The 144,179-nt window shown below is 40.5% G+C and overlaps 2 protein-coding genes and 1 pseudogene across 3 annotated transcripts in view; 1 reads left to right on the top strand and 2 right to left on the bottom strand.

Moving 5' to 3' along the window:
* The window catches only part of Ccdc141 (coiled-coil domain containing 141), a 156,936-nt gene extending 135,459 nt beyond the window's left edge, over positions 1-21,477 (bottom strand). The window contains exons 1-2 of the mRNA XM_027420097.2: positions 21,255-21,477; positions 19,298-19,420 (exon numbers count right to left, since the gene is read on the bottom strand). Coding sequence (XP_027275898.1) covers positions 19,298-19,420; positions 21,255-21,356 — 225 coding nt within the window. The 5' untranslated portion in view covers positions 21,357-21,477. The remainder of the gene's footprint in view (positions 1-19,297; positions 19,421-21,254) is intronic.
* Positions 21,478-33,724: 12,247 nt separating this feature from the next.
* Positions 33,725-135,565, bottom strand: Sestd1 (SEC14 and spectrin domain containing 1). Of its 2 annotated transcripts, XM_027420094.2 has the most exons (19): positions 135,062-135,565; positions 119,977-120,064; positions 92,842-92,921; positions 89,542-89,650; positions 82,993-83,083; positions 78,224-78,337; positions 73,749-73,862; positions 72,242-72,339; positions 69,514-69,569; positions 66,864-67,075; positions 59,804-59,926; positions 52,245-52,439; positions 51,664-51,778; positions 50,178-50,337; positions 46,158-46,239; positions 45,313-45,435; positions 44,410-44,601; positions 41,645-41,766; positions 33,725-40,325 (listed from the first exon to the last, which is right to left on the bottom strand). In XM_027420094.2, the coding sequence occupies exons 3-19, from the start codon at positions 92,894-92,896 to the stop codon at positions 40,196-40,198; spliced, it is 2,091 nt and encodes a 696-aa protein (XP_027275895.1). In that variant the 5' UTR covers positions 92,897-92,921; positions 119,977-120,064; positions 135,062-135,565; the 3' UTR covers positions 33,725-40,195. The 2 variants fall into 2 exon arrangements, with proteins under 2 accessions (XP_027275895.1, XP_027275896.1); XM_027420095.2 differs by lacking the exon at positions 119,977-120,064.
* LOC118239105 lies at positions 47,583-48,312 on the top strand (annotated as a pseudogene).
* Positions 135,566-144,179: the final 8,614 nt, after the last annotated feature.

Here is a 144,179-nt window from a genome sequence, read left to right as displayed (position 1 = left end):
ACTCAATTATAATGACAATGCTGAAACTTTTATCTTTCAAGGCTTAGACCTTGTATAATTAAATGTAAATAAAATCAGGTACTTTCCTCTCAATTTACTGCATCATAACTGTTATTCAAAAACATTTCTTTTGTGCAGCAAAAGATGGCATTTTAGAAACATTTCAAATGAACCCCAAACCTCTCCGCCATTACGTTCCATAAATGCATTTTCTTAATTTTTTTCTGCCCTGGCATTTGCATATAAATGACTCTCCCAGGTCTGCTCTGTGAATTGAAGTAAATAATGTAATTAGAAATCATCTACAGGTGTATAGCTGAGATGCTTAATAGTGTTTTTGTTGTTTGAGGGAGCTTTCTGTACCCTTGGATTTGTTTAGGTTTTCCTACCTTTCCTCCGGTTCTATTCTCTTTTGTGTGACTGAAAACAACAGACCCCTGGAGACTTATCAAGGACGCCATTGTGCGTTATACTGGGTAACTTGAACTCCTTAGGCTTGATCAAAAACAAAAACAACAATGAAGAGAATGACATATTCTCTGAGACGTGATGAAAGCTAGAACATTAGGAAGTTTTTGTACTGAACAGAAGAATAAATAAACATAAGTAATAAGCTAGCATCTGTTCTTGGGATGAAACCCAGCAAAGCGGAAGCAGCCACTTCAGACCTGAGTGCAGCCCTCTTCCCTCCCAGAAACTTTTCTCTTTTATACACTCACTCTGACAACCCCATTGTTTCAAAGCTGTCCTTAAATGCCACCAGTCTCCATGAAACCATTTCAGCTAAAATAACTTCTTTTCTCCCTCAAACTTGCCTGTGGTGCTTTCACTATCAGCATCTATCATCTGGGGAGTTAATTAATCATCTAGAGCCTTGATGTTGTGATTGCAGTTACTTAATTGCTCCATGGACCTAACAGGGTCATTTTGTCCTTCCATGCATTATACATTATAAACTTCGAGCAGCCAAGAGTGTCTCTTACATTTCTTTCATGTCCTTGGCAGTGCCAAGCACAGAGCAGGCAAACAGAATGGACTCTAGCCTGCTAGACCACAGCCATTCTGTTGCTATGGCAACTTGGTTCCTCTAAATCATATGAGACCCATAACTGTGGCATTGATATTACTGAGTGGTCCTATTGAATCAGGTGAGAAGGAACTCATGTAGCTGTTACAAATTCCCTCAGTGAGTGAGTTCTTACAATGAAGTCAATGATTGAAGGGCTTGCATCTGAGCACTGTGTGGCACAAAGGCAACCATAATGGGCTGGGGTTCCAGGACAAGTTCATCCTAACCAGAACTGGACTAATAACTAGTCTGGAGTATGCATGCGTTTTCTCTTTTGTAAAGTGAGGATTAAAATACTGATAGGGTAGGGACTAGAGAGGTAGTTCAGACATTAAGAGCATCGACTGCACTTCCAGAAGATATGTGTTCAATTTCCAGCACCCAGTGACAGCTTACAATCATCTGTAACTCATAACTACAGTCCCAGAGGATCTGACATCCTCTTAATTCATCTGCAGACACATATGGTACACATCCATACATGCAGGCAAAACACTCATACATATAAAAATGGATGGGGCTATGGGAATAACTTCAGGGTTATTTTGCTGAAGCAGGCATGAGGGCTATAGCTTGGATCCCCAGAACTTCCCTAACCAGGTAAACACAGTTGCCTGTCTGTAATCCTAGCCTCTGAAAATTGAGTCAGGGCATCCTTAGCTAGCAAGAGTAGCTGTATCAGTGAGCTCTGGATTTGCCTGAGAGACTGCCTCACTGATTAATGATTCTGCTCATCATCTTCAGGCCTCCATATGCACCCGTACCACTCGTGGGTGCCCCACACATGTAAATGTTCATATACATACATGCATACACATTATGCACACACATGAAATGAACCACACACACATGAAAATAGAAGAAGAATAAAAGTAAAACAGTGATAGTAACAGTCACTCAACACTCATTATAGGCAGCCCTTGTGCTTTAACTTCTTCAACTCCTACAATCCTCACACCTACCTTATGAATGGGTGTGAAAACCTACAGGCATGGAAACTGAGATAGAGGCTAGCAACTTCCCAAAGGTTATATAACAACATAACACCACTGATCTGTGTCTGGGCAGGAAGATCTAACAGACCCCATCACTAAGGTTCTGTCTCTTATAGACTTAACCTCAAGTGGTTATTTTAAAGATGAACAAATGATAAGTTTAAAACTATCTGAATGTATTTCATCTTTGAACTTAATTTTAATGTGTAAAAGTCAGTTGACACAGAACAATCAATAAATGCCCACTGAGTTATCTTCATCCATAAGTCATGCTGTAAATTCAAAGTTCATAAAACTAATTTAGACAAAAAGTAACCAGATAATAATTTAGTATTACCACACAGTCTCTACCCAGAGGAAAGTTTTCAGTATTATGAAAATATATACATGTATAAAAATTTGAGCAAACCAGTACTAAAAGCAATGTTAAATGTTAGAGCCAAGGGTACCAACTACACACACAACACCTTTCTTTAGGCCAAGTCTTACCCCATATGGGATAAGGAAGTGTGCACAAGGTGATGTGGGTGTAAATACTGTGTAAGCCAGGCTGGCAGCACTGCACACAGCCTAAGCTTACAGGAGTCCAGCATTCAGGTGAGGTGCACTGCACATAACAAGTGTGTGTTGAGAAGCTCCAGTGGAACACTGTGGAAAAAGGCAGGCAAAGAGCAGGGCAGCACTCAGCAAAGACTTCACAAAGGAGGCCGCTTTGGCATTCTAAAATGAGGATATCAATAATTCACTTGGAAATCCATCCTCAAGCTCAGTTAGAAGAATAATGATACAAATCAGAAACACTAATAGTATTAATAATTAATCAGTCCCACCATGTGTTTTAGGAACTAGAATGTTCTATACATTAATAATTGATTCTTCAAACCCTCAGACTGGTGAGTTCAAGAAAAGCAGGTCTGTGAATACCACTTCAATCATCTCTCGGGTATTTCTTTACCTGGACTCGTTTTTGTGTGTGTTTCTATTGCCCAGTTATGGAAAGGATATGTGTTCATTCAGTCCTTCATCCATTCCATAAACATTTATTTAACATATAATCCAAACCCAGGGCTAGGACTCAGAGATGGAGCTGTCCGCAGTCCAACAACCAAGGCAACATGAAACATGTCTGTCTCTCAAGAAATAGATCCTGGAGTGGATTGTAGGGAGATGACCAATTATAAAAGGTACTCAGAAGAGAACATGGTCAATAGCAAGCAAAAGAAAGGAATGTTATAGAGGATTCCAGGAGAGCAAGTCATTTTCTGGCTGTCAAATCTAACACTAGGCTCCTCTGATGCACTACTGTTTCTAATGTTAGTTCATGTTTTTGTCTTGGAACTTCCTTTCCCTCATACTTGTACACACCATCTCTGGATGCTTTGCCTCTGACTTTCCATAGTCTCATCTCTTGTCTTTTCTTCCTTTTCCACATTTATTTTTAAAGAGGATGAATTTTCTTGTGTATTTTCATACACACTTCGCTTTGGCTTACCCTCTCCAACCAAATCCCTGCTCTCCCTAGCTCATCCCCACCCCCCATATTTCCCTTTCCACTTCAAGTCTTAAGTGTTCTGCTAGCCTTCCCCTCCCCCCTCCTTGATACCACTCTTTCCCATCGAATGGTTCTCTATTTAGTTTCTAGACCTCTGCCCATGTTCATTCACACATAACTAAACACATTTTTAAAAGAGTTACAGGCTGGGGCAAGAGAGAAAGCTCCAAGGGTAAAGTGCTTACTGCACAAGCATCAGGACCTGGTTTGATCCCCACAACTGATATAAAACAGCCGAGTATGGGTGGTGTGGTTGTAATCCTTGGGGTGGTTAGGCAAAAACAGGCAGATCGCTGGGTCTTGTGGATCAGCAGACCTACCATGCTTGGAAAAGCTCCAGGCCAATGAAAAACGTCTTCAAAAACGAGGACAGCATCTGAGGAATGACTCCTGGGGTTGATCTCTGACCTCCACAACATACCCATGTACATGTGTACCCATGGACACACACACACACACACACACACACACAGAAGCTAGGATTTACATATGACAAAGAACGTATAGCATTTGTATTTCTGAGCCTGGGTTATCTCAATATTTTCCAGCTCCATCCATTTTTTTTCCTACAAATTTCATGGTTATACCTTTTTTAGGTATAACCTTTTTTTAGGGGGAATAAAATTCCATCATGTATATGCACCACATTTTCACCATCCATTCATCTATTGGTGGATATTTAAGCTGATTCTATTTCCTTGCTGTTGTGAATAGAGCAGTCAGATATCAGGAAATGGCTTACTTTTGCTACCGCTCGTTCTTTTCACTAAGCACTTGCAATTCTGTGTTTGATTAAGCTCAAGACCATCTAACAATTAGTAGCACTGATCTCTACTGCACCACACATACAGGATATTGATGTTAGATGAGCAGTGATATAATGACGTCCATGGGGGGTATCTTTTATTCTTATCCTACAGGCTTAAGGTGTGGGATAATCTTTGACCATTCTCTTGCTCTTTATATAAAATAAATTGCTGCTGAAATATCTTGTCTATATTTCACTGGAAAAATATCATTTCTACTATATAAACATACTGTGCTAACTACTCTATCAAAGACTTTTAAAGTTGATCCATGTTGCTATCTCCCTCAGAACTGTAGTGTAAATCCCAATGCTAATAGCTTCTATCCACATCTGTAAGTCTAAAAGTTTTCCATTCAAGTGCACCCTGTAAATAATTACAAAGCAAAATGACATGAAACTATTTTATGAAATCTACCCCTGCTTGACTGCCACTAAATCCAATCTGTAGCCCACTATACACTGTCTTCTGGCTCTAGCATATCTCCTCTAAGCCATTAGAATCTCATCTCTTGATGTTCCTGACAGGGCTCTTTTGAGGCTTAGTGTGTCTTGCTTGTATCTGTTTCAACAGTATTGCTGATCTTATAACTGACCAGTGTTGCTGATCTCCTAATTGTGACTCAAAATTATTTTTAATTTTAAAATATAGAAGAGGTTTTGCCAAGTATTTGCCTTATGTGTACGTGTAATATTTATAATAATTAACATGCAGAGAATTTGGTTTCATTGTGTTTATTTCAAACAAAATTTGTTTTTGCTCTTCCTCTCTGCCACTCTCCTGTCCCTCTCCTGTCCTCTCCTCTCTTCTGTCTTTCCCACCTCTAGTAGCACCTTTCAATTTTTAATATCCCACGTGACCTTTTGACCTCTCCCACATCTTCCAATACCTCCTGTTTCCTTGCTCCATGGTCTCCTATCTAGTTTAGTATTCTATGCCTGCTCTCACACTACCTTATTTACATACATACAAACATTAAAAGTTATTATCTGCACTTGAGAGATAACATGTGATTTTTGCTTTTTGGAGTCTGGTTCACATAATTTAATATATTCCTGCAAATTTCATAATTTCATTGTTCTTCATGGTTGCTGACTCTCAAACCCTAACATATCTCTTTCTTCCATATCCAAATACTATTATATACTCTCCACTCTTGAGCTGCTGTCTCTTTTATGGAGCCATCCTTCAGCACTTTATAACATACAGTTTTTCATATATTACCTTGCAAGCGCTACATTTTGGATATTAGTAATACCCCCTTACATAAACTGGGGTACCAACAGCCTGATATAACCTGTGTAGGCATCTGTTACATGTGAATATTTCCTATCACAGAAGATTGGCTTAAGCATCAAATACTCAGTGCAGGATGTATAGAATTATTGTCACACAGTAGATGAATACAGGAAACAACCATTATTGTCTCTTAAGCTTTTAAAAGGGGAGCTTTTTACTGAATGTTTCACATCCATAACCCCCTGTATACTAGGTACACACAGAATATCTTATAGGTACACAATGAACTGACACTCTGGTGGACACTCTAGCAACTATGGAAAGTTTTTATTTTCAAGATTAGCTAGGCTTTTAAAAATTATTTGTTTGCTTGCTTTGCTGTGGTTGAACCAAACCTCCTCCGTTGGAAGGAATGGCTAGTGCTAATGACTTGCATAGTGTGGGACAATGAGAGTTGAAAATGTTCCATTCCTCTTTTTGCCAAATTTTCTGTAGACCAGTTATATATCTCAAGTGATGCAGAAAGTGCATTTTCTTTGAAAAACAAGAAAATCCAGAATTAGTTCTCTGACTTCCTTATCACATCACTATGTTCAGGTACATAGCTTGGGCCTGGATCTGAGGACCAGTTCACTTCAGAAACATTTGGGTGATGCTATTGCCAGCCAGGTTGAGAGACTTCACCAAATATTTCAACCTTTACCCTATTTTTTACATGTGATATCCAGAAGGCTCATCTTTTTTCCAAAGCTCAAAATAGTAAATGAAAAAAAATAGAAGGAACACACCAGTTATTAGACACCATAGTTTCCAGTAATATTTGCAGAACTCTTTTATTATTCAGAATTTAGATCATTATCTATGATATGAATGAAAACCAGTCAGATGGGAAATATTCGTAAACGAATTAAGCAATACAAAACACTCCAAGTACATCCTTACTTGGTATTAAATACTCATCACTCATGTAACAAAATCGTTAATGATCTGTTAACCATCATTAAGCATAATATATTTAAGAAATTCTTTCAGTTATTTTTAGTATCTGAATTGCATTTAGTCGCTAACGTTATCATCATTATATAACATAACCATGAGAAATCCACTGAGCAATATCTGAGCCATGAACGAACATCAGACAACAAATTAATTACATGTAAAAGCATTAGTGAGATGTGCAGTGAGGCTTCCAGAAGACAGAACCAGACAATCCGCTACTCAATTACCGTCTTCTGCTGCCGACTTTTCAAACTGTGGTAACACACGGTTCTCACTTCATTATTTCAAACTATTGTTGCTATTTGCTTTAAAATGTAAAATTTTCATTGCATGTATTTGTGATTACCTGTGTGGGGGTCTGTGCAGGTGAGTGCAGATGCCAACAGAGACATTGGATCCCTTGGATGTAGAGTTTGCTGCACTGACGTGAGTGCTAGGAACCTAACTCATCCTCTGAAAGGGTAGTGTCACTTAGCCACTGAGCCATCTCTCCAGTTGTTTTAAAGAAATTACTCTTTAAAGCAAAATCAGTTCCCAACAGTTACCAAACACATGTACAAATGTATCACACACATACATCTTCTCGAAAATATTACATTAGAAACGTATTTTTATTCCTTCCATGACCTTATTTAATAACACTGATAAGCTAGTTATAAAAATTGACCATTGGAAATAATTTAAAAATTTTTAAATTAATTTCCCTGGCAGAACTATCTGGTCAGTATTTCTTTTTCAGTACTTATATGCCCTGACTCATTCAGTAAGATCCCCTTGAGCTAGAAAACAAGGTGAAGAAACCACCAGATATAGATTCTTTTATTCTCCAAATATACCACTGTGTACTAACCATGAATTATTTGCAAGGGGTAGATTAAAATTCCAGTATCTCACTGGATTTTGATGCAATGTTTCATCTGTAGTTTTATAATGATCACTTGCTAAATGGTAATATTTTGTGTATATTGGAGTAAATTAAGCATATTATTAAATTACTTTCACTTGTTTCTTTTTATTTTGCTTTTTGATTAGGTTTGGTAATTTATGCTTTCAAGGACTTGGTTCATTTCATCTAAGCTGCTGGATTCATGTACATACAGATGTTCTTGGCACTTTCTCATTACACATTTAATGACTACGAGATTTACAGTAAGACCTACTTTTCATGTCTAATATTGGTCATTTTTGTCTTCTCTCTTTTTCCTTCTTAGTCTGACTAGAGGTTCATCAATTTAATTGACCTTTTCAGAGAGCTGGCTTTTGGCTTATTGATTTTTCTATTGTGTTTCTGTTTTCAATTGTATCGATCACTGTACTTTGTAGTTTCTTCCATTCTGCTTGCTTTGGTTTTAATATGCTCTTATTTTTTTCTAGTCTCTTAAGTTTAGATCAATTTAGGATATTTATTCTTTCCTAGATAAGCACTTAGCTCCCTAAAATTTACACATGCTGCTTCAACATTTTTGAATTACAAATGAGGCTTGCCCTTGCAGTTTACATTATATATTCCTATTTATCTCTGCTCTAAGAAGTGTGATGCTCTAGCAAAGCATTTTCTTTTCAACACATTAATAAAAGTTTAATGGCTGATGGGACCACTGGACTAAAAACACTCAGGCACTCAGAAAGCAGTAAGCAACAGCCTTGGGTAGTTTAGATTCCTCTAGTTCCAATTATGGAAAACTCAGGGTGTGTTTTAAGTTGACTTGAGGAAAAAATATACTTTATGAAATTGAATTTGAGTAAATTCAGTTCTTCAGTTCTGTGTCTAAGGACAGGGCACTAGGCTTTCTTTTGAGACAATCAGATTGCCATGTGTATGATATGAGCTACGGAGTCACCTTCTTTGATGTCTCACTTTCTTAGCTCAAGTTAGAGGCTGAAATATATCGTGGGAACTGAAAAGCCAGAGTTTTACTTTTCCCACTGGGCCATGCTCTCCCCACCAGTGTCTCCCCAGCAAGTAGAAAGGTCACAGGGAGGGTAAATAGGGGTGTGAAAGAATAGTTACTTGTTTTTTACTGGTTCCAAGTCCAAGCAAGTTAGAAAGAATACACTCCATAATATTTCTACTAATGTGTTTGTAATTCCCTGATAGAATGAACTTTTGCCAAGAAATCTGAGGAGTGAGCAGGTATCTTTAGGGAAGAGATCAGAATTCCACATACCATCATGCTACAGTACAAAGATTAGAAGGCAGGTAATTTGGAAGACAGGTCTAACTATGGAGTCACAAGTTCACCTTAAATCTCCTAATGACTAACCGACTAGATAAAGTTGTAATATGAGTGAGAAAGCCAAGTCACTTTAAGGAACCTTGAGCTTTGTATGTTTATACATTATTACATATTAAAGGCAAAGATGCATTTGAGCTAGCACTAATTAGGTGTTCAATGTAATAAAGTTAAACAAAATAGAACAAAGACTTTCTTCATTTTCAGTTACATAGAATGCATACTGATGTCTTTTCCTAAACAGAAGGATCTGTCCGCTTCTAGGTAGAGTTAGAAAGGTACATTGCTGTCTTATAAGCAATCCAAGCCAGGGTATTGAAGATGCAGAATGGAGATGGTACATCATATCCTACCTCCTGCTCTCTGAGGACTGAAGATGGAGAGTGGAGATGGCATGTCATGTTCTACCCCCTGCTCTCTGAACCACAAATGCATTTCCACTTCCTGAACTGTCAGATCCCATCTTTCCCACCAAATCACAGACCAGCAGCCTCTTTATCATTGTCAATAAGAGATATGGGTTTGACTTTCATCAGTTGAAGATTACATTTTTACAGAGGACTGTCTTTTAAATAAGTACTTTATAGGTCAGAAGCTATAAGGTTATCACCTCAAGAAAGTTAGTTGTGACCAAGGACATGCATAAATAGGTGAAATATTTGTGGGACAAGACTGACAACTTGAGTTGGGAACCCAGAACCTATGAGAAAGCAAGCCAGGTGTGGTAATGCACAGATCTCTCAGCCCCAAGGTCCTACACAAGCATAGGAGGCAAAGAAAGGAAAAATTCCCAGCTACCCTGGCTTACACAGCAGTGAATGACAAGGAATCTGTTTCAAATAAGGTAGAAGGTGAGAAATGACACCCAAGATTATCCTCTGATCTCCACATGCATGCTGTAGCTTGTGTGTCACCACACTCACACACACGAACAGTTATGCACATAAACCATAAATACACCAAGCGCACATGTGCACGCGCACACACAAACCACCATACACACAAAGGGCACATGTGCACACACATACTTTTAACTGTCATGCCACCTTTAACTGCCATGTACACTACAAATATTTTTTTGCCCACTCCATGGTTTGCCCTTTGAATTTGTCTGCAGTATCTGGACCTCTCATACTTACTTCCTAGGCAGTACCAACCACCATCAACTGTTTGTGACTTCCTGGATAGAATTAATTCTTCTTACTTCATATAGCATTGTGTGCATATCTCTGTGTGTAAAGTTACAATTATAAATTTTCCCTTGCTGGACCAGAAGTCGTAGTGGGATGTACACCAACCAGCCAAGCATCAATCACAGATATTATCTTTGGATGCACGCTCATTCATCCATCCTTCAAGAAATGGATGAATTTCTCAGAAGTGCCGTTTACTCTCACTATTACTTACACCGGCTTCCATTTTAGAGAAATCTAGTCCCATTTCTCAACTTTTTCTCCATAAAATTTCTCATTATCTTCTGCCTATGATTGTTCATGCCTGAGTGCTCCCTTCATTGTCCTTGGAAAATGTGACAGTTGCTGGTGCCCTCTGCCCTAGTTCTGTTGCTATGCTGAAAGCCACCCCCAATTCAGGTTGCCTGAAACAGTCATTTATTTTGCCCAGTGAGGGAAGGAGACAGGGAAGGCATTCTGGACTCCATACAGGCATGGTGATGTCTTAACTGAGGCCAGAGAGTCTTCTCCCAAGGTAGCTTCCTCATATGGCTGGCAAGCTGCCTACCTGTTAGCTGAGATATCAGCAGATCTGCTGCCCAGAAGCCCAGTGACATCTCCATTTGTGCCTCCAGTGCTGCTGGGCTTTCTCACCTGTGGAGTATGTGCTAAGTGCTCCAGTTCTAAATCACAAAGGTAGCTAGTCTCTTGAAGCTGGGGCCCACACATCAACCCAGCTACATCTATGCTACATTCTGTATGCCAAAGCGGTATAGAAGTCTGTGTACTCTGGAGAGAAGGGGCATAGACCTTCATTCTTCATCAGAGGAGGGCCAAGTCCTTGAAAGAATCTCTAATCTGCCAGAATCTTGTGTTCTAGATCTTTCCAAAATTCTTAGAAGGGATGTCAGTATGTGCTGCAAGCCAGACATGGTCTGTTCCCTGCAGAAATGAGGTTGCCTCTCTTTCTCCCTGAATCAGTGTCATTAGATTTCTTAGGATATGCAAATATAGAGATATACACAGTATGTGACTCATGTTCCCCATAGGTCCTCCAGCTTTTGCCAAAGAGCACAATGTTCACTCCTGAACTGAGAGCTAAGAATCTTCAACTCTGTGCCTACACAATTGTCTCCATCTATAATCTTTGTACCTCTAAAATTGAGCTCACATCAATATTTAATCATCCACTTTCAGTTTCTGCTTCATGGGAACGAATCACAGACTCTCTAGAATTTACTAAATTAGCATTTCTGCTGTGGCTTGTATGTGCTCCCTCAAATTCAAATTCACCTGTTAGAAGCATAAACCCTCACACAACAGTGTTAAAAACTGGGTCTTCTTAGAAGAGGTGATGTCATGGGGTCTCTGCTCTACACATAGATTAATGCCAATGCCAGTAAGGGAGTTTGAAGGGGAGACAATGTATCCCTGTTTGCCTTCTTCCCCTCTCACTTTGAAGACAACACCCTTGTCCTTTGCATGATGCTGCAATAAGGCACAACCTTGGAAAGAGAACTCAGGCTCTCTTCAACTGTGAAAAATAAATGTCTGTTCTTTATGAAGTACTCTGTCTATGTTATTTTGTTAGAGCAGCACACATGGACTAAGATAACTTCTTACTTCCACTTATAAGAACATAGTTTACCATATTATTCATGCCATTTTCTAGATCGAAAGAACACCATTCAAAATTAGCTTCCTGACTCACTCCATAGCATATACTGTTCACTGGAACTGAATATTTAGGAAAGAAAACAACCTTCAAACTAGAATGCTGTCAGTGACACATGGAAATTTAAATGTTTCATGGTTGCCAGACCTTTTGTTGGTGTTTTTAGTAGAGAAGTTTCTCAATAGCAAAGATTAAGAAAGTTCTACAGAACTTCTGCTTTGTCCCTACCTTATCTCAGTGACCTCATTCAAAATGATCACTGAAAAATGCATCAGATGCCTTCCATGAATAACACACCAAAGCAAAAGTCTACTTTCCATTTCCCTTTAATGTTCCATATTGATTTGGAAATTGACATTAAGATTGGGTATGGATCAAGATACTTACTCTCACTAATGGTAAAGAGGAACCAGGAATTCTGGAACTATGCAAAAGACAGTTCGGGCTTTCTTCCCCCCATCTCCAAAATCTGATCCCCACCTTGATGCGTTCCTGAAAGAAGAACTAGACTGAGTACATGGCTGTAACGGATGGAACTATAGTCTGTATCTACCAGGTGGAGTTATCTGGCCTGCTCAGCAGAGCAGAGGAAAGAAAGAGCTTACAGCCCACAGAGGGCACCAGAAAGAACTCTTCATTCCCCAATGGTGGCCACTCCTTTCTCCCAGTTTCACCCTCCACGCAACACATTCTCCTCGCTTCTGCTAGAACAGAACATAGAAAGCTGGACAGAAGCTTCCCTAATGTCAGAAACAGCTTTTCAGAATTCTAGAGTGGACAGAGAACCAGCAACTCTCTAGGAAATTTCCAGAGCTTTGGCATGAGATTGGGACTGCTGAGGTCCAGGAAAGGCTGATTCTAACATTAGCTAAGGAATCAGAAATGACAGCAACAGGTTAAGTAGATTTTTTATTTTAAGTTTTGTTTATTTATCATGTATACAGTGTTCTGCATACATGTATGCCTGCAGGCCAGAAGAGGGCACCAGATTTCATTATAGATGGTTGTGAGCCACCATGTGGTTGCTGGGAATTGAACTTCTGGAAGAGCAGCCTCTTAACCTCTGAGGCATCTCTCCAGCCCCAGGGTAAGTAGATTTAATGAGAGGTAAAAATCAACTGAGCAAAAACCACCGTCTTTCTTCCATATCTTTTTATCTGGGCTGCTACTAGGAGATGCCTTCCACATTTAGGGTGGGTCTTCCTACACCCAGATTGATTAAGCAGTCAAGGCAATTCCCCACAAACACACCCACAATCCTTGAGTTGAGGTCCCCTGCTCAGGTGATTCTAAGTCGTGGCAAGTTGACATTTAAAACCAACCACTGCACCGCCCAAACTTAACATTTTCTACTAGTGCTTCCTCAAAACCTAAGCATGGAAATGCCATACAACCCAGCAATTGTGTTGCTACATGCTGACCAGAAAGAATGAGAGTTAGATGTAGTGACATTTTGTTTGTACTCTAACAAATAAAGCTTGCCTGAAGATCAGAGTGTAGAGCTAAGTCACTAGTTAGCCACTCACCTAAGCTACTAGTTAACCATGGAGGGCAAGCCGTGGTGGCCACACCTTTTAATCCCAGCACTCTGGAGACAGAGGCAGATGGATCTCCATGAACTCAAGGCCACTCTGGGCTACACAAGACTGAATTAGTCTAAAAGAGAAACAGAGGTCACACCTTTGATCACACACTTGGGATGATACACATTTAATCCCAGAACTAGAGAGGAATATAAGGCAGGAGCTCAGGGCAGTCTGAGGTTTTGGTGGAGAGCATTACAGTCTGCAGTCACTTTGAGAAAAGGATTGCCCCTCTTTAGTCTTAGCCTTGGTAGAAGTAAGAACTCCCTAGTGGCTTGGCTGCTTTGCTTTTTTTGGTCTTCAGATTGAACCCCACACTATCTGTCTCTGGGTTTTAATTATTTGTGCTACAGTTAGATGGCCAAGAAAATAATTGTGTGCCAGTATTGATTGCAGCACAACTTAAAAAAGTCCATAGACAGGTGCCTAAACAAAATGTCTTACAAGTTGGACATCTTTCATCCAAAAATCTAAAATCAAAAGTACTCCAAAATTTTGGGGTGGAGAAAGAGTTCAGTTGGTAAAGTGCCTGCTGAACAAGTATGAAGATCTGAGTTCAAAGCTCCAGTACCCATGTAAAAACTGGACATAGTAACATGTCTGTAGCTCTATTGCTGGGAGGCAGACAAGGTGCATCTCTGGACTTGGCCCATCAGCCTAGGTAAATCAATGAGCTCCAGGTTGAGAGGTCCTGTTCAAATACCAAAACAGAAATGGAGGAAGATAACTGATGCCAACCTCTGGCTTCCACATGCACATCTGGCACATATGTATGAACACACACACACACACACACACACACACACACACACTCCTAGTTTGCTTTCTGTCACTGTGATGAACACCGTGAGCAGCTCTGGAGAAGAAAGGGTGTGTTTGGCTTACTGGTTACAGTCCATCATTGAGGGAAGTCATAGCAAATAATCAAGGCAGAAACCTGGAAGCAGGGACTAATAGGGAGGCCACAGAGGAGTTGCTTACCAAGTGGCTCCTCCTAGCTTGCTCATCCTGTTTTTCTTAGTCATCCAAGGACCACCTTCCAGGAATGGCATTGCCCATAGGCTAGGCCCTCCTATGTCCACCATCAATCAAGAAAATGACCCACAGACTTGCCTACAGGTCAAATGGATGGAGGAGTTTCTTCCAGTTGAAGTTCCCTCTTTCCAGATGACTCTAGTTTGTGTCAAGTTGACAATAAAACCAACCAGTACACACAAAACTCCAAAATCTAAAGATTTTGAGCACAGCCATGCCACAATGATGGAAAATTCCATACCTGAACTCAGGCCATAGGTTATAGCCAAAGTGCAGGCATAATAAAAACACCAACTGACCTTTAGTCTCTATGTATACAGTATATCTGAAATATATGAATTTTGTATGTATAGTAAGGTTCAATGCTCAAGATATCTCATTGTCCATATACAAATATTCCAAAATCCAAAAAAATTGAAAAGTTGGAAAATCTTTGGTCCAAACATTTCAGATAAGGGATATGCAACCCTTACAATGTACTATCATCCATTCATTCTTTGTTATTCATTATTCAAAAAGTGAAATTCTTGTGCAAAATACAAACCAATATTATATAAGAAAACAAGCCAGGCATGAAAAGTCAAATATACTATTCCATTTATATGTAGGGTGTAGAACAGGCAAATATATAGAAAAAACAGACTACACTGGAAGCACAGATAATAATGAGAGTTACTTCTTAAGAGATACCAAGTTTCTGTTTGGTGTGATTAAATTAAAAAAAATACACAGTTGATGATTGCATAATCTGAACGTAATCAATGCTACTGAATTGTACATGCAGAAGTGGTTAAGATGGTAAACTTTGCCGGGCAGTGGTGGCGCACACCTTTAATCCCAGCACTTGGGAGGCAGAGGCAGGTGGATCTCTGTGAGTTCCAGACCAGCCTGCTCTACCAGAGCTCATTCCAGGACAGCCTCCAAAGCCACAGAGAAACCCTGTCTCGAAAAAAAAAAAAAATGGTAAACTTTACGTTGGTTATATTTTGATGCACAAAACATGTTTTAAAATGTATTCTGCACAAATACTGCAGCTTAATTGCAGTCATTCACACTATCCCTTGTTTAAGGCAAATTTTAATCTAAGGATTTTTGGCTTTATTACTCATATGTTCTATCCTTAGCACATCTGTTTCTAAATCAATGATCAGAAATAGGATAAATATTAGCCACACTTGGCCTGAGATTCCATCTGAAGCAGGAAACCACTAGACTTCTGAGAGTCAAGTAAGAGGTAAAGTGGTTGGTGGATTGCAATCACTCTGAAGGGTCATTCTTCTGTGGAGGCTAATGTCACATGTCCATAGCAAGGGACTAATGCCCAAGAGTCTTGGCACACAGAGCCAATTCCTTTGGACACTAGAGATGCAGTTAAAAGATAGATCCCAAGGACAGAAACATCTTAAGCAACATCCCAAAGGTCCCTTTACCTCTTCATTTCTGTCTTCAACCACGCTGCCTACCTGGGGGCACATAGTCGATGGCAGCCACAGGCAGGTCTTCACCTGGGTTAAGTTCTCTTTCCTCCTTCCTGGATGCCTTCTTTCTCATTGGAAAGAAGTTAGCACAGACAGTATGGGAATTCAGAAGCCTCTGGGACTTAAACCTATTTGCACATGATTGTTTTTGCCACTGAAAACAGGGAATGAATGATTTTTCCTCTGGATACTCCAGTGGGACGGCTAAGTACATAGCTGAAGGCAAAATTCAATCCCTAGGGGCACAGACATCACCAGCATTAGAAACACTTAGGAAAATCATGTGTTTCCAACATTTTCCCCTTATTCTTCATTAGGAGGGTTTGAGTTTTTTTGGTGGAAGGCACAAAATAGCTTTTCTATTAAATGTTCACATTAGTCTGATATGTTCACCATTAGCATAATAATTATGCCATTTTCTCCCTTAAAGGCAGCACGTACTTCCATATGGCATTCCATTTGTCTTCTCAAATATTCTTTTTGGAAGTGTGAAGGTAACTGTTATTACCCTAATTTTTCAAATACATACCTTATACTAGAGAGGGTCAGTATTACAATCAACCAGAAAGTACTCCACTCTTGACTCCTACACCCTCCAAGAACACCTTCCAGAATATGTTTCTCTCTAATTGGAACATACTGCAGGGTTCTATAAACCGAGAAAGGACTAGAATGAACACTAAATATTAAATATGATTGACTTCTTGAACTACTAACATCTTTTTCCTTTGAAACCTCATATTACAATTAAATTGAGACCAACAATTTTCTGCCACAGGTTAAATTGTGATGACCCTGGTAACGTAATAAGTGGCAAATTAGTTGGGATCCATGTGAGAGATTCAATTGCCATTATTTTTAAGTTGGCACTTCTGAAATAGACTTCAAACTCCTTCTTTGATAACTGCCCCCCCAACTCTTTTTTTTTTTCACAAACATTAAACAAAACTTTAAATACCGGTATAGTTTGACCAACAGACCTGATAAGTAAAGTACGTGGGGGCTGAGCTGGCTAGGTTATAAGCAAACAGATGGGTATGAGAGATGGCTATTCAGGGACTATAACTAGAATCATAGGTGAAGCCAGTATGTGTTTTAATCTGAGAGCCTATGTTTTAGAACCGTTTGCAGGGAGGCTGGAATGACTCCAGATTCCATGGTGCATGATAAAATCCAGTAGATATGCTCTGTTTATCACGAAGATAAAAAGCCTGAAGTCCAGAAGACTTAAGTAGCTTGCCACAGCCTGAAGTGTAGCTTAAAAGAACCAGGTATTTAGAATCTAGAGTCCTAACTGTCCTGTAAGCAGACAGAACCTGCTAAATGGAAGCCCTCTGTCCAGCTGAGCTCCAGGGTGGACTCAGATGGAGAAGTAAGAGCATGAGCTGGGGAGGGTCACATTGTTCCACCTAAGGAAGAATGCCTTCTAATGTTTTCTCAAAGATATGAGAGAAGGAGAGCCCAATCTGCTGTGAGCCACCATCGGTGATTCATTGGTGAGCCAGAAAATACTGGAAAATACCAGGCAGCATGAGTTAGTGGGAGCTGAGGAAGGAATATGGTTTTAGGTCCAGATTAGCTTCCACAATGGTTGGCAGGTGTATAGAAAGGAGAAGGGGACCCATGGACCAGGAGGAAGCAAACCTCAGGAATGGACATGGAACAGTATTGGGTTTCTGTGGTTTACAGAGTAGCAGGCTCAAGAATGTATTGAAGCTTTTGTTGTAACAGGAAGACTTTGAATTGTTTGTCAAGTTACATTAGTTTGTGACACGACTGAAGCTAAACAAAGGTCTTTTGATTCCTGGTCCAATGCTCTTTCACGTTATAATGGTGCTTTGTTTCGGTGTTGTTTCTTTTCAGTACACACAAGACTTCCTGATGAACAGGGCTTGCTACCTTGAATGACAACTCAGATCCCAGACACTAGAGCAAGAATCTGTCAAACAAGGGAGTAAATTTCAGAGTCTAAAGACTACCCTCTTCAGGGCTGATTCAGCCCTCACTCTATCAGTCAGTTTTACCCACCGGATTATTTTTCCCACAGTCTATATATTAAGACACAGGTTAGACCTGCCTCAGATTTAGAAATCCAGTATGTGTTTCAGCCCAAGAACACTAAGAAACCAATATTGTTTAAGTCTAATATCATGGAACATTCTGACCATTTCAGGACTCAGAACCTTCACCAAGCCTCTTTGATTCTAACAAAGGCATCTATTTGCTTGTGTGTGAGGCTCATGATGAGGAGAGTAGCTGCATCCTACTGCCCTGCTCAGAGGAGGACAGCATGGGATTTCACACTCTGCCTGTCATTGTTTTGGAAATGTTAAGGATGTTTCTCTTTCAGTTTGTGTTCTCTAAGGGATTCCCATAGAACATAAAGCAAATGCTGGGATCTGGAACCTCGTGGTACATAAAGTTCACCCTCTGGGAGAGGGGCACCTTCTGCTCTCTGTCTGCTCTCTTACTCCATACAGTATGTTGCCTGAGTTAAGGGTGATGCTGTGAACACCGCACTCACCCATGTCTGCTACCACACAAAGCAGCCAGCTATTACGTAGAGAATGAAAAGCACAATGTCAGCTTGTTGAACAAGGGGCCTTATGTTTTCGTTTTGCACCAAACCTCACAAACTATTGCCCATACTTGGCAATCTCAATTCAGTATTAATTTTATATTCTAAACTAACCACAATGTGTTGGGTCTGATTTTACTAACAGTCTCATCTGGTTTCAGGAACTCTTAATACTAAGCATAGAATCAGGTGGTTTTTATGATTCCTCTAAATTATTCTTACCAGAAGGTGACATTAGCAACCGAAAGGTTGGCACCAGTGTATACTGGGAACTTAATGCAAACAATACAAAGGTAGGGAGGTTATTTTCACTGAGGCAGACAGGGGAGGGGGGTTATCACTAAATACTCCACAATGAAAATATTGTCCCTCTGTATTTTCTATTGGATCAGGGAAAGTTAAAAATTATAACTTGTTCTTATTTTATTGTATCTGTCTGTCTGTCTGTCTGCCTGCCTGCCTGCCTGTCTGCTTATGTGTGTGTTCTTGTGGAGACCAGAGAACAACTCATGTGTCATCCTCAGAAGTACCATCCACCTCTTTTGAAACAGCATCTCTCAGTGGCAGGTAGCTCACCAACTGGGCTGGGCTGGCTGGTCAGCAAACTTCGGGGATCCTCCCATTTCCTGTGCTACCATGCCTGGCATTTTTCCATGGGCTCTAGGGATCCAACCCAAGTCCTCATGTGTACAAAGCAAGCACTCGACCAACTGAGCTGTTTTTCCAGCCCTTGTTATTTCTTTCCTATGCCAATGCTGAGCCATAACAACATCATATTAAAATGGCCAAAGCTGGTCACAGCAGTGGGAGCCAGAGCAAGGTGAGAAGCAGCATCGTCTTCGTTTGTAGCATTGCCTTTGGCTTCACACCTGAGACTCTTACCTTAAGCTTGGCCAGCAGAAGCTCATGATCACGAAGCAGTTTTTTGGTTTCATCTTGACTGCTGCCGATTTCCAGAAGATTGGGCTGTGATTCAGCCAGTTGGAGTTGTACCCATTTGCCACACTAAAAATAAGATGAGTGGAATGAAGTTTTCTCTCCCTTGCATCTTCTCCTTTCTTCACTTTTAAATTTTAATTTCTAGTTACACCAAGCACATTTTCTCCTTCTGTAGAGATGGCCTAACATGCTGAAACGCGACAGGTTTAATAGAAACCCATGCTTTGTCTTCTTTTATTCTTAGAACAAATCCTCTCATGGATGGAGTGTGGGTTTGAATTCTCTAAATTCTCGAATGAGGAATGTGTGCATTAGATGATACATTCTTCACCATCTCTAAGTCACTGAGCAAATCCACACAGTTCTATCCTCACAAAACAACTCTGGACAATTGACAATTAGTGACAATTCACACAGGAAAAGTGGGATGGGAACTGCGCTACAGGCCAGACCCCAGCAGTTCTCCATTAATACAGGCTTGGCTCTCTGAAGAGGCTGAAGCACGTTTCATTTGGAGATGACAATAAGGAAAGGGAGTTACAGAGAGGACTATGAGTGGGTCATTTTGAGAAATAAAATCCAATTAAAAAGACTCCCATATAACTTTTAAAGTTTGTATGTTCTTTGTACCTCTGACTATCCTATATATTATTCCCTAAGCACTGTGACTCCTCTTCTGGAAAAGTATCTTAAGATTGAGGAAAGTGATGTTGGCTTTCTTTAAAAACATTGTAGACTTGCCTCCTGTCCTTCCCTCCTGGAATCTGTGAGTTGCCCCAAGCACCACTAAATCAGGGGCAATCAATTAGTTTTCCTTGGTGCAGCTTTGATGCTTTGACATTCCCACTCATCTCTGCAGAGGAGAGGGTGGGGAGTTATACATCTGGAGAGGAGGGAGTGGGGAGTCACACCTCTGCAGAGGAGAGGGTGGGGAATCACACCTCTGCAGAGGAGAGGATGGAGAGTCATACCTCTGTAGAGGAGAGGGTGGGGAGTCGCTGAGGTCCTGTGTATTGGTCAGGAGGTTCCTAGCACTGAGAACTTGTCCTTGAACAGAACCCTGCATTCCATTGCTCAATGTGGCGCTCTGTTTCCTCCTACAAATTTTCATACTACTATAAAATTTGCAGCAACTAAATTAAAAAGGTCTCACAGCCAGCTTTTCCTCCTTCTTGGCCAGGTTTGCAGTCACTAAACATGAATTCTTTAGGTGGCAAATCTTCTAAAGACAAGCTTATATTTCAGAGTTTCCACAATTTCAATCAAATGGGACAAAATCATGGAAGTCTTTGACAATCCAAAGATGGGTGGCCATCTTTGCAAACAGCTAGACATAAAACAGACAGTTAAGCTCCAAGTGGCTGCACTTTCCTGTTCTCAAGAGCCAGTTTGATACACAGTGTGTGGTCTCCATCCCCTACAGTGGGAGAAGTAGTTAGTGCTGCCTATACCAGTGGAAACCAGTTCTGGGAGGCACTGCAGGAGTCTCTTAGTGATTCCAGTTCTCCATCAAGCTCAAGACAGTGTCCCCCTCTGATCTGCCTCCTCCATCACATCCATTCAAAAATCACAGGCGTTGCCCTGGCCCTCTGGACTCTTCACCTGACATTCCAGAACCTCTGTCACATGTGCTTTGCCTTTAAGGACCAAACTGAAAGTACACAGTAAAGTTTGTTTTAAGTCTTCGTAGATGCATTGTAAGCTAAAAAGCAAACTGGCAACTTGTTGAAATTTAGCAGTTCTCTGTCACTGGTTTAAGTGACTAAGATCACTTACTATTTATCATCTGTTCTGTGCTGTGTCCTGTGAATGTGTGCATTATCCTTTAGGGCTCTCAGCACACCACAAAGAACCCCCCCCCAACTCCAGCCACACAGAGAAAAGAAAGATGTGAGCTTACCTTGACAATGGCTATCACGATTTTGGAGCTCCCAGCTTGCACAGCTACAGAGCTGACTGTGGTAGTGGAAACACCCACATGGGGACTTTCTTTGCAGGACATGGCACTTTAGCAGGAGGGTTTAAACCTGGGGCAGCCTTGGTAGAGATGCGTGTCTGTTGGTCATGTCAAAAGGCATCCACAGGGCTACCGGGACTCATTCGGGGAAAGCTCTCTGCTCACACTGATTACCCAGCCAAAAGGAAAGAACAGGAAGTTAAAAATAGACAGCCCCATTGAGCTTATCGAGAGGGAGGGGGAGGAGAAAGAGGAGGAGAGAGAGAGAGAGAGAGAGAGAGAGAGAGAGAGAGAGAGAGAGAGAGAGAAGCCAGCCACACCCCTACTATGGTAACAGTAAGTGCCTGTTATTTTTGCCATTATCTGAAACTCGAGGGACAACTTTGAGCTCTTTGCCTATCAGCTGATGTCCGATAGCTAATGGAAAAAAAAATTACATCCTGACAGCCCAAATTAGTTTGGCCACTGAAACTAAACAGTTGTTACTGAGGACTTTGAAACCAGAAAGTTGCTGCCCTGGATATCAATCCTTTCAAGTCTTCTTCATACAAAGAAAACTACCAAAAATGACCTTTATTGTTTCTTATGTTAAGTCACAAAGCTGATCAAAATATCTTTAGGTTAATCTGTTTTTCTAAAACTTAATGGACTTTGCCAAATGAAGTCTGTGGAACCATCACATTCCCCCAGAACTTCCTTTGGGGGGCATTTTAAAATCGTTTCCTTCAGCATTTATCAATGAATACACACACATCTTCCCAGGATTTCTTTGTGGTGGCTTTCTGAGCAGCATTTTCAAACTCAGCTAGCAAACAACTGTTAGAAAGCTCAGTACTTTGTTGTTACCTTTTAACTGCAGCAAGTGATATATTTTTGATTGTTTGTTTGAAGGTGAGCATGTTGTCACTTTTTTTTTTTAAATCCCTATTTCTACCTGGAGCAAAAAAGAAAAAAAAAAATGCAACCATCTTCAAATCAGAGTCAGGCTCACAGATTAATCCTTCACTAGGAGCCCTGCCTGTGTCAGAAGTTGTCTCTGGTATTAAGCAGCAGCTGTTGGATCCCTGTCAAAGAACAGCTGAAAATAACACTGAGGTTTAGGTCAGAGGTCAGAGGCAAACACATCAGAGACACTGACTCCAAAGCTGCTGCAACCACTGAAGATCTCTGGGATGAAAGACAGAATGGAGGACAGAGCCACGAACAGCCAAAGGAACCGGCTCCCTGTGTAAGCCCCTTAGCTCTGTGCTAAAGCATGCTAGACTCAGGGCTGATGCTCAGATGTCTGAGTAAGCGTTGATGCTTTCTTCTGCTAAGGTTTATGGAAATATTCTTGAGCTGAAACGTGTGGGCATATGCATACACATATACATGGTGTCACTGTTCCTTCCAAGAGCACGCCATGGCTGCTCTGCAAACTGGACACCCTTGACCTGGGCCTTCTGCTCTCAACATCTGCCTGCTATTCTGATGAAATGGGATCCACCCCAAGATTCCAGTTCCTAGATGGAACTTGACCTGACCCCACGAAAGGAGCAGCAGGAACAAGCTCTGGAGAGCAGGTGGAAGATACTTAATGGTGTGGAACATATTCAGAGTGGTTTCATCATTTTATAACAGAGCTGAGGAGAAAAAAAAATACTTTGGAGTATTACAGACAGTTCCTTCCACTGAGCAAGTCCATACACACCAATTCAACTGCAGCCAGCATTCAGCCCTAACAACCAAAACCCAAAATGCCCATGTCCTAAACGAAGTACACAGTGGCTATTGCTTCATTCCTTATTCATCTTGCCAACCAGAACGGCAAACATCAACCTGCATGCAAACAGCATACTTTCACCCTAAGTTAACCCCGTGGCTGGAAACTGCATGCCTCACAAGTTTTATAAAGGCCCTCAAGAGTGGAAGGGAATTTGGGGCAGCAGGCTACAAAGACCACAGGCTAAATTAGCTGCTCTGTTCACAAAGCTCCACTTAGGATGGAAGACTGTGTCAAGGGTACAGAGAACAGCACCGGACTTTGAAAAATGGCAATGAGTTAGACAGAAAGGAGAGAGATGGAAAGAAGAGCACACGGCCAAAAGACTAGTTAAATCCAAGGTTTAAGGGCAAGGGGAATTAGAAATAGGACTTTGTTAAAAGATTAATCCAGCTACTCAGCAGCATACTTTGTGTGTGGATGACCTTTTTCTTAATTAGATGGAGCAGGTCCAGGGTATTGCATCAAAAAAAAAAATGTTCTCTGCTTTGGTGGACATGAACATTAAGTCAAATTGCCTGCATGCATGCATTGCTAATTTTTACTCAGATTCTTAGCTTTAAAACTTGCAAAAGAGTCAGGCAGCAGTGGCACATGCCTTTAATCCCAGCACTCAGGAGGCAGAAGCAGACAAATCTCTGAGTTCGAAACAAGCCAGGTCTATAGAGTGAGTTCCAAGATGGTTAGGTCTATCCAAGGAAACACTGTCTTGGAAAAACAAACAAACAAACAAACAAAATCTTGCAAAAGACTTGAATAATTTTTTCCCTTTTTACTTTCTTTCAACTCCACCCCCGCATAGTCCTCTCCATAGAAACCACATTCTCAGACCATACCATCAATGTCTGTTTTCTGCAAAAGTTTGCTGTAGTCTTCATCAAGAATAATGCTTAGTTAATAGACTGTCACTAACTCCAGCATATATTTAGAGAAGTGTTAGTAAGAAATACACTGGGCTAAAAGAAATTTCTACACCACGCTCAGGTGGATTTTATTCATATTAAAGTGGTAAAGGCCTTTGAGTTAGTTTATTTATCCTCCCCATCATCACCAGAAAACAAAACACACAAAAAGTCAAAACCAAAAGAGAACCTCACAGGCATTCTCCTGCCTTTGAAGTTTATAGGCGGCCTGGCAGAAGTTACTACACCGTCTCTGTTCACCCCTCTGGGAAATGGCTGTTTTTACTGAATTTCAGTGAAATGTCCTCTACAGGGAATCATAAAGCTATGACTGAATTTGATAGAGTTTCAAATAGCAGGTTCTTAAAGAAATAGAGAGAGTATTTGAAAACCTTTCTGTGCCGTTGCTTTGAGCTCTATCTATGGGTATGCTGTGTAAACACCATTTCTTTCCTGCAGTATAAACACAAAGAGTGGGCCCCTTTTTCTTCTACATGCTGTTCCAGGCATTTGTCTTGGTACTATTGTTGAGTTTTGACTTTACCAAGACAAATTACATAGACCCATTATAAATATTCCAGAAAGAGTCTATTATGGTCCTGTCATTTGCAGCCTCCTCATCAGCAACTTCTTCTTCCATACGTGTGCTCATGTCTTCATTCATCATGGAGGACTCAATATGTGTCTCTTAGTAGCAAGCACAATTCTAGGCATTAGGCACATAGCAAAAGCAGGACAAGACAAATCCAAGATGGAGTTTGCCCTCTGATGGAGTGGAGACATAACCAAATATATGGCAAACGTACAAGCAGAATGGCTAGATGATAGAAGGATGGATGGACAGATAGATGACAGACAGACAGAGCAACATCATGTCATGAACACTACAAAGGAACACACAGGGTGAAGAGAGAGTAAATAGGGAAAGGGGCTACTGTTTTTAGGAGGGTCATTAAAGGTCTAATAGGTGAGCTTTGTAGATACTTGGGTTAAATAAAAAGAACGAGGCACACAGCTATCTCAGGGAAAGAATATTCCAGGCAGCTGTGGCACGCCTTTATTCTTGAAAAGCATCCAATAGGTTGTCGAGCTAAGTGAGGACAGAGAAGGAGACAGATAGAACATGAGAAGTAGCTGGCTGCTTTTCACAGGTCCTCTGAGTAAGCCGCTGGGTCAGGGGCTTGCTAGGTTGCCCCTAGTTTACACCTGTCCTGTCATAATTAACTCTTAAGATCCCTTTCATGATCAAAAGAGTCCATTTGATTGTGAGCCTAGCCTTTAATGGCTGAGCCATCTCTCCAGCCCCAAAAGAGTCCATTTGAATGATAAATTATGTGCTAACCTTACTGGTAAGCCAATAGTGATGCTTTTTGGTTTGATTCTGAAATGGGAAACTATTGCCTGCCTCTCATCCAAAGAACAGCATCATTTGATTTAATGTTGCTATAGAAACTCTGTGGAAGAGAGGCTGTTGGAGGAAGGCACAAAAGAGGGAGGTTGATGACCACAACACCACCTGGTGCACAAAAGGTCACACAATATGGTGCTAGAATGATTCTTTTTGAACACCTAAGTCATGCTGAAGAAGAAAGATAAGGGCTTCTACTGGCAATTTTATTCTCTGTGTGATTCAACAGATTTAGTTATAAGGAAATCTATTAAGTTCAAATCACAGAGAGAATAATTACAAACAAGCAACTTTGGTACCCAGTGCCTTTCCCATCTATAAGTGACAAAAAAAGCAAAATAAAATTTGGGCAAGTTTAAAGAATACTTAAGTTGGTCAAGAGATCCAAGTGGAACAAAGATTTCCCCTGGTCGGTATGTGTAACGCAATTCACACTTTTCTAATATTACATGCATACACACATACAGTTCTTCTCTCAGGCATCAAAATAATCTAGAAAAGTTCAAAAATTAGCAAAGTTAAAGTGAACAACAACAACAATAAAACCCTAGGGATCTTGTTGATATGAGCAAAATCCTTTCTGAATGAGAAAATCACTTACAATACTTCAAACCAGGGGAAAAAGTATTTTAAAAATCACCAAAAAGCTCCCCCCTCCCCGCAAACTTTTCTGTATGTCACTTCTCACCTGCCCTGACCTACCTACTCAGCCTCCAACATAGTTGGATCCTCTCTGATTCCTCTTCTCATGAAGAAATGTGTGGAGACTTCAACTCCAGAAGATGGCAATTTAAACTAAAAAGCCAAACAAACCACAGAGCTTTGGTGAACATGATTTTGGAAAGCTGCATTTCTTTTGTTTTTCCTTATTGTTGTTAAACTCCGGTTGAGACTGAGATTTTTTCCATCTCAAAGTAATCCCCAGGGAGGTCTCAAGGGTGACAGTCATTCTGGGGAGGCCAGCAGGGACACTCTGTGTGAGCTGTCACTTCTGTATTTTGCCAAGGGGAGACGAATGACCTAATTCAAAGCCCAGTGGCACAAAAATCAGACACCCCAAATGGCATGGCTGTTACCCATGGAGTCCAAGAAGGATGTTAAAAAGAAAAATATGAGGTTTTATTAAGAAACATTAAGACATAATAAAGGAGATTGGTGTATGTGCCGACTATTAAACATGGTGAGACTGGTTTTAGCACCCTGGATTTTTCTTATAAATGGTGGCTTCATGACTCACTGATAGGTTACTCGTGTAAGTTTAACGACAAGGTTCTTTTAATAAGATCTACCATAGATTTCTCTTAAGTTCGCCTCTCTCTCTCTCTCTCTCTCTCTCTCTCTGACTCTCTCTCTCTCTCTGTCTCTCTCTCTCTCTCTCTCTCTCTCTCTGTGTGTGTGTGTGTGTGTGTGTGTGTGTGTGTGTGTGTGTGTGTGTGTGTAGACAGTGGGGTTAGGTTAGGTACTTGCAGAGGTCAGCAGAGGAGGTCAAATTCTCAGGAGCTGGGATTACAGAAGGTTCTGAGTCCTCTGACCTGGGTGCTGGGAACTGAACTCTGGAAGAGCAGCAAGTGCCCTTAACCTCTGATCCAGCCTACAGCTTCAACAACTGCAGATTTGTTTTTAAATGTAGCTAGTTTAAAAAGAATAAACTGGGTTTTGTTTTTTGTTTTTCTTTTAAAGATGCATGTCCTTAGTCCAAGTAAATACGCCTCGCTCCAGTTCACACAGAACTCTTCGCTCTGGGAACGTTTTGTTACTACATTACTGGAGCGGGTGGCTGTCCCAGACCCCACATGAAAGGCAGAGACTGTCCGGAAGAATGAAGTTACTGACACCTGCAGGGAAAAAAGATATTTATATTCACAAGCTTTTAAGAAAAACAGGAAACAAGATGAGAGAACCTCACAGAAAGCTGGAAATCCAAAATTGAAACAAACAAAGTAGCAGGTCATCCGCACCTCACCCCACCTGACTCATGCCACCCAGAGCAAACTGGCTTCCTATCTCAAACACCACCCTCACCAAAGGAAAGACTTCAAACGCAAAGTCAGTCTGTATTCACTAGAGTTCAGATTCTGCTTCTGGCAAAGCTGTGTTTGAGCTCCCAGGGAGAGCAGATATCAGGCGGAGCAGAGAGCCCCACCCACTGTGCACAAAGGCCTCCTTCCCCTTTGTCAGTGCCCTGGTTTCCGTATCCCTTCAGATTTGTGCAGCATATAGTTTTCATGTAACATGGCCTCTCAACACCCCTGAACTCTAGGCTGCTACTGTCAGGAGTTGGAAAGCTGAAGCAAGAAAAGTTATGGGGCTCATCCAAGTTCATGAAGCAAGTGAGCCAGGAGCCCAGCTGCTTCCCTTGGAATTTCTTCAGTTTCAGAGAGAGTAAATTCTCTCCGAACTGTTAAATCAAAAATGGTACCGTCTATGGGTGGATCTCTCTCCGCTGCTGAACAGTTTTGTGGTGGGACATTCTGTGTCAGAGCACACCCGGTAAGAAGTCTTATAAGGAGACAGAAGCAGTCAGGCTGAGATGAAGACAGCTTCCAGTTCAAGGCCAGCCCGAGCTACACAGTGTAATGGGAGCTTCAGTGCCACAGCTGGCTGCCCAGGTGTCCAAGCTCTTCACAGAGGCTAATAGAGCTGAACGCCCAGAGATTAAAAGTCACAGAAAAGGTAAAACCTGACATTTATTGAGGAAAATGCCGGGTTTTACCTTTTCTGTCACCTTTTGGAGAAAGTTGGCTGGTGGACACTGGGCTGGTCTTTTATAGAGTTCTGGGCTCTGTCCTCTTTGAACTTCCTGCTTTCCTTCCTCAATTCCCTCCTCCCCTCTCCCATCACATCATCTCCCTCATCCCAGATGGTTCTTGGTGCAGGAAGATAATGAAGGCAGGTGAGGTGCAGCCCTGCTGCACAGTAGGGTGTTGTCTTTCTCTCCAGTCCAGCTGCTATGTGGGAATGTTGTCCTTCCCACCCACCTCTTCCCTGATTGCCTATTCCCTACAAACGGCCCACAATAGTGAGTGTCAGGCCAGACTGGGTTACAAAGTAGGATTCTGTCTAAACAAAGACAAAAGAAGGAAAGAAAGATTGAAAAGGAATAAAGTACAAAACCCAAAAGCAACAAAGGACTCCACCTCTGTCCTCAGCGGACCCATTAGATAAGGGGTACAGAGTACCCTAATGACAATAGAGCTGCTCAGAGAAGTTCTTCTTTTACCTTTAAATCACTCTGCAGCCTGGTGGACAAATACATGCCCAGTCTATGAGGGTGGCTGGGCTATTGTCCTTAGTCACTCACAAACCCAGACGGATGTGTTAGGCAGATCAACCAGGGCAGGTAAAACAAGGGATGAATCACAAGCTAGCCATGAGGTAAAAGCCCTCCCCATTGGCATCTGCAGACTAAAGTTAGGCCTGAAGAGGTAGGGCTGGTAAAAAGGACTGTTTGTATGGTTTTCCTAACCATTTTTCTTCTGACCCTTAGGAAGGCAGGGGAGAATCATGGCTGAGGCGATGGTTCATTACAGGCAAACCTAAGTATGAATTCAAGCCATTACCTTTTTTGGGGGGGGGACAAACTTTGAAATCAAAGAATTAAAAGCTCTAGATTGAAAATGTATATTCCAGGATAATAACAGTAATGTGTTTTATTTAGAATTTAATCTCAAAACTAGATTTAGATTTTCAAGTTTATAGAATATGATAGAACCAAATCATGGCAAATTGCATGGAAGAATTGTGTCCCCTCCCTTTCCTTCCTGGTCCCCTCCATCAGGACACACTGCCCCTGCCTTGGCCTGTCACTCCTGTCCCTCACTGGCTAAAAACCTGATCTGACATCAGGGCTGCTTTACAGCCGTGCACTGGCTCATGCTGGCAGCCTGAGTGCCAAGGTGAAAGTGCATTAGAGGATCCTGGACACAGGCAGAGCTTCCCTATCAGAGTGGACTCTCTTGCTATTAGCCTTGATATTCCCTAGGGAAAAGCCTCCTAAACAGGGTGGAATCAGCAAGCCCCAAGATGTAACAAAAATGTAATGGCATTTTAAAGTTTATGTAAATGTCCACTTTCCTTAGAAAACAAAACCTCACATTCTTCCTGAGTACTTGTGAGGTAAATCACTGTCCTAAGGTATCAATAAACCTTAAAGAAGAAGGCAACAGGACTCTGTTCTCAGAGACTTCATGTCCAGAAACTCACAAGGAGCTATTAATGTAGGGCCCTGACCATGAACCAGCCACACCCACTAAATACCTTACACCCACCTCCTTTAGTTACCAAGAAAATATTTCTCCTATTGCTCTCCTTTGACCCAGATACACTCAATAGTCGTCTGCAACCATAAGGCACCTAAGGTTTAACCCACATCACCCTGACACCAAAGCAGGAGTCTTACCCCAAGGCTCTAAATCATGGAAACCAAAAGTATGTTTCATTTTGTGTCTTATTGTCTGAAGCAACTCTTATTTTGAATAAGTCTAGAACCATCAGAAATTTATCAAATTGAAAAATTAAAATATTGTCAATTGCAGAAGCATCTAGGTGAACTTGAGAATTCTTTTGATCCAACCATAACTGACAAGTAGCTATGGTGTGCTAGTCTAGAGCCTGGGTCTCTACTTCTGTCATTAAGGCAAGCATGTAATTTTCTTTTTGTGTTTGTTGACTCCATGGGTTTTGAATCCGGTGTGTTTTTCCCTTTACAAGCAAAAATGTAAATATACTTGAAAATATACTGTGGAATTAGCTGTCATTATCACCTTCTTAGAACAAGGCAGTTGTCTCTGCATTTCTTTTTTTCCCTTCCAGTTTTAGCTGGTTCTTTTGCCTGAGCATCCTATAGCCTTCTCCAGATCTGTGTGTGTGTGTGTGTGTGTGTGTGTGTGTGTGTGTGTGTGTGTGTGTGTGTGTGTGTGCGCACTGTGAACTGTGTGGGTAATCCACTCAACAACTAATACTTTTCTCTTTCTTCTGTTGTCTTAGCTGTATGTATCTAAGCATATAATTCTTCATTGCCACAGATTTGCTAGTATCTATATTCACCTATCAACCATTTTCTTCTTTGTTTATACAACCAAAATAAGAACGGTTACTTCAGAAATAAAGTGCTATTTTTGTGCAATGCTACCAAAAATTCAAAGCGGAAACAAAACAGAACAAGCAAACAAACAACAAAACCCTTACCTTCTTTGTTGTTTGCTTTTAAAGCATAGTGGAAAGCCACGTGGTGCTGACACAGGAATAACAAACGGATTAACAGAACGGAATAGCCAGTGTAGATGTGGACCATGGGACTTACAGACTCAACATAATTTCAAGGGACTGCCAGCAATTAATGGGAGGGATAAACTATTCAGTATGTGATGTTTGGAGCATTCGGTATTTGGAAAAAAAAAATCTATCATCTATCACCACCTCATACAATACATCAGAAATGCTGTGGCTTTAAGAGCTAGACAAATAGAAAGAAGAGGAACAAAACTCAGTCTCAAGGATTTTCTAAGCATCAAAGCCATGTAAAAAATCCAAGGTAGTTAATGAACAGAGGTCCTAAGACATGTGAATGCTGTCACTACCTTCACAAAGAGACTGAAGGAGACCCACAAACAGTGTGGGCTTCCTCCTGGAGCCCAGATTAGGCACAGACCACACCCAAACACCTGTTTTCACAGAGAGATCCTTTATTAATTGAGGAAGAAAAGTTAAAGTGGATGCTTTCTGACTCAGCCAGAGAAAAAGCAGCAAATGACCTTGAAAGTGTTGTTTTCGAGAGCAGAAAGAGGGGAGGTCTGTGTTAGAATGGGTTAGGATACAGTGGTAAAGGAGATAGGGGACCAGGGAAAAGGACAAGAGAAAGGGGACAGGGGTATTTGTCCCAAAGGGACAAGGACTGCATCTAGATAGGGAGGAGACAGACTGGCACATAGGCAAATGTTGGTTTATAAGGTAAAGGGGGAAACCCCATGTTAGGATGAGGTATTTAATTTTAATTGGGTATATTAATTAGGTGAGCCAAAAGGGGCTTCTGTGTTGCTGGAGTTTCTTTTCCTCCAGGTCCAGCCTATCTTCAGCCCCAAATAAGCACACAGAGACATACATTAATTGTAAACTGTTGGCCAATGACTAGGGCTTCTTATTGACTAGCTCTGTCTAAATTATTAACCCATTTCTACAAATCTATGTATTTCCACATTGTCTTGGCTTACCAGAGAATGCCTGGACCTGTTACTCCTTTGGTGTCTACATGGCTTCTCTTTACGGCATTCCTCTGCCTGCCTACCTTTCCCAGAATTCTCATCTCCTAGCCCCACCTATCTTCCTGCCTCTATTGGCCAAATAGTGTTTCATTCATCAACCAATAAAAGAAACATATATACAGAAGGTCATCCCCTATCACTTCTGATTTTGGGACCTTGGTAGTCAGTCTCAATAGGAGAAAGTGGCCAAATAGGAGAATAGACCTTAGTGGTTAGCTTTAGTAATGTAATCTAAGGTTTTCAGCAAAGCACAGGGAATGGGCAATAAGGGAAGGCCTGCCAGAGCCACATGCTCAAGTGGGCTAGTGTCCCTACACAAACTAAACAACAAATTGAGGAAAATGCAGGCTGTACATAGGAATTATTACTTTTCTAAAAAATCTTCAAACAAATGAAAATGCTAGGGCCCCAAAGGAGAACAGAAAAAGGATAGTTAAGTCACCAATGGGGAAGTGCAGTTAAAAATGGGAACTCAACTGTTTTTCTCTATGATTTGAATGGCTAAAAAACAAAAACAAACAGCAACAAAAACCCCAAACTTCTATGCTGAAAAAAAAAAAAAAAGTCATGTTGGGTGTTCTAGCTGTTGAAGGGAACATAAACTTGCCTGATCTGTTGGAGAGCAATCTGGCATGCCACATGCCTAAGAATATAGATAACCCTGTGTCAGTGTTTCTACCTACAGAACCCTTAAGATTAGATGCTGTAAAAACAGTAACATCCATTGTTCACTGCAGCATGGCTTAGAACACTGCTAAGGAGTGGGAATAAGACCAAGTTTCAGAAACAGTAGTCTCTATGCATTATCAAATGTTTGCATTGGTGGAATTGTTTGGGAAGGATTTGATGTGGCCTTGTTGGAAGTCAATAGGGGTAGGCTTTAAAAAAAAAAAAAAAAAAAAAAAAAAAAAAAAAAAAAAAAAAAAAAACTAGTGCCATTTCCAGCATGCTGAGTTGCTGGATTCAGGTGGAACAGAAACCTCCACCTTCAATGCTGTCTGCCCACCCACCTTACAATAAAAGATACCAGCTTTCAGCTGATGCTTGGTCACCTGGGGCTCTGCCATCATGGACTCTAACCTCATAAAAGTGTAAGCCCAAAATAAACTATTTCTTCCATTCAATTGCCTTGGTTATGGTGTCTAATCACAGCAACAGACTAACACATCCATGAGTACAGCTGTTTGTGTGTGTGGATAAATGGTCGAACTGGTAGGTATAAGAATACTCTAAAGATAAGGCAGACAGAACTATCAAAGATTAAAATTAAGCTACATATTTTCTCTCTTTATTGTGAACAAATACAGACCACAGGTAACAGCTCTTACTATCAGGGGTTTGAAACAACTTTATGGAGACATCAAGTCTACAGATTTGGACACTGTAATTAAGATGAAAATAACTGTTAATATAAATTCTCTGCATGTTATATTTTGCTTACATCTTCAACTATAATTTAAAGAGACTTCATTGGCAAATTTCCAAATTTTTGAATCAATAATTCATGGTAGCCATTCTGAAGCTGCAATTATTTACAGAAAAAGGAGACTTTGATAGATTTAAAAAGTTGATTTCTGGGGCTGAAGATGTAGATTGGTGTCAGAGTGGTTGCCTAGGACACACAAAGCCCTGGGCTCAATCCCCAGTAACACACACACACACACACACACACACACACACACACCCCGATCCTGGTGGGAAGGGGAAGAGAGAACTTACAAACACTATCTACCTATGACGACATACCCACCCTGGTAATGCAGTTCCTGGCAAGAATGCTGCATCTCTATCCCACTCAGGAAGGATGGTTGGGTTGTTAGAGAGAAATCCCTATCTTCTAACATTTCCAATTATTTCAGAACAAGCTACAATTTCTTATGATTAAATAAAAGATTTTTTAGAAAATACTGGTCATAAATTTTTTAAAATAATTAAAATAAGGTCAAAGATCATCAGCTAATGTTATAGAGACCAGCAATGACTAAATTCTCCCTAGATTTTTATGAACAATCTTAATTTACAGAAATCAAACTTGGCCAATAACAATATAGCAAAGAAATACATATCATAATCTGCTGCCATTGTGTTTTATGATTTTTATTGCATATTTACAACGTGGGCACATTATAAGGATATACAATAGAAGCCAAATTTCCCAGCCCTTAAAAATCCTATCGGAAAGGTTAGATAAATCACGCACTGGTATATTTGAACATGGGTATTGGAAACATATATATGATTATAATTTCACAAGCGAATACTCTGTGTAATAGAACAGGAGGATGGTACACAGTAGAAAAAAGTCACCCACGTATGAAACAAACAAACCTAGGCTGAAAAGATGGAAACTGTGACCTTTAAAGTTAAAAGTCTACAAAACCATACCTATCTGCTATGTAAAACTGTGAGGTAGAGTTCTTGCCATCCTAGTTTCTGCTTTCCTGACCACCACAGGGGCACTTCCTCATTCAGGTATCTTTTTTCATGCTGTGGTACCAGGAACTGACTCTTGTATATGATCTTGTTTATTTTTTTCTGGTCCACTCTACTTTTCTGGTCCATCACAAAATGTTCTTTACTTCTCAACGATGCTTTACGTTCTTTACTGAGAGTGGGTGGTAAATGTAGCATAATGGAGCTAGTGCCATTTCTTCTAGCTAGTAAATTAGCATGCTTAGAGTCTAACCTTTCACAGAGTGGAGCTAATTCTAAAATTTCATGTCTTAGGAACCTCTTGGGGAGCTGTTTTGAGGCAGATGGGCTCCCTTACTTCCCTGAAATGCCAACTAGCACATTCAAACACGAGTGATATCCATTCTACCCCAACTTCCTTACTATTTAAACATGGGAGTCAGAAAAATAGTTTACAACTTTTTACATACTCAAAATATAATAATCAGAGTACAGAACAATCACATTGGAGGAAAGGATGGTGGTTTCTTTAAAAAAAAAAAAAAAAAAACCTCCTATGAGCCAGCAATTTTAAGTATTTACCCACGAGAAAACAAATAACTATATTCACACAGTTGTATTTTAAGAATGATCATTGCAGCTTTGTTCATAATTGCCGCTCCTAAAATAGCTCAGTTAGCCAATAAGAAACTGGAAAAACAAGTGGTCATGTACAATAAATGGAACACTATTCAGCAATACAATAGGGATGAAATAGTAATACCAACTCCATGGATAAATCTCCCAAATATTATGGTAGTGAAGAAGCCTTGTCAAAGAAAGTAGTTGATGTGTGATGCTAATAAAGACAAGCTTTAAACAAAACAAACTTACAGTAGGAAAAAGAGCAGTGCTTGTCATGTGGAGGTCAGTGACTGATGAGAAGGGCCACATGAGAACTTTCTAGAATGGTAGGTTTTCCTCTATATAGTACTCCATGTATTTATGAAAACACAGTGCATGTCAATTTTATACCAAAAGAAAGCTATAAGCAGGTCTGGAACCCTTGCTAGTAAGAGGTATGCTGAAGTATTTAGGTAGAAGCATATAGAGGCTTGCAATTTTAGATGCATCAAAAAAGAATCCGGATGGGTGGACAGATGGCTGGGCATGTGACAAAGCAAGTGTAACTACGTCCACATGGTGAGGACACTATGAAACTTTTTTAAACTTTATAGACTTAAAATTTTTATAATAAAACTTTGGGAAACAGGTTTGACATTTACCCCACCCCCCAGAAGGCGTGGCCTGGTCAGAAATGGTGTCTCACACGTCTTACTTCACACCCTTCACATCTCTGCTCTAAAAGCTTGGCAGTCACTATTTTTAGCCTATGTTTAGAATTCCTGTGTCATGACATATAGGAATTATATACTGCATCTTGCCTCATAAAGAGTTCTCACAAAAATAATCTTGATTCTTTGAAACATTTACTCAGCAGCTTTCATAATATTTAGTTTCAGTGCTGGCTTTCCTGTGCTCTTGAAGATCTTCGTGTCCAAGCACAGGTTCTGCTTTGTCCTGGAGTACACAGACAGACTAGCGTTTGTTCTCAAGTTTGCTTTAAATGACTACTGGGGCATTAAGTCACGCTGAGCATCACCTCCACCAACTGGCGCCACCACGGCACACCCTCACTTTTAAGTGTCTATTACACAACTGGTCTTTCCCCATTACCATCACTACCTGTCTGTCAAATTGCATCTTCTCTAACCAAGACTAGCACTAATGGTGGTCTCAAGCCATGTTTACCTCAGTACTGGAAGATTCTACAAATCTCAGATATACGCTCTTGGTTTTATAGCTCGTTTCCTTCTTAATGCACTCCTCCTGTAACTTTCTTCAGATTGTGTTAATTAATAGAGTTAATGGAGTTGTCTCATGCCCCGTCAAACTCAACATAGATGATACTTGTGTCGTGTCTTCCATCTTAATGTTTTGTTATCTTCCCACAGCAGGGAATCTGTCGGCTTTAAAGCTTTACTCACTGATGAGGGTGCCAGCTCCACCCTCAGTACTTCAGGCTTGTAATCTAAATGTATGTTTCCTTATCCACTGTTAGATGGGGGTGGGGATGAAGGGGCAGGGGTGAAGAAGTAGGGATGACGGGCAGAGGTGAGGGAGTATGGATGACAGGGGTGGGGTGAAGGGGTAGGGACGAAGGGGTCAGGGCTGAAGGGAGTATGGAACAGAGGGGATAAACCGTGTCCTCTCTACCAGTCCATGAATTCCAAGATTAAGGAATACTATTTTCTACTCTGAAGGATCATAGCAATGATGCCTTCCACTGTACATGTCCCTTCAGTTTTAAATACTTCTACAGATTATTATATTTCATTATTGAAATTGATGACTTGTGCATTTCATATTTTAGAGTCTCAGGGATATTCATTGACATCTATTGATTTTGTAAAGTCAAAGAGTGTCAAATGCTATTCATTTTGTTTCTCCAAGATATTTGTTGGCTACATATCAGAAAATACTTTCTGCTCTCAACTGAGACTCTTTACTTTGAGACCTGAAAGTCAGCACTGCCAAGTTTACTAATTCGGTTGACAGTCTGGCTATCTTCACCATCTTTTTAAATTCTGGAGAGCTTTTTCTTTGGGTCCTTAATCTAAGATACTAGCATTGTACAAGTCTTGTAGTGGATGTTATCCTATTTACTGATGCTTATTTCTGCCTGTACCTTCTATACAGACTCAAGATCTACAGAAGTACACCAGCTATAGTAGCTTTAGTTTTTAGCAGCCATCATGTGTTCTTTATGACTCAGTGTTCTTTGGGTAGGGTGTGAGACATCCACAAGAATACCAAATCTCTTCTGGAAAGTTATATAGCATATAAAAGAAGGCTGAATGATCTCTGCCAATGTATACTGTGTAGTGGGATACATACTGTGCAGTGGTATGATTGTTTAGATGAAATAAGATTGTTTAGCACTATCAAAAAAAAGCAACTTGACATGTTCTCAATGGGAAGAATGACAGTAACAATCGTAACAGCATACCACACATCACCTGAAAGTAATGAAGTGACAAGCATATGAAGAGCAGGTAATATTCACAAGCTGATTTAAACCCCAATAAAGTAAGAGATCCACTCAACTCTGCAGTACTGAATCCCAATGCTGAGCAGTTTCACTAATGTCACTAATGAATCCCCCTTGTAAAGTAAGGCCAAAGCAATGAGAACTTGGAATGAAGCCAAACTGATCTAAAGGAAGCTGTCTTCTTTGTACCATAGCTCTGCTGAGTCAGACATGCACTAAGAGAAGACATCAAACTGCCATTGTCTACTGGGTTTACACAGGAACAAAGACACAGGCAAAAAAAAAAAAAAAAAAAAAAAAAAAAAGGAAAGGAAAGGGGGAAAGAAAGGAAGAAGGAAGGAAGAAAGGAAGGAAGGAAGGAGGGAAGGAAAGAGGAAGGCAAACAGACACAACCTAACAAAAGTTGCCCAGCTAAAATGTCAGTCAATACCTCGGAGGGACTAAAGTAATGCAGGGTCTATAGCAATGAACCAGTAATGAAAGAAGACTTTCTTTTTAATTACATTTGTAGGCCAATGTCAGTATCAACATAGCAAAGGCCTGAGATTTCAAACAAATTGAAGCCACATCCTTCATGTGTCCTCTCAGTGAATTGTGGCCATATGAGAAAAGTCAGTTCCGGGCATTGTTGGCTTTTGATTCGTAACTCTTGTGCATCTGTAAAGACACACATACAGAAACAGGGCAACACATTTGCCAATGAAGAGTGACTATGTATCTAATTTCATGTGACTATTCAAATCATACATGGCATTTCCATATTTTGCTTTATCTTTTTTGCAGGAAAGAGAGCTTAATGTATGAAAGTTAACTAATTTGGAATTACATACCCATGTGCTGATGGCATAATTACAAAGTCATAATAAAAACACTGATGACTGAAACTCAGTAAAAGAAACACATTAAATATAAGAAGCAAACATCTAAAAGGAACATGTCTAAGGATCTAACATCATACACATTCCACAGAAGCACATTTATAAGTCATCCCTAACTCTAGAAAATACCACCATTCAAATACACACCAGACTACAGTAGAAGAGGGATTATTACTAATGTTTACAATGGAACACATGTGTAGGACTGAGCATGTTACACACAAGGAAAAGTCTAGGCACAAGACATGTGAGACAACAGTAAGACCCATGAAGGATCTTATGACATTCTAGGAAAGGGCTAGCACCGTCATAAAGACTGAAGAGTCACAGGAGCTCCTCCCACAGGAGGAAAGCCCGGAAGAAGGGTTATCAAGTATAGAAAGAACTTGTGGATGGTCTCAGAGGCAGTGGCAGTGTAAGACATGGGGAGCAATTGAATTTTGCCCTGGACATTGTGGCACCATTGATCAAAAACTACTCCAGGAAGAAAAGGCAAGTATGATACATCCTTCATTTAGGTGGCAATGACAGGCAGGAAGCTGAGAGCCATGTGCTTTAACTCAGACATGTAATGTAGGACACTAGGGATGAGATGCCTAATAAGTCACAGCTGAGGACAGCAGCAGAGTGCACATATGCAACAGACCTAGTCTACATGAGTTCACAACTACACTCACAGTGACGGCAGAAGACAACATCTTTGAGGGATGGATTTGGGAGAGATGCTAGAAATGGAGAGAAAGGGAGGTGATGTGACAGAGAGCAAAAACATTCAATTAAGTAACTGGAAGACTATGGTTAATTTTCAAAAGAACATTTTCCTATAGTGAGGTGTAGTTGCTAACTAAATGGCTCTGCAGAGTGAGTGATGAGGATGAACAGACAAAGAACATAGACTTCTTCAAGGCTGGCAGAGACAAGGCTGGAGAAAACTGGCTTTAGCATAGGAGGGTATGCGAGTATCTCTATAGACCACAAAAAATAAACCAGCATATAATTCTTTGCATAATTCTGTACTGATCATAAGCCTAGTTGTTTTTCACCTTCAAAAAACTGCTAAAATAAAAATTAACACAATGTTAAATTATATACATTTTATAACTTAATACAAACATAAAAGCATTACAATTTTATGACAAATTTTATTTCTAAAGATCTGTACAGTTTTTGTGACTAGACTTCTTCAGGATGATTTTGCCTCTAGCATCATGAGATATTAAATACTATTAACAATTTCTGGTTTAGTTCCAGAGTAATTACTGTGATACAAAAGACTATATTGAAATAGTTAAGCATACCTTTGTTCCTAGCCCTCTTTGCCCAAAGACAAGTATCTTTAGGGTAGTTAACAATTTGGACAGCATTTTCAAGAGAAAAATTAAAAATAGTTTTCTATTATTATGTTCTTAAAGGTCTAATTTTTCACAATAAACATGCTTATTTTTTATTATATACACATGCATACATATGAAATTCCTGCCTAAAATACATGCAGCCACCATCAAAACCAAAAGCCCATCCTCACAACCCAAAGAATGCCCTTTTATTAAGGCACTCATGTTTAGAATTAGGATGTAACTACCAAATTAATAAGATACTTAAAGAAGACTTTTATTAAGCACAAACAACTTTTAATACATTATGAATACAATAGGAAAATGTCTTCCAATGAATATGATATATCAAAGATCTGAAGGGTTTTCTTCATATAGACAATAAAAATAATCAATTTTGAAGAATCACAAAGTAAAATTTTGTATTCACTATCCACTAACAGTTTAACTATGGTCTAAATGGTCTACATCACCTGGGGAGGAGGGGCAACCATGTTTTCATAGAGAATTCCTAAACTCCGATTAGCACCATTCAAAAGCTTGTTTTTAGTTGTTCATCTACAAACTGACAAGTCAGGTAAAGCGTGAAAGCAAGGACTCAGTGCAGTGTTTACAGTTCCTTCTTTAAGACACCTGGAGTCTAGAGCATCTAAGCATGTTACATGATTATGCCTCGGGAGCCAAGAGGTGTTAGCATTTAGAGACGTGTTGTGGGAAGAAAGGAGGCTTATCCTGCTGGGAAATGCATCTTAATGAGCTGTGGCTAGCACAGCAGTATGCCAACGGCGAAGATGTGTGGGCAGCGTATGACCTGCAGATCTGTGGGAGCTGGGGACATTAGCTTTCTGCGGTCACCATTTCCGGATGTCTCAGCTGCTGCCTTTTGAGACTGACCAGTTTCATTCTGTCTCTGATGTGTTCTGCAGTAGAAGCCATGTCACTTGGACTCCCAAAATATTGTTCAGTTCTAAAATCAGAACACACAGAAAAAAACACAAGTTAATACAAATTTGTTTAACTGTGACAGATGCATAAAAGCAAATGTAATCATAAAATGTGATATACCGTATGAGAAGAAACTAGTTCCCCTGGGGCCCTGCACAGTAACTTGCATCTGGAAGCTGGGATTGCTGTCTTTCACTGCAGGTAAATCATATGGCACTAAGCTACTTTTGATAGTTGAAATCTAGGCATCCCTGGAGATTCTTCTCAGTATAAACTATGAGTAATATTATTCCAATGGAGTAAACTGACAATTTTTTTTCAATATGAATTCCAAACACTCCCTGGAAGTCTGTAACACAGCAGTATGCCCTTTGTGTCTCATATCCAAGTTCTTTATATATATTTGATCCAGGAGTCACCCCACCACCACCACCACCACTGTGATCTGAAAAAGCACAATTACTCCACTCTGTAATCAGGCATGGGAACCAAGACACAGAGAGTTGCAGTCACTGCTAGGAAGGAAGAAAAGGAGCTGAGACACTGGGCTGCAAGCCTCTATACTCCCCTCCATCACAGGATCACAAAGCTGGATATCTTACTATTGTTTGATTCAAACTTCCTTTGCACTACCTTTCAGTGACTCACTGACAAGGTGGAGATCTCCAGGAATGAAACTCCTGATTCTTTTCCAGGCTTGTTGATTTTTATAACAGGTCATTTCACATTTGAACAGAAAAGAAGGGACACATCAGGGTCTGATGACCTTCCATAGGAAAAATCTCAGATGCCATAGGGCCTGTGAGAAGACACAGGTCTGGGGCTGGACAAACATGAGATGGTGTCCTAACTCCAACACCTGGAAACTAGGAAACCCTGGTCCTCTTACTGAATCAAGCCTCAGTTCCTTCAGTTCCAAGTCACAAATAACCACACTGGCCTGGACCTATCTGGTATAAGCAAAGAAGGTCAAGAACCAAAGCTGCTTGCTTGGTGCATCTTATGAGCTCAGTCCCTTGGGTCTCAGTCCCTTTGCTAACTCTCCCCATTTTGAATGAGGCCCCAACCTCACAACTCCCTGTGGTCATAGCTCAGGCTAGAAGTCCATGACTCAAACTAATCTGCAATCATCTGCTTACAAGATGTCAAGAGGCAATTTTGATGTCAGCAAACACGAACTGTCACTGCTGCCAACAGCTGAATTTGGACTTCTTTGCAACTTAAACTGATTTATTGTAGGAGTTGGAAATGTGGACCAAAATTAAGATACTTGGCCTTCTAAAGAATAGATTTTCCTCACTTAGTAATTTAGCTTTTAAATGATAAGAACATGCACCATACCCATCTGGGTAAACCACAGGGACAGTGAGTCTATCCAAAAGTGATTTCCCAACTGCTTCTATTTCCTCAAACTGCTCCTCGTCATTAAGCGCTTCAGGCTCTTCTGGGCAGTCCTGCAAAATCTGTAGCAAACAAAAGGGCAGCACCAATCAAAACCATGAAAGAGAATTAATCCTGCATAAATTCTGTAAGCTGAGGAAGGTGCTCTGGTTCCATGCTTAGTGTCTTCATAAGCATCCCAGACTGAGCTATGACAGCTATAAGCATCAATTGTACGAGACTGAGCTACGACAAGTAAAGAAATTCTCATTACAAATGAAGCATATCTTGAGTAACAACATACAATCAGAAACACTAAAAAAAAAAAAAAATCTGGGGTGATTTCTAGGAAAGAAATAATGGAGTACTATTTGGAAAATGAATAGAACTTGTGCTTATGAAATTGTCTCTAGCTTTTTAGACAACCATGTACTGGACACTTGATGGGATGTTTATTTAGCAAAGTGGAGTGTGGGTATCAAGCTCTGTTCTTGAGGAGCTTACAGACTTCAAAACTAAAGAAACTGCAAACTACACCAACATCATGTGCAGAGGTAGCTGACGTGAAGATCTGCCTAGATTCTTTGATCTGCTGATTTAACTGCTTACAATTCTAGTAAAGACATTTCATTCTTTTTTATTAAAAAAAATTCAAGGTTGGGATTCAAATTTGGATATTTCTTTAGTTATTGTGTTATATAATTTGATTACAGTTATAGTTGAGTTTATGCTTGCTTTATAAAATAAAGCAGTCGAGAAGAGAAGTAGTGAATGATGACAAAAAACTTTACATAGCAAGATAAAGGCCAGGGACAAAACAAAACAAAAACAAATCCCCAAACACCAACTTTCTATTTTAAAATCTCATAACTAAAATTATTTTTATATACCTTCTAAAGGGTTATCAATTTAAAAATATTCTCCTATTTAAGAATAGTCTCCAAGGGGTTGGAGAGATGGCTCAGTGGTTAAGAGCATTGGCTGCTCTTCCAGAGGTCCTGAGTCCAATTCTCAGCAACCAAATGGTGGCTCACAACCATTTGTAATGAGATCTGGTGCCCTCTTCTGGCCTGCAGGCATGAATGCAGAACATTTATACATAATAAATAAATAAATCTTAAAAAATATTCTTCTAAAATGTTATCATGTTAGAAACTTGAATCGAGTCTCTTTTGATAGAAGCAGAGTATGGTGAACCAAGATGGGGTGAGGCTTCAGGGCCCTGCACTGGCATGCTCACTGTACAAGTCCATTAAGATGGGGTGAGGCTTCAGGCCCTGCACTAGCATGCTCACCCTGTACACATCCAATAAGAACAACACTGAAGGTCTATACTTTTTCTGGATGAGTAGTGTATTTTATAATAATAAAAAAAAGTTCACTGAAATAATCAGCAGATAAAATAAATCAAGCTATCTTCTATACTTTTTTCATGCTCATTAGGCCTTTGTTTGTCTGTTGCCCGAGGTGAGGTCTCTCTGTATGGCTCAGCTTACCCTTAAACTTGGAATCTTTCTACTTCAGTTTCCAGAGTACTGGGACTACAGGTATGAGCCAACATACTCAATGTCCCATTTTGTGGCCCATTTTACCAAAAACACTAAACTGCAAAGTTCAGTGAGCAGGTGAGAGAATCTGCTATGTCACTTTCAAAAGTGTGCTTCAAACATGAACCCCCTCCCCTGATTCCTGAGGTTCCCTGTGACATCTGTTTCTCCTGAGTTCCTGAGGTTGTCACATCTGTTTGTCTTGGGGTAAGGCTATAACTTACTGCATATTTAAATACCCTGCATATAAACTCAAACTGTTAAGTTTTCAACACAAAATTAACTACCTAATAAAAAACTTCCTTCTTGAATGGGAATGTACTCAGCATCACTACTGTGAAGAGAAATGGATTCTAAAAAAATTTGCCCAAATACTACTTTTATTACTGGCTTCTCTAATTACATAAAACTACGAAGAAATACATTCTAGAATGGATCTTTAAAAATAATCATCAAACAAAGGGTTTTTTTGTTTGTTTGTTTTAGTTTCATTAGTTTACTTGGCCAGTCTATACCCTGAATTATGGAAATACAAAATAACTTTTAAAAACTTTCTGACAATTACTACAAACATAGTTGCCAAAATAGTTTTCTTCCTGACCTAATGAAAGAGCCTGACAAGGTGACAGCAGAGTGCAGAGACTGCACTGGGAGGAGCAGGGAGAGAAGCCAGGCCTCCTGTAGTTTTGGAATCCTCTGGCCAAGCACTCTAGCCCGGGGTCAACTCAGGAGACTGAGTGGAGACATTCTTATGACGATACACATTCAAAGGAACCTTAGCAACAAAATGAACATGAACAGTAACACATAGATTAATCATATAATTACATTATTCCAATTAACATCTTAAACATTTGCAATGAATATTATCAAGGTAACTTGTCTTTTGTTTTTGGTTTTATTAATTGTTGTTTTTGTTTGATTTTAAAAGAGAATACAATGGGGCTAGAGAAGTTTCAATGGTTAAAAAACACTGCTGCTTTTCCAAAGGACTTGCGCTCAACTCCTAGCGCCCACATGATAATGCAACACTGTAGGTCCAGTCCCAGGGGAATCTGTCATCCTCTCTAACCTTTACAGGTACTGCATTGTAAGTGGCACACAGACTTAAATTCCCGAAAACAAACATGAAACACGAATAAATAAAACCTCAAAAAATAGTTTTAAGATCCTGCCTACCTTTTCAGCATTTGAGTGAAAGGCAATAGCCATTTCCAACCTATGCACTCTCTCTTCAGACGCTACTGTAAACTGCTTCCACACTCTGTTCAGTCGAGGAAGTGTGTCCCCTGAAGACCGGGAAGTACAGCGCAAAGATTGGCACAGAACAACCGTTGCCTGCAGCAACTGTCTGCCATAGTCGTACGTACTCTAGGAAGGAAAATAACCACAAAGTTAGAATACAAGCAATTTGTAAGGAGGGAAATGGGGAGCCTTTGTGGCACCACAGTACACCTACACTACATGAACCCAGCATCCTGTCAGCAATCTGCAAACACAATTAACAAATGCAGTAATGTGTCTAGTTAGCTCCCAGGTTTGTTTTTCTTTAGGCTCCTGTCCTTATTCTCTTTAAGCTCACCATCTCAGCCCGCTAAATTGTACTGGTCAAAAGAATGTCAGCTCTCTGATTGCCAAAACAAAGAGATGAAGTTAGCTCCACAGTTTATATTACATAGAGGAAAGTAAATTACATATAGGAAAGTATGAATTCTGCATGAGGGAAAATACACAAACATACTTTCGGTCCCCAAACAATTCTGTATCACTATGCTAATTCTAGTGAAACTAGGAGTTGCTGCTTCTAATCTGCTGTCACTAACAAGTACCTTATGTTAATTGTGTGTCCGATAGTCTAAATGGCATAGCATATAATAAAAAGCAGAGAGAACACAGAGACTCTCTACTCAGGAGCCAAACCCTCTTAAGTTCCTGTAGCCCAGTCTTGGTTTACCAGCTGGCATTTTCTTAACTCTGTGTAACAAAACTGGCCTTCTTAGACTTGGAAGGTTAAGGTACACCATCATCTTGCAGAAAGCTATTCACACACTGCCCTTGTAGAAAAGAAGACAAGTTCTGTACCTGTGCAACATCAACAAATTTTCTATGTTTTTCCAGTAAAACCTTCGTTTCCTGAGCATCATCGCCCAGTCTGATGTGGGTCTTCAGCAGGGCATCCAGAAGTTCACTTAGCCATTCTACTGCCTAATGAATACACAGAATAAAACTGGCTCATAATTCTTTCTTTGTAATGAAACACTAAGTCTGTGCAGAAATTACTTCTGTGTTATTAGTTAGCTCTTTAATTAATACCCTGGTTTTAGCATTCATTTGATGCCATGCCCTATGAACGAACAATCTCTCCTGATCCTCAAACTGCTATTTCAAATGTCAAGGTAGGACCTACTGAAGAGATATGCTCAATGTACAGCTAGCATCACATGATATGAGGCCATGGGTCTCTGTAATATAGTTCTGCTGGAATCCATTACAGATGTGCATTATGACTTGAAATGATATATTCTCTCTGTACTTCAAGATTAAATGATTTTTTTGATACTAAGCACATGATTACATCAAGTTGCTTATGTAGCACGGATAATTCTCTTGTGAAACAGAAAGCAGTGTGCTTCACCACCCTTCATTCCAGGATAGAACAACTTCGTTGACAATAATAATTAATAAATATTCCCAGTCTCTAACTCAACAGAAGATTTCACTGAGGGGGTGAGTGAAATGAGATCAGTAAACTAGCTAAATCCCAAGCTTTATTCTCTACAGGAGAAACAAGGACCTGACATAATAAACTGGCTTTCTTAACACCACAGGAGTCCACTTTGTTCACAGTTAAGAGAACTTAGCCTTCTAAGTTAGCCTACAATGAACTTAGTCTAGGCTAACCTCCTATGTGGTTTGCCGGGCCTTACCTGGGAAGCGTCCTCTTCACATTTAAACAACTGCACCATCTGAAGCATCTTCAGCCTCCGCACGTCTACCATATCCTCACATCTAATGGACCAAACACAAACTCAGCTTAGTACTCTGACCTAGATCTACAACATCATTGTCTGACACGAATGTTTAACAGTACACTAAAATACTTAGTCCTATGCTCTATGGATACTGCAACTATTTTGTACTGACTTGTCAGAGGTTTATGAATATCTAATCTATTATCTATGTTACATCAAGACCTCGAAATACCTGGGATGATACTGAATGACAAACCCTCTCGAGGATAGCATGGATTCTGCAAAATATTGAAGCAAAGCATAAACGCAATGGTTCACCAAAAACCAAATAAACCTCCATCGCCAACTTTATTAAACAAGCTTCAAAGATAAAAGTATAAAAGTTTAGAGGATGATGCTCCATAGAAATTTAATTTATTTTTTCAAATTATATTATCTGGAATAATACTAAATTCTGAATTAAAAATGTACACCTATACTCTTTAAGAAAAAATAATCCACATATCTTCTGAGTTAAGACAACACAATGCAGAGCATTGTTTAAACTCTCTGTGGTCTGCATGGATAATATACAGAATAAATCTCAATAGTGTCTTGGTGTAACTAAGATATGATCCATTTCCTTCATTTCTATGCAGTTCCATGTACCAGAGGCAGGTAGGGGACTCTTGTAAAGCCCACATATCAGAAACAGGTAATCCAACAGACCACAGGCTCCACAGTCAGGGTTCCTGAAGAAAGCCAAATGGTAACACAGAACTAGCTACTAATGGGCGACTTATAAAACAAAGATTTCTCAGTCCCAGCCAAATGTTATAATGTAGCTTATTTAAGGTACATCTACAAGTGACAGAAGGGAAATAACAATGATTATTCCTAAGATCTAAACAATAATATATGTAAGACACCTTAATGATAATGATTGGCCACATGAAGCTCAATACATATTGTATGCCATTGGGAAAATAAGACAGTTGAGCCTAAGTTTAAATTATAACATCTAAACACACAGGAGTCAGATTAGAAAACGTTGATGGGAAATGAATTTTAGTTGGTAAGATGGTAAAAACCGTTACGTATCCGTGTAAAACATTCTGTGGGGGTGGAGAAGGACTCATTTGCCTAGCATAAGCATCCACTAGACAGAAAAAAAAGAGTCATCAATGAATGGCAAACACAACACATTTGAGAAACTAAAAGCAACTGCAATTCTGTAGGAAGCTACAGGATGCTGAGACTGCAGAGCTGAAGGTGGTCTCCTACACTAGCCTAAGAACACAACTCCATCTATGTCCTGAGGAGAGTAGTCCATAGTCAGCTGTCTCTGGCTAGTTTCTCTCACTGAAGTTCATGCATCCATCCCATGGAAGACATAATGACATGAGACCTTTGAGGTCCCACAACCATCCTTTTGGTTGTCAACCAAAGGCTGACAAAGATTATTACTTTAAGATGGATAATGGTGAAAATGAGCACCAGTTATCAAGAAGAGTCAGTTTAGACACTAAGGCTAAAGATGAATTACACATGGTTAAAGCAGAAGTGATGAATCACAGGGCAGTCAAATTAAAGTAATAGTGGCAACTGTGAAAAGATCTATACATCCAACAGCTGGGACCTTCAAATAACACCATCTGTTGTCTTCAGGTTCATGTGTGGCTCAGGGCCTGCACATGTTAGTGGATGGCACCTAGTAGCATGGAGCAAGATATCGAGTCAGAAGATGGAGACAAGCAGCCTGTCTGGGAAGGGATCAGCCTCTGGAAGTAGTAATCAGGTTCCACAGAAAGAAGTAAAGCTTGGTAAAGATGAGAAGGAAATTGAAGCAGCAGCTCTGGTGAAGGAATCTGAATGAGCTCCTCCAGCCAAAAATGCAAAAGAATCAAACCAGAATAGAAAAGACAAAACCATCAACCCTAACATCAAAAGGTCAGGAATCCAAAGAAAACCAACCAACCAAACAATAGGAAAACAAAACAAAACAAAAAAGTATAGAAAAGAAAGGTTCTCCCAAAGTAGAAGACAAGTTCAAAAGCTATATAAGGAATTGCTTCCGGAGGACTAACCAGGAGTTTCTTGAGTGCTCTGGCAGTGGAGGAAGTCTCTTTAAGAAAATAAAATATTCTATCTTACTTCACTGCTGTAGGAGCTGATTATCTGGCTGTCTTTTTTATAATGAGAAGTGAGGGCTTCCCCCTACAGTGTTTGGTAAACGTTGACCAGATTTTACTGCCAAAAATGTGCTGTTTAGATGCCTGTTTCACTTTCAAGAATGGAAATACAGTCTTTACTTGGCTTTAAACATGCATGGAATGTGAGGCCAGGACGTAGTCATAGTGGTGATCAGACATGGAAATGGTGGGGAGACAAAAAGAAAGGTGTGAAAAAAACCCTCATTATTCTAATAATGGAAACAAAAGTCAAGGGCTTCATTCAGTCTTTGTCCTTGTGAAGATTACTCTTGTCTGCAACAGAATTATCAGCAGCAAGACCAAAGGCAGAAAAAAGAAAACCTTTGGCATCTGAGATAGATTTTAAATTTAGAGCTAAATTCTAAATTTGGTAGTTGACAGCAACTTGAACAGGAAACTAAGAGAGAGCAGAGTTTGGGAGAAATGAATCTGATCTAGGCATAGCAGGTTGGATGAGAATGTGGCACATCCAGCTGGAGATCTATCTCCCAGAAGCAACCCAAGGTAGAGAGGTCTTGGTACCTAGTGAGTCACGAGCATGCAGGGCAGACTCTGGGAAGATGTGCAGAGAGAAGGACACCACAGCTCTGGAAGCCTTTAGCAATAGAAAGAGAAACCAGGAGGGACAGAGCCAAGAGGCTGTTTTTAAGGAAGACACAGTTGTACCAACTGTGTCCAATGCTATTTAGAATCAAGCCGGTCAGGTCTAAAATAGGCCCTGATTTTTTCCAAGAATGAGTTTATTACATACAGGGATTAGAAGTTTCTGACACTAGAACAAGCAAACAGAGAGGAATAGGGAGGCAGAAAGGAGAATAAAGAAGGATAGAAAATAACCTAGAGGAAGTAAGGAATACAGGGTTAGACCTGCCAATGACTGAGCTGGAGGAGTAGAGGAGACATCAGAAGGCAGTGGACTGAAGAACAAGTCACTCCTTCTGTGACAATTACACGTGTACAATCATTTATTATACTTCATACTGAAGAGATCTAAGCATCCACAGGAGGAACCCAAACCAGGGCGGAGAACAAACATTGCTAGAGTAAGAAGACAGCTGGGCAAGAGAAGCTAGAGCACATATGAGGACTCACCCAAGAATCTCACAGAGTTATCACCCCACAGTAAGGACACTGTAGGATCAAGGCAGGGTGCAAAAGGAATTCCTGCTTTGTGACTCTTCGTGGTGCAGAGCGGAAATGTCTGGGAAATTCTCTTCATGACTTAAGTTTCCAAGTGTGCAAAATTCCATACAACCATGCCAGATTACATATCTGTGCCTACTCTTGCCTCTGTAATTTTAATCTTTTACTTTCTAACACTTTCAGGTCATGATCAGAGACTGAGTCTCCATAGCCTTAAGTTCCTGTTAGTCTACCAAGCGAAGACAATTCAATGTCAGCCCACTGTCTAATCCTACGACCAACACAACAATGGATGTGAGACATAAGATGAGACAAAGGGACAACTAGGTAAGGTTTAACAGAATTCTAACAGAAAACAGAAAAGAACACTTTCCACAATGGTCTTCTTCTAGTGTGAATATCTGAGTTTAACTAAAATCTCTACAGCCAGGTAAGAGGGGGAAAGGTGCCTCCTTATCAAATGAATGAAGTGGCATTGGTTGTCAGAACAATTATATATAATAATTACCACATTCACCCCAAACCTACTATACATATAAGAGGTAAGAGGTTTGCTTTTATATGCAAAATATAGATTATTTAGCTTCTATCTTAGTTTCATGCTATTTTGGTGAATTTAACATTAACATTCAAACTTTGCCTTTGTTTTCTAAGCTGCATATCTTCCATCACTCCTTGTATGTGGTCCACGTTTTCTTTATTTTCAATAGTTACATCCTTTCCATAGGCCCAGGAAGCCTGATTGGAGATCTGATCCAGGAGACCTTGACCTTTTTCTCGTAAGCCTTGCAATCCCACATCTAAAACAAATGACACTGGATTGAATATCTTAACAAGGGTGTTTCTTCTTCAGCAGCTAAACATAAGTTCCAAATGTAGACACTTTAGAAACTGACATGACAGGATGCAGACCTCTCACTATCTCAACAATAGAACCTCTAAAAGGGTTCAAAATGGAATGCTTGCTTCTGTTGCCAAATTCTCCATAAAGGGAATCTTCAAAACCAAATCTGCATAAATGGAGACTTTTAAAAAGTCAAAGTATGGGATTCTCTATTTCAACAGATATGACTTTATATTTTCCCTTTGTCCTTTTGTGTTCTAATTTTTAGGGAAATGGTGCACATTTTTTTCTCAAATGCCTAAGATTTGCAAGGTTTCAAAAATGCTTACAATGTGTAAGCAAAGTAAAAGGATGAACAGTGTGAGGAGGGCCACTGTGAGGAGAACCATTGGCGCTCACATGCCGTGGGAAGCGCTATCCATGATGTCCGGACTCCAAATTAGACATGTGCATAGGAGTTCTCTTTCAAGGAAAGCATGGCCCAAGAAAACTTGAGATACTTTAAATTACAGTTGGCATATGAAATATTAAAGAGGTATTATGCTTACCATCCATTAACTTAACAAAGGCTGTAAGCAAGTAAAATGTCAATATAAAAAACTAATTCCCTAAGTTGTTTTCATAATGAATTAATTTGCTCAATCATGTGTCATCATCACCTTCTACTAACTTGCCTTAATGTCCTGCATCTTCCCTACTCACCCTTTTTGTAAGATGCCCCTGTCTCAGTTTGACTTCCAACTAAGGAACTGCACTGTGTTTCCTGCTGCAAATGCATTTAAAGAGTCTTGATGTCAAGTGACAGAGCCGGGTTAATGAAACTGGACTATACTTCCCTTGAAGATGATTTTCAGTGTGGAGATACAATACACGGAATCAAACCAACTATTCATTCTCATGGTTAGACATAGCAACACCACTGCCAACAAAAGTCACTGCATAAAACACAGTCTGGGGCATGCAGGGTTTATCATGGAACACTTCACAACTAATTATGGTTTCTGCATGCATGATAAATATCTGTCCCTGGAATATGCAAGACATAGCACTTTAAATTGAGTAACAGGAAGGTGAAAGGCCCGAGGAAGGCAGGACTGACCAATCACAACAGAAAATAAATGTTTTAGTATAAACTATAACCCTTCAAGGGAATAAAACCTTTCAATATTATGTTTTCTGTGTTCCCTGCAAATAATTAGTCCAGTATATAAATTAACTGTCTAACCATGGTAATATTTTTACAAAGAATCCTGAGGTTTCAGCATTTTTAAAATCTGCTTACCAACACTTTTCAGCTTCTCTTCGAGCAGTTTTAAAGTTTGCTGAATCGATGCTCCATCAGCTGGTGCTACGTCTACGCACAACATACCTAATAAGCCATCCAACTGCTGAGACAACTAAAGCAGAGGGACAAAGAGACAACCCTGATGTAACTGGCATCTCAAGTCTTCAATGATTAATGAGGTCTATCTAATGAGGCCATCACAAATACACTTGAAGAAACTATGCAGTTAAAAGATAAGGACGAGCAATCAGAATACATGTTATCTAGAAGACGGGACACACAGAAGGTCAGCAGAATGCAAGAAGTTAGTGATGGTTCCATTTCTGCCTATGTTATAAAACATATTATTGAGAAACCATCAAAATAAAATACTAGCTTGGAATGCTTTAGTTAGATAATAGGTTTAATTGCATGCAGAATAACAAAATAATTTTTAACTGAGGAATTTTATCTCATTACCTCCACCAGTAAATTACAGTCCGGGGAAGATAATCATGAGACATGCAAACCTACAAAAGTTTTGTACAGATTGTCTGTGTCATTTGGAGACATGGAAAGTAATCAGAACAGGTACTCACATCTTGGGCCACACCATGAAATTCCAAAGCTGCCTGTAGGAGATTTTGCCTAAACTCTAGCTGACTGGCCTGTCGGTAACAAACATCACTAAGCTGTTGCTGCAGAGACTTCAACTCCACCAGATCTTCCTCGTCCCCAGCGTTCAAGAGTGCTGCAATCTGCTGGTTAAGCTCCACGTATACTGCAAACCACTCCTGTAATAGGGACATTACAAAGCACACTGAAGGTCAGATTAGCCCCGAGCACTATGTGTGATTTCTCAAGAAGAGACACAGAAATTTTTAATGCAGAATTATTTAAATAGAAGATAAGTCCCCTATCATCAAATTCTTTTACAGTGATCCCTGGAAGTCACTGCTGGCCAAAATCAGTCTCTCCAGTGCCATCCTAAATGGTCCCTTCATCCCTGCTGCTATTTTCACTCAGGGAACAAAGGACCTTGAAGTTTTCCCAAACCAACTATAGTCCTTGTCACCCAACACCCCATAAGCCCTGAGTGAGTTCAAAGGTAGGCTTGCTCCTCCTTGTTACCTCCAGACTGCTTCTTGTCTGCTCCCCTGAACCTTACCACCTTCTCAGAGTGCCTGCTGCTGAATTTCTCCCTGCCAGCCCCAACCCCATCCACAGGGGGTATAGCAAAGGCCTGGCTTTCAGCAGTGTTTCCACCATGTAGATATCTTCCAACACCAACTCTTTTCTCAACTGCATTATTCTCACTTCGTCTCACTGACCCATCTTAGTCACCATAAAAAACGATTGTCTACTACTGCATAACTCCTTAAACCTCAGTTTCATGAATCCCATTCTGTGACCTCCAAGTACTGACCCCATTTGTCCTCCTTTAGCAGGCTAGCACTTACAATCCCATGGGGTCCACCAACCACTAACAGGTTTACTGTACACAACTTGGCAGCCTTTTTTCTTTCTTTTATTCTTGGTCAAAGGCTATTACTACCTGATGTACTTATCACAACCTACAAGCAGATTTCTCTGCCTATGGTGACTAGCAAGCTCAAGTTGCTATGGTACTATAGCCATGTGCTGTACAATGATGGTCAGGAGCAGAACACATAATACAATGATGTTCCACAGACCGTGAGCCTTACCAACATCACAGTCCTCATTCAATGTTTATGCAACATAAAGATACATTTTTCAGTGCTTGCTCCCCACTGTTGAGTAATGAGTGGTGGGAAGCAGACACATTTATTTATTTATTTATTCAGGTTTTTCTCTATGTAGCTTTGGAGCCTGTCCTGGCACTCGCTCCATAGACCAAGCTGACGTCTAATTCATAAATCTGCCTGCCTCTGCCTCCCAAGTGCTGGGATTAAAGACGTGTGCCACCACTGCCGGGCTTAGTGGCAGATTTTGTAAGGCTGTCACTAACCCTCAGACCTTGGCAATGTTTCTGTGTCTCTCTAGTCAACCCTTGTCCATTCTCATGACTACTGCTTTTCTCATGACTTACATCTCTAGCTCCCTTTTAAAACCTCACCACTTGCAATCAAATATCTGGCCTTTTCTTAAACTTAAAACAGCTTATAACTACTATTGTATATTACTTATATGTGTTAAATGGTTTCAGAACTGTGACATTCCCATGCATGTATGATATTCTACTTTGTGCTTTGATCATATCAAAGACCTCAATTTTTTATTATTTAAAAATTTACATATACAATATTAGGTTTTATTCTGCAATAAATGTCTGCAATGACATTTTCAAAAATGTCTCTATCATTCCCCCCCACACTCCTGGCACTACCTTGGTGCCCCCTCCACTTTTACACTGTGTGTATCTTACTGACCTTCCCACTTCCTTCTCAGAACCTCGCTCCCCCCTTTCATGATCTGTCTTCAGGGTTCTCAACTGAACATACACTCACCTTGCTTACTGACTACAGGCAGAAAGAACATACAGTTCCTAAAATCTTACTTCTGACTTCCCTGGGAAGTAACATCTCTCATCTTCTCACTTGAAACGTCTGCCCTCTTCTGGAGCCCTACACCCTGCCTCACACAGCAGCCAGTACTCAACAGTTACTGGCTATCATCGGCAGCCAATCACTGCTGCTGACACAGATTTGCTTCTGCAGTTATGTTGTCTATATCACCTATCAATGCGTTTTCAACCGGATTCCTTTCATCAGCATCTAAGGAAGGTGGAATATATTTAAAAGCACATTTTGGAATGTCTACTTTTTAGTATTTTAAATCAAATCACACACACACTTATGTGCACACACACAAATGCATGCCCCCACACACACACTCACACTTCCTCCCTTTACTCCTAGGAGTTCTCAACACTCATTGGCTCTCACTTCCTATACTCTTCGGAATTTCTCCTAGTCAGGATTTTGTACTTTTGTTCTTCAGAAACCATTCATGTCACATTCATTAGAAAATTCCCAAAGCTTTATTCCTCTACCAATAAGTATTGCTGGTTCCACCCAGTGCACTTAATATCTCATCAAATGTCTGCTGCCTTCATTTAAATAGTTTATAGTCTTTCATTTTTATTATCTCTAACTCTATGTTCTACACAAGTCTAGGCTTAAAAAATGCTCCAAAACTTTCAAATAACATTTAAAGTAGCTTTAGTTCCTTTCCACATGTTGAAAGGCATCATACATTCCTGCCACAGACTTAGCCTCAACACTGGAGCTTCTGTCTACACCTTGCTCTCTGTTCCCTGGCAACAGCAACATTCTGCCTCCATCATGCTTCTGCAGCAGCATGCTTCCCACATCAAGTTTTCTACCTTGTGTCCTTTGCTTGGATTACTCTGTCACCGAATTTTAAGGTTTGGGTACTAAGTGTCATCTCCTCAGAGAGAACTTTCCTCAACACCACACCTCTATTGCTCTCTTCAGTCCATCTCTCCTGACTTGGTTGTAAATTCTGTGTGGTAAGAATTTGCTATAACTCTAGACTTCAGAACAATGCGTTCAATTAACACACATCGAATAAATGTATAAAATGTAACAGACACTGTAGACTTGACATTAAGTAGGTAATGGGATGATTTTGGAAATGTCTGGAGATATTTTTTGGTTCACATGACTAGGAAGGCAGTAGCAATACATATGAGAGCCTATATAACTAAGACCTCCATGTCTAAATTGTCAGAAATGTAAGGAGGTCAAGTCACTGTTCCATAAATTATGGTGATAAGAACTGCCTTACTATTTTATTGATTATTTTAGAAACAATTAGTTTCTAAACTATTTTTTAAATACCAAGTTATCACAATGACTGAGAGTGCAGTTGTCTCAGCCTTACACTGATGTATGCTGTGTGCATGTGGGGGAATGTGTGGGTATTGATGGGCAGCACGTGTGTGGGGGTCAGAGGACAACTTTCTGACAATAGGTTTTTTCCTTGACAATAGGAATTTCCTATTCCTAGCCACTATGTGGCTACAAAGGACAAAACTCAGGTCATCAGGCTTGACAGCAGGCGCCTTCTCACCAGCCCAAGAATGTCTGTCTTAAATGTGAAAAAATATCATGGAGAAAATTGTTGTCATGTTCTTAAATAGGACGTGACTTCACTGTCTTATTTATAGCACTTGGAAATTTAGTTAGTATTCTGAAGAAATGTGTCCAGATCCTGAAAAAGAAATTGCAATAATTCTAAGGAAAGCAGTAAACTAAAGGGTTAGCATTCAGGAACATATTTTCTCATGTTGGCTTGGTGCACATCAAAGTGTCTAAACTTTATTTAAAAAGCGTCTTTTAAGTTATGCCCACTAAGATGAAGAATCACCATTGTGTAGGTGATTTCTTTTTTCTTTATGAATTCATAAAATACATACAGGTTCTTGCAACCTCGCCAGGGATGTAAATATAACACAAGAACTGGTATGCCTCAATAAATCAATACATTGATTAGAAATATGGATTTTACTGATTTACATAGTTGAGGTTGTCCTAAAGACAAATCAGCCTATCTGGGATGAGGGTCAGAGAGGACCTGGTTTACCTATAATACATACTTAAAATTAATCAATGTGTTTCTTCCTAGAAAAGAGGGGGCACAGGGTGTATGTGACCTCAAGCGACTAGACTGCCTTTGATTTAATCTACTCTATCCAGATTGCACATCTGTTGTATGGAAAATGATTATGCATAACCAATGAAAAAGCACAGAATTTGGGGCCTGAATTAAGACTGTTAAAGAGCCGATGAAAGTCTTATTTATATTAAGGCAGTCAGATCCAGGCACCAGTGTATGTGGTGGTGATGCACAGTTGGAATGATGAGCATCCACGCTAGCTTTACCAGGGAATAGCATCCTAATGCAGATGAAAGAAACAATGCCAGGTCAGGCTACCAAGGTGAGTCCGACACAGTGTGTATCAAGATGAAATGAGTCTTGATTCCTTAAGCAAACTGTGTTGCCGGTTCCTATTAGATAGCACACACCAGGAACATGTGGCCTCTATGGCCAGGATACTGACAGAATGCTAAGAAGGCTTCAGAGACCATATTCCACACTCCTACATTTTGTAGTACATTTTCAACTACACTTGCCTTTACTGAAATATAAAAGACTTTCACTGAACTAAAACTCTCATGTCTTAAAGCTCTGAGATTACAGGTATTCAACACCGCACCCAGCTTCCATTAAAATATTTAAAAATATTGTCAATTCTATAACCACTACCATGTTTATTACTATTTCTCCTGCTGTATTAAAAGTTGAATGAATTTCTAACCCATAATCCCCTGCAAAGAACTGCATGTTGGGAGTCTTATTCTTCTTTACATTAATCCTAAACAGCCAAACATAACTGAGGTTTTAGTTTTAATTCTCCATTATGCTTTTACATGAAATCTGAAATTTAATGCTTGGCATATTAATTTAATATGCATGGCATATTAAAATTTTCTAAACTCTATCTTTGTTAGCTGTCAATACTAGAATTGTATCATTAATTCACAAAGACCTGAAAAATGCCAATAAATTCTTTCAACAGGTGGATCTTATTTGCAAAGATCAAAGAGAACAAAGAACAAAGTTTTAATTTTGTTGTTGGGTTTTGGTTGATTCTTTGGTTTTGAGACAGAGAATATAGCCCTAGATGGTCTAGAACTGGCTATGTTGACCATATTGGCCTCAAACTTGTGGCAATTCTTTACCCTCTGCTCGGGTACAGGTATGCGGTATATACCACACCCAGTTTGGGAAGTTTTGAATAAAATACTAAATATTAGAACATTAAATATCATAAGCTAGCACATTAATTATCAACCAAGTTTTTCACAAGTCGACAGTGCAGCGCCACCTATTGGCTAAAATAATGCAATCCTCCTTCTAAACCCTGCAATGGAAAATTTCAAATCTAATGAATGTGCAACAGAACAAAATAATGAGAATCCATGTCTACCAAGCTTTAGCAGTTATCAATTTGTGGCTGACTCTATTTCCTTCAGACTCCCATCCACTCTTTCCATACCTACCAGTTTTATAATGAATCCCAAATACCACACATGACTTAAAGAAATGAATCTATGATGGCCCACAAGTGTTTCTTTTCTTGAAGACCATGAATGAAGATGTCAGTTTACCTACACAAAGCCCTAAATACTAGGAAGAACTAGAAAGGGCCCCATATGGGCCCTCAGAGGTCAATCTGGAGGCTGTTCAAGCAAGTCAGTCAACAGAGTCTGCATCTAGAAAACACTACGGTAGCATCTGAAGAATGTACACTTGGATAGCTCCACACTAGCTGGTGGTCCTTTCCACTTTAAAAATTCTACATACATTTCAACATGCAAAAGTACACTGCTTCTTTAAAGTGACTTAATAACCTTGTAAAGACAATGTCACACAAGCATGCCTATTATATGTAACCTGCACATTTATCCTTAGTGCATGATACATAAAATGTGCTTTTTAATCCAGTGTGAGCTTATATATGATATGTGTATAATCCATTTTCTACCTACAAGTGTTTCCTTGGATTCTTTTTAAAATGTCAAAACACAAACACTTACTTTAGGCTCATGTCACAAACCCTCACTAAAAGACTTACATAATTAAGTGGCCTCAGAGGAAGTCTAGAATGCTCTGTGACAAATACTGTTTTCAAGAACTAAATAGGGCAGCCAGGCATTGGTGGCACACGCCTTTAATCCCAGCACTTGGGTGGCAGAGGCAGGTGGATCTCTGTGAGTTCGAGACCAGCCTGGTCTACAAGAGCTAGTTCCAGGACAGCCTCCAAAGCCACAGAGAAACCCTATCTCAGAAAACAAAACAAAACAAAAAAAACAAAAAAATAAATAAAAAAATAAACAAACAAACAAAAAAACAAAACTAAATAGGGGAACAAAGTTTAGAATCCAGTTATACTATAATAATTTACTCCAGAATAATCCACACAGTTCTAACAAACCAAATCCCTACCAAAAAATAAAACAAAACCCCAAACCAACTCATCAACATTATATCATTTAAAAAGGACCAAGAGAATTAAAAAGATTATAACCACAGGAGCAGGGCTTATATGCTAAATATAAATCATGTTTAACCAAAAAAGAGAGCTCCATGTTGGAAACTGTGCACTGTATTAAAACATACATATTTTCAATTATAGGATTTCATGTGTAAGTTTCTCATGAGTGTAAGTTTAACATTATTATTGCTGGCCAGTTTTTGAAGATATTCTAAGGAGATGCAAATTAGCAGTCAATGTTAATTTTTCCAATTTTGTATTCAGACCATTTAAAATCAACATAAGTAACACAGCCTGAGGGTAGTGAGGGGAGGTATGCCTTCCTCATTGAGGGCAGGCTGACTAGGCCACAGCAGAAGCTAAGTAATAGTGACCTCCCTACCCATCAAGTTTTACAATTTAAATTCTTTTGAACCATCATTATCTATTAACTAGTTTAGGGATTAACTGATTACCCAATGTATATCTGACTTTCTGATTGTCACCTTCACAGTTACAAAAGTAACCCTTTAAATCAATAGAGACTGGACAGATGTTCTGTCTGCCACGTCCCTCAGCTCCACGGCTGTGTTTAACACAGTGGCAGCATTTAATTGTGTAGCATATTCCCAGTAGAGCAGGGAAGGCCCTTCTCTCCAAGGACTACAGAAAAGAAGTGTCACTTGGAAAAGAAAAGGGATCAAGGGGAAATGGGATGGGGGGACAACTGAGGGTTGTAAAGGGCAGTGAATATGATCAGAGTATTTTATATACACGTATAAAAATGTTACAACGAAACCCACTATTTTATATGATTGATACCTGCTTAAACAACAACTAAACCCAGTTTTTGTCACAGAACTACTGAAAAAGACTCTGTATTTTTAGGTCACTTTTTTCCTGACATTGTAAATGTCATCCAAATTGTGCTTCTAGGACAAAATAATGGAACTGTATGGGAATCCAGACCAAATTATCACTGATTACATGCTAAGTCTCCAAGTGTACTTTCAGACCTCTACGCACTCAACACACGCAGCACTCAGTCCCACTCAGGTACTAGTGACACCCACAGAAGACCACACTGTGACTTGCAGAGGGAAAGCTGCTCACACTGTGCTGGCTCTCGATCTCCTCATGCTTTTGTTGCAGGGCCTGGGAGGCCCTGATGGAATCACCAATCCCCCACTGTGCTCTCAGTTGTTCAGATCCAGGCCCTTCAAGCCAGTTCACAACCTGCAAACAAAAGGTGAGATGAATAAAATAATCAAAGGTCTTCAAATTTGCATTCTGACTAGTTTTTCCTCCTGAAAAGCCCTGAATTCCTCAAATGTTTATAACTTAAATTATTTAAATTTTATTGCATATCACTGGCAGTAAATGTTTCATTTGGAATTATGTATTTATACTAAGACATTGCTTCCAAAAACCTGCATTTGGAAGAATGAACACTGAAGCTAGCACTTCGCTTTCAGCTATCTGGGGGGGAAAAAGCAACACAGAGTGCTTCTATTAAAGAAGTTAAACTTTTACTTATAGTAAGAGAGTTGGAACAACAGGACTTAAAAATTGGGAGGATATCAAGAATGACATTAGTCAAAGGTTTTAGCTAGCACTTCAGAAAGTTGAGTTTCAGAGCCAGGCAGTGGTGGCACACACCTTTAATCCCAGCACTTGGGAGGCAGAGGCAGGTGGATCTCTGTGAGTTTGAGAACAGCCTGGTCTACAAGAGCTAGTTCCAGGACAGCCTCAAAAGCCACAGAAAAAGCTGTATCGAAAAATGGGGAAAAAAAAAAAAAAAAAAAAAAAGACAGTTGAGTTTCAGAAGTAGCTTGTCCAAGGGAACAATATATTACTAAATAACCAGGACAAAGGACACATGTCATGACTCGGTGGAATGTTTTTGCCAAAGCCCTAGGAAGAGAGTTAATCAACAAAGTTAAAATACTACTTTCTTAATTTAGTAACAAACTGCAGACTCAGTCTACTTGAATACTCTCTAAGTGTCTTCAGAGGATAAACTTCTTGGGAGAAATCCCACAAACTCTGCTCAAAAGGACTTTGTGGGTGGGTGGGGGGGTCTGTAGTTTGCCAGGATGACAGGCCCCCGTGTTCATCTACGCAGTCCCAGCAGTAGGTGTAAGGAGCTAAGAACCATATGGGGTAGATATGAGAGTCATTCTAGTATCAAAAGTCCACATCCCACAGGGTTGTCTCCATCAAGAATCACTGAATTCAATGATACCCAAAGTTGTAACTTCCATCAGATATTAACAGTTCAGACCAGACCCTGGGTGTTTTAGTAGAAGGACATTACCAAGAAATGCTGGTTACATTCCAGTCATTGTCCAGTGCTGGGGAAACAACAAAAACCATGCTCCCATGTTAAGGAATTCTAACAGAGCTAAGCAGGAAGAATACCACCAAGCTTTACCTGTCTAAGCTAAGTTAGAACAGGGGATCCAAGACTAGATGGACAGTGACGCCTAAATATAAACTTAGGGCAGTTCTCCCAAAGTGAGAGTAGATGCCACCATCACTTGCTGGGATGGCCTCATAACAGTGAAGAGTGCCTTGTTTCCCATAGTGTAATTCTGCTAACACAGGGTTGACACGCACTTTTTTATAATTATATAAACATACACAAGGAAATCATGTGCATTTCCTTCTGTTTATTTTCAAAGCAGTTTTTCTGTATCATTCTAGATGTATTTGCTTTAGCCAACTCTTTAAGATTCAAGATCCAAGTGATTTCTATCCTGTGGTTTTCACCTAGTACTAAACTATAATACTGTGGTAAATTTTCCATGTAGCAACTACTATAATTTTCAATGAGTTTACAAACCCCCATTTTAAGCAAGCCACCTCTTTGCCTGCCTCTTTCCAACTGCCCAATCAATCAACCCATCCAGCAACCCACTATCCCTAAGATATACCACTTCACATTTGTGTTTAAGACCCTGCTGTTGCATGGTTAAGTGATCATACAATGAAATTTACTGTCAATATTAAGTGATTATATGAGGAAAAATATACAGCAGTCATAGATACATTTTCTCTAATTTTCTTTTACTTCCTTGGAAAAAATGCATACTGGGCCTTTCTTGTTCAATGATGAAATGCTAATGGCTAATGGTATATACTATAAAACAAGCCTGTAAAATACTTGCTTCTATCTGAAACACCTGATCATCAGTTTTAAATGTATTTTCCAATAACATAGCTATTTGCCAGATATACATATTACTGTTGTGGAAAAATTCCCACCAACTAGAAAAGAAATCTCTCCATACACTTATTAGTGGGATTGAATACAATGCAAATTTCTGATTACTGCAGGTTTGGAATCTTCTGTGATTCCTCTTTGTGTTTTTATCTCATATTCTACTGCCTTCATATATTAACTTCTACTTTGAAGTTCAACACTAGTATGCAAAGCTCAAAGATGAAACAGCATTACTGCTGAGTCACTGGAATAATCTTTCGGCTGAACTCTGTTGTCAAGTTCATCGTGAACCCTACTGGCAGGTGCTCTTCAGAATATAAAAAGGTCTGTTCCTCAACATCCTCACTGTTTCCTTTTCAATCTTTCACCTGAGCTGTCTCTGCAGGAGCAGGGTTCTAGGCCCTGCTTCACTTCACTAGCCAGCATCACTTTCACAAAGGAAACACGGGAAGGTGTGAGTCTGAATTCCGGCTCTGTTTCTACTAGTTGAAAGATTTTGTTTCCTACCTTGAAGAGAGTGTGCAGGGCCTCTTTCAGGACATGCCAGTCAGTGTACGTAAGACACTCATTACTGTTCCATATTTTAGTGTTAGATACAACAGTTAAGACAGACACTTTCTGAAGAAACCTATTAACCTTATGGGAAATGCAGATGAGAGACAAACCAAAAAGCCTGAGAGGACAGAAGGAGCCAGACTGCAGGGAAGTGGGAAAGCAAGGAGGCAGAGAGTGACAAACGCGATCCACCACAGCAAGGCTTCCATAGTGACTGGCACAGCCCCCATCCACCACAGCAAGGCTTACATAGTGACTGGCACAGCCCCCATCCACCACAGCAAGGCTTACATAGTGACTGGCACAGCCCCCACAGCAGCCCTGAACACCATATTTAAGGTGAAGAATCACGTCTTTCAAGGAGTGGAAGCAGAGGCAAAATTCACTCACACTAGGTGCTGCTAGCCCCTTCTCTTGCTGATTAACTTGACCTCATGTGTTCCTGTGTTGCCCCCCCCCTCCTTTCTGGTTCAAACTCTTGCCCTTTTGCCTTTTACACAGCATGAAGACCCCAAACAGACACACATCTCTTGACCCTGGATTTCCCTGCTGTATATCTATAAAAAGCAAGCCTTTGTTCTTCATTATTAGTTCACCTGCTGTATTAGTATAGCACATAAAAGCGAGTAAGAATATAGAACTGTAGAGATGTTATAAACCTAAATATGAATTTCTTATAGAAACATCTCATTGACACAGAAACCCAGTTACATTACCAACAACACATACAGCTTTAATGCACACAGAAACTGATTTTCCTCAGGATGCAACACCATAGTGTATATGCAGTAACTGTATGACTATTTCTAATAAAATTATTCAAATTGAGGTCAATGCCAAGGAAACAAGTCCATTTATATGCAACAATGATGGTAACTTGCCAAATGGTGCCATAAAATTTTCATTCACACTTTACTCAGTCAAATATGAATGTTAACTTACTCCAAAAACAGTTCTGTGTACAATCCATAACAATATGACCCTTTAAACAGTTATTAATACATTTAAATGCAAAGTATAACCTTGGAGATATGTCCTTAAAACCTATGAGGACAAATATTTGCACAGGCCAAAAGTGTCTATGACAATCCACTATTTTTTTCATAGCTGGACTGCATGAGGGAATATCAGGACACACACAAGGTCAACCCCAGCAGGAGGGCATGCCAAGCACCTGACTGCAGGAGGGGCACAGGGACTGAGAACACAGCCTCCAGATGCACACTTATGCAACTGAGAGTGCATCCTACTTTGATCTATGGTCTCTCTCTAGAATGGAGGAAAAGTGCATGGAATGTTCCAAAAATAACGCCTGCAGCGCTGGCAGAAATACTGCCACAGTAAGTAATGGGAAAGACCCTAGCACTCTTGAGTGAAGTGACACTATCACCTACCCAGGAGTAAATGAGACCTAATTTTTAACTTCACAGAAGCAGCATGGGGAATGTTTGCATCCCTCATGAAGTCTGACACTGCCGATCTGAACTGTGACTGAAAATTATCACAGGACTACTTAGCACACAGTTTATCAGAGCTATCAAAGATTATCATGTTACTATTTAGCTACAGCACTACTGATTGCTCATGTGTCATGTTCTCAACGATGTGACAGTACAGTTATGTGGACAATTTCATTTTCACTGATTTAACATAAACAGATGTGCAGCTTTCCGATTAGCTTTATATAAATGGATTTCCCCAGATCTGTAAGACTCTATGGTATATGCCATGTGTTCAGCGTATCATTCACATGTTACTATAGTCACATTTAAACAATCATTTTGGCAAGGGAACTAGATCTTTCTTTAAGTTGTGGTCTGTGGGAAGGCTGCAAGCTGAGCAGTGGTGCTACCACATATTACAAGCTTCATGAAGAAAACAGCTGGGTGTGGCCACACATGCCTAAAATTCCACCATTCAGGAATCTGAGGCTTGAGGCAAGAGAATCATGAGCTCAAGGCTTGGTCTTTAAAAGAAAAGGAAAAAAAAAAAAAAAAAAAAGCCAAGCTACAATCAAATTTATCTGTTCTTAACAATGACCTGTTAACTATCATCAGTCATTATAAATATCATTATCAGCATCCTTATCACCATCATTATAAACATCATCACAATCACTACAATCATCATCATCACCACCACCACCACCTCCCTTCTCTAATCTCTTAATTGAGCATTTTAAAAATGCATTAGTCAATACATTAACTTCTTTGATCCTATTGTTTTATCTTATCTATGTAACAAAGGATACACGGTGATGAATCTTATCTCTATGCATAAACCCCAAAGCTAGAACTTGTTAACATCATCACTTTAAATCTTCATTTTAAAGTCTCAGTAAATAGGTGTGTCACTGTCTTTACTGCTATAATTGTTCTGTTTGTGAAGGAAGAAACTAGGGCATAGAACAGTCTTCCAAGGCCAACCAGCTCAGAATAAGAAAAGATCAGATCCAGACCACCTGGGTTCAGAATCTGAGTCTTGTCCCCACCATTGTGCCATTTCAACTCTGTGATTGTTAAAGATAATTCCAACATAAAAGCTAACGCTCACTTGTGCTTAATGCAGGCTGTCTTAACTCACTAGTGAGTACATAGAAATAGTCACAATTAAACATATGCCCTGACATCTTTAGTTTACATGTGATTAAAGTAATAAAAGCCTCCGTATTCTGCCTGGAATTCAACATAGTTCTTTCACATCTTTCTTTCTAGGACATCTTACTGATTAGTCAGAGGTCAGCAAGCTTCAACCTGCATGCCAAATCTGGCCCATCCCTTGCCTTGAAAATAAAGTTTTACTGGAAATAGGCCATATTCATTCATGCACAAATACTATACTTATGTATTCCTTATACCACAAAGGAAGGCTAAGTAGTTGTAACTAAAACACTATGTGATCCATAAAGCCTAAATATTTAGTTTTTCAGAGAAAGTCAGTTAAGGGTTTCTATCAGGGGCATCCAACATTTTGGCTTCTCTGTGCCACATTGGATAAATTACCTTGGGCCACATATTCCAAGAAGTGTCCAAACTATTACCTATTGGATATGAAACCAATTCTGAGTGACACTGCTGTCCTGGACCACACTGAGGCTGGCCTCTCCTTTGTAAAGTCTACTTTAGTAAATATACATTACCATTAGAGTGCTGGGTTCTCTCCAAACACTAGCCTTCCAGAAGCAGTACATGCTTCAGTTGATAAGAAGATGCTCTGTAGAACTAGTACAACCCAAGACCCCAAATTCTCACTTCCTCATCATGCTATTCTCTAAACACCACAAAATGCCAAGTCTCCTGTAAACTTTTCTTCTGTGCAGTGAAAAATAGTCCACGTTCCAAGAGAATAAAGTCAACTGCTACTTCTTCCCACTAGACCTTCCCAGACTATATAGCAGCCACAGAAAAGATCCCTCTGCAAATGCCTAGAGCCCTCTGGTTCTGTCTTTTTCTCAAGTTTATCAACAAACCCAAATCTACTTTTATAACCTGTAGAAAGTCTAGCACCATGCCTGACATGTAGGAAGCACTTAATATTTACCTAAAGAATCAATGAATGTAGATTTAAAAACAACACTGCAGCATTCCAGGCTGTGTGTACTTATATTTATTTACTTGTTTTTAGAGGTTTTTTTTTATTTTCAATTACATGAACATGTAAACACAGATACCGTTGGAGGACAGAAAAGCACACAGCATCAGATTTCCTGGAACTGGAATTATAAGTAACTGTGAGCCCCTCTGAAGTGGGTACTGGGGACTAAATGCAAGGTCCTCTGCAAAAGAATTGCACTCTTACTGCTGAGCCAGCTCTTCCAGTTGCTCCAGCTCCTATCTCTAAGTAAAATCATTTAAAAATTTATTTTCTTAATTGTTCACTAGATAAGAATCCACCATAATCTAAAGAATAGAAATGTCCAGCATTTTTGTTTTTGGTACTTTCAGCCAAATTTGTTGATGAAAACAAATTCTAAAAGCAACTAAAATTAATAATTAAGTGGATTTAACACTTCGCTAACATAAAGAATAAATCTAACATTTGAATTACCCATATCATGTGTATTATTTTGCTTTACAGTGACAGTAAACAGTCTAGAAAGTTTAAGAAATTAAGAATGAATCAAACAACCAGGTTCAAGTGTTATGCATTAAATGAAGATAGAGATCATGTATGTTTCAAACCAGCTGTTTCTGAAGTTCATTCTGTTAATAAGCTCAACAATCAATCCCACTACTGCAGAAATAACATAACTTTACTGCAAATGCTCTCTATGATGATATGAATTCAGTCTGAAATCTGTAAAGTTCTCTATGTAGTCAGTTACATAGCAGATATTATCAGGCAAAGACACTTGGAATTCTCAAGGATGAGGCACCCCAGCCTGACACCCACCTGCATCACTTTCTGCTGAATTTCCTCTAACTGTGTGCGCTTACTGCGCTGTCTGCAGACTTCCTGGTAGCGTGTGTACTGCTCCCGGAGTGAATCTAACAACTTCATAACCTGTGGCTGTGCGAGCAGCTCATCATCCATAGGAGACCACGAGACTCCTCCATCAGAGCCGTTAAATCGACGCTGCTGTAATTCAGATAACAACTCATGCCCTTTACAAACGAAAGATACTTGTAATTAATGCCCACAAAAAATACAATCCCTTCATGTCACTTGTACATTCTAGTCCCTGCTTTAAAACGTATTCCTTTGCCTTCTCATAAAGAATGAAATGTAAGTTAAAACTTTATATATCACATTGAGTAGGAAAACTGCTTATGTGCATACAGATGAGAACATAATCATTTTATATATACTAGAAAAATATTGAAACAAATGGCCAACTGTGTCACTATTTATACCCTCTACGCCATAGTCAATGTAGAATATAGTGGTAATCTATATTTATTGGATTCTTGGTGGAATAATTACTCAAGATATTGTGTCCATAAATCATCTTTCTCTGTGGGATAAAATTATACTCTGGAATTTCTGTTAGTAACTGAGGAAATGTGTGAAAGGGTTTCAGCACCCTGCTCTCAAGCACAGCACTTAAGATAAAAGTTGCTGTGAAGCAAACACATTATCAAAGTAATTGGAGAAAAGTTTTATGACCAAAATAATACTAAAACAATCTCTACAGAATGTCTACAACATAATGACTGATGAGTGAATATGCCATAGTAGTGGAAGAATTATGTGTAGTAAGCTCACTCAGAAATCTTCTCACACATGAGAAACTGACAAAGGAGAACACATAACAAGCTATAAGCACATTCACAATTTTAAAAATAAAGAGATTGCTTGCCCAGGATAAAACTATTCTAATTATTACACGGGTATCAAAAATACATAGGCATTATAAATTTTCTTCTCCTTTTTTTTTAGAAGTATCCTAAATTTAAATAGCTTTTAAAGTACAGAAAGCATTTTTATTATACCTTTCAAATATGACCAATTCGGAAAAAAAAATAGGTTGTTCTAAATCTCCATTATATACTTCCAATGCCTTCTTTTAGTATATATAGCATATAAAACAAAACTTAGTACACATATATAAATATTTAAAATGTCTTTAAATTTGTGGCTTAAAATACGATGCTTTCAAAATTGTTAAGTAATTCATGGAATTAAGTATTCATATAAAATAGTACTTTTACTGACTACTGTAATTTCTAAACATAATCTATGGATTGTTAATATTCATTTACTCCCTAAGGAACTAAAATGTGTATCATATTGAAAACTGAAATACAGCAGAATAAATATATCAAACCCATTCAGATTTTAAAAAGTTATTCCTAGCATTTTATAATTAGAAAAACACTTGTTTTAAAAAATCTGTGCAAATACTTAAAACATCTATGGATGTTTGTATGGGCTCCATATATATCTTTAGTATCAGAATACCCCATTTTTTCCCCTACCCTGACAACTGTGATCTTAGCATTTCTACCAGAGAACACTTAGGGCAGTTATTTCAGAGAACAATCTTGCACCTCACAGCCTGGGTGTAGGTTCTGACTATAGATTTAATTGGCTATATACATGCATAAGTAACTGCCCACAAAGGAATGAACTGAAGCCCCATGGCTGCTAGGAAAGTATGCCACTCCTGGGCCAAATCTGCAGTCCTTCTTTACATTCTTGATTCTGAGAATGAGTTCTCCAGGACTCCCTCAAGCTTTCATTTAACTCACTCTGGATCAGGCAGGCCTTGAACTTGTTATCTTCCCGACCCTGCCTCCTAGGAACTGTGCCACCTGGCCCAGAGTAACCGTTTCACCCCTCTTGAAATGATGTAGTAACAAGACCTACCTCATGGACTGTGCTGAAGGATAAACAACACATAGAGTACTTACATCTGTGCCTGGAACCCAGTAAGACTAGAAGTATGAGCTAGTAGTTTTTGAGAAGATTAGAAACAAAGCTACAGTATTTCATTAAAAGAATTCCAATTCATTCTGCTAGAATTGAGGGGTCTCTACTGCAGACATGGGGCTAGCACACATACAGCATGAAGCATGGGGCATCAATGCACACAGCCACTTGCCAAGGGCTTAGTGTTTCACACAGATGATTACAAACTGCTGTAAATGGTGCCTCTGTACTTGGACCTGCTTTGAGCTGTGGTGATACATTTTCTTATTGACTCTGAACCACTTATTTACTTAGGTTATTTTTTTAATCTCTAAGCCTTGAGTTCTTGAAGTATAAAAGAGACAAAATACTAATTTTCTCCAACACTGTTGAGAGAACACAGCACATAGCAAGTATTCAATAATCCTCATAACAACCAAATGAGGTAGAATTAAATACACTTTGCAAAATCCGTTTTATAAAACAGGAAATAAATCCAGTATTTCTAGGAGATAATTTGTCATTACTAATTTTTAAATATTATACCAATACCACCAGATTAATCCTAAAGCAGTTTGAAAACTTCCCTTTAAATACCACATACATGCTGAATAAATGTTAAAGAGACTAAGACTCTTTACTAGATTATTATTATTATCAACAATAAATGTTGTTTTGTTTTTCACTTTACCTGTCTGAAGAACTGTCTCAGGATCAACAGACGGAAGGAAGTTTAAATCCACAGACCTGGAAGGCATCAAAAGAATCACTTTTAAATGCTATAATATTCCCATGAATCCACTTCAGAAATTGTTTTTCACATAATACATGTATTCCAGAAGGATCAATGCTAACTTCTACCAGATCATTAAAGAACCAACACAATGTTCCTCAAATTGCTCTTAACTTAGGAAGTGATTACTATCAAACTCATCTTATGAAGCCAAAACCAAAGAGGAACACAGCAAAAAGAGAACAATTTCCCTGAATGAAAATAAATGCATAAAATCTTTGATATAATATTTGCAAACCAAATTCAACAACACATTAAGAAGATTATATACTTAACTGCCAAGTTAGGCTGGCTTCATAGCAAATATAAGAATGGTTCAACATACATAATTAAGTAAGTGTAATATATAGAACACGCAGACATCAGGATAGAAACCGCTACAGACACAAGGAGACAAGAGTTTCCACTCTCTCCATTCCTAATTGAAACAGTGTCTGAAGTCCTAGCTAGAACAGTGACAGAAAAGAAATAAAAGGATACAAAAAGGGAATGAAAAAGTCAAACAGTCCCTTAATGAAGATGACAGGATCCACAATCATATAACTAAAACACCCTACAGAGACAACCAGAAGTCTCAGACCTGCTAAAACACCTTCAGCAAAGGAGTAGGAGGCAAAAATCAACCTGCAAAAACGACCAGCATACATACATATATGCATGCATGTGTGGTGTACTATCAGTTACACTTCATATCTTCCCTTCAAGTAGTCCTATTTCTTGGGCAGCTGGATTTCTGCCTTCACTTTCTGAAACATGTGAGAAAGAGAAAAATTCAAGAAAGATAGAGGAGCCAGCAAATCACAGTCAAAGACCATTCTGCTATCCGCTGAACTTAAACCCTGTAATTTATTAACTGGTCCATGCCCTCACCTCTCGGGTAGCCAAGATGCTCCCTGAGGGCTAACACAATGAAGATTGATCAAAATTTGCAAGAGATGGATGGGATTCTATTACCTGAGTATTGAAAAAAACAAACAAAAGCATTTGAGTGTGCAAAGAGACTGGCAGACACAAGATTTTATTAATACTTTATGTAGACACACAAGTCAGCATTCCCAAAGTCTTTCTCTATAACATTGAAAGTGCTTTAGTAGAGAATGGGAATGGGGCCCTGAGCTATTGTCCTAAAAGCATGAGGAGGTCTAAAGAAGGAGTGAAACAGGCTTCTTTATGCTGTTCTTCCTCAGAGCCCTTAAGCCAGGCTCACAGCCATCAGCAGGGATAGAATGCAGCATTAAACTCTGTCATCAACTCATTTTCTATGGGTACTTTCTCCATGTGCATATCTTTCCTGAGAAATAAGTGTGTGTGACAGATATATATGAAACACATGCTTAGCCGTATGTATGTATGTATGTATGTATGTATGTATGTATGTATGTATGCATTTACATTTTTATATGGTGTTGTGGAACTCTGTTCCCCAGGCAGGAGATGCCAATTGCTGTCCTTTACCATGAAGAGACTGTCAAAAGACTGCCCCATTAACATTCTCCTGTGAGAGGAGGAAGGTGTGTCAGACAGCCAAAAAGGCATCTCTCCACCTGCAGGATATACAAGGGGCTGACACTTGCTAGACAGAGAATCTCTTCTTTGTGATACAGCTGCCTATAAGTTGCCTACTGTCTTGTAGGAACCATGTCACCCATGCTCCCCTAAATAACCTAAATAAAATTATTGGTTCCAAGATAGACACGTGTGAAACTATGACTCTAATGGGTCATTGGTGCTCTCTCTGGGATGAAAAGACATTGTCTGTGCCTCCATTAGAGAAGCCACACCATACAAGACTATGTACAAGACATTAACACTTGTGACTATTTATGGTATCCTTAATTAGACTGAAATTCTAACTATTTGTTTTTTACATTCTGAACTCATTTTAATCAACATTTGGTAAAATTAACCTCCTCTTAAATCCATGTGACCATATTTACATTCATAGGTTCCAATGTAGGTTCAAGGTCAGACGTAAAGGAGCTAGATGAAAATGCCTGTTGATTTCTGCAAACTCCCTAAGAAGAAAGTGCAGTTCTAGTGACCACTGACAATCAAAAGCTCAGGGGTGACTTGCATCTTAATGTGCTTTAGCTTTAGGTAGAAAGACACCTGGTCTACCAACCAACAAGTGAAAACTGGTTAGGCTGTAATGGGTAATGAACACTCTGGTAAAGCAGTAAGGTAGTAAAGCTATAGCTTGATGATACAACTCAACTACATGTCAAGTATGACAAACTGACAAACTCCTTACGTTAAACTTATAACTATCATGTTTCAAGACAAGAATGCTATATTGGTACTGATGAATTTAAGTTGTAAGAATTTTATTTCAAGCTGCAGGTGTTTGCAGGAAAAGACAAAACCAAGAAGAGCAGAAAATGGCTTCCTTTTCAAAGTACATTCTTATATATGAGACACAATACTTCCCAGTGCAAGGAAAAAAGAATGCAGCCAGGCTCATCAGAAAGTAGCTTTTAGAAGCCAGCCTAAGTCAAATGAATGTTATATGTGCAAAGCAAATGCTCATAAGCTGTGTGTGGCAGTTCTGAGGAGAGCTGTATTTATTATGGTCCTCTTAACTTGAGCCAGCAGCACAGGCAACCTTCACCAGACGACCCCCACTTACCTTTCTTTCTCCTGCTCACTCCCCTTATCACTTCCATTGTTTATCAGAGCAAGTTCATCTAGCAATGATGTGGACTCCTTTGTAAACTTCTCAAAGACCTGCAACAGGAGATTGTATAGACATGACATGATTAATCTCAAAAATCAATACATAATAAGGACTTCTGTTAACAGCAACAGCATTAGTCAGTGGGATTTCTTTTCCTTCCCAGAAAGTCACACGGTGCAGTTCAATCACCAGAGAGCACAACAGTGCACAGAGCCTGGAACAAAACCACATCTCAAGTAATAAAGAGTTTTAATGGCAACAGCATTTTCAAATACATTAAATTATTCAAACTTTATTTATTTTTAAATTTTGTTATAATTTACAAACAACATATATAATGAATAATATAATTTATTTAAACTTATTTCCATTCTTATCCTTCTTTGAAAAACATCAGTAACAAATTTTATAACTACACAAATGTTACTGAAACCAGTTGTAGCCATCGATTCAAGTTACAGACCATTTCGTCACCTTACTCTAGCAACAGTCAATACTGGTCATATGTAATAGTCAAGAGTTTTACAGACAAGTATGTATTATAAAGATACATTACTTATAATTTTCACATGATTCCATAAGTATTTTTGAGAAGGGGTATGGGCACATCTGAATGCTAGCAATAAAGTAGAGTTGTCTGGCAGACATGCCACTGTTAAGATACAGGGCAGGAATGGTTATTCATTCAGGGATAACCAAAGTTCCCTGAAGTTAGCACACAATCTCAAGAAGCTAGTGTAGAGCCCATTCTTTCCACAATTCAGTAAAACAATGCTGTGTGACACAGAGCAGCATGTCTCTCTCAGAAATCTGGACAAGCAGAAGCTTTCTGAAATGACGAGCTTAGTCTGTCATGCTGCACTGTGGGCTGATAGCTCCCATAAGGAGTGTCTTCTGAAGTGGTTGTGTCATTGAGATCACCTCTCATGACATTGAGCTACTCTCACTCTCAGGTAAGGGCAATCTTACCAATCCTGATCCAACGGCAGCAGCTAGCACAGAGTGCTACTGTACCCTGCTGGGTGGATCTAAATGTTTCCATGTCCATATTGATTTTGTCTTGCTAACAATTGCACAGGATAGTATTAATGCTATACTACTATTACTGTCTTGCCGATATGAAAACTAAGACATGGGGAAATTAAATACATCAGTGAAGGTCACACACCCAATTTCTAGCATCAGGACTCAACCAAGTGACCCTGACTACAGAGTGTGGTCTCCAAACAATACACTACTCTCTCTCTCTCTCTCTCTCTCTCTCTCTCTCTCTCTCTCTCTCTCTCTCACACACACACACACACACACACACACACACACACACACACACACACACACAATGTGCTTTTATATTTTTACAAAAACAACCTACATCTTAGTTGACTAAAATTAGAAAATTATTCAAGCATATTCATATGTAAAGACATTTGATTATCTTGTTTTAAACTAATATACCAACCAGCCTCTTATTTAGCCAGTCCATGTGGTCATAGGTAAGGCTCCCACCAAAGTCTTCTGTCAACTGGCATGGCTCTATGTAACGAGTCAACTTATTGGCAGACACTAAAATAACCTACAAAGGAAAAGATAAAAACACTAAGTAAACTATTAAAGTCTCTGAAGGTAAATAAGGAGATAGAATTAAGGTGAAACATGCAAACACTGCTTTAAAATAATAGCAAATTATCATCTATTTAATGCAACAATATTTCAAATCAATCCAATCAATTATGGGTTATCTTCTTTAAAAATCTATCAAAAAATTCTGATACCAACACTTTAAAAACTACTAGCAGCTCAGATAATCTATTTCAATACTTTATCAATATTAAAAATCCATTGGTAATGAAAACCTTTTCCTTAAAATCATATGAAAAAAAAATTTTTTATCCATTTAAAATTAGCTGGCTGTACTAAAATAATAATGAAGCATTTTCTCAGTAAATCCTGTAGAAATATATACTCCTAGCATCCCTGACTATAACATCCAAACACCATTTCTCAGTGAAAGGAACCAGAAAGTCAGGACACTGATGAAGTATGCATAAGAACACCATCTCACCCAGGTCACTAAACACTGACAGAGACCACTATAGCAGCACAAAGGGGCCTGAAAAGATCTTCAGTGACTAAAGATGTCAGTAAAAACACACTGGACTGAAACTTTGACTGGTTTAAATCTGAGAGCTTAAAGGATAGTCTCCAGGCTAAGCCAAGGAGGAAGTCACCATGCTGGCAACCAGCAGCAGAGGGAGGTAAACAAAGGCAGCACCTTTCACAAGAGGGACCGATGGCAGGCACATACCAAGAGAGGGAGTCTCTCACTCTGCAAACACCCCAGCAAGGACAGGGAAAAAATACAGTAGAACTAAGAGACTGAGACACTGAATGGCACAACTATTAACAAAAAGATGACGGTCAATGACTGAGTCTCATTATAAAGGAACACATCGATAGGAGAGCAGCCCAGGGGAGAAAATCAAATTTGAATGTGACTGTGGAAATCCAAGTGTTGATTTCTGGAAATAAAGGCTGAAGATGGTAACAGTGTGTTCAGTATACTGCAGGATGCTCACTGTGATGCATTCACGATGGGAAATGCTGCATCTGTCCAAGATGCAAAAGATGAAAGCTGGTCTGTCCTGAATGACAACAAAGTGTAAAAAGAAAAAGGAAATGAAGGCTAAAAAGCTTCCCATATGGAAAAGCCCATAACTCTGTGACCAGCAACAGGAGAATTGCATATTCGTTCCCAGGAAGCAGATGCCATTCAAAAACCTTCTGTGGGTGCAACAGTCCTCAAAGAAAACCTTGGCAGATGAAAACAAAGCAACAATTGAACTGAATAAATAAAATGAATTTCCCAAACCTAAAACACTGCTAACAACACTTCCAAAAGAGTAAAAATTAATTTATCCTGATCTGTACTTGGACTATGAGTGACCACAGCCTGAAGCACAGATTCAGGCTGCCCCAAATAATGTGTGCCTATGTATTAGCAGTTACTTGGACTTTATAGATACAGAAGGAAAGAAAGTGATTGATTGAAGGCCTTTGTCAAAAAGTTATCTGATGACGTTCTTAGCTTTCAGGTTGGTAGAAGCTAGTGGTCTGCTGTTAATATGTTCTGAAGGTGTTTACCTGTAGTTGAAATGACAGTAGATCAGACACAGAGGTGAACTATTCAGGGGGCTAAAGATAGCCCAAAGTAATTAGACTCCAGAATGACAGCATTCCAACTCTCCACAAAGTTCTAATAAACTTCTATAAAATCTGAAAAGATGAAATATTGCCAGGGGTGTTCTTGGCAAAGGATCATAAAGGAAGCTTTTGGTCTGGGTCATACCACAGCAAACTTCAAGAAAGGTAATAAGAACAGAGAAGAACACAGATTTGAATAAATATACTTTTATTATCAGGAACATTTACAGATTAAAAAGGGGTGGAGGCAGCGTTCTCATTTTTAGCTTCTCTATCTGAGGATAGGATTAACGCCAATTCTAGTCTTGTCATTAACATACAGATGTTGTCCTCTGACCAGCAACATCTGTCATTGGTGAGATGCTGCCAACGGGCAGCAGGAACTTGAACACACAGTTAGTGAAAAGGGAGCTGAACAAAAGTGGGATGGATTTCAGACAGGATGGATACACAGAGAAATACTGAGGTTAGCAATGAAAGGAACATTCGGTGGACAATAAAGGGCACTGCAAAGTGAATAGGAGATAGATCACTTCTATAGAAGGAAAAGAATCACACAGTAATATTTTCTGCAGGTCCCTATGAACTATGAGTCTGAAGTGCTCCCTCTCCCTGGTGCCAACTGCAGCATTCAGGCTTTCTTGGCCTCAGCTTCTTCGGATGTGGTTTCCTGCCCAAACTGTTAGGAGAATATTCTGTACTAGCCATCTTCTGACTAGCCCACATCTTTCCACTAAGTCCACATAACAGTCAAATCTATCAATGGCAAGGTTGCAAGAATAAGTGGGGAGAAATAAATGGTTTCTACTTAGTATATAGAAAGCTAGAAAGAGCACCACTCCAACCAAAGGAACTACAGAGAAATCTGAAGCCTGTCATACACTGGGGAAAATAATAAAACAAGCCAAGAGCCAAATCAACTGTGGCTACTGCAACTCAACACTTTCCCTACCTGCTAAAACCCAAATATACTTTGGTTAATATGTAGACACAAATGCTATTTACTTTGATTTTTACTATCTTAAAATCAGACAAGAAACAACATAGTCAAGACTCAAATCAAACAATACAATAATGATGTGTCAGGTAGCTGGGACTATGCAAATAGCTATGATGCAGAGACCAAAAAGTTCATGGGCACAGACGGATAAGAGTTCACCATAGACAAAAAAGAGGCTCCTTGATTAGGGCCTAAAGGAGCTGGATTTTTGGATACTACCCCAAGTACCAAAATCTATGTATTCAAGTTTTCTAAGCAGTGTTACTACATTTGCCTATAGCCCACACAATATTTTTAGATTACCTATAATATCTAATAAAATACAAATGGTGGGTAAACAGTTGTCAAAGTGTATGATTTAGGCACAAAGGCTATATTCAGTACAGAAAGAATTATGTGTATATTTGTGTTTGTCTGGGTTGTTGTTGTTGTTGTTGTGTATTTGTTTGTCGGGCTGTTTGTCCAATGCACATGCCAATATAAGCAGAAGCCAGAGGACAACCTTGGATGCCATTCCTCAAAATCTCAGGTGCCATTTTCCTCTTTTTTTGTTTAAACACAGGGTCTCTCATTGGCATCAACGTCACAAAGTAGGCCAGGCTAGCTGACTAGCCAGCCCCAGGAATGGGATTACAATTATATGCCATGTGTCTGGCTTTTTCACTTGGGCTATTTATACTTGCTCAGAAAACATGTTGACAATGGAGCCATCTCCTGACCCCAGAACTTTTTCAAATATTTTCATATGCGATTTGAATCCATGAATGTGAATACCTGGACGGAAAGCTGGGTGTGCAAGAATCAAATAGAGATGCTACACAGAATAGCCATGGCAACAGATGAGGAAACTTTCCAGGGGTCTTGTTAACAAACTCAGCACAACCAAAAACAGAGCCTGAAAATGGATCAAAATTGAAAAAACTCCAAGAAAGAATACACCCAAACTGGGCTGGGAACATAACTCCACAACAGAGCGCTTGTGCACCATTCACAAGACCCAAGTTCAATCCCCAGAACTAAAAAAAAAAAAAAAAAAAAAAAAAGGAATATGAAGGGATGATACAGGGTTTAAAATAAAACAGAAGACCACATAAGAAAAGTGAGAAAATTCAAATCATCCAACTTGGATATAGTTAAAAATCTTGGAAATACAGAAAGCAGGGGTACAGAGATATTTAAAATAAAAATGTCTGAGAATTTTCAAAAATTAATGGATAACACAGTCCAGAGATAAAAGAACTACAGAGACTATCAAATAGAGTAAATATCAAATGAAAGATCTACACATGGGAAAGTGCTGAAAACCAAAGTCAAAATGAAATCTTGAAGTTGGCCAAAGAGAAAGAGTGACCTAAACATAAAGAATCAAGGACTAACATAGCTGACTCCACGTAAGAAAAACCCTGGAAATAAACATGGTGTATCACAGACAATATACTCTTAGAGTAGCCTAGTGCGTGCTACATTTCCTCTTCATAATCACTGAAAACTTTACATACAAAGGCTCTAGCTATCTAGGACTTAATATAGAGTATAGAAATGGAAATAAAGCTTTTACAGTTTATGAAAAAGACACAGTCATCCAACAAGTGTGTGAGTGCTGAGTATATACTAGTTATGGTACAGAAGGCACAAAGTAAGCACTTCCAAGCAACAACAGAGCAAACACAATAGTATCAGCAAATCTATTTTCAAAAATACAATACAACTCCTTTTATAAAGATTATATTTACCTCAAAGCCAAGTCTATCCTTTTCTTTCCAAAAACAAAAATGTGTTACTTTCTTATCCCAGAATTCATCTGGCTTCACTACACATACAAGGGATACTTCAGCCGGAACAACATTCTGCAAAACACAGAAAAATAAGTACAAATTACACATGCAAATGACTTACTAAATGTGCAAATTACTAGACACTTGTGATTATGCTACAATACTTGGAAAAGAAATCAAATAATAAAGCAGAAGAAACTCCCCAAACTTCAAAACCTAAATGGCAATAAAGAAAGACAAGCTATTTAGAAAAGTTCTCCAGCAGTTCCAAACAGACCATACATGTCAATTACATTTGTTATACACAGTATCCCTGCTGAAAGTATGGTTTAGATTAAACTATGAGACTTACATTTTAGCTAAGAAACTATTAAAACTTGTTTTTCTATGATATGTGGCAAATGTTTTCTAATACCACCATCAAGAAGAATTTCTTCAAGAAATGAGAAACCCATTTTCTCACAAATTCAGTTTCTTATCTGCCATCACATAAAAAGTCAGGATTCTTTGTGATTATTAATTGGAAGAAGAGAACAAAACTACCTTTTCACAAAACACTTTTTCTCATTTTCTAAAATGACCAAGAGTGGTAGTTAACATTAACTTGGTAAGTACTTCTCATTAATCAGAAAGATGCACAGAAGTCTAACTTGGAAATACATCTGCAATCTAATCATTTTATCACCAGTTCTGCCAACGTGCCAAACTAACTTCCTGAAATACCCTGCAAAGGCTGCACTGTGTAACACTGTCTGGGGTCAGAATGCCTTGCCAGAGCTACTGATATGTTCCAAGCTGAATTCCTGCTCAATCAGACTGACTGTGCACCTCCTCCTCAAATCATTCCTCTACCATCGTGCTGAGCTCAAAGCTCCCAGAAGCAAGTCTGAGCCACTCCCACGTTTGTCCCTTCCTCTGCACAGGATCTTCTTCATTCTGTGTTCTGTACTGAGAGCACCCTCCTTAAAGAGGCTTTTCCTGCCATCTGGAGTGTGTGTGTGTGTGTGTGTGTGTGTGTGTGTGTGTGTATCTCTGTGTAAGAGTGTGTATGTGCACATGCAGTGTATGCATCTCTGTGTGTTTCTGTGTGTCTTGTGTGTGTATCTGCAAAAGTGTCTGTGTGTGAGTACATCTGTGTATGTGTAGGTGTGAGTGTATCTGTGTGTGTGTGTGTGTGTGTGTGTGTGTGTGTGTGTGTGTGTGTGTATCTGTGTGTAGGTGTGAATGTATGAGTAGATCTGTGTGTGTCTCTCTGTGTGTAAGAGTATCTGTCTGTATGTTATCTGTGTGTGTGAGTGTATCAGTGTGTGAGTGTATCTGTGTGGGTGTCTTTGTGTGTGTGTGTAAGTATATCTCTCTGTATGTATCTGTGTATGTGTATCTGTGTGTGTGTGTGTGTGTGTGTGTGTGTGTGTGTGTGTGTGTGTGATTGTGTGTCTACATCTGTCACAACTCTCATCACCAGTTAATGCTGTTCATTAATTTTCTTAACTGCTCACTGCCTGTCTCTTCAGTGGCACATGAGCATCCCAATGGCAGGAATCTTATCTATGAATGTCACTCTACATTCTCAGTGTCTGGCATATAGAAGCCATCTCACTCAGGTAACTGTAGCTTAGAGTTTGAGGCAATGAACCAGAACAGAAGCCAGGGGTGTCTGACTCAGTCTCACCACAGTTTCACATGCTCTAGACCAGGTCAACATATTACTTCTAAAAGGTCCAGATGAAAAATATATTAGACTTTGAGGGCCAGAGAATCTCTGTTCCAAATATGCAATTCTATGGTGTAGTACAAGCCATAGATGGCTTATACAAATGATGCAAATGATGTGCACAGATAGCTTCTAATATTTATTTAAACCCAAGAGCCCAACCACTACTCTAAACTATTGAGGACCACACCAAGTTATAATTTTTAGGAAAGAGATGGAAAGTGATCTTTCCACAGCAGCATGTCAATGGGCATAGCAGAAATCAGGTGCTCACTCTTCTAATGACTAGGATGTAGCTAAAGTAAGCAAGACAAACTCAACTGTGTCAAACCCTCATTTGTAACGATAAATCTTTTCGCCAATCCGCCTGAGCCCTGCCGCCACATTAATGTCCCAAGTAACACACAGAGACTTATATAAGGTACAATGCTGCTGGCCAATGACTAGGATTTCTTATTTGCTAGCTCTGTCTTAAGCATCAACCATAATTATTAATCTATATATTTTATAAAGACTTATCTGATCGAAGATGCTGGCAGCATGTGTCCTCTCTTGTCGGGGGCTCACATGGCGGCTCCCAGCGAAGAGAGGAGGAGGAAGAGAGTGATTTCCTGCTTGTCCCTGCTTATATTCAGAGTCAGCCTGCTATGTCACTTTCTGCCTAGATCACAAGACTTCTCTTTATTACATTTCCCAGAATCCTCCTCAACTCCTAGTCCCACCTAACTTGCTTCCCTATTGGCCAACAGTGCTTTATTTATCAACCAATAAGACAAACATATACATAGAAGTACCTCCCCCATCACTCATCAGAGAGACTGGGAAGTTTAGGGTGCAGTTTATTCAGTTACTGATCTATGGAAAACCAGCATTTCAAAGTCACTGGACAGGAAAGCTGTCAGTACAAGAGAAACAGGACCCCTCTTTCAGAACATCAGTGACAGACAGAGCTGCTCTTGGGGAACTGGGGGAGCTCCAAATAGTTGGCCCCAGCCTTGAGATCAAAGCAGTAAGTCACTTCCTGGGTAAATAGTTAACTAGGAGAAAATGTCCAAAGGAATTCTGAAAATGTGAGAAATGAGTCAGTCCAAATGTCTAAAACATTACCTATCAGGAAAGAAGACATCACAGCAGGGATTAAGTCCACCGACTGTTCTACAGAACTGCCACACATCAGAGTGCAGCTCATAGCAGGTCGTGAGGGTTCACCTGTGATGGTGAGTGTCACCAGGAAAGGATGAGCACACGGCCATCATCAATGTACTGCCCACATGAGTGGAATTTAGCAACTTCAGGGAAGTCAACCAGTCTCTGGGGTTCGGAGGGAAGGTGCTACCACACATTTGGCTGAGAGGTTGCTATAAGGCACCAATCTTAGAAACTGGTCATCTGAGGACACCTCTTTAACTCAAAACAGAGCCTAATGAGGAAGCATTTAGGTCACACCCTTAAGAAGGAAGAATTGGGGGTTGGAGTGTTGGTTCAGTAGTGAAGAGCACTGGCTGCTCTTCCATAGGACCTCGGTTCAATTCCCAGCACCCACATGGCAGCTCACAACTGTCTGCAGCTCTAGTCCCAGGGAATCTGACACCTACTTCTGGCTTCCTTGGTCACAGGCATAGATGTGATACACAGACATGCATGCAGGTACAAAACCCATACAGATTTTTAAAAAACATTTAAAAAGAATGGAGCAATGGGTAGATAATTTGGGCTCACTTCAGAAACGTAGGAAAAGCCAAGGCCCAGCACTTGGACTGGGCCAACTTCCAATTTTGTGAGGCTGAACTTAAATCATGTATACAGCACTTGAGCCACACAAAGCTCTAACACTAAAGCTAAAACCTAAAATTATCTCTCTTTGCTGTCACCCCTCAAATCCTTTCAATCCATCCATCCTAAGTAAAAGATGAGAGATTACACAGGACTCTCCTAATTGAGGATTTAAACCAAAACCAGTCACTGCTCATGTTCACTGACCCGCCCCCATAAGCCACTGATGCTCACTGATCCAAACGCATGCTACCTGTTCCTGCTTAATTAATTATATTTTCCCCAAATTAATCTACCAACTCCTTTCATTGAATTTGCTTCATTTGGGGGTGCCACTAACTGACAGTCCCTGCCCAGAGTGGCTTTTCATTTTCTTCCATTTATTTAGGTAACTTATTTTATGTAGCTCAAATATTGCCTTTTCTGGAAACTTCTAGGGAAGACTACCAGGTGCCTAAGAACAATCCATCCCTTTGGATGCTTCCATGTCACATGACAATATTTTCAGTAGCCTTACAGCAGATAACAGTTTCCTGAGTCTCTGCTACATGCCAGAGACTGACAGAACAATGTGAGGGACACAAAGAAATACAGACAAGATGCCCCACCCCCCATTCTGCAGACTTAGTAACCGTTTATTAAATGTGAATTTACAAGGTGTTAATGTCCTAAAGACATAGCTATAAATTTCTGGACTATAAATGCTTAGTATGATCATCACAAATCCTTAATTTTCAATGTTGTTTCTTTGTGGGTTTTTTGTTTGTTTTGTTATTTTAAAGAAGCTATGAGCATATAAGGCTCACCTGCAAAACTTTTCAAACTTGACTGGTCTAGCCGTGCTTACTGTATAACCAACCAATAAGGAGGAGTCCGTGGGAGGGAGTGTAACCCAGAAAGTATAGCACACAGAATACCCAGTAAGTCCTGTGCTCTCAGTCTTCACACATGACAACCACAGGTGCTCTTGCACAGTCTACTTCAACATGCCATACTATTTTCAGCCTTTAAGGCCTGTACAGCAAGGTGGGGCTCAACTCTACTACATAGATTTAAACATATAAAAGCTGAATTTAAGCAATATAATCAGAGTACATGAAATCTCTTTTCAGAACTAAGTCACTGCTGAGAAGCCTGTGCATGGTCTGATAAACAGTGTGTACTTGCTTTTTTCATCATGGTACCCTGCTGTAAGATGAAAGGCATCTCCTGGTTGTCAGACAAAAGGAAAAAGAATCACCTGCAGCATTAAGACTACTGTCTTCACCACATTCCACTGGGACTTCCTGCCATCCACGATCACAGTAAATCCTCTGGCCTTACATTTCTCACTGAAACAAAACACAATTATGAGCATTAAACAGGGTCCACACTCTCCCCATAACCCTGATGGAAGAATGCAAAAGCTCTAAGAGCAGGTGGGATACAAATCACCTTGCCTGGCCTGACATGATAGCAACTGATGAAATTCTCCAGAGTACTCTTTCCATTTCCTCACATTATTTTTCTCATTTTTGGAAGAATTAATCACAAACTAATTTGGAAGGAAAATACTCTAAAAACATGGTAAGTTAAGGTCTTAAAAAGTGATGAAATTGAATTACCAGTCCAACAGTACCAATGGCTTCACAATTTCTCCATCTATATAATGGGATCAAAGAGAGCCAGGTAACTACCACCTGCCACACACCTAATGCACTTCTTAACAGAATTTAGGATTTATTAGGAAACCGCTTAAAACAGGTGGAAAATAATAAGCTATTACTAAACTACTGGAGACTGGCTTCTTTGTGTACAGGAAATCTAACACAATGAGGTCATACTTGCTTTACAAACTGACTGACTGTTTTGACTTTCTTAGTCATCTGGCCAGCAAAATGCTATCTTCAGTATTGCAAAATGTGTTGTACTGTACTTAATTATTCAAATATTTACTAAATATAATGGCTGTTACACGGAAAAGTTCCACCCTAAAGAGAAAACTACATAGCTATTCCTACTGTTATTATTATATACCTATAAACTAATGCAAGGACCTCAACTGCCCTCTCTCAATACAGTGGAAGAAACTTCAGCCTTGCTTACCAGAGCAAGAATGTGGGAGTGAAGGCATTCCGGCCCAGAGTGCTTTCAATTATACCCATTATCAGAAAGGTAAATAGGTAGACTTCCCTGGGATTCCAATCTGGCAGTCTACGAGATTTCAAAGGCACTTACCTGTCCCCTCCCCCCCCTGCACCTCCAGCACCCACATTGGCCACAAAGGTTAATTTAAATGTACATTAACTCTAGCACATATCTAACTAGACAAGCAAAGTTCTTTTGAGGAACAGTGAGAACTCAAAGAAGGAAGAGACAGAGCTAGCCAATAAGAAGCCCTAGCCACTGACCAACAGTTTTATAATTCATATAAGTCTCTATGTGCTTATTTGGGGTTGAGACGGCTGTAGGAGCAGGCTGTCGGGAAAGAATCTCTGCCTAGAGAGGTTTGTCTTAAAGTTTTAAGTATTCAATATTGGTATCTACATTGGGGGAAAAAGGATCTTCTGCACATTTCTGTGGGACAGAAGAGGGATGCAATACATGCTTGTGCCTAGGCTTACAATAGCATATAAACACTTGCAGGGGATGGGGTACAAACAAGACACCCAGTACAAGTAAAGAAGAAATTCCTAGAGGTCCCAACAAGACATACATTAATATATATATAATATTATATATATAATATGTATATTAGAGAGAGAGACAGAGAGAGAGAGAGAGAGAGAGAGAGAGAGAGAGAGAGAGAGACAGAGACAGAGACAGAGACAGAGACAGAGACAGAGCTACAAACCCAGAAAGGTTGGCCAAGACAGGGAAGCTGGATGCTAAGTGACCTCTGGAGAAAGGCAAGAACTTAGGGACTCCTAATGCTTAGAAGTTTGTAGTCATATATTATTTATGATTTATTAAAGCTTGACTGAGGAAAAGCAAAGTCAGCCTCAAGCTATAGAGATCAGGCAGTGGTGATACACACCTTTAATCCCAGCAGTCAGAAGCTAGGAGGTGGTGGTACATACCTTTAATCCTAGGACTCAGGATTAAGAGATAGATGGATCTCTGTGACTCCAAGGCCACCAAGATCCACATGAGACTGAATCAGTCTAAAAGAGAATTACAGCTCACACCTTTAACCCCAGCACTAGAGGGGTATAAAAGACAGGAGCAAGTAGTCAGTAGGAGACATTCATTCTCCAGCCATGCTGAGGAAAGGTTAAGTCTGAGGCTTGGTGAGAGCTCATGGAGACAGGATCAGTCCATTCATCCTGAGGTAGAGGTAAGAAGCCAGTAGCCAGCTGCTTTGCTTTTCTGATATTCAGCTTGAAGTTTGAACCCCAATATCAGTCTCTGGGGCATTTACTTCTCGTGTTACAGAAGTTTGCAAGAAATGGACCCAAGACAACAGGTTCCAGTGTGGACCTGACACTCAAAGATACATATCATTCCTAACACTTGGTGCTTTCTTACTAGCATCTATAACACTGAGATGTAGGTCACACAATCATTTGTTAAATATGATTTTTAAAAAAATAACACATTTATATTCCAATGCATATTATAAATTAATCTGCAGGTTAATACTGTGAAAGTAATGAAGCTTGCAAATGCCATCTGTAATGATCTTAAAGGCTAAAACACTAAATCTTCTAGCATACTTAAAAAGATCCTTAATTTTAATTTTCTTACATTTTCACTAAGAGAGAAAATGAAAATATTCACAACCCAGAGATACTATTTCAAAACTGCCAACCAGTGGTATTTCACATGCTTTACAAAGGGCATGTCCACAGGTCTAGGGTACTATAAATAAGATTCCTATACCATGCAATAAAGACAAAAAAAACAAAAAACAAAACTGCAAGCCACCGACTCCTCAGAGCCTTTAGGGTAACAAGGTTTGGTAAAACAGCTCTGTAAAAGAAACATGGAAACAAAATGCTCTCACTTGTGACCCATGAAGGTCTTTTGAGGGATGTCTAGGGCCCATGCAGATGCTCGTAACTATTTCTTGACTTTATCTAAGGACTCTTCTTTTGCTCAAAGTTCTGCTGACACATATCAGTGCCGGCTTGAGCATGCTTTTATTATAATGCTGTGTGTGGAATCCATCTTCATCAGAGAACATGTCTGCAGAATACCAGAATCTTCATCTTCTAAGACTGTTAACTCCTAGACCAACACCTGGTAGACCTTTTAAAATGTGTGAGGACATGTCTGATAATGCCTGAGTCAGAATATAATGGCAGTATTTCTATGCTGAGATGAAGCCCAGATCATGGTCTCCATGGACCCCAGCCTCTTCTCCAACCAGCATCCAAGCACTGTGTTCCTATTCCAAAGTGCACCAGACACACTTACTTGGCTGCTGTACCCCCAGGAATGCTGAATCTACTCCTGCCACAGGGCCTTTGCCAGTGGCAGTGTTCTTTGGTCGGGTATTTTAGGGAAAGACACTCATTTCCATTGTCATGGTAAAGCGTTGCCTCACTGTTTTATATGCTCTCACTGGCTCTCTTCAGGTTTTATGTCTGCTTTCTCAGCATTCGAACGTCTCACATGTGAGTATGTGTTTTGACATTGGTGTGCCTGGTCCTTGGGAGTGCTGGCCACCAATCAGCTTTATTCCCTACTTGCTCAACTCCTATAAAACCAAGACACCCCCACAGACTCTCACACAGTCACCAAGCAACAGAGACTTGTAGCCTTAATGTCTGTGTGCCTTGCACTACCCCCTGAAGCTCCTTCCTTTGGGGGTTTCTTCTGCAGGACTAGTGTTTGCACAACTAGAAAAAAAATGATTTAGAAATCAAAACTTGGATTTTTTTAATTATCAAAATTTGAGAAATGTAGCAAGGTAATTTGTGAGTTTCTATCAGGAATGACATGAGCAATTTCTGGAGGGCATTCCATGAAAGACCTGGGGTGTGAAGCCAGAGGATAGGTTCTGGGGCTTCTAACCCTGATGTCCTCTGCCACAGTCAGTAAGTTCTTTTTGAACTAGAAAATAGCATTAGTTTAAGTACTGCCAAATGTACTGTTAAAAGAAAATTTCTAAGTCTTTTTTACAAGAAACCCAGGATTTCTTTTAAAATATGGTACTCAGTTATTTTCATGGCAATTATCAGTTGTGGCAGTTCCAAGTTTTATGAGAATTTACCAGAAATTATGAAGACATGACTATGATCCTAACAGAGGTAGCGAGAAGAGCCGCAGCTGTGGAACACTGGTAAGCTGGAGCCCACCTGCTGGGATCCAACTCTCTCTAATTCTGGTTGGCCACAGGGTTCTGGCCAAGCTGCCTATGCTAACCCTTTCTATGCTTTTTGATCCCTCATAAGATGGGGGAGAGGGACCAGAGCTCCTCTCAGAGCTGCAGGAGAATTAAATGGCTGAACACTATCTGGGGTATTCTTTCTATATCTACCACCCAATCCTCTCCCACAGGTCAAATATAGAGTCTACTTTGATTAAAGTTTTAAAACAGGGGTCAAAGCAACCACAAATCTGCTCCAAACAATTACTGTGCTTGAAACTTTTACATTTACTCAGTTTTTTTGACAAATGTAAGCCCACATAGGTGTACCCACAGCTCTGAAGAAATAAAGCCACCAGGAAGACAAAGACAGAAACAGGTGCTGACCACTGAGTAAGGATGTCATATTACACAGCACAAAGCTTTGAAAAATGCTAATTATAACCCACTCCCCTCCAGAGTTTACATCTTAGAATGTGGAAAGATGGAAACAAAGTTCTTTAGTGTCTATATTCACAGACACAAATCTATTTATTATTAGTGAAAGAGCATAAGCTTTAGAAAACTTAAAAAGAACTAAATAATACTTGTAAAAACTGAAGAATTACCTTAAAGCACGTCACTAAATTTGTAATATGTATGCATAAGAGAGACAAGAGAGAGACTAAGCAGGTTAAATTTTCAGCTGTTTTGCTTTCCACCACCTGACCACTTACGTGCACACCCCTGAGTGACCACTAGTCAGAAGCCATGAGTTGACTGGCTGTGCCGTCACTCAACTTTAGCTACTCTTGCAGGGTGGCCTCCCAGTGTGCTCAGTGTGACTGCACAGGTCTATGGTTTGTCACAGCAGCCTTGTCACAGGTGAATATATCTTTTGGAACTCAGCCTCAAAGACATATACCAGTGTTGGAGGCTCACTCATGGAAAAGTAATATGCAGGACTTGAAATCCTGCCTTGCCTATTTTTAATACATTTTATTTACTTGTTTATTTATGTGTGACAGCACATGTGAAAGTCAGAAAACATCCCGCAGGACTTGGTTTCTCCTTTCCCCACATGGGCCCTGAGTATCAAACTCAGGTAGTGAGGCTTGCTAGCGGGCACCTTTATGCACTAAGCCATGGCACCAGCCTTTTACCTATGAACCTCCAAACATTTCATTTGAACCTCTAAACTAGACTTCACAGAAATTGCAGCTATGCTGATTTCTACTAATCTGAAGAAACAAACAGAAATAACAAGAGAAGAGAAAAGCCCCTTTTGGATCACTTCGACAAATAGCAGGGCTAGAATCTGCATGAAAGCTGCAGGTCTACAGGGGTCCTAGAGAGAAGCTAAAGCTTAGTAGTGTGAGAGGCCAAGAGAGGCCACTGGTAAAGGCGCAGCCTCTACTGCAGTGGAGATCCAAGAACCATGGGAGAACCACCAAAGGGCAGTGGCAGGTGAGGTGTGGAGCCAGCATTGGCATGAACCTACCAGACAAGCCGTGCATGCTATGGGTGGCAGAGCAGGAGATGTGGGGCACTTGTCTTTGAAGACCAGAAGAGGAAGTCAGATCCCCTGGAGTTAGAGGGGTTTATAAGACACCTACTGTGGGTGCTGGGAGCTGAAATCAGGGAAGAGCAGCAAGACGGCAACTCCCAAGCTGTCTCTCCAGCACCTGCTTTCGATTCTCAAGTGACAAGTAGACTAAGCAAACAGGAATATTTAAGATGTTTCTTTATTCAATAACTATGAAAATTAAAAACTCAGGGACCTATAACTTAAATTATGTATATGTTTTTGTATTTTTAAAATAATATTTAAAGACTAACAGCCTTCATTCATTTTAGAGACAATAACCAAATTAGTGAAATAGTGAACTAAAACAAATATGAGTTCATGTAGATAAGTCCTCGTGTTCTCTCTCTCTCTCTCTCTCTCTCTCTCTCTCTCTCTCTCTCTCTCTCTCTCTCCCCCAAGTGTGTGTGGGGCAGTAAACATTTATGCAGATGTGTATATTGTGTGCACATGGAGGCCAGAGGGGGACATCAGGTGTCCTGCTCTATCACTCACTAACTGAGCCTGGACTTGGCTGGCAGCCACAAGCCCTAGAAATTTCCTGTCTCTGCCATTCACAGTAATGAGGTTATAGTTGGACTCACAGGGGCTATGCCCAAGTTCTTATGATTACGCTGAGCACTGGAACTCAGATCTTGCAGCACTCTTAGCCACTGAGCCCTCTCCCCAGCCCCTAATTTATCGTCTTTCTGAAGACCCATGGTAAGCAGATGCTTAACCTAACTGTTCTTGAAAGGTTGAAAATACACATTTAGAAATCTGTGTGCTATGAAGTGTATGGAACAGTAAAGCATTTTATCTGTGTACTGCCATCAGCTTCTGCTTCTAGTCTTTAACAGCAATTTCACTGCTGAGAAAATACATGATACTTCAGCAGCAAGAATCAATAGAAACAATATTGAAATGGAAGAAAAAGACACCTTTAGAGTCACCTTGGAATGCTGAGTAGATAGTCCAAAGTGACACTCAGTTCATCCATGTTTGTCTGTTCAAGGCATAACGGAATTGTCAAGATGAGTCCACTGCGTCTGTCCTTCCCTCCTACAGAAAAGATACATTTAAGATTTACCAGATATTAAGACATTATATGAATATCATTTTAACCCAATGTTACTAAAACAATTACAAGTTTAGGACACAGTTTGCAAAATATCTAATGGCTATCTGTAGTTTATAAATGCTTATAATAGTAAAGGCAAAAAAACCATAAAAATTCAGAAGAAAATGCATCTATGAAATCTTCATCCAAGCCAAAATCATTTTAATTTTCCTCCATTTAGGTTGCTGCCTAATTGAATCAACTCATCAAACACTTCCTGTGTGCCTAGTACAATCAGTGCTTGCAACAAATTTGCATCTGGAAAGAAAAGCTTTAAGTCATAATAACAGTATGAATTACAGTCACTAATTTGCTACACTGTGTCTTCATATAAAATCCATTAAAATGCTATAAAAAGGGATTGAGACGATAAAGGAAAGGATTTTTTTAAAAAAAAAAAAAAGCTGTGGTATGTATAAGAAAAGTAAAGACTTAAGGGAAAACTTGTAGAAGTTTTAAAACCAAGTTAAAAGAACATCCCATGATGACAGATGGCCTGAGTTCACTCACAGAAGAGACATGGATCTGTGTGTAATATGGGAAGCAATGGAAGACTCATCTCCTACATGATAGATTGACTAACAGCAAATAGCATACTCAGTTACTGCAGTGTACAGCATGACAGATGCAGACTGTTCAGATGGCAGTAAAGACACAACCCTGTCCAGCTGAGATCGTGGAGCAGGACCTGGGGTTACAGCAGAAAGCCAGCAGGTAGAGCACACTGAAATTGTAAGCAGTTTAAGTCCTAGTCCTGTTTACCCCAAGTATAAAATGAAACTTTTGAAGGTAGCCTGATGGCATGCGCCTGCAATCTAAGCACTCAAGAGGCAAAGGCAGGAAGACAGATGGCAAGTTCAATGCCAGTCTGAAGTACAAAGTGAGATCCTCACACAGGTAAGGACCGTGGACACAGTGTAGTAAAAGCACTGAGTTCAATTCCCAGCACTGCAAAGGAAACAAGCAAACTTTTAGAACTTCTATTACCATCTTTCAAAATTCTGCTTGATTCACACTGTCAGAACCAAGGGACATTTACAATAGTTTTAGAAGCTTATAAAAAACAGTAACTCCTGAAGAAAATAATTCTGTATAATCTCTAGCAATTCATCACTGAAAGCCTGAGGTGAAAAAGATTTCCATTAGTGACAGAAATGCGATTCATGGCATGCCGGCCATAAAGGGCTATTTTCTATGCAACTGCTGATATTGAACTACTTTGTCTAACATCAATAAACTGCAATTTCATAGGGTTCCACCTAATACACAGTGACTCAATATCAGTTGTGTCAATTAGAATATAGGCTTTATTTTTTTAATGGATTACACAGGTGACTTCCAAATGATAGTAACCCTTGGGTAATTCTGTTGGTTTGAAAATATTTTTCTTTATTAATTAAAAAAGTTTGACAATAACTGGCTTTAACTACTAATGATCAAGAGATAAAATTTTAAAAGTGGGCAAGTGAACTTTCTGTTTTGCTTTGTTCAGACAGATCTCTCTCTGTAGCCCTGACTGTCCTGGAATTCTCTATGTGGACCTGGCCTGGAACTCACAGAGACCTACTTGCCTCTCCTTCCAGTATGCTGGGATTAAAAGTGAATAGCACCATGCCTTGGCTTGGGCAAGGGAACTGTCATTTGCTCTTCAAAACTGAGAAGCTTCACCATGCATTTAAACTAAATGCACAAGAGTTGGCACATAGACTGTAGGTGACATCTAAACCACTTGAAATTTTCCTTTAGGGGTCAAGCTTAATCTTCAAGACTACACTACCCTCAACTGCACATCCTTAGCTTTTACTGGGGTAAGAGACTAACCGCTGGTGTAAAAGTGGAAGAGTCAGAAGCCAAGAGAAACAAAGTCCTTCATGATAGCTATGGTGAATGGGATCAAATGATGCACAAGACAAATGCTGTTACAGAGATGTTGTTGGTGTAGAGAAAAAGTTAGCATCCACAAATGACAACAGTGTAGGAAGACACGCATTTCCATATGAAGAAGCACACCCAAAGCACATCAAGGCAGTTGGTATATTTGTTTATTTGTGGGTTTTTTTTTTTTTTTTTTTTTTTTTTTTTTTTTTTTTTTTTTTGCTATTGTTTGAGACAGAATCTCCTATAGCACAGATTGACCTCAAGCTTTTGATCCTCCTGCCTCAGCCTTCTGAGTGCTGGGATTACACAGGTGCTTGCCAATTTACCAATCCTTATAGTCTGCTCAACACTTCCAGTTGTAAGAATTTACATTATTGAACAAGCATTATGAAATTCACAAGGCTACAAATACAAATGCTAGTAATATCATTCATCTTAGAACACCACAGAGACAATAAAAATGCCAATTGATAACACAAGCTTAAAAAAGAAAAACATTAAATTAGGAGTAACAACACCAGTAGAATTCAGCTTCTTCTTTTGTCTACTTTACAATCTTCATCAGGAAAACATGTCAACTTACAAGGACACATCAGATATTTGGGTTTAAAAAAGAAATCACAATTATCAAGGCAGTGACAAGAGCTCAGGGAAATAGGGCAGAAAAAAAGAAAGATACTATAGTCTGAGTAACCCTAAACTGCAAGAGCCATGGAGTCTACAATCTCTCTGGACATATTCAATGATTCAGATTCCAAAGTCACTGGCCAGAATGAGCCACACCATAGCGCTCAGAGGAGCAGATGGTCCTCCATCTTCACCTGAAATCACCTTAGTGGATGCACACTTCTTGTTAATAACTTTAAGTCAGTACGAGAACAGCAGAAGTGGCATTTTGTGACTCTCCCAGAACAGTGAAAGGTTCCCTGAGAATGATGGAGGACTGAAATGATGGAGAGAGAAGGAATCAGAACTGGTCACTCCAGCAACATCTGTTGAGATGCTAGTCTGTCATCACTAATTACTCAGTTTTTACTTCAGAAGTGAGAAATCGTGATTTCATTAGTGTAGTGATCAAGTCAGTCAAATCACAGAACAGAATAAAAACCGGGTCATGAGGAACTGGTGATGGTTCACAGCAATCCATTAAAGATATGCCTTAAAAACAAAACCTTTATAAAAGAAACTTGAGAGCCTCATTGTTAAACTAAGCGAGGAAAGCTTACACTGGAGACTTCAGAGACAGCACACATACCTGAAAGGAAGGCCAGCTTTTTCTTCAGGATGGGCAGTATCACCGAGGCCTCCATTTCACTCCAGCAAAAGTCCTTGCCTCTGAAAAACAGTGAAATGTCAACTACAACACAACAATTAGTCTAACTCATATTCGTGACAGTCTATCAAGGTAAGTCTCTTCATCGTCATCCTCCTCCTCCTCTGCCGCCGCCGCCGCCACTGCAGTGTAGTGGCATCTCTCTCTCTGCTCTTTACCCACAAAATACCAGCAACATCCTGACCCCCAGCTGTGACAACCAACCTAAGTCTAGACACTGCCAAACATTTTTTTAGTAGGCAAAGCCGCAGCTGGCTGAAAACCAATGGCTTAAGTGTTTTTCAGAGCAATACTCCTGGGCCAGCATACTCACTGTAGACAGCAACAGCTCAAAAATTACTTCAATTATTTTATTAATCCATCAAGTAGGCAGTCAATCTTCCATTTCTTTCCACATTACACAACTGGTTCAAATAGCTGATTCCTCTGCAGTAGTATTAACAGCATTCTCTAACTTCCCATGTTCTCCTCATCCATAACACCTCAGAACAGGCTAGAAAATGTTTATTTCAAGGTGCTTCTCAACAAAGTCTTGGTAACCAGCTTCTTCCTTCCACATTTCAGTTTTAAATTCTCAGGGCAGGGGAGGGAGTCTATTTATTAGCTGACTTCATTTCTTTTGCTTTATAGTGACTACTGGTTTTGTTTGAGCCAGGGTCTGTCTCTGTAGCTCTGGAACTCATTATGTAGCCCAGGCTGGCCTTGACTTATCCCATTCCTCTTGTCGGCATTCTGAATGCTGGGCTGAGTTTCTCCTTTAGGACCAGCCACGAGTTACTGTTTGATTTTCCAAAGTCCATTTAGTCACAGCCAGGGTTTGTGGCTACCTACAAAAAGGGAATGCTCACCAGTCAGTGCTGGGAACAAGACAGTTCTCCTTAAATGGAGGCATGCTGAGATCTGGCCAGCCCTCTGTACTACTAAACAGGAGCTGAGGAGAGCAGGAGCTTTAAAAATGAAAATAATAAAAGCTAAAGCTCAACTACACTGCCCTCCCACACTGTGTGGCATATCTGGGAAAGAATTCCCCATCACTCCATCCTTCCCTCCTCCATGGCAGCTTACCCCACTTGGCACTGGGCAGGCAAGTGCCGGAGAACCCAGTGAGAGCTGCTCAAGTTTCCAGAGTAGAAAATATGACTCTCTGGATTACAAGTCCAGCAAGGACCTGCCATGAGCCTATACCATTTCAGCCACTGTGCTGTCAGCTAGAACAAAGCATTCAAGTTGTAGCTCTGCCCTGCTAAAACACACTTTTTAAAAAATCGAATATTTGAAAAAGAAAAATATATATAGACGTCAGGTAATGGCTAATTAGACAAGGCCAATTAAGCCAGTGAAGTAATTTATAGGCTCTGTGGTTAAGAGAAAAACAAAAACAAAAAATACCACCAGTATTTCCACCTGCCTACAAAGAAAACAACCTGTCAAACTAATTGATATGTCCTTAAGTTTTATTCCTTAAACAGTTGTTTTCATTTGTTCTTTTCTTGTTATTCTATATTTGCCCAGCTGACAGAAGGGGGTTCACACAAGCTCACAGTTTTACATTCTGATAGAAAACCTATAGCTTTGTATGTTTATAAATCAATACTTCAGTTTGATCAGTTGTTATCAGCTGAACAAGAACCCAGAAAATTTGTGTTCACATCTTAGAGCCTACACTGTGATCACCTTACTGGGGCCCTAACCTGACGTTTGACAAAGTCACTAATAATGATTATGTTAATTAACATTGACCTTACAATAAAGTGTTTCTTACAAACCTTGCCCTGAAATGACTTCTAGTATTGACTTCATGTTCCCAATATTTCTGAGGTAAGAGCTAGCTGCTCCAACATCACACAGCTAGTGAGTGTGGAAACTGGGACTCAGAATCAGGCACTCTGGTTCCATCAAGGCCACATTCATAATACGTTATCAGCTTACTGTTCATAATACGATATCAGCTTACCAATCAACAGCTCTGACAATACAGTGACACTTAGGCAATTAAACATCAAACCTGTCTAGACTGGATGCAAATAATAAATGTGCAGCAAAACAGAACACCTATCTTCAGTCTCTGTCCTTGGAATTTCTTGAGTGACAGAAGGGAGTGTCTTTTGTCACTCATAAAGTGCCCCTTCCTATCAATCCCATGCTAATAGAGCAAATTATGGTGGAGCCTCCACAAGTTCAAGGGGAAGCCTGAACTGCCATCACACTCCCCAAAACTCTGAGGAGGGGAGGAGAAACACAAAATCAATCACTGGTATCCCATAATTTAATAAGTTATGACTACACAATAAGACATCTGTTAGTCAGGCACTGGGTACACAGGGTGCAGAGGGTGTAGCACGATGGACAAGGCTGCAGTTCTGAAACCCCTCCATACTTCACCACATGTCTGTCATCTATTTGGTTATTCCTGGGCTATGTCATTCATTGTCATTGAGGAAATGGTTGTCCTTGGTCCTGGGAAGTCTTGATGTAGGCCTATAAGCAGAAGTAGCCTGAGATCCAATGACTGCTCTGCCATCCAAACTGAGGTCAGTCAAGTGAGATTCAGCCTTTAAACTTAAGGAGTTTGACACTAACTCTGGAACTTAGTTAGAAATTGAAGTGGACAGCAGACAGTGCTTAGATTATGAGCGGAAATTCCTCCTATCTAGTGTCAGAAGTACTTGGTAAAGACAGCTTTATGTATGGACATGATACAGAACCATAAGAGGGGGAAATAATACCTCCTACAAGAAGTAAGTCTGAAAGCTAGAATCAAAGAGCTGCTGAAACAGGCCATCTGTAAGACGCTCCCACAGAGCAAGCACAGCCTCAAGGTCCCTGCAACACACAGTAAAACTGGTTTCCTAAACCAGGTTGGTCCTATCTGGTTGGAAACACAGGTTCAGTTCCTTCTGGTTCTGAAGCCTGTTTTTTCATGCTTCTCATCAGCCCCACACTGCACAACACTTTTCCAGTAAGTTCTTTTTTTCTGCTTAGGTCAGCAGGAGTAGGGAATTCTCTTTCAGTGAAGGGGACTGTGACTGGACTAGGCAACACTGCAATTCAGTACTTGGCAGACAGTGTCTCTCATCACTTCCTGCTTTATTTACACAATCTGTTGTCAGGGCTGGAGAGACGGCTCAGTGGTCAAGAGTACTGGCTGCTCTTCCAGAGGACTATGCTTGGTTCCCAGCACCTACATGGCAGCTCACAATGGTTTGTAACTCCAGTCCAAGACAGGCGCCCTCTTCTGGCCTCCATGACCACCAGGCACACACCTGATGCAAAGATAAACATTCAGGCAAAATACCCACACACATAAAATTAAAAATACTAAAAAAGATCAGTCAATACATGGAGGAGTTGACCTTGCCATGGCAAGGCTCTCAGGGAGCCATTAGCTGCCTGACGTGGGTGCTAGGAAACAAACCTGGGTCTTCCAGGAGACAAGAATATCGGCTCCTGAGACACCACTAGGCACAAGAAACAATGGCTACAGGAGACCATGGGAGTACAGACTGTTGCTGGAGCTTTGTAAGCCAGGTTATGGATTTTATGCCAATTAATACCAAAGTTGAGTTGTTTACCACTGAGTTTTCCTGTACCCACGGAAGCAAATGTGAATTTCCACCTTGTATTCTAGGCTCACCCTGGCAGGCTGGTCTAGTGCAGCCCTCTGTTTTCTCCCTATTTCCTCAGAGGCAGTTGAATCTCCTTTACAGTGTGGCAAAGTACTAGTGGATTTTACCCAACAGCTTTTTTGTTAGTTTTGGGTCATGTTGAAAATGACAAAGAGCAATGAGAAATAAACATTTGAGGGCTCATGGGCCATAATCAGATACAACAAAGTATAAAAAGTGAAGCTGTGGAGAAAGCCTCCTTCCTATCAATCTCTTCCACTGCTGCCACTAATGAAACGAGCAACAAAAATGGTGGTGACTGTGCCACGACTTTAGTTCTTCAAGTTATAGTTTAGGGGCCAGAGAGATGGTTCAGCCCTCAAGAGTCTTGCTACTTTTCTAGAGACCCAGGTTCAGTTCTCAGCACCCACATCAGGCAGCTGATAGCTCCCTGTAACTGTAGCTCCAAGGAATCTGATGCCCTCTTCTGGCCTGTAGCACGAATTCTACAGAGACAGATACTAGGGTGAAAGCTGAAAATCAGAGAAGCAAAGCAGCCAGCCACTTGAGAGTTTTCACCTCTACCAATGCTCAGACTGAAGGGTGATCCTGTCCTCAGAATGCATCTCCAGATTGCACTGCTCTCCACCAATCCTCAGACTGCACTGAGCTCCTGTCTCCCCCCACCTTATTTTCCTCTCTAGTGCTGGGATTAAAGGCATAGGATCCCAAGTGCTGAGGTCACCTTTGTGTGAGCTCTGTTTCTCTTTTAGACTGGATCAACTTCGTGTAGCTCAGGGTGGCCTTAAACTAACAGAAATCCATCTGACTCTGTTTCCTGAGTGCTGGAATTAATGGTATGTGCCATCACTGCCTGGCCTCTATGGCTAAATAGTGTGGCTAGCTTGGTACTCTGATCTTCAGGCAAACTTTGTTGTAGCATAAAAAAAATATCACCACACTGGCCTGCCTCCATGGCATTCACTGGTATAGACACATATGTAACATATAAATCTTCTTCAAGTTGTTATGGCTTAGCTTTTCAAGTGTTTACAGAACGATTTGTTTTAAATTTGCTTCTCTGGGTTATGTTAATGCCTTGTAGAAGAGTTCAATTATGTATGAAGTACAGAAAATAAGAAAAAGCTCCTATAAAATATAAGAAACCTCCAAAGTGAGATATTAGATGAGGCAGGGGCACCAGCTCCTCTCTCTCGGCAGGGGCAAACACAAGCACTGTTTTCCACAAGAAAGGTTGCTCACCCCAAACATATGAATGAGTCATATTCTCAATACAAGCGTAAAGCCAGCAAGGGATAGTACACTGGCCTGACAATGAAAACTAGCTAAGAAGAAAAACTTTCTAAAATTTGCCAAGTAAAGTAGGACATGCTTAACAAAAAATAGTATGTGAAACACATGACTGTGCTTTTCATATTTCACGTGTGGTCATTTAAAGCAGGCCTCTTCTTAACACAATTTATTAGATAAAAATAAAATCGATAAAAGGTTATTACATAAAGAGGGATAGAGAGCCTTGAAGGCTGGTGAGGGTAAAAAGAAATCCACTCCTGGCTGCATGGTAACTTCAACTCAGGAGAGGGTGGGCCTGAAAGCATTCAGTATTTGTACTATTTTGATTCTCAATATCTTAAGTAATGAGTTCATATCTAATATATTTCTTCACAGAAATTTTTATTGCTACTGTATTCCTTCTAAGCAAGAAGTGACAAAATCTGAGAAGCAGAAATGTACGGGAATGATATTCTCCTTATAACTGCACCCACTCTAGCTTGGTCTGCTTTTCCAAGATCTCGGCTGAAGAGCAGAAGGACAGCCATGTAGCTATGCTGACATCGAATCTTCGCCAAGAGTAGAGAAAGGCATCTTTACCTCTGCGTCTTTGCACCCATTCCCTGAACAAATCTATGTAACAACTTATTAGATGGAGGCATGGCTAGGTACTAGATACCCTTGGCTGTCTGAAATAGCAGAAGCAGCAATGGACTAATGAACAAAAGGATGCAAAATATAGCAGCAAAACACTCAACCCAGAGCCCACACATCAACCTAACTACTCAATGCCCCATCCTCGTGGCAGTCACACCACACCACACCAGGCTCTCCTTCTCCCTGAGAAAGCCTCCCACAGACCCAGCAGCCCATAGGAGTCACTGGATGCCTAGAGGCTAATTCTGAAGGTGGCCAGAGAAGTCAATAACTGCCATCAATGGGCGGCCATTAGAGGGCAGCAGAGCATGTCCCGGGCAGCAAGACAGGACAATTACAGGCCTTTTAATCAAGACTCGGCAAATTACACTTCAAAAGAGATTATAATTGATGATATGTGCGGGGGTACTGGAACTCTTCTTTCAATAAGGATAAATCAACCAGTCTGCTTAGAAAATTCAGTTAGGTTCTTTGAAGAGTGTTTTTTAACAACCAGAGAAAACCCATTAGGATTGCCTGAGGCTAACTAAATCATCTCTAATAAATCTACATCATGTAGACACATAATGTCGATGAACAAAACCAGAACATAGGCTCCTTAGTATTTCCAGGAAAATACTGAAACACAGCTCTCCTTAAAAGCAGGTTAGGAACAGTTTCGGCTGTCTTTGAAAGGAGAAGAAACACAAGCACAGGCTAGCGCTCACTGCTCCCTGCCTGGTTTGACATAGTCACACACAGCCTGTTGCACGTACAAGCTCCGCTCAGCATCAGGGTGACAATGGGGAACTTTCATGTGACCTCTGTGTTATTGCAGGTGCCAGTAAGATTAGTAACCTAGTTTTAAAACAATAGTGACAGTTTCAAGGGAAAGAACAACAATCCTCTGCAAAGAGTTTATATGAACATGGTAAAACAATGGCTGGCTTTCAACACATGGACCTATGAAGATCCTCCTCCACCCTCTGATTTCCAGAGCCCAACTCCCTTCACCTGCTGTAAGTAGTCTTGGCCTGGCCAGGTCAGAATTTCTCTGGGCTGTGATCATCTCTCTTCTCCCCTGACCTTGCTTCTAAAAAGAAGTGTTTGGTTTGTTGTTGTTTTGTTTTGTTTTCCTAGCCTCAACAAAGATGCACACAAATTCCATTAGGCTGAACTCAGACTAAATCCCAGTCCCCAGACACTGATGATCCTAATGCATTTCAAGAGGGGTTCAGTCAGATCTGTTTCAAGGCCCCAGATTACAAACAGTAAGAATATAAATTAGCTTTAATCCTGTTAGTTGTATGCCAGGTACTACAAACGAAAGAGCACTTTTGTTCCAAGAAGATGTTACCTATAATATGAAGTAACATTTTTGGAGTGTTTATTTACATAATGTAAAAAGGGTTAACTTAACCTTAAAAGTTGCACCTTCATCAAAACTATTTTTATCTTTTGTATGACTGTTTTGCCTACATGTGGATGTGTGAACAGTGTGTGCATGCCTGCGGCCAGAACAGTATACCCAAAACCCTGGAACTAGGGCTACAGGTAAGCTGTGAGCCACTATATGGATGCTGAGACTAATTCAAGTCCTCTGCAAAAGCAGCAGGAGCCCTTAACCCCTGAGCCACCTCTCCAGCCCCAGAAAATGTTTTACTTTTATGGGCATAATCACTGAAACTAGTTCATAGGATTGAAGACCAGGTGAATTTATTTATCTATGTATATATAGGTAAATATAAGATAGTAATTGCTCAATGAACACTGCTTATTACCTATAGCTAAAGTTTCCTTCCTCCATTCATGGCTAGTTGCCACCACTGATTCCACTGAGGTCACAGTCACAGCATTCCCAGTAAAGCCATCTTGGGTCAACAAACGAAGCAGTCCCAGCCACGTTATAAATAACATATCCAGATATAATCTGTATTGGCCAAGAATCCTTCACCTGTGATTCTACCAGTATCTACACAGTATCTCATTTTATCAGGGTTGGGAGGAGAGGGGGAATAAGGGCCAGAGGAATAATTTGTTTAGGTCACACAATGAACAGATCACAACTCCCAGCCGTGGAACCACTGGATCATCTATGACCACCTTCTCATCATCTACACCAAAGTATATGTAATTAAAATGGGTGGATTCCATAGGACACACATTTACCTTTGCTAAAGCTGTCAAGAAATTTAGACAAACAACAGAAGTATCGGTTTGTAAGTCAGGAAAAATCTGATATAAATCATGTGCATTTAAGGAGTAAAAAACAAAAGCTAAAAATATGTAAGGAACATGCTCCCACTCACTGCATTGCACTGCTTAATGATTCATCCTAACTCCACTGTGACCAGAGAAGAGCTACCAAGAGCTTCAGCAGCAAAGACAAAGTCCTTTCAAATACTGCACATACTTTGGATGATACTAAGGTCATGTTTTCTAAAGAGTCCTTTATCTGTTCTGGAGACTGGGAAATCAGTTGAGAAGCTAGAGAAGGTGCTCATAGACGGCACTTTTTGGGATCCTCCCAGGATAGAAGGGCCAAGGGGAGAAATGCTGCATCTTCATGAGGCAGAAGAGAGGAGCAAAAGGAGTGTTTGTTCCCTGTGAGTCCCATCCCTGAGGTCAGCAGCCTCTGCATCCACCATCTCCCAAGCATACTGCCTACCACCTCCACAATGGGGACTAAGTCCACCTTGGTGCACACTGAGTCTCCATAGCACTGGGATCTGGAAAGGGACATGCACTTGGAATAGGACTCACCATTTGTCGAGAATTGTTCAAAGTAGATGACGGGGAAAACTGCTTTCTTTTTCCCTGTGTTTCTTTATATTTAAAGATGTCCCTGAAAAATGCCTGATCCAAATCTTTAAACACTCAAACACTGTGAAAAAGGAGCCATATCCTTTAAACAGCATTTTCCAGTTAGCATTTTATTTTTAAATTTCAAAATCAACAGAGAAAGCCAGATATGGCAGCACATGGCTGTAATCCCAGCATTCGAGAGAGTGGAGGCGGGAGAACTGAGTTTGAGGACAGCCTGAGCTATATACTGAAACTGTCTCAAACAAACAAAAATATTAGGAGAATTCAGGAAACAGCCTATATGTGCCCTTAAAGTATTCTCACATTCAGCAGGGTAAAGACTGGGTATGTGGAGACCATTTAGGATCACTGACGGAGGGAGAGACCTCATCTGATAAACTCCATAGCAGAGAAGAAGACACGGGTGGCAGGCAGCTCTGCCATTTTCTTGGCACTCAAACTTCTTGGGTCAAACTCATTAAGCCTTCCTCACTTTGCAGCTACTCATCTTCTCAGCAGCCGCCCTCTCTCTAACCACCACCATACATACTTCTTCATGGGTGATAGGGAAAGCAAAAGATCATGTCCACAGTACATAGTCACTGTCATAGGTGGACAGGAAGTAGCGGCTGGTCACACAAGCAGGTGGATCTGCTAGGTGAAGTATCAACAAATATCAAAAATGTGATAGTTTGAGTCAGACAAGTAAGATTTCAAAACTGTATGCATGGTGCACATTAATACTCAAGGACTTGTTCTGAATGATACAACAATCTATCCTGCCTATGTGGTCCATAAAGACAAAACAGTTACTCTTTCTGAGATCAAAGCAGGTGTGGTCTCCTGTCTGATGTTCTAACAGGCTGGCCCAGGAGAATGCCCACTGGGCAGTAAGTACTTGTTGACTAAACACCCTCCTCCTAATCACAGCAGCTTTCTCATTTAGGTGATATTTAGCAAAATAATTAGGAAGTAAAGGAAAATAAGCTTGGACAATTTTAAACTGGCCCAAGCACTATGAATAGTGTGGACTTGCTTTGAATAGTATATTAGATTACATAGTTCAGGGATGTTTGCTGAAACAGTTTGGGCCCTGGCCCATTAGGATTATGAACGAAGAGAGAGATTTCATAAAGCCTTCTTTATGCTGAGCCAACTCCAACTTCAGGCTTTTGGAAATGGCTTACTTGACTTCACTGTGTACACATTGAGTTTTCATTATCTATATTTCAACACACACACAAGTCATTATTTAGCATGCACATTTTCCATTTCCTGAAATTATACCTTAGCTTTTATTACAATAATCACCATAACCCCCATCTTACTTTTTTTACTTTAATACCTATTAATGCTTTTCAACTTGTGGCTTTTCCTAGTAACATTTAGACTCTGTCACCCATTGTTACTTGGCAAAATAATCTGATCTATTATCCATGAGGGAACTGCAGAGGGAAGTCTAGGGTCCCCCTAAGTAGTTAAAAAGAAAACCTTTTACTGGCAAGTATCGCCCAATACTTGAGCAATAGAGCTTACGTTGATTAACAAGCATCGTAATTACTATAACTCTCCATGCAAGATGGTCACAACAGAAATTACAACAAATATCTACTAAAGGGCCATGCAACATGTAAGATATTTTAAAATGAAAAACCATAGCAATTATTTACTTGTAAGAAGTAATCTACAGTTCCTAGACCAGTATGTGTGTATGTGTGTATGTGTGTGTGTATGCGTGTGTGTATCTGTGTGTGTGTGTTGTGTGTGTGTGTGTGTGTGTGTGTGTGTGTGTGTAGTAAAGGACAAGGGATGTAGCTCAATTAGATGCATGAGACCCTATATTCAATCTGCAGTGCCTAGAAGTACAGTAAAACTTAAAGGACTCTTTTCAAGTAGTCACTGCTTCCAATACAAAAGATACCAGTTCAGTAGGTGGTGCCAAAACAGCACTTCCTGATTTAGTGCATTGCCAGTTGAGCCCCAACTGCTGCACTGTGTTCCTAAACAGGAACAGGGTTACAACTAGATTATATGTGGAGCCAACTGACAGGAGTCAAATCCTGACTGTGCCTCCCACTTAGCATTAGTACCATAATGTGATGAAATTCTTCTATTAAACACCCCTTTTAGCTCAAACTCATTCACAAAGACTTCAAGGTTTTAATAATGAAGAAGACCAAAGCTAAAATAATTACTCTTCCTGACCCCGTCCCCTATGGTCTTCTCTATAGCTAGGAATCTACCATGGATCTGTCAACCACTAAGGCAGCAGTCCATTCATGGTACACAAACCCTCCCATTGGAAAAGTGTAGCTACATCACGTATTGCCAAGCAACCTCTGTTGGTATAAAAGACATTGGGGGGAGGAGGGAGTGTACTGCATATATGAAAAGCCTTACTCCTATTCTCACCTAGACTAGACATCATACTTCTTCCATGCTTCTGTGCTGAGGGGTTATACTACATTTCTAACTAAGATACCCCTCTGTGTGTTGGGAATTGAGAAATTCTATTTGGGGTTTGTAGAAAAAAATGGCAAAAAAATGAGAGGAAATGTTATGATGGTTCTATCTTAAGACAAAGGGTGAGCAGTAAAATTGGGCTTGACTTTATTAAAGGGGAACGCTAAAATTCCCAAGGATTAATCTCCATAAGAAAAAGCACACAAAGTTCATCATGAATACTAGCTCGTACTATACTCTGTGTTATGGAATCAGATGCCTACTCTGTTCTCAGTAGGAGGAAAAGTATCATGTGACACAGTTTCACAATTCATAAATTAAGCAAGATATTGGTGACCATGCAAATCCACATCTCCCAATATGACTAACAAGAACAAATAAAGCCACACTAAGTCTGTGCCTTCAATACAACTTCAGGACACCTCCTATCTTTAACTAAGGTAGAAAACACAAACCACGTTTTTTGTGGAGATATTTCTAAGGATTTAAGCTTAGGCCCTAGAGAACAAGAGTGGATAGGAGAAAAAGGAAGTTGTGCACAAGAAAGAAGATGGTGACAGAAGACCCGATGCTAACCAAAATCAAACAGAATGGCAAGGCCACCATAAGTGAAAATTCCCTGAAGAAGTGCTGTGACAACCAGATCATTATCAAGACTGGCCAGCAGCAGACTTGGGAAGGCAGACTTTGTGGGTAGAGCTTCAATGGTGTCTAGGTACCAACTTGGTCAGAGGTGTCGATGCTCACTAAACATGATGTCTTACATGTTCAAGAGTGTTTTGTTTCTTTGGATGTTAACATCTGCACCGAGGACTAGGCAAAGCATGCTACCTTCTTCATAAGAAGAGCCACTCAATAGACTAAAAGCCCAGACAGAACCCAAAAGGAAGGAAAAGTTGAACTGTCTGCCTGAAGGCCTGGGTGAGAAGACCTGTCTTCTACCCTTGACCTAGAACTTACAACAGTGATGTTCTCTCTCAGTTCTCAAGCTTTTAGTCTCAGGCCAGAAAGCACAGTATAGGCTTTCCTGAGCCTCCAGCTTGCAAACAGCAGGCCCTGGGGCAGTTCAGTCTCCATAATTGTGTGATACCATTTCCTATGAGACAGCAAGAAAGAAAGCAAGTATGTGCTAGTTCTCTCCCTCCTTTGGCTCTGCTTCTGCCTCCATTACTATGTGCTTCTGCTTCCGGGAGGGAGGGAGCGAGCGAGGGAGGGAGGCAGGGATGGAGGCAGGGAGGGAGGGAAGGACCGACTTTCCAAAGGAGGAAAGAGAAGCAACCATATTTACCTACACTGGCAATGAGACCAACCTTAAGTCAGTCTACTAAGAAACTGTCCTGTTTACAACCAAAAGCCATCTTCATCTATCTAAAGGATCTGAATCTCCATTTACAATAAATTAGTATAAAAATAACAAGCAAGCTCCTAAAAAATTAATAAGAACAGAATAAAAGGCCTTAATAATCATGACAAATAGAATTATTTCTTTTTAAACAAACATTTTGGGGACATGAAAAGACACACCTTAGATAAGAAATTTTATTTCTAAAAGCAAGGGACAAAAGCAAAAAGAAATGAGATAACTGAACACAGCAAGAAATAAGGTAAAATGGAAAGGTCCTATTGGCACTGAAGGCAGACTTAGTTACTAAATATACTCAAATAAAAACTAAATAAAAGGCAACCTGGTGGTCACACAGATGGCCTGCTTAAACTAAATGGGTCACAAAACAACACCCAAAATCATGTTCCATGAAAGGAACTGGGGAAGTGACAGGATGAGAGGGAAAGAAGAGAGCAGGCAGAATACATTATGTGCATGTGTGAAAATGTCAGATAAAAAGAAGAATACAAAAATAAACTAAAGTTCTTCAATCTTTTAAATTTTTTCAACAATGGAACTTCCAGAGCCAACAAAATTATCTATACAGCTGTTATTACGGCATTATTTGTCCTGAGCTGCACACTCTCACTTTTGGCATGTACTACTGTCCCCCATCTTACTAACCACATTCAAAAGGTTTATTTTTATTTTCTATGGGTGTTTTTCCCCCCGAAATGATGTATGTGTGCATGTGACAGCCTGGTGCCCGAGAAAGCTGTCAGACCCTCAGGGTTACAGAGGTGGTTAAGACACTGTGTGGATGCTTGAATGCTAAGAACTGAACCCCAGTCCTATGCATGAGCAGAGCTCTTAATCACTAAGCCATCTCTCTATCATCTCATCTTTAAATTTGTATTGAAAATATGTTGGGGGCCTGGAAAGATGGAGCGAAGTCAAGGTCATGTACTACTGTTCCAAAGAGTGAAGTTCGATTCCCAGCACCCGTATATGGGAGGTCACAGCTACCTCTAATTCCAGCACCAGGGGATCAGACCCCCTCTTCTGGCCTCAGAGAGCACTGCAGTCATGTACACACACACACAGACACACAGACACACAGACACACACACACACACACACACACACACACACACTCTCTCTCTCTCTCTCTCTCTCTCTCTAAAAGTAAATAAATAAAATATTTTTAAAAAAAAGTCTTAAACTCCAACTGGCTTCATAAAAAGGGGGGAATGTGCAAGGTGCATATAGAAAAGACAAATGGACAAAGCACAGGAGGACAAATTATATAAGATTCTGTTCCGGCACTATTCATGATTGGAAGCCCAACTGGAAAGAGCCTGTATTCACAGAGACAGAAGATGGGATGAATTAAGAGTGGATAAAATTACACAGGGGATCCAGGCTTGATGGCACCTGTCTTTAATCCTAGAAGTGGAGGAAGAAGCAGGCAGAACCCTGTAAATTCAAGGCTACCCTGGCCTAGAAAATGAGTTCCAAGTCGCTGAGAACCACGGTGAGACTCTGTCCCCCAAAAAGATAAATGAATAAAAAATAAATAAAAACTTCACAATGGACTGTCAAACAGGTCTAAAACATGTAGCTGTCTTCATGTTGCTAGCCAAGAAGCACTATACAGCAGGGAAAACCTAAGTATGTTCAGTACACAAAAGGAAAGAGTGGGTCTCTGATGCCTGGACCTTCTCTTGGTCTGTTTCCTTCTGTTTGTTTGTCTTGTCCAACCCCAATGTGATGGTTTTTGTTTAATCTTACTGTATTTTATTTTTTTACACTTTTATCCCTTAGAAGCCTGTTCTTTTCTAATGAGAGACAGAAGGGGAGTGGATGTGGGTGGTAGAGGAGGTGGGAAGAAACTGATAGTAGTAGAGGTGGGAAGGCCGTAATCAGGGTATGTTACCTGAGAAAAGAATCTACTTTCAATAAAAGGGAAAAATAAACAATAAAAACATATTTCATCTCAAAAAGAAAAACACTGGCTATATTTAAACACAAAATGAAAGAAGGAACAATGATACACATCTATCTGCTCAGTTTGTACAAAGAGAAGAGATCTAAAGGAGCAACTAGAGAAACTGCTGAGAAAGCAGGGAAGGCGGTGTTAAGGATGAGCAGCTGGGGAGCAGCAGAAGACGAGCAGGGTGACTAATACTGCAGTGCCCAGCCCTCTGTCTCCGCCTTTTAAAACACATTGACATTCACATACTAAAAACAGGAGGGGCTGCAGAGATGGGACTACGGTGAAGAGCAATCATTGCTCTTGCAGAGGACCTGAGTTCGATTCCCAGCACCCACATGGTGGCTCACGACTGTCTGTAGCTCCAGCTCCAGGGGTTCCAACAACTGCTTCTGGCCTCTGTGGACACCGCACCCATGCAATGTAGGGACATATATGGAGGCCAAACACATATATACACATGAAATAAAAATAAAAAAATACGGCTGTCCTGTAGGCACTGCACAGGAGGGAAAAAACCTAAGTATATCTCTTTACATCTGTGTAAAGAGAAACAATATAAAGGAGACACTGACGAGAAAGTAAAGAAAATAGGAAAGGAGGTGAGTGATATGAACTTCTGAGATGGAAATCAAACAGAAACAGTAGTCTCCGGTGGAATTTCAAATGACTGATGGAAATACACTGAAGGGGGTGGTTACTAAACAAAGTAACTCTTAAGCTCATTTTCAGTACATATTCTCAGGCTGGAAGCATGCGAATTACAAGGTAACACGGGGTCCCAATACATGGGCCCAGCATACATTGCCTGCTGTGTGTTCTAGGAGTGAGCCCATACAGGGATAGTACATGAGAGGAGCCAGGTATCATACTGTCAAAGAGGGGAGCTGCAAGGATGGAAAGGAGGAGGAGGAGACTACCAGGATCCTTAGTGATGGCTGGATTAGAAATATACTGGGGGAGCAGGGGTGCCACAGCCCTGTCCACTGAGAGCACTGATGGTTACTTTATGTGCCAATTTGACCCAGAAACTGAGCACCATGTGCTTAATTAAACATTATTCTGGGCTTCTGTGTGGGTATTTTGGGATAACATTAACAATCTAATTTGTACTGTAAATGAGTTTGCTTTCCATAATGAGTGGGCCTCATGTAACCAGTTGAAATCTTTGAATATTAATAGGCAAAAAATCCTAAGCCCAGCTAAGAGCCCCTTTCCAGCAGCTATATAGCCTTCGCGCTTGCTCTATGAGGTTGGCCTGCCCACCACTAAGTCCATCAGCACACCCTGAGAACAGACCCACACTCACCTCGCAGTTCTCAAGCCTCCATTAATACACAGACACGGATGGTGAAATGGACATGGGCACATACATAGACACAGACATACATATCTCCTATTGGCTTGCTTTCTCGGAGAACCCTGATTAATAAAAGGACCTAAAAGCAATGTTTTCTCAGTAACAATAATGCAAGTGCCCACATCCTGATTTCTAAATAGCATTTCCTTGAAATGAAATGAAATAAAATGAAATGGAATAGGATTCCTTGAAACTCTAGCAGATTCAAGGTGGACAGGGTATGTATGGAAGACAGGGGCATGACTGCCAGAATGTAAATGCTAAAAGATTTATGAGCCCTTGTCAAAAGGACACAGAATAATTCAGGTAAGAATCATGACTGTATGTTCAAACTCATAATTAATAAGATGAGAACTCAGGTATTTGCAGACTCAAAATATCATCCCACAAGATAGGATTATTAATTATGAAGGGACAGTCACCTGACAGTGGGGAAACCTGGCAGGCATCACCAGAACCAAGTGATGAGTGCACATGACCAGTAACGGAACAATGCAACAGCACGGGCCTCCTGATAAGACTCGGGGGCATCACTGCTGCAGAACTGCAGCCAAAATGCACAACCCAAATCTAATGAAGAGGAAGCACCCGCCCACCTCAGTAGTGGAGTGTGTTAAAAGTGAGCTGGCCAGTATTCTCCCAAAATGTCCCTGAAATAAAGACTGAAAAGTGTTCTGATTTAAAAAGGAAGAGAGCATGACACCAAAATATACTGAACATAAAACAGTGCCAGGAAATGAGGTTTGTCTCTGACTCAAAAGGACATAATAACAGTGAAATCTGAACAAAACCTTCACATTATCCATAATAATTCCCGATTTTATATTATGATTATATAAGAAAATATCCAAGTTTGTATTTCTGGAAAGGTACTTACTAAAATATTTAGAAGTAAAGGAATATAATATATACAAATTGCTTTCAAGTGGCTAAGAGAGAAATAATATCCCTTTATTGCTCAATGAAGAGTAAATATGTTGTTGGACTAAAGTGACAAGTGACATGGTACCTCAGGGTTCCCAATCCTAGTTCCATTTGAGTCCTAAAATTTCCTCTTAGATATATTCTCCACAGTTGGAACACATTAGATTTTAAAATTTGTGGGGTGACGCTTAGCCCTACAACATCATGCAATTTTTTAAACATTAAAAAAGTAAAAATAAATAGAAAGTCAGGCTCATGGTACACATCTGTAGTCCCAGCACGAAGGAGAAAGAGACAGGAAGAATCCTGGGACTTGCTGTCCAGCAAATCTAGCTCAATCAATGAACTCCAGGTTCAATGAGAGAAAATGTCTCAAAAATAAGTAGGGAGTGAATGAGGAACACACACAATGTTGACCTCTGGGTACCATATATGTTCATATGTGAAAGTACATGAATATACTTGAGTGCACACACACACACACACACACACACAGAGAGAGAGAGAGAGAGAGAGAGAGAGAGAGAGAGAGAGAGAGAGAGAGAGAGAGAGAGAGAGAGAGAGAGAGAGAGAGAGAGAGAGAGGCACCAGTGAGCCAAATGAAGGAAATGCTGATGGCCAATAAATATTTTTAAAGTGTTCAACTTCCTTAGCAATTAGAGAAATGCAAATGAAAACTACTTTGAGATTCTTTCTTACTCTTGTCAGATTGTTTTCATAAAGAACACAAATGACAAGGAATGGCTCTGAGGATGTGGCAAAGAGGAGCCCTTAGCCACTGCTGGTGGGCATGTACACTGAGGTGGCCACCATGGAAATCAGCCTGGAGGGTTCTACAAAACTAAAAATAGAACTACTAAATGACCTCGTGATACCACTCCTAGGCATAGTCAAAGGAGTCTCTACCCTACCACAGAGACACTTGAACATCCATGTTTGTTTCTGTTTGTGTACAACAGCAAGGTAACTAGAGCTGTCCATCACAGATGACTAATGAGGATATGACACAGACACACAATGGGTCTTATTTGCTATAATGAAAAATGAAATCCACAGGAACATGAATGGAAAACATCACGTGAGGTGAACCATATTGCATTTTCTCTCACATATAAACCCTAGCTTCTAGTGAGCGTGAACATTGTGTATATACATATGCATGTGGTGTGGGTATGTGTGTGTAAGTGGGTGTTAGTGTGAGAAGAGGTCAGGTAACTTAGAAATAGCCCCATGAACAGTCAAAAGGGGGCTGTCTTTAGGGGAGAGTTGTGGGGAAGGTAATAGAACACACGTGACATGAAAAGAGAATTCTAGGAACTGAAGGATGCAAGTGGAGAATGGAGAAATGGGGGAGGAAGGGAAAGGGGGAGGTAGAGAATTAACCAAAACTAAATATGTATGAAAATATCTGTTGCTTTGTATGCTAATTGAAAAACTAAAATGGAAAAAAAAAAAGAAAGAGAAGACCAAAAGATACAGTTCAGTGGTAGAGCCCTCCCCCTAGCATGAGCACAGCCCTGGATTTGAGTCCGAGCACAGAAAAAATTAAATGCAGAAATAGAGCTGCTAGTAGGAGACCACAAGGTAAAGACTATACATGGGAATTCTTTGGATTCCTTTTGGTTACTGTTCTGTTAAACCTTAAATTATTTCAAGATGAAGACAATTTAAGTAAAACCCCAGTATTCAGAAGTTTTTCCATACCATTCCACGGCACACATGCACATTCACACCACATCATAAAACCTAACAGAAAAGTCCATGTTATTGTTTGCCGTGCCTTCCACACAATCAAGGCTGCACAGGCTGTGTCTCTACCTTCTCAAAGGCACCGCTGCCTCCTGACTAGACAGCCTCTGGTGAACTTCCTGACTGCACACTCCTTCCAATGAAGCTTCATACAGCTGCAAAACAATCTGTCCCCTTACTGCTGTACCTAGTGTCAAGCATCCACTGGGCTGTCACAGACAATTCCCCCATGGGATCATGACCCTGCCTCTCACCAGCAACACACAGATCACACATCTGCATTTATGTCCTGGGCTCTGCCTCCATCTTGCTGCAACACTTTCTTCCATATGGCTAGGTTGGTCTGAGGAATCCCTACCTGCCTTTAAAGGCTTGCTCAGCTTTGCCTTGGAAGCACAGCATTCCCTGACAGGTATGCTGGCAGATGGGTGTCCTCCTCTAAAGTGAGCCAACTGACAGAACAGATCACACCATAGTCACTAGTTGAATTACTCAGACTATAAAAAGTTTCAAATAGTGTCCAATAATATGAATAATTGTATGTATAATTGTATGTACACATACACACATGCAGAGAGCACACAGTAAAGAATAAAGAAGACACTAAGAAGGCCCCATAATGTTTTACTGAAAAAAATGAAGACAGCTAAGAAATTTTTTTAAATTGTAAATCAAATACACATCATTCTAAGTGGTGTGTGCTGCTTACTAAGTAATGTAAGACAGAACAAGTCCTATGCTTAATTTTCTATTGATGCAAGTTTTACATTTTAACGTCTATAGTTATATGGTAAAGGACACTGTCTTAGGGTTTCTATTGCTGTGGAAGCTCTTGGATCATACTCCATCACTGAGGGAAGTCAGGGCAGGAACTCAAGGCAGGAAACTAGAGGCAGCAGTTGATACAGAGGCCATGGAGGAGAGCTGCTTACTGGCTTGCTCCTCGTGGCTTGCTCAACATGCTTTATAAAAGAACCACTTGCCTACAGGTGGCACCACCCACAAGTGGCTGGGCCCTCCCCCATCAATCACTAATTAAGAAAATGCACCATAGGCTTGCTCATGGGCCAGTCTGGAAGGGATATTTTCTCAATTGAAGATCCCTCTTCCCAAATGATGCTAGCTGTGTCAAGGTGACACAAAACTAGCCAGCACAGACACTGTTGCTCATGGGCTATTAAAGCATGAACTCACATGGAAATTAATACTATAAGTAAAACGACATAAAACCGAAGGCAGTTCTCCTTTATACTTAAGAACAACAACCATCTTTTTGTCAAAGGGCTTTAAAAGCTGTGACTTCCGACTTTAAGTTCAATTCTATTAAAAGTCCAGTCCTGAATCATACTGTCTTGGTGCTAAAACCAAAGCCATTATGTATAATCTTGTATCAGGATATGGTCAAAGGGAGAGTTATCAATATTAGCTGCCCTACTTTCGACTGCATATAATACAGAAAAAAATTGAATTACTCCATTCTTAAAGCAGACATTCTTAAGTTATTAGTGACAAATGATCCAAGTTCAAACTACTCTGAGAAAAAAAAAAAATCCTATATCATATAAGTATGTAAAACCCTCAGTACAGAAATTAGCCCTGTCCTGGGAGGTTTCATCTTCCTGGCATTTCTCAAGTTGCTGATGACCAGTTTGCACCGATTCGTCTGTGACTTGAGAAATTCATCTTTACCCACCTGGTCCTTCCCATGTGTTCCTATCACAACTGCCACAACATTGGGCATACACCAAATGTCTTTGCTTGATCAGGGAAGGGGCTAAGCCAATCTCAATTATCATTGTGTCTGCCTCTCCCCAAGTCCTAAGTTTTTACAACATAGAACACAATGAGTATGATGCAAAAAGCAAGTTAGTTTGGAGAGGCTTTATTACGTTTGCGTATTTGGGAGAAGAAGAGGACTCATGCCACAGTACACACCCAGAAGCCAAAGGATACAAAGACGAAATCCATCCTTCTGCTGCATACAAGAAACACACTTCAACTTCAAAGACAGAAGGTATCTCAGAGTTAAAGGTTGGGAAAAGATTTTCCAATCAAATGGACACAAGAAAAAAGTGGGTGTAGCAATCCTAATAAATTAACAAATTAGACTTTAAGCTACAATCAATCAAAAGAGATGAAGAAGGTCATTTCGTATTCATCACAGGAGAAATCCATCAAGATGAAGTCTCAGTTAAGAACATCTGTGTCCCAAATACATGCCCCAAAGGCATCCACATTCATAAAAGAAACACTGCTAAAATTCAAATCACACATAAAACATCACACACTTACAGTGGGAGACTTCAACACTCCACTCACCACTAGAAAGGACCACCAGACAGAAACTTAACAAAGAAACAAAGGAACCAACAGGAGTGATGACCCAATTGGGTTTAACAGACATCTACAGAACATTCCATCCAAACACAAAAGAATATACCTTCTTCTCAGCACCACATGGAACCTTCTCTAAAATCGACCACATACTCCGCAATAGAGCAAGCGTCAATAGGTACAAAAAAATTGGAATAAGCCCGTGTCTTATCAGACCACCATGCCTTAAAGTTAGAATTCAACAAAACACAAATTGCAGAAACCCTACAAATTCATGGAAACTGAACAATGCACAATTGCACCATTCCTGGGTCAAGGAAGAAATAAAAAAAAAAGAAATTAACAACTTCCTAGAATTCAATGAGAAAGAAGACACAAAATACACAAACTCACAGGACACTTTGAAAGCAGGGCTAAGAGGAAAGCTCACAACACTAAGTGCCCACATGAAGAAACGGGAGAATAGCCACACTACAGAATTAACAGCACAACTGAAAGCTCTAGAACAAACTCATCCCCCTCAGGAGTAGATGCCAAGAAATAATCAAATTCAGGGCTGAAATCAATAAAATAGAAACTAGGAAAACAATACAAAGAACCAATGTAACAAAGAGTTGGTTCTTTGAGAAAATAAAAAAATAAGATAGACAAACTTTTATCCAAACTAACCAAAAGGCAGAGAAAGAACATGCAAATTAACAAAATCAGAAATGAAAAGGGGGACATAACAACGGACACTGAGGAAATCCAGAGAATGATCAAGTCATACTTTGAAAAACCTGTATTCCTCAAAATTTGAAAATTTAAAGGAAATGGACAATTTTCTGGATAGATATCACTTACCAGAATTAAATCAAGAACAGATAAGCAATTTAAGTAGACCTATAACCCCTGAAGAAACAGAAGCAGTCATCAAAAGTCTCCCAACCAAAAATAGCCCAGGGCCAGATGATTTCAGTGCAGAATTCTACCAGAAATTCAAAGAACAGCCAATACCAATTCTCCTCAAAGTGTTCCACACACAATAGAAGCACAAGAGTCATCAGAGAAACATCACCCTTTACAATTGCCACAAACAACATAAAATACCTTGGGGTAACACTAACCAAAAAAGTGAAAGACCTGTATAACAAGAACTTGGAGTCTTTAACGAAAAAAATTAAAGAAGATACCAGAAAATGGAAAGATCTCCCATGCTCTTGGATAGGTAGGATCAACATAGTAAAAATGGCAATCTTGCCAAAAGCAATCTACAGATTCAATGCAATCCCCATCAAAATCCCAGCACAATTCTTCATAGACCTTGAGAAAACAATACTCAACTTTATATGGAGAAACAAAAAACCCAGGATAGCCAAAACAACAATAAAGGAACTTCCGGAGGCATCACCATCCCTGACTTCAAGCCTCATTATAGAGCTATAATCCTAAAAACAGCTTGGTATTGGCACAAAAATAGACAGGTAGATCAATGGAATCAAATTGAAAAGCCTGATATTAACCCATACACCTACAGACACCTAATTTTGGACAAAGGAGATAAAATTATACAAGGAAAAAAAAGAAAGCATCTTCAACAAATGGTGTTGGCATAACTGGATGCTGGTGTGTAGAAGACTGTAGACAGATCCATATCTATCACCAAGCACAAAACTTAAGTCCAAATGGATCAAAGACTTCAAAATAAATCCAGCCACACTGAAGAGAAAGTGGGAAGTACCCTGGAACAAATTGGTACAGGAGACCTCTTCCTGAACACAGCACCAGTACACAGACACTGAGATCAACAATTAACAAATGGGACCTCCTGAAACTGAGAGGCTTCTGTAAGGCAAAGGACACAGTCAACAAGACAAAATGGCAGCCCACAGAATGGGAAAAGATATTCACCAACCCCAAATCTGAGGGCTGATTTCCAAAATACACAAAGAACTCAAGAAGCCAGACACACACACACAAAAGAAAGTAAGGAAGGAAGAAAACATACAGTATTTACCACAGTTAGAAAAACAGAAGCTGGAAAGAATATGACAGTAATCTAGTAATGTCTCCCATCATCTACAACAAAGCACCAGCTCCTTGGTAGCAGGGCCTCAGTCTTAGCTTCTCTAAGAAATCAGAAACCTAATGTATGATGAATGACTAATTAGAGGCAAGTTAGTATCATTTTATAATCCTGACTGCATCTTACTTATAGAGGTCATACACAAAGACCTGAGCTAAATACGTGTGCCCAAAATAGAGAACTGGAACGGCAAATGTCTTCCTCGAGGAAAGACACTGTCACAGAAGTTAATTGAATTCTTATCTGTCCTCCTATTTTTATCTCCATGTTCTCTATTAACTGGCCTCTTTTCTCCTTTCTCTGTCTTCCTCTGACTTTTCCTTCTTTCCTTAGGCTGAACTGTTTTTACTACTAGAAGCTGAAGCCACTTGCCTACAATTCTAACACAAGATCCTGCACAGGACACTTACCAACCCTTACCACTGTCATCAACTGTCAATTCCTTGTCTGTAACTAGAGAGTCTTAGTCTTAGAAGCTATTCATTGTTTGCCCCCCCACAAAAAAAGAAAATTTCAAAGTAGATTAAGATTGCCTTGGAGTTGGATGTGGTGTCACACATCTATAATCATAGCACTTAGGGGCAGGGACAAGAGAATCAAGAGCTTAAGGCCTCTGGGCCACAGAGTACAAAGAAGGCTAGTCTAAGCTACATGAGAAACAGTCTTTAAAAAAAAAAAAAAAATAGAGGGCTGTGAAGTTAAATTGCACATGGTGACGTAACCTGTGATCCAAACAACCACGAAGAGGCACAAAGAGTCCAACTAGAGGCTAGCCTGGGCTAACTGCAAGCTCCAAGATAGCATGGTCTATAGGGTGAGCCCTGTCTCAAATAGCAAACAAACAAAAAGATAGTTGACTTCATTTAAATAATATATAGAGAGAATTTTATAGTGTCTGTTCTATTCCTGGAAGTACCTTTTTAAGAACTCAAAAGAATTAAAACAAATCTTTGAAAAATTAATATAGGATTTATCATTTTTGAGTTGCCTAAAAACATTGACTGGCCACTTGATGGAATTTAGAATCACTGTGGAAGCAAATCTCTGGGCATGTCTGTGAGGGAAAGCTTAGATCAGGTTAAATGCAGAGGAACAGGCCACCCAAATTTGGGTGGCGTTATCTCTGGGGGTAGGCCCTAGACTGCAGGCATGGGGCAAGTGGGCTGGGCAACAGCACTCTTCACTCTGCATCTGACCAAAAGCAGCCTGGCCTCCCTGGAACAAGAGAAATAATTAATACAATATCTAATTTCACAGACTGTTGTTTTCTCTTTGCAAAACAAACACGGTTTCATAGAATGCTTTCTGCAAGGTAAGTAAGCAATCTGCAGGATGTGTTTCTTGGTTTCCTTTCTTGTTTCTGGGATAAAAATACTCTGATCAAAGCAACTTAACAAAGCAGTTTATTTTAGCTCACAGTTCGAGGTCTGACATCATGACAGGGAAGTCAAGGGGCAGAGATGGAGGCAGCTGCTCATACTGCAGGTCTCAACTGCAAACAGCATGGGTCAATGCACCCTGCTCCCTTCTCCATCTTCACAGTCATGGATCTAAGTCAGGGAATGCTGCCACCCATAGGGGGCAGTGCTTCCCATCGCTACAGCTTGCTCAGAAGCCTGTCTCCTAGGTAACTCCAGATCTTACCAGTCTGACAATACTAACCATCACAAAGCACAAGAGAATTTTCAAAGCAAAAATGTTTAAGGCAAAAACTTTAAAAGACAAAAGTTAAGGCTGCAAATGGAAGCATTCCAAGACAGAAGTTTTGAGCAGCAAAAGCCACAGGTATTCACTTACATTGTAGCCAGACTCCACATTAGAGTTACAGAGGGAGTAACTGTCAACAACTATCAAAGCCAAGGACCCCTCTACACCAACTGAACCAGAATCCCGGGGTTTGAGCCCAGGCATAGGAATTAATCCAAGGCTCCAGAGCTGGTCACAATGTGTTCAAAATTACTGACCAATTCTAAGATTTAATACATTAAAATATTAAGGAATTAACTGGTACTGATACTTTATTTTAAAAGAATTGTCATTCAATAAAATGCCAATCTTTATCTAGTATTCCAGTGTTTATATCCAATTCTCAACAAACTAAACCCTCAGTCTGATGATGTCATGAAGACAAACAGGAGACTCTGAAGTGTAGAGGAGATGGGAGGTCTAGTAGACTGTCAAGGGGTGAACATCAGACTGAGGAACTCTGACAACACAGTCTACATGGAAAGAAAGTGTCACTGTATGGTTCTTTAAAAGGAGTGGCATGATGGTCCTCCCCAGATCGTATGGAAGTATTTTTTCCTATTCCTCTTCCTAGGTCCAACTAAAACAAAAGACATTTGCCTAAAACAAGCACAGGGTCAGTGAAAAAAACAGACAACAGCCCATGTGGGAACATGAGACCCAAAGAACCTAGCAAGAGTTTTATAGAGTTCCTGTTCCCTTCACTGCATCTCAGACTCAAAGGTGAAAGGCCATCAATCTGAAAACAGAACAGAAGGGCTACCAACACAATTAAAGCCTTTGGCCACAGACAAGGAAAGGCAATGTAGCAGGGCAACAAACTTTTAGACAATAATTATGCTATACACTGGGACAGGAAACACTGCAATTCAGAAGGCCACAAAGATCCAAGAGTTTCATCTCCCTGTGTCCCACTATCCCTATGTATAGATGGAACCTGCATGAGGACCATATTAAAATTTCATCAAAGACTTTAACGAAGGCTTATTGCTGGGCATGGCTGTAGTAGTATATTATTTATGACTGATTAAAAACTTGCTGGAGGATTCAGAAAGCAAAGCCAGCCTCAAGCTATAGCGACCAGGCAGTGATGATACACACTTTTAATCCCAAGATTCAGGAGAAAGGCAGATGGATCCCTGAGTCCAAAACCACCCTGGTCTACTGGAGAGTGAATCAGTGAATCAGAGCTCACGCCCTTTTTTTTTTTTTTTTTGGTTTTTGGAGACAGGGTTTCTCTGTGTAGCTTTGGAGCCTATCCTGGCACTCGCTCTGGAGACCAGGCTGGCCTCGAACTCACAGAGATCTGCCTGCCTCTGCCTCCCAAGTGCTGGGATTAAAGGCGTGTGCCACCAATGCCTGGCAGAGCTCACGCCTTTAATCCCAGGATTTGAGAGGTATAAAAGGTAAAGGCATTCATTCTGAGATTAGTCTCTAGCCACACGGAGGAGAGCATAACAGTCTGAGCGAATCTGAGGAGCAGTAAAGTTGGAAGTAGTCTAAGGATCACCCCTTTGGTATGAGCTGAGGTAGAGGTAAGAGTCAATGGCGGGACGCTTTGCTTTTCTGATCTTCAGCTTGAAGCTTGAATCCCCATATCCGTCGCTGGATACATGTGGTGGTACACAGCTGGGGTGTCACTAATTGGAAGTCAGAGGCAAAGAGATCACCTGGATCCAGGAGTTGGATGATCAGCCTGGCAGCACTATGAGGCCTTGTTGTGGTTTGAAAGAAAATGGCCACCAAAGGGAGTGGCACTATTAGGAGGTATGGCTTTGTTGGAGTGGGTGTGGACTTGTTGGAGGAAGTGTGTCACTGTGGGAGTGGGCTTGGAGGTCTCCAATGCTCAAGCTACTCCCAAAGACACAGACCATTTCCTATTGCCTACAAACCACGATGTTGGTCACTCAGCTACTTCTCCAGCACCATGACTGCCTGCAAGCCATTATGTAACACCATGATGATAATAAACTAAACCTCAGAAAATGTTAAACCATCCCAATTAAACATTTTTCCTTTATAAGAGTTGCCATGGTCATGGTGTCTCTTCATAGCAATAGAAACCCTGAGACAGACCTGATCTCAAAAAACAAATAAAACTCCAACAATCAATTTTGAGCATGGCTAAAATAAATGAAAAACCAAAGTTTCATCAAAGAAACAAAAGCTACAAAGAACTGAAAGGGGAGCTGGACACAGTGGCACATACCTGTAGTGCCTATGATCCAAAAATTCTGCAGGCTGAGGCCAGAGAATCAGGAGCTTGAGGCCAACTGGGATACACAGCATGTTAAATAGACTAAATAGTAATGTCTTGTTCCAAAAAAGAGTGAAAAATCATGAAAACAAGAGAAGTTAATGAAATGACAGTCTTGAAAAGTAATAGCTGAAATTAAGGCTGGCCCATCATTCAGTTTTGTAGTACTTGAACACGTGAGACATCTCAGTGAAGTAATAGTGCCCTGCATACAATTCTAATTGAGAGAAAACAAGAGAACAGATCTCCAAGATCCAAGGGGCCAAAACAAAAACCTCCATCAGCCTGGTCCCAGAAGGGAGGGAAAGGGAGAAGATGGGTAAAAATGCACTAGGCAAAATCACAACACTTTCGATTTGGCAAGACACACACACATACAAGTTCAAGAAGTTAAGTGAAACCTCAAGAGGAGAGAACCCAAAACATCTGCCTCACGCCACAGCACAATAAATCTCCTGAAAACCAAGGACAAAGAACACATTCAGAGAAAAATGGGATCTTACCCGGTGTTCTGAAAAACAATTCAAATGACAGGAGGCCTCTCCAGATACCACGGTAGGCAGAAGGAGGCAGCACAATATTTTTCAAATGCTGAAGAAAAAAAAAAAGGTTGTCAACCCCAAAACCTAGACTCAACAAAAATATTTTGAGCTCAAGGAAAGTTAAGAGAGTCATAGATGAAGGGAAGCTGAAAACACATTTTTGTCAACAATGGACATAGTTTAAAAGAATGGGTCAAAGAAATTCATGTTAACAAAAGAAGAAACTGTACCTTATGAGGAAAACAATGTGATGAGCAAAATCATTGGTAAATACACGTTTCTTATCCATGCGTTTGACAAATAAAGCAGAGCAGTTTGTGCATAGGAAATATTTTAAAGCATGAAGTGCTACTGGTGGGGGAGGGTTCTGCAAAATCTTGAGAAGGCAGGACTTCTCTGGTTTCTGCCACTGTCTCCTGCTCCCCACAACATGAGGAGCTGCTGTGGAATGCCCCTGGTGCCTAGAACTCCTCCAAGCTGCCTGCCACAAAGGACCAGAAATCTGACACCCTGAGCATGAACGGATCTTTCCTCCCGTAAGACATTCTGCCAGGAGTTCGGTCAGAAGACAGCAAAGGCTGAGAGCGGACACAGGAGGTGAGGCTTCCATCTCTCTCCACACTGGTAAAATGGTGACAATAGGCTATAAGAAGTTACACACTCTGACGTTGAACACTGACAACATCTACAATCACCTGAGAGATAAATCTCTGGATGTGTCTATGAGGATTGGGTTTACTGTGGTAGAAAAACACCCTTAAATGTGACCATCACCATTCAATGGGCTGGGGTCCAGGACTGAATGAAAAGACATGAGCTGAACACCAGCCTTCGGCTCTGCTTCCTGACTGCAGATGCAATCTGACCAGCTAGAAACAGAAAACAAGATAAACAAACAAAAATACAGACCAGTCCTAACACAGCAAATACATTAAGTGTAAATAATCCAAATATATTGAGAGACGACAAAAGAGTAGTTCAAGAAACACAACCCAACTACAAGCTGCCTATAACAAATATAAAAAACTATTTATGGTACTAGTGATTGAATTTATGTCTTCAAGCACACTAGGCAACAGGGCTATTACTGACCTATAAGCAAGTCTCATTTCTTTCTTCTGTTTAGTTTGGGACAAAATAAAAGTTGGCCTTGAACTTACTCTGTAGCTCAGGCACACCTCAAATTTATGATTCTGCTTCAGCTGCCAGAATAAATGAGACTATAACACATCACCTACCCCAGTTTAAGCTCAATACAGAGTAACTACAGAGGCAGGCTGAAAGTAAAAGAATGTAAAATGATTAAACATGTAAATAGTAGCCAAAGGAATACAGGATGACCTCTAATAATATATAAAGCTCACTTCAAAGCAATGAAAATACCAGAGAAGTATATTACATAGCACACCTGAATGTGTGTCCGACAAACAGCAACAATGAGACAAAAACAGAACTGAGAAGGTAATCCAGTTACAACTGGAGATGCAACAGTCAGCCTCCCTCCCTTTGTTCCTCCCCTCCTACACCCCACTTCTTTCCCCTTACTCCTTCTCCCCGCCCCCCCCCCACCCTCTGTCACCCTGCCCCGGTCCCTCAAAAGTTCATAAAAACAATATAGAACAATAGCCTCAGATCGACCAACAATCCCTGGTCAACATTTATGGAATAGCAGAATGCACCTTTCTTCATATCTTTCAAAATATCCATGGATCACATCCCAAGATGACCCCAGGTAATAAAACAAAGCCTCCCTAAACATAAAGCAACTAAAATCAGACTGAATGTATTCTCTGATCACAATGTAATCAAGCTAGAAATCAGGAACAAAGATGAAAGGCAAATACATTTTCAACCATTTCAAAACCAAGGAGCAGTTTTTAAATAATTATCAGGAAGATGGAAAGGGGTAAAGGTAAAATTCACTGTGAACCTACACCACAGTTGGCCTCGATCCAACACTGAGCTTCTGTATGATATAAGAACTGGGCTCCCATTAGTAAGTTCCATTTGAGCACATATTTCTTGCTGTTTAAGTAGGCATTATTTATAATTGAATAGAATAAGATGAGGGGTTTTTGTCTTCCCTCCCTTCCCTTGGGTTTAATTGAGGTGTTAGGAGTGCCATTAAGTGGCAGAACACAGATTTTCATGCACAAGGCCCTGAGTTCAATTGTCAGCACTGCCATTTCAGTTCTTCGATTACTTGAATCACTGAATCACAAGACACAGTAATGAACATACATAGGGGGGTGTTACCAATACTTCCCCTCATCAGCCTGTGCTGGGCACCCAAATATCACCAAAGCAACTGCAGTGCCTGGCAGGAGTCTACACAACAGATGTGCTTATGTCCCTAAAAAGTCCTAACCCTCAAAGTGAGGGTCTTGGGTGATGGGCCTCTTGTACTGACTAGGTCCTGAAGACAGCAGTAGCACCCTCCTGAGAGGGATGTCCAAATCATATGACCTACAGCTAGCCACAGAGGAAGCAAAGACAGGAAGACCTCAAATTCAATGCCTATTTGGGCTGAAAATCAAGCTCAAGGCCAGCCTAGGCAACATACTGAGACTGTCTCACATTTTAAAAAACAAAGAGGACCAAGGATGCAGTTCAGACATACAGCACCTGCCCTTGCATATGTAAGACCCTGAGTTCAATCCCCCTTGTTACAAAAACAACAGAGATCCCAAAAAGCCCCTTCCTGCCTTCCTCCAGGCAAGGCCAGGACAAGATGGCCATCTAAGAACTACATCTGACACCAAACGTGATATTGCCTTTATCTCGGACTTTCCTACCTTTAGAAGTATCCAAGATAAACCCACATTGCTTATAACACACCCAGAATATAACCTGAACAAACAAATTAGATATAAATAGCGGCCTGAACAGACAAAAACAGATGGAAATTATAAAAGTTTCTCTCCTACCAGCATTCTTTTTTCTAAAATATCTGATCTCAAGGAAGTATTAGGGAAGAAAAAAAAAACAAATATCTGCTTAGATGACTCACAGTAAGATATGACTAACTGCTGAGCTTGAATAGTCCCAAGGTACAAAAACAGTCTCACTCAAAGGGCACTGTAACAGAGACTGTGTGCAAAGCAGAACCGAGTGCTCCCATCAGCTTACTTAACTCAGCTGCCCTAGGGCCTGTCACACCCTCCAGCCCTGTTTCTACCCTGGCAGTTCTCGTATTTAGGATGTAAATGGGATAAAACCCTAAATCACAAAGCACTGATGGTAGCTTCCTTCTTGCTACAAACCCTGATCCCGAAGGGGCTTAGAACCTTTCCCACACAGGGAGACAGTAAGCGAGGAGCTCTTGTCTGGATAAAGACAATCCAAGCCCCACCAACATTTGTGAAATCTGCACTTGTCTCCTCAGCTGCCTTAAAGCTCACTCCTAAGTGCTCCAGGGCATCTGTGTAGATGGAATCACCAGTCCCCAGTAGTCTGTAGTCTGTCCTTTCAAATTAAGACAAAAAGACTTAAGCAGGACTGAACTGTATTTAAAAGCTACTAAGAGAAATTCAGACTTTTGAATCCAGCCAGGCTTGCTGAAGGCAAGAGAGATGTTTCTGTTGGCTGTGTCCATTGGGCTTCAGAACAGACTCAGATTCCACTGAAGTGTTTACTGCCTTCCTGGTTTACACCCCTTTCCTCTCCTCAGCATGGTGACCATGTCTCTAACTACACCATCACCTAAGTGCCAATAATGTGTTCTAGAGTGCTGGCATGTCCATCCTGTGAGGATTAGGAAGGGGTACACATATGTGCTAGACCTGCCTCACAGAGTCCAACACAAGAGGCAAAGACAGAAAAAGCAAAGGACTGATCATGCTGACTCCATCCAGCTGAGAGGTAACCAGCCACCCATCTAACAAACAGCACAGACACCAACTCGTCAGGAAAAATGCTCGTTCTGTGTTAGCTCTGGAGGTTGTAGCCCACTGCTGGAGCACAGTGGGGTGGTGCTTTATGGCAGGCACACAGAGTAAATATATTCCCCTCATAAAAAGAGGGTCCCCAGATCCCTTTAGGGCTTGCCTCCAATGACCCAAAGAACCCACCACCCAATACTTAAGGTTTCCACCACCTGGCAATACACCAAGCTGGGCTCCAGCTTCTGACATATGGGCCTTTGACAGATATGTTAGATGCAAACTTTACCCAGAATGCCCAGAACTGGAGAAGAAAACAAAAGCAAAGGTACCCAAACTACAGCAAGCTGGGGAAAGCAGACTCAGCTCTTGTTTTAAAGCAATGGGAAGAAGGGGAGGAAAGCAATGGAACATGGCTGGGCAGAAAGAGAAGGTATGCGACACAACTGCTGACTGGCAGTGGTCAGACTTGCTAGAGAACACAACAGAAAAGGAAAACTTCTAAAAGTTGCTGTTACTGCTAATCATGTTTGAATATGCAAATTGCTTTTATTTCATGCCTGATTATTATTCAAAATAAATCTGCATGTTATAAATTATGCCCAGACTGATGTGTTTTGAGCTTTATGTAACCACCAACTGTGTTTCCAGCCCTCTCTTGGCAGCTTCCTTCTTGGTCAATTACAAAGCTGCAAAGGGCCACTCCTCCTAAAACTTCAAGCATCCCAAGTCACCAAGCTGTTCAGGAGGTCAGCAATTTGGAATTTCAATGCTCAGCTGGTCTGCCCTGCAACTACAGTGTTTTAGTCTTTCCCAAGCTATTCCTCACCTCAACAGTGTTCCATCACTTCCCAACTAACAGAGAACAAAAGAGTTCTGAACAGGCAATATCCAAATCAAAGCTTTTGCTTGCTTGATTGCTTGTCTGAGATAAGGTCTCACTGTATAGTCCAGGCTAGCCTATAACTCACTATGCCTCTCTGGCTTCCCTTGAACTCACTGGTGATCCTCCTGCCTCCGTCTCCCAAGTGCTAGGATTATAAGCATAAACAAATCCTAAACACTTAAGTACCTTACTTTGAAGAGATATCAAAATAAATTCATAACAAAAGAAATTTCCAAGGGATAAACAAAAATCAAATAATTTGGTTATGAAATTAACAATGTAACACCACTCTTCTCAGATATCCCTGCTCAATATGCAAACTACATGGAGAGAAATTCTTCAGCAATATCTCCAAAGACTAAAACTGCAATTACCAAGAATCTCTTAATAGCTAATATTGGTTGTCTACTTGACCATATCTAGAGTCAAGTACAACACAAAGCCACCTTGACAATGCTATAAGGGATTTTCTTAACCAGATTATGCAAAGCAAGAAGACCCAACCTAACCCTAGGCAGCACATCCTAGTGGCAGCCCAGGTAGAAGAACATGAAAAAAGGAAACTGCTTTTTGCCTGCTCGGTCTCACTCTTGATGGTAAGTTCATCTATCCAATTGCTGTGTCGTTCCTCCCACATATTAGACCCAACTTCTTTGGGATTCTAACAGACTGAAGACCAGTAGCTCTCCATCCAGAAATCTATCAGGCTTTGAATGCTAGATTGGAACTGCTTAGTCATCCAGTGTCATGTCCAGAGGCATGTCACTGCTGGGTTGCCCAGACTGCATCCTGTAAAACAACCTAACAAATCCCTTGGAATGCCTTTCTTCATTCTCTCAGCTCCGCTCCTTTAAAGAACCTAGAATAGTAACTACTAGAGACCTAAGATCCAGTTTCTAGAAATGCTCTGACATATTCCTTCCTCTCCATTATCTGTGAAATAACAAAAAAAGGGATGATTACCACATTAATCTAACAACCAAAACAGTAACATTTTAATAAGAATAAGCAGGCATCCAGTATTAGAATCACACCAGATGTTTCCTAGGATCCTCACACATCTTCTTACTTAATCCTCCCACAACTCTTAAAGGTGGGTGCCAGAGAAAAGAAACCCAAGATCACACTGCAGGGTAGCCTTAACCATTATAACTTATAAATCACCTTAGTGTCTGTTGCATGGCAGGGTTACATACAATAAGTGGTATGCTTAACTTTAGAAATACCAAGATGTGTTGAAAACATACCCATGGCACTGCTGTGATCATGAGGAAAGTAACATAAATACACACACACACACACACACACACACACACACACACACACACACGTTCTCAGGTATTCTAATAGAATATTTCACTGATATTTCTCAAAACTTAGGGTCATCCAAAAACACAAGGCAGAACCAAGAGAAGTGTAGTAATGCAATATAGTATTCTAAGGGGTCCTGTAACAGAAAAGGGACAGTAAATAAGAAAACAGATTATGTCCAAATAAAGCCTGGCGTTTAGTCACCAGTCACATATCAACATTGTTTTGGTTTTGACTAATCTGCCATTCTAAGATAAAGTCAGGAAACTGAAACTAGGTGAGGTACACAAGAGGGGTACCTTGTATAATGCATCTAGAACTATTTCAGAGCAAGAGGCTGGGGTAGGCTCAATGTCAGATCACTCACCCACGAGAGGCAAGGCACATGCTTGTCCTGCATAAGATGCTGAGCTCTAGCACCAGCACCAAACACACATGCATGCACTAAAAGAAGACGCTAAGGGAGGACCCAGTGTAGCTCAAAGGCAGCCTGGGCAACATGGCAAAGCCTGTCTCAAAAAATAAATACATAATCCAAGTGCAGTGGTTCATACCCTTAACCTTGGTCCTTGGGAGTGAAGGCAGGGAGACTAAGAATTTAATGTCATCTTAAGCTACAAAGAGTTTCAGACAAGCCTGGGATACAGGAGACCTTGTTTCAAAAGAAAACAGCAAGAGAAGGGAACTGAGAGAGGAAGAGGAAGGGGAGAGAGAGAGGAAGAGGGGAGGGGAGAGGACAAGTAAGACAAGAGAAGGGAGGGAGTAACGGGGAGGAAAACAAAGCTCTTCATGTACTGGCATGAGACAAAAAGAAGTCACAGTTCAGACAGTGTACACACAGTCCTGGAAGACAGCGTGGGCAAAGGGACTGAGGTGTCTTTTATGTCAAAAGGATAAGAAAGTACGTATGTATAGAACAGATACTTCTGGAAGGAACATGTACCTAAGACTGGCCACTTCACAAAGGAAAGTATCCAAGGAAGAAGAATAAAAGTAAGTCTTCTACACGTTTGCTTGCCTCTTATAAACTGAAATGTAAGCATGTATTACCTATTCAAAACACAATTAACTTTTTATAATAAAAAGGACCTGGGGACTAAGACAAACTGCAAAAATAAGGTAGGGAATGGGAGAGATTAGAAATCAAAATCAGATATTAAAAGAAACTCTGCACTTTCCTCCACTATCTATTGAGACTTTCCCACCAACATCACTTCTTAAATGTACTTGGATCCTAGCTGGGTGGGGCTGCTTGCCAATCTAGCACATTGTCAGTTTCATCTTCAAACTGGCCTCTCTCCCCGAAAAATCTAAACTTAAAAGCCACCCACCTATTGTGCTTTTTAGATGCTGTGTATCTTATCTACACCAGGAACAGCAAGTACCAATGCTCATGCTGTCAGGACTCCCACCCATGACAACAAACCTGCCTGCTCAGTGATCACAGTAGCTTTCCCACACTAAATCCAGCTGCTGCCACCACACTGGCCCACGAAACAATACCTATTCACCATATCTGGTCCCTGCTTTGTAAGTCTGTCTGCCTTCATGTGCTCCTCCATGGAGTTCAGATGTATGTATTTATACCTCATTCTACTCTGAAATGAACTAAGGTCTTAAGAATTTTATACAAAGGCAAAGCAAAGAACCAGGGCTGGTGCTGAGACGAAGGCTAGAAGTAGTCCAACATTAAGACCTACTAGGCCACCTTGGGTTGAGGTGGGTTTCAAATCAGCCTTGGCTTTCAAACCAGCATAAGAGTTTAGACATCCAGTCCACATAGAACAATTCTTAAAGGGGACTTATCTCATTACATAAAGCAAAGCAACCTCTTTGAAATAACCAAGATAGATACACAGTCACATCTTCAAAGTGTGGTATTGTTCCTGTCAGTGTTCCTCAGGAGACTGTTGACACTTTACCAAAGCCCAATTCAACACATTTAATTTTTACAAAGAACAGACACAAGCTTGAAAGCCCTGTCCTAGCGTCTTCATTCCTCGTCTCCCAATTAAATGAAAAGCTCTATGAAAACAAGATCCACCTCTTTTAAACCCTACCAATAGTTCCAATGTGGTTTTTTGTTCAAGAAGAATCTGATGATGACCACCACCAGGACAATGGGGATGATGAGGATGACAATGATTCTTTACTTAATGTAAATGAAAGTCTACAGGATACAATCTGAGCTCATGCTGGCAAAAGTTCTCTCTAACCTAAACATTGCAATTTCCACCCCCACTAAGTAGACATTAGCTGAAGCCTCCATGGAGTTTCTCAATCCTTCTGTGGGATTACTGAGCATCAATTTCATTTGTGATCTTCCAATACCATTTTTAGTTTTGCATATCCCTAACTCAAAGCTTGCCAAGATATCCAATCAATGAAACTGAAAGAGAAGCAAACGCTCTAGCAATCCCTATTAAAGGAAAAACAATATTACCATCTTTCAAGAATATAATCAATAGCTCTTTACAAACCAGCTGACAAGAGCAGGCTCCCTTCTCAATGACCCTGAGAGTTTAGAGAAGATGGGAATTCTAATGCAGATCTTCTGGACTTCCTTCCAAGAAGTTGCAGTTTCTGCAAACCCTGAACTGTCAGGAATTGTCCTGCCGAGCGAGGTCTTAACACACACATACACACACCCTGCTGTCAGGGAACACTGTGATTCCTTTTAGGACCTCTATCTCAGTCCCCAGCCCCACCCCACCCTATTACCCTCCACCACCCCCCACCCCGCACCTGGGAAAACTGAAAATGGAATGAGTACTAAGTAATAAATTATGTAGGCAAAACCATCATGAGCAAAACAAAGTATTGAAAAGGACCACTCCTAAGCACAGACATTAGGACACATTAACAATCCTCTATCTGTATTTTATTCATGGAAATCATTAATAAATAAGTAGTCTCCTTCGACCCTGGATGGGCTTTTTGTACATCAGTATTTCAGTCGCCAGGACATTCCACACCGAACTCCCTGTATCCCCACCCCCAGAGGGGACAGCTGTAATAAATGATAAGACCTGGGTCAGAAATGACAGGTGGGGAAAAGACCAACTCTCTTCCTCAGAAGAATCTGAGCAGGTAGGTGACATATCCAAGGTACCAATGGTTAGCAAGTGTGATGTAGACTACAACTCTTACTCGGGCCTACAGTTCATCTTACTGACCCAACTAGCCTGAATGTTGGTCACTAATAACTGACCAAAAAGAAACAAACAAACAAACAAAAAAGACAAAAGAAAGTATTCAAATACCAACATGAGGCTCTCACGTATCTGAAACCAAATAGATAACAGGTAATAGATAACACAAGCTAACCCAGGCCTGTGAACTCTATTGTGTTCCCCTACTAGTCTGCTTCAAAAGCCTCAAGTGTTTGGAAAGAACTGTCTGCCAAAATTGAAGCCTAAATAGCCTAGGAGTTTTTATAAATCCTTCTAACTCTGGAAGCCAGCCAAGCACCATCATTCTATCCCCTTAAGTCTGTTCTTACTAAGCTAAAGCATAATCATAACAGCCACAGTAACAAATTACACTAAAGGCATGCGACAGTTTATTACTATAAAACTTTTAATTTTTTTTTTTCTTGGAGGCGATGGGCAACATCTGCTAAGGTGTACTTGTGGAGGTCATAGATAACTTGTAGGAATTGGTTCTCCTCACACCAGGTAGGTCTCAGGGATCAAACTCGGGACATCAGGCTTGGCATTAACCACTTCACCCACTAAGAAATCTTACTAGCTGTCCCCCGTTTTTTCATTTCCCATGGGAAATAGTTTCATGTATGCCAGGCTAGCCTCAAACTCCCTCTACAGCCAAGGGCAGAACTGGGGATCTTAATGCCTCTCCCTCCCAAGGGTTGGTATTAGAGGCATGTGCTACCCCTCCTGGTTTACGTAGTGCTGCGGCTTGAACCAGGGGCAGAAAGCATGTTAAGCAAGCACTCCACCGACTAAACTGTGCCTCCAATCTTTTTACTTTTTATTACAGGCAATTACTTGGCTTTCTCATATATGACCCATTATCTCATTTGAGAACTCCAGACCCTGTGAGTAGAAACTTTATTGAACTGTGTGATAAGACAGTGGGATTTTGAAGGCGTAAGAAACCCACCTATAAAGCACAGCCAGTAAACAGGCATGTAGGACTCTTACGTTCAAGCTCTGTGAGAAAAGCCACTATGACCCACCATACACTGACTTAGTTAATCATCTACCTTCGAGAACTCATAAAGTGTAACAGGAAGCAAGTGCTGGAATCTGATAGTCCAAAAAGAATGGGGGAAATCAGAAGGGTCATCTCAGAGTGCTCCATTCCCCACAGGTGTCAGGTGATAGCTAACGCATACTGAAAAGACAGCGCACAGACAGGAAAAGTGTCCCACTTATCTCTAAAGGCTATGCTTAATTTGCACACCAAACCAGGCAAGGACAAACTGAAAAGGGAACATAATTATTATACTTATCATTTGTGACTACAGATGCAGAAGTCTTAACACATTCAAGTGAAAAGCATAGTTACATGTACTATGATGGATCTGTGAAAGAAAGGCTGCCTGAGAATGCATGGCTATGTATGTGTGTATACAGTGGGTCATGTAAATGTGTTTACACACACACAAGTGCAAAGACACAGGACCAGAAATTTTGTGAGTGGCAGTGTTAACAGACGATGCTTGAGACAGGAGTGACTGACTGCAGGGGCAAAGGAGGGTAAAAAGACAAGAAAGGGAAGGGAGATATTCAGCTCTATTCTATATTCCCATTATTCTTTAAGTTTTTATAATTAGAATGTTCCATGTCTGATAAAAATAAAAATATAAAATAAAAGCAGAGCCCAAATATTCCTTCCCTAGAGCTGCTCTAGTTACTACAGCAAACTCTAATTCTTTTATTCACTCACATTTACTCACTTAACAGACACCCAGGGTTCAACTACAGCATGTGTCTACTGAGTTAAGTTGGAAAATAAGAACACTAGTCACCATGTTCTTAAACATGCCAGTTACTTCTGTAAGACATGGTGCTGAGAGATTTAATTCAACTTCCATTTTTATCCATGCCAGATTTTCTAAATCTTATACTTTAAAAAAAATCGTTTTCTAATTAATATATGTATTTATACTCAATTATTTGACAGATGTTAGTCCCTGCTTATGTGTCAGATGGCACACTGCACAATGGATTTGTCATGAAGAATGAATACTCTATGGTCCCTACTCAGCTTCTATGGAGTGGGAAATCCTCCACACATTAGAATTTTAAGGGGTGCATAACTGGAATAAGAACCAATACTTCAAAGTGAAACTGCACCCTCCAAAACAAAATTTAATTCCAATTTAACCCGGAGAAATATAATTATTTTTGTATAAAACTGTTCAATTATTTTAGCCCTAGAAGGAATAAATTAAGGAGAAAATAGAAGCCACTGAATTTATAGGATATCTGAGAATAAACACAGGGCTCTAGGATCAGATAGACATGAAGAAGCAGATGCTAGATACACCGTGATTCTGTTTCCCCACCTGAAGTAGGAAGCCATGCCTTCCTCCATCAGGATGGGAGAAAAAAAAATATTTTTAAAAGCAGGGTGAAATCTGGTAACAAAGCAGTATGTTCATACATTTGTGTACTTTCATCTGGTTTAATTTTTTCCCCCAACCTTGTCATTCATTAACCAAGCAAAATGTAATTTCTGCACGCCTCACCAAGTAGAAGAATGTAGGAAGTAAAGTCAAAAGACAGAAGTTCACATTCAGATGCTGTGTCTAACTAACTGTAAAGTTTAAAAACAAGCAAATCATAGAATCTTTCTTCACCTACCAGTAAACTACATAAAATTACCTTCTAGTATGATTTAGAGATCAAACATAAAAATATACCTGGGAAGATATAAACTATAACCACTTCTCCAAAGAAAATACACAAATAACAATAGAAATATTTAAAAGGTAAAATGTGGCTGGGCAATGGTGTTGCATGCCGTTAATCCCACTACTTCAGAGACAGAGGCAGGTGAGACAGAGGCAGGCAGATCTCTCTGAGTTCAAGGCCAGCCTGGTCTACAGAGCGACTTCCAGGAGAGGCTCTAAAAGTGCAAAGAAACCCTGTCTCGAACCATCCCTAAAAGATGTAAATAAAAACCACATCATTTGGTATCCATTAGGATCAACAGGGACTCATCAAAAAGAAAAACGTTATCAGTGAAGATACAGAAAAAGGGGACCCCTCAAGTATTGAGGTGTAGCTTAGCTGGTAAAGTGCCTGCATGTTCAAAACTCTGAATATCATCACCTACACATCAAAAATAAATTAAGAGAACCTTCATATGTTGGTGATGAAAATGGCAATATACAGCAGCTATGGGAATGGTTCTTCAAAATGCTGTACTCACCATGTGACCAGAAATTCCACAAAGTATAGTTACAAGAGAAATGAATATATGTCCACAAAATATTTGAAAATGACTATGCACTGAAGCATTATACAAAATAGAAAAAGTGAAAGTAACCCAAACACGAATCAGCTGAATTAATAAACTGTGGTATATCTATACAATAGAATAGTATTCTCCCATAAAAATGGTACATACTATCATATGAACACTGATGACAAGCCAAGCGAAAGGCACTGAGGACCACATAGTGCATAATTCCACCTATGGCATGTCCAGAAAAGGTGTATCTACAGACACATGGAATAGTATTGCTTGCCTAAAACAGGCTGTGATGTTTACACAATCTTGTGACTATGCAAACACTACAAAACTGTACACTGTAAAAGTGAATTCTAGGGCATGAAATATATCTCCAACAAGGCTATACAGAAATCCAAGTGTCCGCTCCTTTATTAAAAAGTATCCTGCGCTCCTATTCTAATTAGGTTTCTGTTACTGAGACACAACACTGACCAAAGCCAGCTTGGAGGGGAAAAGGATTACTTCACCTTAAGTTACAGTCCATCATCAAGGAAGTCAGGGCAGGAACTGAAGCAGTGGCCATGGAGGAATTCGGCATCCAAGGCTTGCTCAGTTTGCTTCTTATTATATAAGCCAAGACCACCAGACCAGCAACAGCACCAGTCCACAGTGGACTGGGCCCTTCCACATCAATCATTAATCAAGAAAACACCCCCACAGACTTACCTAGGCCAATCTGGCAGAAGCAGTTTCTTAATTGAGATAGATTCCCTCTTCCTGGGTAAGTCTAGTTTCAGTACAGTTGACAAAAGCTAACCAGTACACTAAGTTAAAGGCCTGCTTTCCCCAAAAAATTACCCCTGTTAGCCTGCATGAGTTAAAAAAAAAAGCTTTTTTGAAATTAGATATTACACACAAATGGTGTCTTTAATAAGGTGAACTTATTCCAAAGAAACTGTAATCAGATTAATCTGCTACAATCTTATTCCTTAAAAAGAATCAACTATATAGACTGTGTTTATTCTGTGGAAATCCTCATAGACCATGTATACATACAACAAAATGTGATTTTTTTTTTCGGAAACATCATTAATAAGAGTGCCTGCTTAAAATCCCTTTGGGCACTTGCCAATCAACTGAAACCCAGGTAGACCCAACTTTTCTGTCCTCATTATATGTTCTGCATTCTGCTTTGAGATTGCCTGGTCCATCATTGCATCCTATTCTCTTCCATGGACAATTCCAATGCTCAGTCACAGTGGTTAAAATGTGGGTAAACTCTTTAAATGCATAGAGTAGAGCCAGTTTTTTAGGTTAATTTTCATCTGGAATGTCTGAATACATATTCAGCAAAATGATTTCCTGGAATTTCGGATATAAAAATAAAATCAATAGAGAAGTGTAAATGCTCTGCAATTTCTTTGGAGTTTTTGTTGTTGTTGTCATAGGGTAAAGGCAGCCACCAAGTTCTATCCACAAAAAGTATTATGTATAAGGGCTTCCTGGTTCTAGAACAAAGAAAGTATTTTATTGCCTAAAGCAAAAGGATAATATTTTCCTTCTATTTAGTATTGTTATACTAAAATAGCATACCAATAAAACCAGCGAGGTGTGACAAGACGCAAGGTTTGTAAACAAAGATAAACTGTTCTTTATTGAGATTTCTTCCTGGGTTGAGGGCAAATCCATCCCACTAAGAAAATAAAACTGATCGAACCAAAGAAAACCACATGAATTTTCCAACATGGGGGTACCCCGAGTGGCAATTTTAATGTGAGAGCTTGTCAAACTGCTGGCAGGCATGGTGGGTTATGCTGGATACAGACAAAACCTGAAGACAGCTAGGACCTGTCAAACAGCAGCTGTCTAGTTATTCCCACAGCAGCACTCCCAACTTCTCTGGGTGAGGGCCATGTGTGAGAGGATGTCAAAGCAGGGAGAGCCACAGGGTTGTCAGTGTCTGCATTCCCCTGCCGCAGACAGGGTGAATCCCACCATCCCCTCCAGAGCTAGGAAGACTGCAGCTCTCCTTCCTTCTAGAGGACACTACCTCCGCGCCCGGGCCAAGTACCTCGGGCCTCCCTTTGTGGCCCTCTAGGGCTGGAGGGCTGTGACCCGCCCGCAGGCCCCGGGGAAGCCGAGTCCTACGGGCGACCCCTGAGCTCGGGCCCTGCAGCCCGCGTCCCGCACCGGCGGCCACCGGCGCACACAAAGGAGCGGGCCGGGACGCGGAGACGCAGGGGCTTGCCCGGGATGCCCGCACGCGGGGAAGGAGGGGACCCCGTGAATCCAGGCTGACACTCAAACCTGTTGCTGGATTCGGGGCTCGGGGACCCCGCCAGGACTCGGGCGCGACGGGTGCCGGCAGAGGCCGAGGCAGCGGGAGCGGGGAGGGCCCGCGGGGCTCGCACCTCGGGCGCTTTGTCTGCGGCGGGCGCGGACCGGCCGGCGGCGTAGAATGGGAGGGAGGCCCGCGCCCGCCTCCGCCCGCGCCACGCGCGTCCCTGTCCCGCATGGCCTGCGCCCCCGCGGCCGCACTCACCTGGCTGGCGCGGGCCGGGCTGGCGGGCGCTGGGGACGACGCGGGGACGCCGGCGCGGCGGGCGGAGAGCTGGGCGAGGCGGGAGGGAGGCGGGGGCGGAGCGGCCCGGGCGGCGGGCCCGCGGCAAATCGCTGTCCGGCCCTCCGTGCGTCAGGCTGGGGGCGGCGGCGCGGGTGGCCCGGCCACCTCCCGGCACCCGCGGCCGGCCCGTCCGCGCGACCTCGCGTGCGCCCGTGGAGGAGGAGCGGAGACCCCGCCCGGCACGGAAGGGGGCGGGGCGCCTGGGATTGACGTCCTGTGGTCCCCACCGGGAGGAGCCCGGCCTCGTGGGTGGTGGAAGAAGCCCCGGCCTGGGGTCAGGAAGTGTGGCTGGAGTTGGAGTGGCCCTGACACCTTGTTTGCTTCCTCCAGCTTCATCCACCTCCCTGAGTCTCCGAATTCCCCCTTGGCCTAACGTGACCCCTGGGGTGCCTGTGGTCCCATGTACCCAAGGTGGGAAGCTGGAGGGGAAAGGGTTGCAGGGAGGAAGGGCTGGGTGGGACTTTTGTTTGGCTCTGGGGGATCTTTCCATTGGATGATCCAAAATTCACAAATCGGGCTTTCTGATGATGATTGCTTCAGAGTCTTCTTTCTTATTTTATTGCACAAGTCACTTTTAGGTCATTTCCTGAATTCAATTCGTAAGAGTCATCCACATAAAACCACAATGGCCACATGGTCCCAATTCCAGGCCTTCCGTAGAACTCACAGTGCCACTCCAGCATGGCTTTTCTAGATTCACTTCTGCTTGAGTTCCACGTAACTGCCAACAAACCCTCCAAAAAAACAGAGCCCAGCACGCCACTTCTGCCCCTAAAATCCTCAGAGGTTGAGTCCAGCAGTGGACAAACCCATTTAGACACTGATTCCTCTACCTCTTCAACTCAAGTGCCATTCATACCCACACACGGCCCAGCTTCCATAAGCTCTGAGGCTGGGCTTCCATAGTTCCTCCCAATTGAAATCTCTTCCTTATTTAACCATCCCCAAAGACAACTCCATGGCTTCCTCTTCCCAGTACTGTCTCACAGGCCATCCTTTCACCGGCCCACATCCTTACCCCACACACTAAATTAGACATTCTTTCCTCTTTGCTTTCATAGAGCCCCTGATTTCCTTAGCACTTTCTTTTCAAATTTCTTTCTTTGGTGAATTTTTTTCCCTGGACCATGTGATCCTTAAAAGGACAGAGATTTGACCTCGCTCATTTTGCCGTTCCCCAGAGAGCATGACACGAGGAAAGTTCTCTCTTAACTGCTGAGCTTAAGTCATTTTTCTATTCAACAGAAAAAAGTACTAAGCATCAATCTATTTAAAAAGAGGAACTACAACAAAATCGCCACCCTAGTGTGATTTGTTTTTCCTCCCTCTTTTACGTGGGACTCTCTGCTTATCATTTTAAAACCACTAACACCCTTTGCTTATCCTAATAACACAAGAGCATGCCTAAGAATTCACCTGGTAACTTACAACACCACCTGACTTTTATATGCACTCTTTACCTACCTACCCATTACATGCTATGTCTTCTAGTTACTTGATAAGGGACAAGAGAAATGAACAAAAACAAATGAAAAAATATCAGACTGAATTCACAGATTGAAGGTGCTGCAGCTCTCAGTGGCTGAAAAATGAGCTTAGTTCCATCATTTCAGTTGAGTAGGCCTCAGGTCCAGAGTTCCTTTAGTTCTGTATTAGCATTTGTAGTGTGTGTGTGTGTGTGTGTGTGTGTGTGTGTGTGTGTGTGTGTGTAGGGGAGGGATTACCAGATCCTTAAAAACAAGTATCCATCACTTGCTTGAGTTCCCAGTGATCATCTCTCACTACACAGTGTCATTTTTTTTTTTTTTCTGAAGGGTCCTGCTGCCCGCTGTGTGGAACTGAACTGTGTGTCTCTATAAACTTAGTGGGTAAACAATGGTATTGGTAGAAACATCACCTGGTTTAATTCTGAGTAGGCAGACTCTAGACCTATAATTTCCTAGCTCTGTGACCTTGGACAAGTACAAACACTACCAGTATGACTACCCAAAAAAGGGAGTAGCAACAACAATGATTGCACTATAAGTCATTATGATAAAATATGAAATGAAGCGAATCAAAGTGTCTACAAACCTGAATCTAGAACTGCAGTTTGTTTCTGGGAACAGAACATCCAGGTTCTTCTGTGTGTAGCCGTGGGAACATTTGATAACAGCAATCACAGTGTGTTCTCCCTAATACGTGCCCTTTATTCACAGTCCACCCACCTTCTCCAGCTAGTGAGTGCCTCTTAAATTGTGCCCAAAACAGAATCTCCAAGTCGCCTGTGAGTGATGGCATTTCAAAACCACATGAATGCTTTGCTGTCTCCCTGTGCTATCCAACTATATCAAACAAGGTATCATCAACTAAAAAGAAGCAAAATTATTTCCAAATCTTTCAAGTCTTTACCATAGACACAATGGTAAAAACGTATCTTCTCCAAACTGCATTTGCAGCTCTGAGGAGATCTTTACATTAGTGCCTCTTAAATATCATTTTAGATGTTCTGCTCTAAGAACACCTGCCAACTAGATAGCAGTGTGCAAGAAGAACATTCAAGGTTAGGGACAAAGAATCCGAAGATCACTTTAAGTAAAATGTTTCTAAATTTCACATTTCCCCATACAATTTCCCTTGGGCTTCTTAAAGCTACTTTTAAATATTATTTTAAAGGATGTCAATTCTTACACTCATCTTGTTTTCTAACAAACACCGGAAACCACCTTTTATGAAAAGAATGTCCCAATGCATGGTATGTTAGGGCCTCTGAAGAATTCACCAAGGTAAGGCAGACCAGAGTTGTAAATGCATTTTTACTGGAGCATTGGAACATTTGCAAAGCAACCCTGATACCCCCAGCACTAAAGCTGGATTCCTGGAGAAATTTTAGTTCCCATAGCCCTTGCTGAAAGGGTGTCCCCAGGAAGTATTCTTAGGCTATGTGTGTGGTCCCTAGCTATTACTGATTTCTACTGGGTGTGATGAGCAGGCAGGTAACACTTAAAAAAAAAAATTACCTGGGGGAAATTTTTCAGTCCAAAAAAGTTGGTCCAATCAAACAACAATCTGAGGAAGCCTAATCAAAAAGGAGATATAAATGTAGCCAGGATCAAGAAGAGCCCTGACATAACAGTAGTGGACAGAAGTTAAGTCAGCCACACCATGACTAAGCAGAGAGTATCTGTTCTCACTCATCTATACTGTATATTAGGTACACACTTTGACTTACATACTGGGGTTACAGTATCAGACACAATGGAAACTTTATTTTGGGGATCATGCATTCCAGTGGGGGGAACAGACAATAAGCACAATAAATAAGACAAGCATGTGACATATCAGAAGACTTGAGTGCCAGATGAAACAATGTAGCAAATAGAAAGAACAGGGAGTAGAGTACATTCCTTATAACTGGACTAGGAAAAACTCACTGAGAGGGTTCCATGGAAGAGGTAGAGACACAGCGCAGGGGCCTTGGGTAAAGAGAAGACAAACATGGAGATGGTGGAAGCAGAGGGCTCCAGGCAGTTGGGGGCAGGGGGTGGGATCCTCATGGGCAGGTGCCATGGGAGCAGATGTCAGGAAATATGGGACCGAGCACTCAAAGCCTGGCTCTGAGCCTTCTTCACACCAATTAAGCAACAACCAAAGAAGCTATGAGGGAGGTCCCACTGAAGCATTGGACTGGAGGCCTTGTGCCCATAGCTGGCCTTCAGGGACAAACAAAAAACAGAAAGTTAATTTTTTAACATGTCAAAAAATCAAACTTTAGGCAGCGTTCAAGTGGGAATGAACATGTGGCTCAGAAGGAGAGTACTAGGCTGGCTTCAGTCCCCTAAAATCCTGGATTCAATTCTCCAGTTCTGAAGAAAAGGAAAAGAAAAGAAAATCGCCAAACTCAATGGCATTAATTTTAATGATGCACATTTAATATATCATTAAACTTTTTAAGAAAAGGACTTAATAATTTTACAAAAATGATTGAGTGTCTAATTTTATCATTTTTAGATTTGACATTTTAATTTCCAGATCAGAATTTCTCTCCTTCAATGAGACAGGTATAAAAATCGGGTCTCAGACTCTGTGAATGTACCTTTTAAGTTAGGTTTCTGGCTTGTTTTGTCCTCCTGCCGGCTCATTACATAAGCCAATGACTTTGGAGACCTTTACCCCATGGAAGTTTTCCTAAAGCTAATGTAAGCTTGTCTCTGCATGGGTCATCTGGCTTTATTTTCCCCAATCACAAATTTTGTTTTGTTTTGTTTTATAAACAAGCCAAACAAAACACTAAAGAGTAATATCTGGTTGCTGCTGTTGCTAGTCATCAAAACATTTTAAAACAAAATGGACTTATTTTTTTCTAGTCATGGGGTAATAGGATTTTTTTTTAAGCTGGAATCCCCCTCCTCTATTCCAGTGTCTTGTTTTTCATGGAACTCAGAGAGGTTAAGCAACAAACCCAACTCCAGAGTCAGTGAACAAAATATCACAGCCTAGAATCCAGACCAATCTGAACAGACAGTATGTAGATATCCGTGTTATCATTTCTATGTGAGTAAGCACATATTGATATCTTAGGCATGATAGAAAGCATCTCCCTTAAGCATCAACAGTGCTTTCAAGATAACAGGAGCGGAAATAAAACCTGTAATTTCAATGAATACTTCCCTTCACTCTTAATTAATATAAGCTTTAGCTGTATATTAACAAAGGATGCCAAATGGTGATTCAAATGTTCAAGCAAATGGTTACAAATGCTTCTGACAACGTATAATGCATTAATCAAATAGTAGGCTATAGCAAATGAATGAGACCATTGGTTGTACATTTCTCACCTACAACAGACTTTCTTCCAATAATTGCTAAGTGTCCAGTGTATGTTGAAATGGCTGTCTCTAACTCCACAAGTGGCAAAACTAGTTTACACTGGATTCAAGTAGAAGGATGAAGGAATTCTAGAATAATCCTGGACAGCCCCGAGCCCTAAGAGAAGAAGTGCATTTCTGGGGATCTCAGGGACTCAAGAAAAGTCAGCATGTTTCTCATTGCTTCTGTCAAGTCTGCCCCTCTCAGCAGTCTGTCCACTAAAAAGCAGCCTGTTTTAGAGGACAAGGGTTGAGCTCCAAGTACCTCTGGCTTATGAAGTTGCTGATATATTGATTTCATGAACGGCCAAACACTGTGGCTGGCAGAACAAAATGGCTTGCAGGGGTGGAGAAAGCATCTCTCACCATGCACGGAAGTTTACCCCTAAGGAGCTAGGGATATTGGCATAAAGAGAGAAAAGAAAGGGTTACCAGACACGTCCCCTGCTGGGGCCAGATGTGTGCTCCTCTAAGCAGACATCCTTAGAGATGATTTTTATGAAATGTTTTATATATTCAATCAACTACTAGACTTACAGTGTAAATCATCCCAGTCTTCTTATTTTACATTATGATCATGTACTTAAGTCCTCCTTTTCTGATTTGATGATCCACTCTTAAAATCCTACTCCACAAAAATCCTTGTATCAGCTCATGACAATTGTACAAAAATACCACTGTTTTACTTCATCTGACTGCTTTTAGTTATTACTTGAACTATGTCTAAACATTTTAAGTCTAAACATGTTTTATTCACCACTGACGATGTAAAAGGCTTGGCCATCAATCTGCATGGTGAAACCCTTGTCTCATTGAGAAGGTGTTCTTTAAATTATGCTTCTGGTATATGCTAGTTCAACATGGGGCCAGGTCTTAGATCTTAGTAAATGAGGAAAGAACGTCAAGGGCAAGCTCAGTCCATGTTACACAATTGGTTCCCTCCTGTTTTCCTAATGTGTTGCGGCTGTCGGCCTGCATAGATAGCTCAAGATTATTTACTGCAGTGCTCAAACCCTTGTGTTCTGCTCCAGACTGGGGAAGCCTGAGGCTAGAACCTGAAATGTCCCCTTTTTAATTTAGTTCTCTGATGGTCAGAAATGACACTCTTCTTTATCTACCTTTCTGTTTTCCTTTCTTTTCTTTCTTTCTTTTTTTTAAATAGCAAAACAGGGACAAACCACATTTGGAAACACATTTGGAAATAATCTCCACCCATCAGCAGGCTTCTTCCCATGTGTCCTTCCAGCCAACCTGGAGAGGTGCATAAAACCATGGCCAGCAGCTGAATGGCAGCCCATGGGAGTTCCATGGCATGGAGTAAATTCGCAGGAAGTGCTGTCCATACAGAGGCGAAGAATTGATTTGGTGGGTTGGATAAAGTGGAAAATGAAAAGAATTGCCTTTTGTATTAATCAAACTTTCCCTCTCCCTCTGAATACAACATTATTATGTAACAAAGGGCCTTTAAGCAATTTCTTTTTTAAGTTGGCGATGGGACAAATACAGATTGTGTCACCCTGGGTTAGAGCCACTTCTTAGGGTGTGGGGTTACTTGATTCTGGCACTGGGCATCAGTGTAATCAAAACACAAATTAGGTTCATGCCTTGTAGATGCTGTGTTCAATTTGGGGAAAAAAAAAAAGAAAAGAGTGTTTTTCTTTGGGAAGTCGTAAAACAGGAGCTAACTGCATGCACGCTACTTAACCATTTTATTCTAAACCTTAACTTTTCATATGGAAAACATTTCAAAAACACCAACAATATAACCTATCATTATTCACAATGATGAAGAAAAATATTTTCAAGACAGGATCTTATTACACAGCCTAGCCTTGCCTTGACTCATCATAATTTTTCCACCTTAGCCTCTCTTGAGCTGTAACTGCAGGCTACCATGTCCAATATAAAATCCTTTATTTTCTTTATCTAGACTTCTCTATGTAAACTACAGCAGCAAATTTAGGACAAGAGCTGTTGCTGCTGCTTATCTTAGCAACCAGATGAGTAATGCTGGTGTCTCGTCTGAAAATATTGCCCTCTACCTCCTTCCCCTAAGAGTGTGTTCACCTCTACAGCTATCCCAGGTTTATATGTCTAGGAAAATGCATGCGAACAACTTTTTAACATTTTACTTGAAAAGAAAGGGAGTGAGGAAGAAGCCTAAGGAAAATAAACTCAAAGATGTCTTTGTTCGTGTGACCAAAACCAGAGTGCTCTGGTGCTTTGGAAACAAAGCTGGGAACAAAAATGAGGATGGCATGACTTTGCATTCTGTCTAATTGAGAGACAGCAGCCCAAACACACACCAAGCGAAACATGATACATACTAGAGTTGTAACTAAACTCCTCACAAAGTGTTCCCAGGACCCAGACATGAGTCACTGCCAGGTGTCTGGTGGAAGAGTCAGAGCCACGTAGACTGAGAAAAGGAAAGAATGGATCCAGAGGCTGGGAAGCAGTGAAGCATGTGGTATCTCAAACTGTGGCTGAATGAGGAACACTTATGGGCATGATCAAAATGAGAAGTGCTTTTGATCCAGGGTTGAAAACAACCTGCAGAACCCAGGCGTGTTATTCAAATGATTGTAATCAAACAAGATTTAGGAACTAAATGTATATGCTGTAAGTGACTGGTTGATGGCTTACTGGACAACATATAATCTCTTAATCTCTTGCACAAATTATAACCCCCAAACAATCAGAAAGAATGTCTCTTTCTTTATGATACTCTTTCTAGTAATGAAATTCACAGCCATCTTTTTTCATTTCTTCAACATTTTTTATGGAGTTCCCACTGTTGCTGAATTGTATTCAGAATAGAGACTACCACACAAACTGAAATAAAAATCCTACACCATGGAACTTGCACTATGGTGGTGATGGGAGAGACAGAAAACACATTTTCAAAAACTCAGATGGACCATTATAAGGTAAATGCTATGAAGAAAACCAAAGAAGGACCAGATAATGGGAGATAAGATGTCATGATCTGGGAGGCTTCCCCCCCCTCCGCCCCCCCCCCCGCCAAAAAAAAAAAAAACAAAGACTGGAGACAGTGAGGGCTATGCAGTAAGAACATTCATCTGTGGGAAGAATACTTTCAGCAGACGCTACAACCATAACCACAATCACAACCACAAGCAGTAAGAGTAGAGAGAACACCACCCCAGGGCATCAGGTAGAGGAAGTGGGGGGGGGGGAAGAGACAGGAAATGATCTCTTGGGTAATTTAAAACAGAGTCCTCACCTCTGGGCAAGTCAAAAAACCTTGACTAGTGGGATGCAGAGGTGTGGCGGGTGGGGTTTATCCTTTTATAGACTGGTCTGTTCTGTACAGTCAGAATTCATGTCATTGAAGTAGAAGCCCAAGAACATGGGAAAGTTGAGAAGTGAGAGCTTCTCACTCTCAAGACAAACTTGAGCACACCTTAGGCCTATGCAGCAGCAACAATGGTGGCAGGAAGAGATCGGATCCTGGTTTTATGTCAAAGAAAAAAAAATACCAGGATTTCCTGGCATGCTGCATATGGAATGTGAGGAGAGAGAGAGAGAGAGAGAGAGAGAGAGAGAGAGAGAGAGAGAGAGAGAGAGAGAGAGATGAAGATAATGCTTGGAGCCTAAAGCATTTAGAGTAATAAATCCAACTTTCTATGGAGAAGATGGTGAGGGCATTCAGTGTAGGGGAGAGACAAAATTTGGTGACTTTGTTTCAGAAGTGCTAGCTTTGACATACATACCAGAGAAGATGTCTACAACTATACATTTGTATCTAAAGATAAGAGGATGGGACTAGGAACAGTCACTGGAATTTGTTGATGTATCAGTGAGTAAACAATATTAACACCAGGAGACTTGGCAACAAGAACTGAGAAGGGTCCAAGCACTCAGCTCTGGGATGTGGTGAGTGAGACAAGGAGGTGCAGAGAAAGTGAAACTAAGATGCAGCAGCCAACGAGCTTGGAGAATATTCCTGGGAAACCAAAAGGAAACTATCTTCCAAAAGAAGCAGTGACCAGCACTGTGAAACACTGCTAACTCAATGAGCAGTTAGTCAGAGCTTTCCGGAGAAACAGAAAGGTTGACCGTAAGGATTGGCTTATGTGGTTATGGCATGTGAGAAGACCTGCACAAGCAGATGAGCCATCAAGCAGTTCTAGACAGGCACAAAGAGTCTAAAGTAGTAAGTTAAA

The sequence above is a fragment of the Cricetulus griseus genome, chromosome 6 (genome assembly GCF_003668045.3).
Source record: "Cricetulus griseus strain 17A/GY chromosome 6, alternate assembly CriGri-PICRH-1.0, whole genome shotgun sequence".
In the NCBI taxonomy this organism is placed as follows: Eukaryota; Metazoa; Chordata; class Mammalia; order Rodentia; family Cricetidae; genus Cricetulus; species Cricetulus griseus.
This window is presented reverse-complemented; position numbering and strand designations above follow the sequence as displayed.

Coding starts and splice junctions, on each gene's coding strand:
- Sestd1 (XM_027420094.2), bottom strand. CDS start 92,896: ATGGAGGCCTCGGTGATACTGCCCATCCTGAAGAAAAAGCTGGCCTTC. Junction 72,340..73,748: donor ACTGGCTAAATAAGAGGCTG/GTTGGTATATTA, acceptor CTCCTGTTGCAG/GTCTTTGAGAAGTTTACAAA. Junction 59,927..66,863: donor TTCAGCAGAAAGTGATGCAG/GTGGGTGTCAGG, acceptor TTTTGTTTGCAG/GTTGTGAACTGGCTTGAAGG.